Genomic DNA, 144,179 nt, shown 5'->3' on the forward strand with positions numbered 1-144,179 from the left:
CTTCCAACATTTTCACAGCACCACAGCAGAATTACTATTTTATGTACAGTTTATTACTATTATATGCTGTATATTGTATAACCCTTTGTACACTGTATATGATATCTGACATCATTTTTAAACATTAAAAGTTATGATTAAGCTTCTTTCTTCCTTTCACCCAAAAGGTACTGATTGGTGTTTACAAATCTGTATATTTATTTAAAAATAAAAAGATCATCTTATAACAAGTGAGAAATAAATGTTATAATTTATCAGTAAAAAATTATTTAAAAAATATCAGCAAGAAAAGATCCCATATTGTTTATTTACCGGGTGCTGTTTTCAGGTGATTAGGAAGCTTAGTCTAGTTTAGTTCTTATTTTGGCAGTGCAAGAACAATTTGTATGAGTTGAGGAGTGATGTGATTGGATGAAACAAAAAGCTTGAGTCAGGTGTGGCGTGAAAAAACAAGAGGCCAGTTTTTACAGCTGTGCTCTTAATGTACAAGTAACTGGGTCAAGGGAACAGATGGTGAATGTTTCTCCTGTACTGTATATATACACTATTTGGCTAAAAGAATGTGGGCACCCCTATTAATTAGACGAACTGCCTTATTAAGCCACGCCCATCACCGACACTGGTGTATAATTAAGCCACGCCCATCACCGACACTGGTGTATAATTAAGTCACGCCCATCACGACACTTCTTCATAATTAAGCCACGCCCATTACCAACACTGGTGTATACAGTAATTAAGCACACAGTTACGCAATCATCTGCAAGAAGCATAAGCAGTGGAATGGAGGGGGGGGGGGGGGGGGGAAGGGGTGTACAGAGGTTAGTCACTGTCCAGAAAGTCATCTCACCACATTTTTAGGGTAGTCCTAAGAGAAGTGACAGCGAAGGTAAAAATGTCTGGGAGCAAGTTCATTTGCCAAGTACAAGGCTTACAGTATAAGCTAACAGAAAGGGACTTGTCACCCAACATCAATATCCAGCCTAAAATGACAAGAGCCCCCACCGCAATGATCCAGCACCTAATAGAAAACATTTCCAAAAAAGCAGAGTCTATTATAGCAACAATAGACTCACCAACTTTGTATTAATACTGTTGGCCATGCAGTGTCCATAGGAACCTTGTGTATGCGAATGGGGCAGAACAGTGGAGTTCTGCCTGTACAGGCCTCTTACATACTCTGTAGGCAAACAGCTATGAAAGCATAATGCCAACATCAATGTGTAGCTTCACTGAGGTTTGGCCAACTGAACAATCTGAACGAATGTGTTTCTCTAACTGAGATTGTCATTGGGTGAATATAATGTATTCATATTATTAGTACTATATAATAACCAATAATATAATAATGACATGTCGTTGGCTCCACCTCCACGTCCAGACCCCACCCACGACACTCCGTATACGTCATTCGTCATTTCCGTCTCCCAGAAGTGAAAAGCCGCATGCAAGACTTCTTGAGAGCCCTGCTCATTTATTGCTGTTGTTGGTTTGCTTTTCTTTGATTGATATTACTGTGTATGATTTGTTTGGTTTATTGGATTTCCGATTTTCGCTTTGCCCTTGTCTGTACTTTGGCTTTGGTTGATTTGCTATTTGGTTTCGAACTCTCGCCCGGTTTTTGGTGTGTATTGATAAATCTATGTTATTTAATTGGCTAAATCACTTGCTGATATGTTCATATCAGATACAAAATACATTAGCTTTTGCGTAAAAATTTGAGAAACCTCGTAAATGCGCGATTGCAGCTTCTTGAGCGATTAATGTCTGCCAGCAGGAGGAGATTCAATACCGTGCTTAACGCCTCCTGTTCCGTATGACTCTCTACCTGTGGCGTGGGCCTCTGTAAGGTAAAGGGACTGGCGGTCGGTCGCTGGAGCTCCATGCGGGCGCTGGCCTCACCCTCAACCCCTCTGCGTCCCGTCAGCTTTGTGCGGCGCACTTTGATTTTAATCACACAGCATGTTTTATAATCACTTGGAATGAATATTTGCTCTGCTGGCTTTGATCCTGTCTGCGCTGTGATATATCCCTGTGGGGCCTGGAATAGGGAGGAAGAGAACGAGTTAGTAGATAAATATGTATAGAGGCACACAGGGTTGGGCAGAGGTGTAAGCGGGAGGCCAAGAGGTCGTTTCCCAACGTAATCAGAATGTGTCTGTTTCGGCGTGTGTTTCTCTGATTTTTATGAGGGATTTTAACTAAGTAACATAAAGACAGAGATGGAGATATTGTTGCCTGCATTCTTCAGTCTAATCAGATTTCTGAAGTCAAAGGAGAATGTGTGCAAGTACCTTGCTGGCACTCATTATGGTCCAAGAAGCACGTGCCCTGCTTAATCTTCTTCGCCATTAGATGTGATGTGACCGCCATATAAATGTCATTAAACAGACCGGTAAGAAAAAAGAAATCAATTCAGAGATATCTGGTACAGAACAAAACATTAGGCCAAGCCCTAGAAAGTAGTGACAACACAAGATGCATCCTGTAGCGACTCTGAAGGACGTAGCGATGCCCACGGCCATTAATACCAAGGCAAATATTTCCCATATGCTGCAGAATTTCCTGGAGATCTAACCAAAGCCCTACTTGTTCCAAGGACACCAGCTTTAACAAGGTGGTTGCTGTTGTAAAATTTAAGGAAGTATAACATTTATTGTGCCCCAGTGCTTCAGTTTTTCAAAAAAAACTCCATAATTAAACATCTAGCATACTTCAACTAAAATAAATCATGTGATGGTAAGGTCCGTCTCTGTCAAAACCCATCGATATTTTGTGACACCTGGAACAGTGATAACTTAATAAAAGTCTCTCACAGCTAGTGATCAGTCTGGAGGATCTTTTTGAAAAGATTCTCTCCAAATCCCCTCGACTGCCTCTGAATCTTGATTAGTTTTATGCCGGGCCTTGGCTTCTTCAGTCCAATAGGCGAGTGAAGGTTCTGTCTCTTGAAACTCTCTTTGGAAGATTTGCTTGAATGCTTTGGAGTATCATTTTGTTGAAACACTTACTTTGGCTCATGGACTGATGACCCATCTTCCAGGTCCTCAGATAATCACACTCCGAAAACCAGGCCTGACTCCAGTGATTAAGTTATCTTGGTAAGGGGCGGCTTTAGGTTTTTTCCGTTAAATACAGCATTTTTGACAACGAACAAAAAGCTGAATTTTGAGCCCAGAGAAGAGACTTACATAAATGTTCAAGTTGTGTCCTTAAGATGGAAATGTTGGTTATTTTACGACAACAGTGACTTACTAGCTACCCTTGTGTTAATGCTAGACCTATTCAGTGTTCTTGACGGATGTACAGTGACCACAGCATATCTTGGCAAAAGATGCTTATTCTTGGATTTCTTTTTGATTTGTTATTTTCTGGAGAAGGTCATCTCCTTCTGCACAAAGACACCATCGTCCTTCCACTGTACCTGCACCATGTACAGACGTTCACTTGCTTTTGCACTTGCAGTCTTTCCCGTTTTTACTCCACTATATGCACAGCTCTGTATGAAATTGGTAGGTCTCAATGCCTTTTTATTGTTAAACTCTTTCATTTGCTTGCCACGTGTCTCCTGGGACTTGCCCCTGCTCTCTCCCTGCGCCATCACAGAGATCCAGATCCACCGCTGGATAGTACATCGCACAAGAAGCCCCACTATCTGCTAGCTAGGCTGCCGCTCTCCTACATTTTCCAAATCTTCTTCCTCCTTCCAAACACTCAAAGGGTATGAACAATGTATTTGTGATGTCTTGCTGCACCCAATAGAACTGCTTTGACCTTGACAGTAAGAAAAAAGAATGTAAATAAGAAATGAGGGCAGATAAGTGGATGAAAATAGAACATATGAAAAATACATATAAATGAAATAAGCCTTTGCATTCATAAGCATTCATCACCCTGCAGCAAACAGTGACAGTATTTTGCATTGTATGTACTGTTTGGGCCTCTGAATGCATCTTTAAATCAGATCTTATTTAAACTGTCACACTTTGATTGGATCCTCTGCCAGTCGCTCTTGACAATAATCCAGGTTGCTGGCACTCTGGCGGGTGCAGCTGCGGGGCGCTGAGAGATGACCAAATCTCCCCCCTCCATGCATTTTCCAGCCGTTGTAGTACAGGGAATTCTCCATTACATATACTGCCATATTAGCAATGCTCTTCGATGATTTTCAATCTACGTTTGTTAATGTATCTGAAAATATATAAGAAATCTAAGCACATTTTGAATGTCTGCAGCAGAAATCAAAACGGTGTTGGTAAATGTTATGCTAGTGGAATATTAGCCTGCATTTAATATAAATTAGCTAGTGCATGGTTGCCTTGGATACATATTTCAGTGAAGCAGCAGTGCTCACAACATATCCAGATGATTTCAGCACAATTTTGGGGAGGAAAATACAAGTCAAAGAGGTTTCTTAAGTGTCCTTGACAGATAATGTAACTCTTGACAAACTGGAGAGCAGCCTCAGGATTCACAGCACACTGGCTGATGACATCAAGCCTAGGTATTTATTATTATGGCTGGGTATTTATTATTATGGCTGGGTATTTATTAAGGCTGGGTATTTAGTATTATAGCTGGGTATTTAGTATTAAGGCTGGGTATTTATTATTATAGCTGGGTATTTAATATTATGGCTGGGTATTTATTATTATGGGTGGGTATTTAGTATTATGGCTGGGTATTTAGTATTAAGGCTGGATATTTAGTATTAAGGCTGGATATTTAGTATTAAGGCTGGGTATTTATTATTATAGCTGGGTATTTAGTATTAAGGCTGGGTATTTAATATTATGGCTGGGTATTTATTATTATGGGTGGGTATTTAGTATTATGGCTGGGTATTTAGTATTAAGGCTGGATATTTAGTATTAAGCCTAAGTATTTATTCAGGCTGTGTATTTGTCAGTAAAGTCAGCTATTTAACATGTGTGGCACGTCACAAGACACCCCCCCCCCCCCTTAATGTCAGATCCCTAAATGAGCACCTGACACTCATCTGGTTTAATGCTCACATCAAAGAAGTCTGAGTACCCTATCATAAAAAAATCACAGAATTTTAACATTTTGGATGTTCAACATTTTGGAATGTTTAATATTTTGGAAATGCTCTGGAAAATTTCCGTCTTGTTTAGGTAACCAAATTTCACTAATAATATGAGCTGTTAGGGAAAAAAAAAACTTTATTCCTGCATACAAATAAAGACTTATTAGGAGGTATATACAGTATGAGTTAAAGTCTTACTGTGCATCATTTGAAGGGACCATTTCATCAAGGGAACTCGATCTTTCTGGCCCTCTGCAATCCCCATGCTTCCTCGTTCGCTCCGATGAGCTCTACCCCTGGAGCACTGTGCTACCCAGCTTTGTTTTGTCAGTTCCATCAAAAAAAAGGACTTGGAGCAGATGAAGAACCAAGCTACAAGAGATCAGTTTTCCAGAAGCCCTCCAGGCTAAGTGGTTAGTCACCATGACAAAGAAACCTGGACTCCAGCCCTATTTTCAAAACTGAAATTCAGTCAAACATTTACCAAACAGTGCAGCGATATGGTTGTAACACAGGGTTCGTACAATACAATTTTCTGACTGTTTAAGTAAATTAAGTGACTGAGTAAATCACTTGCATGTCGTTGAAACAAGTCGCTGCCCCAAAGAGGCCATTTGAGCAGTTGAGACGGCACTGGGCCCCTGGTGTGACTCGCAGCTCACGCCTGCAGCATTCAGCCCGCAGATACTACCTGGTTGCAGATTCCCATGGAAGACGGACAAAGGGCAGCCTCAGCAACAGCAGCAGAAGCATCAAGCAGCATCTCCAACAGCACGTGGACCTCTGGTGGCCCCTAATGCCACACCAGTGCCTTGGACTGCTTCGTACCCATCTGCTCACCCTAAATGTCTCTGTTCTTATACTAAGGGGCATACATCCACTCCTCACCTCAAACTGCTGCCATTCCACATGTACTCGAGTCGCCCGGGAAAAGTATTTTATTTATTGATACTAGCTACTCAGTCTCATACCTTTCGGACCCCATAATCTGTCCAAAGCCTCTGCTATGGGAGTTTGTTCCCCGCTTGTTGAAATGTGATTAAGGCTGGAGTGCTGTCTTTTGGATCACAATAAGCAATACGCCCGGAGCAAGAGCTGGGCTGCCGGACAGCTTCGGCGAGTGATGAGGGGAGCGCCGACTAAGACAAGTGGGGGAGCGGAGCAACCGCGGAGGGGCTGCGGACTCCAGGGGCCACGTCTCTCTGAAATATGCATGAGCATCACACCCGCTGACTTACGGGCCCGTGCGTCATCATTTACCGTGGAAGTGTGCCGGCTGATCTTCAGTCCTGACGCTGACTTAATAATAAATAAATCAGCGAGTGTGCAGGCGGCACTTTATAAGGCTAAGATACCTAGCATAAACCTTGCTGTTTAAATCTCACTGTGCATTGCTGCAGTTTATGGAGATGAATGCCAACATCTACTGATTCTACTACTAAAACTAATACAGTAAAGTCCCGTTATAGTAGACTCGCTTATAACGGAATTTCGTCTATAATGGACGAGGTCCGCTGGTCCCGGCCGTGTTCCTTTAAGAACATGCAGAGAAAGCACCGGATATAGCGGACTCGCAGCGGAATTTTGCTTATAACGGACAAACAATTTGGTCCCCAGGGCCGCTTTTAGCTGTAGTTTTGTTCGCTATAACGGACATGCAGGCTCCGCCCACAAGGCGCACGGCGTGCAGGTGACATCCAGCGCAGATACGGAGTCGGGATTATTAAGTCACGCATCTGGTCAGGTAAACTTGGATTACTACATGTACAATATAATAATCTATACCACAAGTGTGTCTGCTGGGGTGTGACATGAGTAAATGGTGTCCTGTAGTTGTGTTCTGGGCATACAGCAACTCTGTGTGATTAAAATCTAATAGACTGTTTTGCCAGGTCCCTTGAAGTCCGTTATAACTGGATTTTACTATAACAATATATCAAAGAACTTCTATATAAGATACCAAAAATGTGCAAAACAAAGTACCAGCAGTAGGTACATCTAGTGACGGCAATAATTTCATTATAAAGTGTTAGATGGATCTCTTTCCGTGTCAGTGACATGCAAAGTAGTGGGTATATTCTTACAGGGACGAGCAATTTCCAGCTGTCAGAAGGACTTTATGCTGGGATGTGTGCATGCACGTCTTACTCTGCGTGATCCGTCTCCGAACCATTTCTGTCAAAAGTACTAGATATCTCAGACCCTTTGCAATTGCCGTGTTCTCTGGTATGGATGAACTCGGATGAGCTCTATCCCTGGAATCCTACAGCTCTCCCGTATCAGTGTCAGTTGCATGAAAAAAAAGGTTGAGGAGCAAATGAATCATTGCTTTCCAGTCTTTGTTTCCCGGCTTCTTTTGCAGTGCATAAAATGCATTTCTGTCTATTTTTTTTTAAAAAAAAACTGTTAATAAGACTCTGATGATTATGTTTAGCCTGAGTATTCTCTCCTCATCGAGACGTCACCCTTGGTGAATAAGCGCAGCTAATATGCATTGTGTCAGGATCTCACCAGCCCAATGAGAGGTGAGAACTGTTCATATATGCAGGCATTTCCGCCATAATGCGACAGATGCATTTTCGTGAGACCTTATGTAATGTAAAATCATGCAATATAACAATAGTGGAGCTTATGGTAAAACAGGACTGGGTTCGAACCACTTAAAATGCAGCAATTAAAATTACGTTCAAAACACTTTGTTATATCAAGCTTTTCTTTGATTTTTAAAGCTTTTCTGTTTTGTTCAACATCTGAAACGTGAACGCTTTCGTGAAACCTTTGCTCACTATGTTTAGGACAAAGGAGGAAATTTGTGGTGTACTTACTTTTTAAGTAAACTATATTCTAGGATACTATATTTTCCTACTTCAGGAAACATGAGGCTAGCCACCTGAAGTTGATCTTAAGACCTCAAGTGTAATATGCAGTAATAGTGATGTGGCTTGTATTTAGAGTTTCATTGACTTTTTGACGTTTTGGCTGATTTCACATTGGGGGAGTTTAATTTGATGTATCTCATACACCTTCTGATTCATGGCAGTTGTTCTTCCCATCCAATGAAATTTGCATTTCCAAAAGCGCATGGGCTAAATGACCTGAGTACCAACAGTGTTCCTCCATGGACCAGCACAATCAGGGAATGTAAACACTTATAAACCAAAAAGTGATTAATGTCATATGGCTTTCTGTTCTCCATTAACTAATCATATATGAGCCTATTTGCATGCATAATGACAGAACTACCTGTGCCTTTTCTTTTATTCATATACAACTGTATTTATTATAGGGCGACACGGTAGGCCAGTGGAGTGTGCATGTTCTCCACGTACTCCGGGTGCCTCCCTCCATCCACGGACATGCAGACAGGTTACAGGTGCCTGCTGCCTGTGCTGATGTGCGTGTGTCTTGCTATAGACTGACATCTCCTCCAGGGAGCACCCCAGCCCCGTGGACTGTGTTGCCTAGGATATGTTACAGGCCCCCCGCCAGGATGAGTGGTTAGAAGGCATACGGATGTATTTTTCGTGTGCAGTGTTTATTGGCGGGAGTGTTTTTACGTTAATATCATAATGGCACCCTACACTAATTGTGTTATGGTCATACTGCACTTATACTAATCTACACTATATTAGATTTGCGTGAAAGCTGCTGAAGGGATAGTGTCTTGTTTTCAGCCTTTCAGAGCATTAGCCTGGCGTCCTGAGCCGTTCCGGTCCTTTCCCCCTAAGTGACCCGCCAGTTCCATGCACTCATCACGCTTTGCCTTAACTAAAGATTCATCGCAGATCTCGTCTCCTCTGCTAATGTAGAACAATACCACCGATGAACCCACTGAACGCACGGGCGTCATTCCCGGTGTGGTCGACCGCGTGTGACGCCTCTCTGCTGCAGGACGACTCAGTGGTCACATCGAAGGGCCACATTCGACTGCTACCTGCGTCACTTTCCCTGGCTACATGGTAAGACAGAGTGGGGGGGGGGGGGGGGGGCTGCTTCATTTCTTCTTCCATAGATGCCAAAAGCAAAACTGACTTTATTAAAAACAGCAAAAAACCAACATTAAAATTCACTACCCAGAGAGCCCGGGCCTGTGAGAATGATAAATTACCATTTGCTCTTCGGAATGTGACCGTTTTTTTTCTTTCTTTCTCTTTTTATCTTCTCTTCTTATTTATTTAGTTTTAGTCCGGCGTGCTTAATAACCTGCAGTCAATTGACCATTTTTCTTCAGTTCATTAGTTTAAATGATCCCTCTTTGTAATGGCTCCACCCTCCGATTCACATGGAACGGCAGCCGCGTGACTAACCACTCAATTTGGTTAGATGCCTTTGCTCTTTGGCTGCTACTTTTCTTTCTTAGACCAAGGGTGCATTATTTATAGCCTAAGACAGTGCTGCTTCCCCTCAGGTGTCTCCTCATGCAAGAAGCCACCGGGCAGCATGAAAAGCGCAACAAAACTGCGCTGGGCACCAGGTCGGGCCGCGTCTTCCACGGAATCCTTGGGCCAACAACCCGCCGGTCTTTCCAACTCCTCATCGCCAGTATAGATGGCTTTCCTCCCCAAAAGCCCCACCCCCAATTGGGCTAAAAAAAAAACAACAACAGAGGCAACACTTGCATCTCATTAGCAAGGCGCCATGTTCAATGACTCAATAAATGGTTTTTTAAGGACAAACATTAGCGAGAACATGAATCCCAGCGCACAGATAACACTGGGTTCAGTCTGCTGGGCAGTCCTCCAGTGGCTCCTGCCTACAGCGTGTGAAAACCAACGTGAAAGCAGCCGTGAGCCTCGGGACCCACTATCGGTGTCTTCGTGTCTTCTGCACGCTATGCTGTTTTTCGCACCGCTGAAGCTAACCATAGGCGTCCCCTTGCATCTCCGCCCACGGCACAATAAGAGTCTCACCAGGGGCCGACTTTGTAGTAAATGTATCTTTTAATAAAGTTATACCTTTGTTACTCCACTAGCTTGAGTTTGCCTTCAAAAACCACGGCGGTCTATCCCAACCTACAGGCCGGGAGGGAGACCCCCATGGCTGCCAGGCAAACAACATACAAAAGCATACATCACCTTGCTCCTCCTCATTTTACAAGGTTAAGCTCTTGGTCAGATTACATCATTTCACATGTCTTTTTGTACAGAAACCAGGGTTTTTCCACACGTGTCCTTGCTACCATGTGGGAGTTTTGCTGAAATACAGAATAACGCATAAAGCGACACACAAAATGACACGTGGCTGAAAAATGTGAGTAGATCGTCCTCCATAGTAAGAAGAAAAGCGAGAACACAGTTGTGGTGGTCAGATCAAGTTTTTGGGGGTGATGGGGTTTGGGGATTTTTGACCCAGGTGACGGGATTAACCTTCTGCCACAGCTGAGATAATACTGCAGATGCGCAAAGAAACCTCCCAGTAAATAACAGCCATCTTCATGTATGCCGTTCGATTCATTTAGCAATAGTGTATTAATAGTGATTTTTTAATCAACAGTACATGATGTCAATAAAGAATCTGTCATAAGCCTTTACTCAGGTGTTATAAAAGTAAACGCTGGAGCAAATGAAAGCATTTATATGCAGGAGATGAGCACCCTGATAACATAATGCATGATGTGCATGACCATGAGCATTATTCAGCCTCAGAGATCCCAGCCTGTTAACTCATAACACTGCACGTATTTACAATGGGCATCTAATGATTACCAGTATCGTTAGACAAAGTATGAGGGAACTTCATTTTAGAAAGATAACAAAAGAAGGAGAGCTAGACAGATTAAACGGTTAAAGCTGCGGGGTTTTTTGAATTCCTGCCGTACCGAAATAAAAATCGAGGCAGACGTGGAGCCCAATTCACTCTAAGGCCCCAGACGCCACGCACGCATGCGGGCCCAAACACACACACACACACACACACGCACACACACACAAACGTTCTCACTCCAGATGAAGTTATACACTTTCAGAGATAGAACACTGTGGGTAGAGTTTTAACACTTTCATCTTTCTTGAAGTCAGTTCCCCTTTTACAGAAGCTGAGAGAGCAGTGGATTACATTAGCCCCCCCCGAGACCTGGATATTTCACCGGCCTTATTCATGCATTTGGAGAATACACATGCTCGATATGTATTTATGTATTTCGGGTGAATAATTCCCCACATGAATAGAAGGACTCACAATTTCCCTCCGTTGCTCCAGATTTTGAGATGGGGAGGACTGGACAAAATCGGCGCTCTTAACTGTGCAAGTAAGTTCACAATGCAACAGTCTCGTCACAGTCCAGGGCAGTAAGTAACCCAGCGATGCAGTAGACTCTCCGAGATATTAATTAAAAGTGTCTGGTCGTGAAAATAACGAATATCAGGATGACTGGTGTAGCCAGTAGAACTTAACTAATTAGCTTCAGACTTCCACTTAATATGAAATACTGCACTTACTGATTAAATGTAAAAAAAAGTTCAGAGTGATCGTACCTGTCATATCAAAATACATCTATCTAAAACAAAAACCCCTTCGAATATAAATATTATGACAAACCTATGGAAATATTTAGTATTTCACATTTCTAAGTCACATGTTCTCAAAATAAATATATCCATATAAAGAAGGTGAAGAAGAAGATGATGACCTCACGATGTAGATAATCAGAGCTAGACTGGCACCCACACGACGCAATGACAGACGAGGGACGGGGGCGTAGCCAGGGACAGAGGGGGTCTGAGTTCTCTGTTCATAAAAACATATTACTACAAGAACACGGAGCAACTCACAGTGACTGAGGGGAGACCCAACTACATGCACACACACACACACACACGCACACACACAGACACACACACACAGTTTTTTTTCTTCTCTTTTCTCTATGAGTGGTTAAAGTTTCCAGTGCCAGAAGGCAAAAAAACACAAATGAAACAGAGATGAGAATCAGAAACTGGGTGAAACTGGGAGGGGTAAAGTGAAGCTGAAGTGGCCCCAGAAAGGCAGGACAGACAGAGCTGGGGGGGGTGGGGGGTGGGGGAGAGAGTCCATCTGCTGGGATCCTGCCCGCTGCTGTCTGTCTGCGTCTAACTCAGCGGCCCGTCTCCACCAAAGGAGAGTCCAGATGCCGACAGGCCGCAGCGCTCAGCATTCTTCTGGCTGCCTACAGGTTAGGGAAGCGTTCGCCCGGTCCTCACCGGTCCTCACCGGTCCTCACCGGCCCTCACCGGCCCTCACCGGTCCTCACCGGTCCTCACCGGTCCTCACCGGCCACAGCGCCCCCCGGGAGGCTCTGTTCTCCTGTGTGAGGGAACGTGTCGCAAGGCGCATCCAACCGTCATAAACTGAATCATGTTAAAAAAAGTATCCCAGAATGGAGGGCAGTCAGAGCAGGGTGGGGGGGGGGGGGGGGGGGGGGGGCTGGGACAACACTCTGAAAAAGGGGAAAGAGGGAGTTTCCTCTAATGTCCTTCCTTCCTTCTATATTTACATAGTGGGAGAGCGGAGACACTTGCAGTCTGTCCACATTCCTCGCATGGACTGGGCAGGTAGAAGGGGTCATTAGTGAAGAAGCAAGAACACATCACCTTACAGTGAAGCCCCTTCCACTTTGGGCGGGTATACCCATGGGTGGGATTGGGGTGGGCGAGGGGGGGCAGAACAGTAGTCCGCAATGAATGTGGGCTCTTCTGGAGCTGGCAGAGGTGAAAAGTGCTGGGACAGATGGATGGAGACAAGACATGTTCCCGGTGAGTGATCCCTCTCTGTCGACGATGGTCATAAGACCTGTGGAGAAGTGGAGGGGGGGGGGAGGGGGGGGGGGAGGGGGGGGGGGAGGGGGGGGGAGAGAAAGAAAACAGTCAAACTCCACCCCCAACCAGGAAAGCCTTCATTATGCAGTATAACCATCAGAAAGGAGTCAGAAGATCCAGGCCACTGCACTTTCAGGATGGAAGTTTCTGGAGATTTCCTCACATTCATTACTGATGGCTGCGGAAACCCCAACAAATAAACACACACAAACACAGAGTTTTGTATTGATTTTGTAATTATTTATATCCACTCGCTCAACACTCAATACGTTTTTGTGCATTGTTACCAAGCCTTAGCCGTGTAACACTAGCTGCATTAATCATTTGCTGCAGACCCACATGTGACATTACTGTCCTTTCTTATGCATCTGCCATTTCCATTAGCTCACTTGTTTTCAAAAATTATTACTGTACATGAAGTACATGCGTTTGTAATACATAAACATTCTTTGAAGAGCTTAAACTGCTGTTATATATTAATGAAAGAGCCTCAGGTTAAAACACGCAGCTTCTGCGTCCGCTTGGGACAGCCCGGCCAGCTGCCTTGATTGGTCTGTGCGCTCGGTGGCCATATGAGGCCTGTGGAGATGGTTCCATCGACATGGAGGGGCTCCGGACAGCCAAAACTGCATCTAACTGGCTGTCTGTGCTGTCGTGCATGAAGCAGCCTGAAGGGTTAGGAGCGTGGGCTTGCATACCAAGAGAGGGCAATGCAGTGCGGCACCTCACTCCCCCCTCGCCACACTTTCTCTCTCCCTCGTCTCCCTCCTATGTCTTCCTGCTCCGCCTTCATTCTCATGCAAGCTCTCTGCCTCCCCCCCCCCCCCCCCCCCCCCCCCTGCCCCACCCCACACACTCGCCTCTTTAATCATCATTCAGCTAGCTAGATGGCCAATGCTGGCTTGATTGACACGCTACAGCGGAGGTTAGGAATCCCAATTGCTGCAATTCAGTCCGCGATTAGCACTTGTTTGGACCTGGAATGGAACCTGAGCTAGCTGATGATTTGACCCGACCCGCCGACTGATAATTAAGATCTGAGTGGGACTGAATGCTAAGAGAAGAAGCTGCCAAACTGGATGCGGCATCAAGCGTCAGGAGATTAGCTTTAATTACAGGTCAGCGCAGTGGCTTAGTAGGTAGGGTTGACACTGCAGCCCCCCCCCCCCCCAGCTGTATGTGTGTGTGTCCCCCTCCCACGTTTCGTGACAGCTTCCTCCCAGAGGCTAAAGACCGTGTGATCCAGGTGAACTTCTGACTTTAAATTTCCTGTCTGGTGTCTCTTGATGGAGAACGTCCTCCTTCACACTCTCAGCTTTCCGGGACTTGGCTCTTAGTCACTGCGTCCTGATTGTACACGTGGTTAAAGACTACAGGCGGATGCGATGAAATGATATAGATAGATTGCTTTAACTCCAGTACTGCTTTAATTCTAGCAATTATATCCATCCATCTATCTTACAACCATTTATCCTGGTCAGGGTCGTGGCTTGGGGGGGGGGGGGGGGGTGGAATGTCAGCCTATTACAGGGTACACAGACACACACAATTATAGTCTATGGGTAATTTAGAAATACCAATTAGCCTGACTGCATGTCTGCAGGCTGTGAGAACCTGCAGACTGCACATGCACAGAGCAGGCCGGAAATCAAGACTCCATCCCGGAAGGTGTGAGGCGCTGAGCCGACAGCGCGACCCTCTGAACTTCCGGGCCGGGATACATTGCATGACAAAACGGGAGCCTGGGCTTCTGTGTGTTTCCATGGCGAGCCCCATCCCCTCCCCTCCCCTACACCTGTGATGTCATGCAGGTATAACAGGAGCTCTGCCATTAGCAGTTAAGGGGCTCCTGGAACATTCCAGAAAAACACATTCCACTTATCTCTGATTAGAACTGCTGTTGGGTCCCAAACCAGCTGAACACTTCTGCTGCCTAAACATGCTTAAAGCTTGAACTGCCTCTGTGTGTGAAATGCTATATAAATAAACTTTCCTTACCTAAAAATATCAGACACTTAATGCGATGATAAACAACATAAAATCGTAAAGACTGAGATATCAGTCCCATGCTTACAGCATGACTAGTTTGCCATAAGAGCATTTACATCCATCCATCCATCCATTTTCGAAACCGCTTATCCTACTGGGTCGCGGGGAGGAGCATTTACAGTACAGTAGGAAAAAAAAAGTATGTTTCGGAACAGCCAGTGGAAACGTGCCTTTAAAATGTTGCATTTTAATTCCACAGAATCACAAAAGGCCAGATTGTAAGTGAATCTGGTCCCCTGCCCTCTGAGACATCAGGACTGTTTAACAAGCATGAGAAAACCCTGTAAAGGCAAATATGGACAAAACGAGAATCGCCAGTCAACATTACATAAAAGACCCTGACATTGATCTGCTTAAGCTCTTATGGAATTCATGCTGCACTTAAGTCAAGGAAATACTGATTTTACTGTCTGGTTCACAGAATCGGCAAAAAAAAGGCATCACTTCTATACCAAAGAGCAGTAGTAACGTATCATGCGCTGGATAACAATGCACAAGCTGTATGCTCTCTCATGTTACACACGGCCGTGTCCATCCTCAAGGGAATCCCATCGTTCTCAGGGTAAATGCTAAGGATCTCTGAAGCGCAAAGCTAAAAGGGTGATGGAGTCATTCTGGGAGAAACTAAAGCATCTTAAAGAAACAGTCAGTATGACTGTTCAGTCCCGCACTGTCTCTTTAAGGGAGGCATCTCACTCTATTTATACAGCAATTCCTGACATTCTGTAAAACAGAACAGGACCATTTGCTTCTGTGTTCCCAATAAAAATACTGGATGCGATCATACGGCACTGTGTTGATGTCATAGGCCGATGGTACTGATACATAATAAGTCCGAGCATAATGAAGGAAGCGCGCTGTACGCACTCACGTCTGCAAGTCCCGGAACTCGGGGGAACCCAGACGGGAATGTGTGCACGACTCCCTCCGGCGTCTCTGTATAAATGATTCACAGAGGAGATCTGCAAGTCTGACGTTCTAAACCATCAATATGAATCTTTAAAAGATTTAAATGCAATCCTGTTCATCCGAACAGAATTCCATGAATCTAAAGCCCCCATAGGTACATATTTATAAGGTGACTATTACCCACTGTCTTCCCTTTGCTAGTAATTGGCAATGATTCATTGGGATTTCTCTGGGGACGCCTGCAGAGAGATCCATCACTGAATATTCCCTGCCACTTGTGGACACGCCCGTTTGATAAGTGCTGTTAAAATACTGCTTCTTCATTTCCCAACCTCCTCAGAAAGTGTTTTTCATCATTTTTCAGTGTTCAGTATCACAAAGGGCTAAACAAAAAATCCCTCAGTCAAAGACCTGACCTACAGTGCTGCATTCACAATACACCATCATTACTGTTGTTGTTATTATTTATTATTATTACGTGAAGCAATCACTATGACCACACTGAGGTCATGACAGCAGACCGAAGACCACCGCAGGAATCACATAATGGCATCTGATTAAGCAATGGATTATAAAGGAGAACAAATTATATGTTTTGCTTTAAGCACTTTCCCTATTTATGAGTATAAAGCCATTCCTTTAAAAACAGGAAAAGCCATCATGGTGAAAATCAATCCATCCATTCATTTTCTGAATCCACTTGTCCTATTCAGAGACACAGGGAGTTCGAAGTCTATTCTAGATGCTACGGGTGCAAGGCAAGTAACAACCCAGGACAGGGCACACTTACACATGCACACCGACAGGCAATTTGGTATCTCCAGTTGACCTCAGCATGTTTTTGGACTGTGGGAGGAAGCTGGAGAAAACCGGGAGGAACCTCCTAACGATGACACAGGAAGAACAAGCAAACTCCACACGCGGAGACCGTGGCCCAGAGGTGTGAGGTGACAGTGCCAACGGTTGTGGCACCATGCCACCCTCATGACTGTAATATAATGCAAATAGGCGCACTGTACTGTTTTAGTCTTCAGGTCAGTCATGGAAGGGGAAAAATCTAGTCTTGGAGTCTAAAAAAAGATGGGCAAGTATTGTGATAGTACCATAAGAGAAGCCTGGCCTCACGTTCTGAGCTGTCTTTGCCCAAGTCAGCAGAGAATCTCAAAAAGGGGAGCGTGACACCCTCAGGACAAGTCAGAGGGAACATCACAGCAGAGGCAGTGGGACCCATGCTTTCCGGCTCTGCCTGTACCTTCACATTCGCTGGATCTTCCCTCAGTGAACGGCCCACCCAGGGCGAGCTGCAAAGTGTAAGTGATGATGACAAACAGCAGCTGGACTGTATATTTATCTACTTAAATGCAACGCTGGCCGGCACGCAGCCCCCACCCTGTCTCGCTTGGCACAGTTACATGGGCGCAGTAGGACTTCTGGGAGCAGGTCTCCAGCATATCGACGGCAGGTTCCCGGCAGCCGTCTCCAGCTTCAGGTGTCCTGATTAGCCACTAATCCTGTTTCACCCCATTGCTGAGGAGGTACACGGCTCCAGACCAATCCTAATCGAGGAAGGCCTAAAGACAATCAGCCCGATAGAAGAGTTTTATATGATTTCATGCCCTTACCTTAGAATGGAGCAGGAATACGTCTGAGAGAACAGAAAACCAGCCAATCCCTTCTGGCTTCACCGTTATTCCGAGAACACCACTAATCCCCCACTATGCAGTCATACCAAGCTAGGAGAGTTAGGGTCATACTGTTATGTCTGATGAGAAATACCCGAAGAGGAACCAATATGCAGAGAAGAAAAGGCTGTAGACTCACCTCCCCTGGCTCTTAATGCTTTAAGAGGGCTCCTTGGGCAAAGGCTAAAGGTAAAAGACAAAAGAGTCAAGACAGAAGAACAAAGACAAGCAGTAAGGCAGGTCAGCTGCTGGCTTCCTGTTGGGTTCACAATCAATTCGCATCATTATTCATTCTTATCACCTAAAAGTCTAGACTGGAGAAGACATCAAACACACACCCTTCCCTCGATGGTAAGAATGAGATCGGTCACGGAAAAAGATGAAAAACTGAACATAATTTTTTGAGATTTGTATTCTTCTACTTCAGTATTTTCAAAGTACTGCAAGTCGGTTCTGCTGAAGCTGATGCTGACTGATGAATGCGGTTCTGCTGAAGCTGATGATGACTGATGATTGCGGTTCTGCTGAAGCTGATGAATGCGGTTCTGCTGAAGCTGATGAATGCGGTTCTGCTGAAGCTGATGATGACTGATGATTGCGGTTCTGCTGAAGCTGATGACTGATGATTGCGGTTCTGCTGAAGCTGATGATGACTGATGATTGCGGTTCTGCTGAAGCTGATGATGACTGATGATTGCGGTTCTGCTGAAGCTGATGATGACTGATGAATGCGGTTCTGCTGAAGCTGATGATGACTGATGAATGCGGTTTTGCTGAAGCTGATGATGACTCATGAATGCGGTTATGAATGGTCAGGGATGTGGCTCCTCCATTTCCCCCCTTGGTACAGCTGTTTGGAAGCTCACTTGTACAGCGATGCCCTTGCCAACATCATCTTGTTCATTTGTATGGCGCCATTGTTTCAAAACCACTGAGTCACCTTCAACGCGTCGTGTGTCTGAAGACTTTCTGAGAACTGAGGCCCTTCAAACGGAGGGCTGCACATTACCATTCTATCTCCTCTCTATCTAGGGAGCACAAAATGATCAATTAACACGTCTGAAGCTTGTGAGTAGCATCGATCTTGCTGCCTGTTTTGTTTGATGGTCTGCTTTTTGTACAGTGGCAAAGTACCAGCACATTCACGTTTACACTTTCATCAGAAAAAATGACAGACGTGGGGGTAATAAAAATAATGACAGTGGGGGCCATCAAAGGCAGAAAACATCTGGTTCTGCTGGAATAGAGTCCATGTCTAAAAAGACGGCGTGGTCACTATATGCATCCCTTGCAATATACCCATCAAGAGAATGTACAGCTCCAGGGAGGCACGCTGGGCTATCAATGCAATCAGGGGATGGTATTAAGGCTGCTTCTGGCTGATGCCTACTACATGGTTAATGAAGCCATTTCAGGGCAGCATTTTGTCAGAGTGGGTAGCTCTATAGCCGAACACCTGCAGGGTCCCGAGTTTGGATCCCACTCCTGGGCTCGGTGCGCGTGTGGAGTTTGCATCTTCTCTCTTGTTAGTTCTGGTTATCTCATACAGTCTAAAAGCATGTGGATAGCTGAGGTTACTAAATTGCCCTCTGAGTGTGTCATGTGACAGACTGGCACCTTGTCCAGGGTGTGCTGGGGGTCGAGGGAGTGCCGGGGCTCACTGTATATGAAAAGTGGTCATAGACGGATGAATATATGCATTGGACGTTCCTGAGTAGAGCTGTCTGTCTGCCTTGACTGATTATCTGTAGCGGGCAACACCAAACTAATATTACTTTTACTGAGCCATCAGAGATACACATGCATGACAGTCCAGTATCACCGAAACTCCTGTATTGTTATTCTACAACCGCTGCTACTAAAATGGTTTTCTAACTGAATTAAATGGGGGGAAAAAACAACTTACAAATCTCTCAATTGTTGGAATCAACCACACTTAAAGAGATAATGAATGGGGTAATTAGTAAATGAATGGGTTGTTCAGTCACTCAATGAGGCGGTGAGACGTGGGTGTCTGAGCCGCATGTTGTTATTCGCTCGCAGGGCCCCGCGGCGCCATCTACAGGTCTGTCTGCTCATCTGCCCCGTCCATCTCGACAGCTCTATGGCCTGGTTTCATATAGCAAGAAACTGAAATAAAAGCATCTGTACACCCAACATTTCAAAATTTCTCTAACCTTCCTTTGAGAACCCTGCACAGCAATCGCAAGGCACACAAAAAATTTTGATCAGAAGGTACAAACTTGGTGAGAAAGTGCTGATGCGGCAGGTGTGTGTGGTCGTGCGGGGGGGGGGGGAGTATTCAGCAGCCAGTGCTAATTAAAAGGCTAACGAGGTGAGCTCAGCTCTGTCGAGGCAAGGCTGACAGACCCACTGCGGTGCGTGGCCGATTGCCCCCGGGGGAACAAGGGCGGGGGGTATACCTTTTCCTGGGGAGACACAGATCTGCCAGAATGGAGCGTTCATTTTGTTTAATTAGAACAAATTAACTCAGAGCTTCAGGTCTTCAATGGTGCTGATTTATTGAGAGGTATTCCAGAATACAGCCGTAAGCAGACCTTTCTGGCGTTATTAAAACAGTATTTACTGCTAATGCTCAGCTCAAGCTGTAAGTAGACTGTGTGGTCATATGGAGCCTTCACCCTTAGACGACACTGCGTTCGTCCGTCCAGCCAATCACTCAGGGTTGCACATTGTCAGAAAAAGCTGGCTGTACCAATCTGGACCACTGCAGGTACAATTACTTGTCACTGGAGCTGTACTCTCAAGGGTCTGCCAATTGTACCCTAGCCACAGGTAAATGTACCTTTTCAGGTACAAAAATGGACTAAGAAACATTTTTGTACCATTGGGGGTATATTAATGTTGTTTGCACCTTGGGGACCAAAACTATAACAGGGCTGTACCCTTTTTCCTGGCAGTACAGAGAGTCTGCAGTCCCTCCCGGCAGGGGACACCCTGACAGGTTGCCAGAAAAACTACAACGACGCTCCATAAAAGCAATGAAAGGAAAAAAAAAACAAAAGTACAAATGTAGCTTCCTCTGAAAGGCTTTTGCTGTTTCGGTAATGAACCAGCTCCTGTTCTCTCACACACGCTCTTTCCATTGCTTTTGTCCTCCGTTTTCTGGCTGTTTCACAGGATGCGAGTAAAACCAGGGAATGACTCAGCCCGCAGACCCTATAGGAGGCTGCTGAGAAGGGGGGGGGGGGGGACTGCGGGCACCTCACTCCCATTTCCCTTGTGTCTCAACCACCAGCTGCGGAGTAATGGAATCACGTCTGGTCATCTCACAACAGGCAAACTTCATAACAGTCCTCTGGGAGCAAACCAATATGAATAAAATAACAATGGCAGTTCAAAGGGAGGCAGCAAGTGTCTAGCAGACTAAATGTTGTCCGAGAGACAGCGCACTGAACCGGGTGGGGGGGGGGGGGGGGTGGGTGGAGGGTTGGCTTCCATATTGAAATGAAAGTGGTTCCTGTATATGACACAGCGTGACATAAGACAGGGAGGAACAAAAGCCCAGGCACAAAGGACCCGACTGACATCTATAAAAAAGACATAAGAAAGGACAAAAACAGACGGGATAAACTGAGGAGCCGAATTACCGCAGAGTGAACTGCTGTCTTGTGGCCTACGAACAAGCAGAAACCCCGAACACGCAAACTGACATCAGACGCAGAGCTCAACTCCCATTCCGACTGTCAGACAGAAGCCAAAGAGAAGAGCACAGAGGCTGGGTGTTAAATTTCATCAGTTGTATTGTCTTACAGTATTTCAGCCATCTGTTTCTCCTTTTGTGTCCAATGTGTAAAAAAGCATACAGACACCAACGGATTATGGGAGGACAGCAGAGGACCTACAAGACACTAACCATGAAGGACAGGGGGATGATCCATACATGTACATCCCACATTATGCGTGCTGATTTCGGGGAGGTGGAGATTTGTGAACTGGAAGGGACAGGGTGTGAGCAATAAATTTTGTTGGGGTGGGGGGGGGGGGGGGGCTATGGGAGGTGCTGGTACTTCTTGCTGGCAAAATTTCAACTTCTGTGAGACTCCTGCTGGAACTTCTGGGAGAGGTGGGAGGTTGGAGCATAATGTGCCGGGCGAGGAATCATGTCAAGAATGCAGCTACACTGCAACACTGCAGCCAGTAGTTCCAGTGACATGTCTTAGTGCGTGTTTAGGATCACACATGCATGTCTAAATGCATGTATAGGATCTCACGTGCATGTCTGGAATGTCTTTATGTGTGCATTGAATCACATGTGCATGTCTTAATGCGTATATAGGATCACACATGCATGTCTGGCATGTGTAAATGCATGTATAGGATCACACATGCATGTCTGGGATCACACGTGCATGTGTGGCATTTCTTTATGTGTGCATTGGATCATATGTGCATGTCTTAATGTGTGTATGGTATCACGTGTTCATGTCTGGCATGTTTTAATGTGTGTATGGGATCACACATGCATGTTTGGCATGTCGTAATGCGTGTATGGGATCACGCGTGCATGTCTGGCATGTCTTAATGTGTGTATGAGATCACACGTGCATGTCTGGCATGTTTTAATGCGTGTATGGGATCACACATGCATGTTTGGCATGTCGTAATGCGTGTATGGGATCACGCATGCATGTCTGGCATGTCTTAATGTGTGTATGGGATCACGCGTGCATGTCTGGCATGTTTTAATGCGTGTATGGGATCACACATGCATGTTTGGCATGTCATAATGCGTGTATGGGATCACGCATGCATGTCTGGCATGTCTTAATGTGTGTATGGGATCACACATGCATTTCACCATTATGAGCCATACTTCCTAAAATGAACACACATGACGCCCCATGAGTCACGGGTGCGAATACCGTCACAAAGAGCTGCGAGCATTATTCAGGATTCTTATCTATTCATTTTCTACTACATGTTTTATCAGGATATAAAAAAGATGGTTGTCAACTCCAACTCGAGAGTGAAAATGAAGTATTTTCTCCCTAAGGAGGCCGGGTAATCAGAGGGAGGGAAATAAATCCCTTCTAATGAAGCTAATGAATCACATAATGCAGATTGGAGATTCGCTGGAAGGCATCGGCGTTCATTTGGAGACCTGAGCACAATAGCGGGCCGACGTGTGCGTGACTGAGCCTGACCGCACTGCTGCCACACATGCACCCTGCGCATTAATACAGGCAGCAGCTCACATTGTTCTTCCATTTTGAGATAAAAACAAAAACCTATTCAACTAAAAAGACAGGTGGGGCGATAGCTGTTCATTTTATACAATCACATCATATGACTGGCAGTAAAACAGAAGTAATCCATCACTACAAGGTGTAAATTCACTTATTTCCTTCACATTTGACAATATTTACCTTGGAGTACAATGAAAAGTGCTTATAACATTAGGATTCTAATGGTGGGGTCTAACTGCACCCTTCAGATAGCGTAACCATGGTACAAAGCCATAGAGGCGCAGGGTAAAAGCTAGCAGGTTAAATGTCATTGTGTTAATCCAAAGTTATTTACAAACACTGGAAAACAATAAACCAAAACTTCAGTTATCAATTATCAAACCTTTCATTTTAACCTAGACTCCAGATTTAATAAAAACACTGTAGGGAAAGGGTTAAATTGTTGGAATATCTGAATAAAAAGTCAAATTTAGCTTATTGTTGTAATTTCATTACATTACAATCACAATTGCTAAAAAACCATTATTTTAGCATGTTCAGGAAATGCCCCAAAGAGGGAGACGCATGGCTGTTTATAGACGTGTGTGGAGTTTGCAGCTTCTTCCTATGTCACTCAGCATTGTCCTCCCCCAGCCCATAGATATGCATTTAGGCTCTGGCACCTCTACATTGCCCATAATGCATTGTGTGTGTGAGCAAAAGTGTATGTACCCTGTGAAATACTGGAATCTCATTGAAAAAGTCCCCCCACGACAGGATAAGTGGCTAGAAGATGGATGGATGGATGGATGGATGGATGGATGGATGGATGGATGGATGGATGGATGGATAGATGGATGATGTCTGTTTAGGGGTAGCTGTAAACTGCTCACGTTAAAAGAATTTAAAACAATTCTGCATATTCTGTCCCAAGATCTATGGCTAAAATTGTGGCTCTGTGTTTACCTGATTTCCATGTGAAAAAGCATTGAAACCTTGACTGAAACACGCAAATAAAATCAGGGCTGAGATGTGCCCCTACGGTCATGCACAGCCGATTCGATTCGGCTTCCTGCATTTCAAAACAAGAGTGGTAAGATGGTCTGAACAGGGCAGAAGAGAAGACAGGAGGTCAAATATTTCCAATACTGTGAGCAGTACGTGCACCACAGGCTATTCAGTCTGACTGCTGATTTTTTCCTCAGCTCAGAATCCTTGTTTTCCCCTTTCTGAGCATCAGCGTTTCCTGCACAAAGGGATATGATGAAGCTGGCAGCAGAGCTGTGCTTTGTACATTAAAACGACGGCTGCCCTCTCGCCTCCCCACACCAACACACATGGAGCACAGCAGTCGCGGCAGGAAGGAGATCAAATCACGCCATGAAGGACAATGAGAAAAAGGGGTCCGCACTCGTAACAATTCAAAGCCCTCCACCTGCTCTGCTGCAGGACATTTGTGGGCATCAAACAAAGGACAGAGCAGTAAGAAACGGCGAAGAAATAATGAACTGGGTTCTTCCACCCACACGCTGGCTCAGGTTCTGGTCTGAAGGAAACACAGGAAGAGGAGCGTCCTCCAGGGGCCAGGTGATCTGGGAGGAGGGGGTTCATTAAGGTGAGCACCTGGCAGGGAGCCAAGAGGACGACCCTCCGCCCTGACACTGCAGTCAGGAGAGGACGCGAGATCAAGTCGGGGCCTCGCTCCAGGCTGGCCGGCAGCCTCAAGCCACCGCACAGTCCTTTTCCCAGACAGCCTGCGTCCTGCAGCTTTAGAGCAAAGCTCCGAATCATCCATCGCAGTGCAATTCGAACACATGGGTAATTTAGAGCAATTAGGCAGAGCTATGGACTCAATGAGCCAATTAGGGATAAAATGTAAAGCAGAGAGGGGTAAAGCCCAGGGTAAACCACCCTTGGGCTTAGATTTAAGATTTTCTGATATTATGATAAAGGTTTATGCTGTTTCCTAAAGGCCAGATGGGACCACAGATTAGTTAAGTGGTCAAACGATAAAGACTTGCAATAGAAAATGCTGCATTAACTTGAAACATACATAAAGCAAACTGAAAATGAGTCACAATGAAGAGAGCTGCAGTTCTGGCTGACTGTACTTTAAAGACAATCAGCAATAAATAAAAATTAAATACTTATTACTTATTAATCAACATATTATGATCTAGTCAATACTGGCTCAGTTCTGCGAATATTTGAATGGAGCAGAATAGTTCTGCCCCATTGTTTGTGCCGGTATAATTCTCTGTGTTTTCCTACAGATATGAACAAAAATTGTGCTGTTGGTATCATCATCTGTAATTGTAATATCTCTTTTGGTTCCTCTTCTCTCCACAGGCTAAAGCTGTACCTAAGGCTGAATCTTTTTACTAAATTACTCCAACCCCCAATTTAACCAAACAGGATGCAGTTCTTACTTTTGCTTGGTGACTGACCCTGTCTACCTGCGGAAACCAATAGACCTTTTTTCTGCTGTATCTCACGGCTCATCCTTCTTCACCTGTCCTGATCAAAGACGAGCACAAGCCACAGCAAAGCAGCACAAGTTCAGCTCTGTGCAGGACCAGGGTGCAGCACCACTGACTTAAACTGAGAAGAAATTACATGCTTTTACCCAAAGAAAAAGAGAGGGAGAGGAAAGCAAGGATCGATGTCTCCAACATCTGAAATGCCAAAAAGCCTTCGCCGTATACGATGCCAAATACAAACACATGACCTTATCTGCCAGTGACCTGCTTCCAGCTGCCATTAGCTGAGATATCGGTGAGTACTTATTACCGGCAAAAATGTATACTTTGTCAAATGTTTGTTTTTTTTCTCTTTCAATTGTGCAATTCAACAACTGAATATATCACAGGGTGGGAAGACAATAAACGCTGTATGCAAAACTATGTATCACCTAGTGTTTTTGCTAACACAGATACACCAGCGCACAAGTATAAATGCTCTCGACGAGAAGGTCATGGCGTTGGCTCGACACAGAAGTGCAAATCAGAGGTGAAGAGAAGAATTCCAGTGTACCTGCACTCATACTCGTGCAAACGGCAAATAAAGGATTTATCGCTTATCGTTACGATTGCAGGGCACTTTAGAGATACCAGTCCACATCCTCACATGTCATTGGGTGGTAACCGGAGCACCCAGAGGGACCCAGGAGGAGAGGTGTAAACCATGGAGATCAATGCCGCAACCCTGGGGACGGGACAGAGAACTTCACTGATACCCACTGAGCCTTCACAGGTAGCTAATTTTCTGATATTTTTAATTATTGTTTAATGAGGTGATTGTGACAGAAGGTGATGCACCACTGATAAGTCAGGGCAGGGGTCGCAGCCACACTTCAGCTCCCCCCGGGAGGAGAAACAGAGGATCCTCCCGAACGTGTGCAGTAATAAACCCAGTCATCTGCTGCCTCCGCAGCCACCCACCACTGTCGTCAGGCAGGGTTTGTCTCCTTAATGGGATTTATTCTCCGAGAAGGCTAGTCTTACAAGGTCCCCTCCATATGCCCCTAATTTCCATCACTCATACGCAGAACATCAGCCTCCTGCTTTTCTCTCACTTGACGCTTCCCTTCCACTTATCATCTCATTAATGGTTCAAGGTACAATGTGAAAAGCAATAATTGATAGGACTGCTGTCTGTCTCCCTGTGCCCTGCATTGCTGTGGGGTGAAAACACCATGCTACTTCATTACTTAGCATTGTTATATCTCATTACCTTTGCACTTGTCTTTACTTACATCTACCTCATAAGAGCTGGCAGAAGTCCAGCTCCAGAGAATACAATCTCTGAACCTTTCAGCAGCTTTCTAGTGAAGACAAATTGCCAGTTTGTTTGGGGGGGCTTGCTGAGTGATCTGTATTAATAGCTGGCTGGTGTTCAATATGTTGCATGGGTAAACTCCATTAGCACGTTAGCTCTGACAGTGTTCACCTCATCTCCTAGGGCTGGGCAATATAACCGACATGTTGACTTACTGTCGATTAAAATTCAAGCAATAAGACAACGAGAAACTTCTAAATCACGCATATCGCTTGACATCATATATCAGCTTATCGCATCACAGGAATGAATGCAATTCCCGGCCAATCATGTAGTAGTGCTTTAAGAATGGGCAACCTATGGCCAGCAAACGCCCAGCAAGGTTGACTGAGCTAGTGGAGCACCCTGCTAATGTTCAGGTAATATCATGGAAATACGAGTGTTTCCTCTGAGGGAACTTCAAGTCTCGGTGAAGAAGGTCACTATTCAGCAGCCGCAACATCTTTTTAAAAAGTAGACAAGCAAGGCAACAGGTCAGTGGTGCGGCAACACATAACAGAGTGGTGCTGCATTTTGTAAACTCCGCTGAAAACTCCTGCCAACTAAGTGGAAATACTACAAACTTATTTCACCACTCAAGGCACTACCATCCTGCAGACCATATACTGTAGACTGCAAGCACTTATAGTCACAGACACCATCAATTACAGTTTCCACTTTTAGGGTTTTCACTTTCAATCTGAAGAAATGCGGTACGAATCGCATCCTGCATTGGTTCAAAATGAGATGCAGCATTTTATTTTTCACTACAGGACAGGCGGCGGCTCTGTCAGCATCGGCAAACCCAAGCTGCAAGGCCATCAGGGAGAAAACACATCGACAAACCATATTCTGAATACGTTTAAGGGGAACCTGAATGAAACCTTAATAAAATAAATAATGACTTTCATTATATTGTGATAATTTTCCATATCGATTGATATGAAAAGAAATTATTGTAATTAAATATTTTGCCATGTCGCTCAGCCCTAGGTCTACCACAGGAATCCCTGCTAGATGGCCTCCCACTATGATTAAATTCCCCCCAGACTCCCCACAAGCTCTATATGAAAGATCCACATAGTTTTTCCACAACAATTCATATGGACTCACAGTAACACACATGCTGCTTCTCCATGCTCATATTACAGACCATCTCACAGTTATAAAATAGGCAGTGAACTCCTGTAACTCCTGAACCACAAAGACAGCTAAGCTGGATGCAGGGTAGTTGCCAGTGGGATGTGCAGGACCACACGCATTTAAGAAAAATGCATTTCCACACACGCAAATCACACACACCTGCAACCGCAGGTGCACTTAAGGGCGAACGGAGCACCGTCACCCACAACAACTTAAGAGAAACTACACTGCAAGCATCAACATTTATACTCATCTAAGGTCATTTAAACTTTAACAACCACACACAAATGTTGGAGAGAAATTTGCATATTAACACACACACACATACAAGCCAGGTTTACTTGCAAAGATACATACAGTTCTGTACAACAACACAAAAGTCATAACGCAGTGAGGCAGCTTTACAAACTGCATAAACTGACAGCTCCCAAGCAACCCCCCCCCCCATCTCCAACACATCTGGGCTTCTTCTCTTAGCATTACAGAGCTATGGGCTCTAATTACTGTAATTCCTAGAATGAATTCTTCAGTGACACCGACTGGACTACAATTGCTATTTATCTGGCACATGCTGCTGTCACAAAGGCCACAACAATTGTTGACATAAGAGAAAATTGCCTTGATCACCCTGGTCTAAGAGGATATCCGAAAAGATTGCAATTATTAATGTTAATTGTTTCACGACAATTCGCTATATTGTCAATCCATCTAATGTTAAGCACTCTAGGGAAATAATGTTCATCTTGGTGCTAAATAAAAGAAGCAGAACTTAAAAGTGTAGGCGGTAAGTGTGCTTTATTAGTGAAAAGCCCCTACAATTGTGCCGAGTGCTTTCACCACTGAGACCATGTCAGTCTGCCGATGACCTAGAAAAGTGCATTAGAAAACAGTATTTGGGACATCAGTAACCAGCAATGCAGCCTCTCTGCCCAGGAGCAAAATCAGTCCCCTAAGGCACTGGTGAAGTTAGACTGTCTAAAAGGTCCCTATCACTGTGACTTCTGACCAAACAAGACTGTGAGCTAGGAGATTTCCCAGTAGAAAATGTGCAGAACTTCAGGACAAATGTTTTACACCTCTGTTGACTCATATATGCCCACCGACCCGGGGGCTATGAGGCCCAGGGAGCAGCACACAGACAGAACGTTATGTTGACTAATGCTTCTTACTCCACACTGTATACTGCTTCTCTAAATAATATAAAAACACTAAATAACCTGCAGAATATTCTGAGCTCAGAACCAGAACAACACCCAAAACGACACAACTTTAGAACTAGAGAACATCAGTAGAACCTGAATCAGAATCTGCTCCTTATCAAAAAACAATGAAGAACCTTTGAGGGGGGAAAAAAACTCAAATCCAGCTTTTAACTGTGATCTATAACAGGTTTTATATTTATTGAAAGACATTGCCTGCTGTTCCATAAAAAAAATGCCCTGAACGACGCTACATTGCCCAAAGTACTGGGACACCCCTTCACATCATTGAATTCAAATGTTCCAACCACTTCCATAGCCGCAGGTGTATAAAATCAAGCACCTAGGCTTGCAGACTGCTTCTACAAACATTTGTGAAAGAATGGGTCGCTCTCAGGGGCTCAGTGAATTCAAGCGTGGTACCGTGATAGGATGCCACCTGTGCAATAAGTCCATTCGTGAAATTTCCTCGCTAATAAATATTCCACAGTCAACTGTTAGTGGTATTATAACAATGTGGAAGCAATTGGGAACAACAGCAACTCAGCCATGAAGTAGTAGGTCACATAAAATCACAGAGCTGGGACAACGCATGCTGAGGCGCACAGAGTGCAGAAGTCACCAACTGTCTGCAGAGTCAATAGCTACAAACTTTGTGTGGCCTTCAGATTAGCTCAAGAACAGTGCGTAGAGAACTTCATGGAATGGGTTTCCATGGCCGAGCAGCTGCATCCAAGCCTTTCATCACCAAGTGCAATGCAACGTGTCAGATGCAGTGGTGTAAAGCACGTTGCCACTGGACTGCCACTGGTGTGGTGTTGTACCCTGAGTTCCAGTAAAAGTGAAAGTGTAACTCTGCTGCAGCATTCGAAGCCATTTTGGACAATTTCATGCTCCAGGCTTTGTGGGAACAGTTTGATGACGGCCCCTTCCCGTTCCAACATGACTGCACACCAGTGCACAAAGCCAGGTCCATAAGGACATGGATGAGTGAGTCTGGTGTGGAGGAACTTGACTTGCCGGCACAGAGCCCTGACCTCAACCCGACAGAACACCTTCACGATGAATTAGAGTGGAGACTGCGAGCCAGGCCTTCTCGTCCAACATCAGTGCCTGACCTCACAAATGCTCTCCTGGAAGAATGGTCAAAAAATCCCATAAACACACCCTTAAACCTTGTGGACAGCCTTCCCAGAAGAGCTGAAACTGTTATAGCTGCAAAGGTTGGGCCAACTCCATACTAAAGCCTATGTTCTAAGAATGAGATGTCATTAATGTTCATGTGTGTGTAAAGGCAGGTGTCCCAATGCTTTTGGCAATATAGTGTATACATCCACCTACCGTCTATAATGACTTACCAACACTGGGTCACTGTGAGCCTGGCACCTACCCCAGAAGGCACAGGATATGTGTCATCTCACAAGCACAACACATTCTAATTCAGGCTCCTCAAATACATTGAATGTGTTTTTATTGTACTGATAGAAGCTCTAAACCTTTAATTATGAGTCGATTATGAGTAGAACAAAGCAGCTTCTTTGTGGCTACTTCAGTCAAATGCCTATTACTCACTCCCTAAGAAAAGCAATCTTGATATTTTCGAACTATGCAATTTCATATTACAAAGCAAAACCTTTTTAGTTATACTGCATCATCAAATCACCCGAAGAGGTTTTATTTTAAGGAGATATTAAGGATATTAAATAGGATAATGGATATTATCATTGATGTTAGAAGTTATATGAGCAGAAGACATCACTAAAAGAAAGTGCCAAATTTTTAGGGGGGGGGGGTTCTGGAGCGGCACGGTCCACAATTCATTCCCAGTGACCCTGTAGAGCACAGGTTCGCATCTCTTTGATGTTCAAGGATCAGTTTACGTCGTACAAAAATTTCACGGGTGGTAAAATTTGCTGGGCGTCTGTTGAAAACGTGCGCAGAGCGCTCTGCCGATACTTCCTGGCACGTAAATGCCGTAGGCAACCGAGTTAAAAAGGGGAAAATGACAAATAAATGGGCAGAAACAGGTGGCAGGTGGGAGTAAAAGTGAAAGCAGCAAGAGATGTTTGATCGCGTCCAATCTTTCCAAGACAGAAATGGATGTGATTGTTGCACCACAGCACTCAATTAAGCGGGAGATATGATGTAGCGGAGCACAGGGTGAAGTCCATTCTGAGGCCTGCGTGAGGCTCGGAAATGCTGGCTCTGCCGCTTACTGCTGCTGCCAGCTATTGGGGCTCATGCAAACGGAACGTAGTCGGGCTCCACTAACTAGGCGAAGGACAGTGGTGCCAGCTGTGGGACAAATGGAAGAGATGGGAGGAGGCTGAAAACCGAACAAAAAAAATGTATGGCGAGAGAGCCTGGACTGCTTTGTTTCAGCCATTGCTCTACTTGCTACGTGATTCTGGAAGATTCTGAGTGCCATTGATTCATAGTAATATTTACATTGATAAAATGGAGCCTGTAAATGGTATTGCTCTGCGGCGGCTGTGCTGCAGCTCACTTGTGCCTTAAGGGGACACACGTTGGGCCACTAAACCTGCAGCTATTCTGAAATTAGAATTTTTGTGATTCATGCTAACATCTTACGATCTGGGAAACTGAAGAATTTTCATATATTGAGTGATAGTATCCAAACAAGAGACATCTTATATGGCTTGAAAAGAAAGCAGTTTATGTAATTTAGCTGGAGTGGTGGCCCTGAGGCTAGGGATCTGTACCGGCAAGGTTGTTGGTTCGAATCCCGTGAATGCCCGAAGTGATTCTATTCCGTTAGGCCCTTGAGCAAGATCCTTAACTTGCAATTGCTTCATCCTGAGTATGATGTTAATCTACATCCAGCCCTATAAGCAGGTCCTCCAACTAACTGGAAAATTTGGGAGTTGGTGGCCGGATTGGCAGTCCAGCCACTGGAAAAAACTGACACTTTTCCATTTGGGCCAGTGTGATGCTGAGGTATCACCTGCCGCATGGCTGCACTCAGGTTCTCAATCCTGAGGTGGTCTGTCGTGTGATGGGTGTGGCAATGCGTTGTAATCAGTGCCTGCTCTTTACCTCTTATGCACCTTAACCAAAATCATTTTGATAATTTCCCCGTTATAGAGACAAATCAGACTTTTTGGATGTACTATCCAGTGGATAACTATCTTTCCCTGCTAGCCTCAAAGGCAAAATTCATATTTTAATATGTATGCAAATGTTGCAATAGAATGCAATACTAAAACAGAGCAGCTCAAAGACATGATGCTTGTTCAGTTGCACCATTTTTGAAGATCTCATTAGTCAGACATCACACGCGTGCGCAACGCATGTTTCGTTGGCATCAAAAAAGACATCACCAGAATTCCCGAAAAAGAGGAAGCTGCCTCTTTTCCCAGTACCACATTAAGCCCGTTCTCTCAAAACCAGCTTTGGGAGGAACCGCTGTACTAGCTGGCTTCTGACACACAAGTTCTGAACTACGCTAGTCTGCGATGTCGTGGTACCTGTCTAGATGTTGCATGCATTCAAAGCTAAAAGCAGTAGGATCTTTATAAATAATACAAAGCGATATCTGTGCCAACAATGACGCTAAAAATATCGGCCCGGTTCAACGGTGCAGCTTTCTGCCCCTCAAACAAACCGGGATAAATTTCCATATGACCTACATCACATTATCACGTCCATAATACTAAGCACTGCCCTCAGTATTGCAAAGACTTAATTGTTCAGAGGCTGTTAATCAATAAAAATATTTTATTGTTTCTCTCAATAAGTCTCTTTCCCCTCTATCCCGGTTGAAACAATCATGTGATTCTCGTGTCTTTACCTGATCCCGACTATGACTTAAAAGAAAAAATGTTACCGTTATGCCGTTGACAGTAAGAATATCTGCCCTGCGGTTTGCCATCCTGTCCTGAAATGTTCCAGTGGGGATCCTATTCTATTCATTATCACTGTCTAATGAAAAACATGTATCTCCAAAAATCTATTTTTTCAGGAATGTAAAAAATAAACACATTTTCTCAGAAACTACTTTGCAAAATAAGCTTAAATCAATGTAATTTAATACAAATGTTATCTAGTACCAACATAAATACTAGTTAAATAGATGACTTCATAAAACCTCTTTTCATTGGCCAATTACATGTCAAATGCTATGAACAGAAGGATGAGAATGGGCATATTCCATATACAGGAAATAGTGAAAAAGGACATCAGTGGTTGTCACTGGATAGTGATGTTGCGTGATGTGCTTCTCCATTCATAGTTTATTTACACATGAACTCAGACACAAAAGTATGTGCACTGTGACATTACACCACTAAGTCAGTGATGAGTAGTGGCACATCCCGTTGCCCCGGTGGAAGCGGACCTGAGCGAAGTGCCCCCCCACCTCACCGTGACGGTCTTTATACGCCCCCCGCCCTTGGTGCAGGTCCAGCCGGAGCGGTTGAAGAGAAGCCCGCAAACCTCACCCTCGGAGCAGGGAGCCATCTCGCACCACTGCCGGCTCTTCACGATCCGGGCTGCAGGCAGAGAGAGAGGACATTCAGGGAGGGGCACAGAGGGCAGCAGGCTTGAGGACCAACAGATAGGGACAGTGGGGAGACCGTTAATGCAGTACATACTGCATGTATGTGTGAGAAAAGTATGCATGCACGCAGACATACAGCAGTCGCCATCTAACGTGCTACCTGACCCGGATGTTTACCAGTGACATAGCCTGATCCCTGTGGAAGTTAAAAATTATTAAAAACTATCAATGAAAATCACGTATTTGAGCCAACTTATGTAACTGGGCAGTGAGTACTTAGATTTGTACAGAAACTGCACTCCCTGCACAATCTTCTGAGCGAGTAACGTTTGACGTGTCTGGTTGCAGCTCCAGCGGCCTTGTGGAATAGCATAGGGTCCGTTTTACACGGGCTGGCGAGTGCCAGCTGCCTTCAGTGCCGCATGCAGCCAGGGGGTCAGGCTCAAAAGGGTATCACCCCTTTTGCCAACAATTCGCAAAACTCTGTTCCCACTTCCCAGGGGTCCAGGGGGTGGCTGAGGGACTGAAGGATGATGTCGTAGACCAGCAGGGAATTAAAGAGAATGAGAGGTGTGTGTGTGAGTGTGTGTGGAGAGGGGGATTGCGGCAAAATATCTCCCTCTCATCACATGTGTGACATTGCCTCTCTTGTGAGCAAAAGCACTGATACGTTAAAGCTGATCATAGCAGACCGGCTGCTTGAGACAAATCACCTTCCCATCCCCCTGACTCAGCAGTTAGGCAGACGGTTCCTCCCCACCAGCTACACCCTCAGATCTCAGTGAATTGCTATGTACAGAACTTACACACAGACATACATTCGCACCAGCAGACAAAACCCTCATTAAAAATAATGAGGACGAGAGTCTTGATGCTCTCATTCATCTGGGTCACCCAGACAGTCTATGTCAGGAAAAGGTCTATTAGGAAAGAGACCGGACCATATAAATTGCAGGCTCAGTCAAAAACACTTGTTTTTTTCCTTTATCGCAATACTCTTGCATCATCCTAAAGCTGCACTAGTTATTGAACATTTATTATACTGGAATAAAAGACGGAGAGGTGAAAAATATGCATTCCAGCCCTGAAGTGTGACTCTCTGCCCTGCTGTGGCACGGAGCCCCGCCCATCTCCTGTTGCAGGTGGGTGATGTCACAACCCCCTCCCCCCCTTGCCTACCCATGAGTGCCTGCCACAGCTCCCCAGTGTCTCGCCATCTTCACCATGTCCTCCACTGATGGACACTTCCACAGAGAGACCCCAGTGTCTCGCCATCTTCACCATGCCCTCCGCTGATGGACACTTCCACAGAGAGACCCCAGTGTCTCGCCATCTTCACCATGCCCTCCGCTGATGGACACTTCCACAGAGAGACCCCAGTGTCTCGCCATCTTCACCATGCCCTCCACTGATGGACACTTCCACAGAGAGACCCTAGTGTCTCGCCATCTTCACCATGCCCTCCCCTGATGGACACTTCCACAGAGAGACCCCAGTGTCTCGCCATCTTCACCATGCCCTCCGCTGATGGACACTTCCACAGAGAGACCCTAGTGTCTCGCCATCTTCACCATGCCCTCCGCTGATGGACACTTCCACAGAGAGACCCCAGTGTCTCGCCATCTTCACCATGCCCTCCCCTGATGGACACTTCCACAGAGAGACCCCAGTGTCTCGCCATCTTCACCATGCCCTCCGCTGATGGACACTTCCACAGAGAGACCCTAGTGTCTCGCCATCTTCACCATGCCCTCCGCTGATGGACACTTCCACAGAGAGACCCTAGTGTCTCGCCATCTTCACTATGCCCTCCGCTGATGGACACTTCCACAGAGAGACCCCAGTGTCTCGCCATCTTCACCATGCCCTCCGCTGATGGACACTTCCACAGAGAGACCCCAGTGTCTCGCCATCTTCACCATGCCCTCCCCTGATGGACACTTCCACAGAGAGACCCCAGTGTCTCGCCATCTTCACCATGCCCTCCGCTGATGGACACTTCCACAGAGAGACCCTAGTGTCTCGCCATCTTCACCATGCCCTCCGCTGATGGACACTTCCACAGAGAGACCCTAGTGTCTCGCCATCTTCACCATGCCCTCCGCTGATGGACACTTCCACAGAGAGACCCCAGTCTCTCGCCATCTTCACCATGCCCTCCACTGATGGACACTTCCAGAGAGAGGCACCTCGGCTGGGCGAAGCAGACCCCAGTGTCTCGCCATCTTCACCATGCCCCTCTTCATCTCTCCCCGCACGTCCGCTGATGGACGCTTCCAGAGAGAGGCACCTCCGCCAGGCGATGCAGACCCCAGGGTCTCGCCATCTTCACCATGCCCTCCTCTGATGGACACTTCCAGAGAGAGGCACCTCGGCCGGGCGATGCAGACCCCAGTCTCTCGCCATCTTCACCATGCCCTCCTCTGATGGACACTTCCAGAGAGAGGCACCTCGGCCGGGCGATGCAGACCCCAGTCTCTCGCCATCTTCACCATGCCCCTCTTCATCTCTCCCCGCACGTCCGCTGATGGACGCTTCCACAAGAAAAGAGAGCCCCCCTCGCTTGTCTTACATCTCTCCCTAAAAGCTGTCACCATTTTCACGACATTCCCCCATCCGCCCTCCCAAGACCGCCCCCAAACACCTGCTGCAGTACACCCAGAGGACGCCGTGTCTCCTGTTATGTCAGACCTGAATATGCTCCTTAAGCTGCCGCTGCATCGCCCATCCCCATCTCGAGTTTAACAATCGACGTCATTTTCTCCCACCGTTTCTGGCCCAGAACAATCACGCAGACAATGGCCCTAATCACTGTACTTATAATTAGCACAATTGTCACCATTCTCGAATGATATCACTGTCACGACACCACATAATTATCATTAATTAATTCATCACCACAATTGTTATTCTCACAGCCATTTCCTATCTCTGCCGTGGCTATTGTCATTACAGCATTAGGGCTTCTGCTATACTCTGCAGGGCATTCCTGCTTATGCAGCTGCTGGGGGGGGGGCTGGCATTCCTCTCCTTTAAGGGTGTTAAAGCGTAGTATCTGGCCCGCCGGTCCCCGGAGGTTTTCCGGCCTGGTGCTGCAGCCAGTAATAAGCGTGTGTACAGTTAACCCTCTTTAAGACTGCAGCATCCCTCATCCTACTTAAACAATTTCATGGCCCATTTTTGCCTGGGAGACGCAACACATGCATCAACAGCATTTTGCTAATGTATTTTTAATTTAGGAGGCAATAAGGATCCTTTTTTTAGTGAAGGGGGGAAAAACACCTCAGCCAGGCAGGATAAAGTGGGAGGTCTTTCCAGCATGGAGGCCTCCAGCTGGGTCCGCAGGTGCGGTGCAGAGCCCCCACGCAGAGAGCACTGCCCCTAGCATCTGTGCCCGGCTCGGGCCCCCGTCACACAGACACTCAGCCACATCCCCCCCAGGGCAGGGTCGCCGCCCCTGTCCTTTTCTAGGTACGAGGACCATCTGCTAACCTCCGGCCCCCCCTCTGGGGAGCCACAGTAATCATGGCCGCGGAGCAACCCCCCCGAATCGTCACTCCTGATGTCAGGTGTAGACGTAGCTCAAGACGCTCCATCTTTGGACAGTGTGGCCCCTGTCTCGTGTCTGCCTGCCCGCCCCCCCCCCCCCCCCCCACACTCCCTGTGCCTCTGAGCGACAGGTTCAGCTTTAATGAACTCCCCCTATTAATGGACCATGAAAGCAGCAGGGGAAAGCCAATAATAATCCATTTCCCGCTGCTGTAATTATAGGTCTGTCCTGTTAATTAGCATCGTCTGAGTGCTCCATAGCAGTGCCTGCCCAACGGGGTTAAAACACATAGTAGATCTCCACCACGCCAGGGTCACGACCCTATTTGACAGCCACCACTAAGTCTGGGCAGAATTCATTATATCCTCTGATGCAATTCAAGGCAGAGCTGATCCTCTCCAGTCACACGGGCGTTCTCATGCTACCTTGATTACAGCGGCATTGAAAGTGACTCCGGGGTTTGCAGGTACTTGACAGGTAGCGTTGAGATTTACCTGTGAAATTCACAGCCCTTTATAGAACGGGACCGGCGGAAATTGGAAGGTGCTCTCACCGTCGACGCATGCCGGCCGGGCGCGGGTGGTCCCCGCTATCTGACCCCGCCGGCAGGCACAGCGGGCCGTCTGGCGAGCGATGGTGCGCCGGGGCTGACTGCTGTCGCGATTCAGCATCACGATCTCACAGGTGCCCACGGCCAGCTGACCTGCGGCGGAAGGAACATAGCCGGTCAGGAGAGGGTTAAACAGAAGCTGTAGGAAGACCAGAGCGTCTCACTGAGGCCCGTGTGTGAGAAGTGTTAGAGAAGAGTGGACATGGGGTCAGAATTCCAGGCCAACCAGCTTCCTTCCTTCCCCTTAAGTTTGCTCCAGGCCGTGGACTCACTCATCCAGCTTTCATTACAACATCCCCACCACTGCTCACTCCCCTTCAACCCCACCCCACTTGTCCACCATGACAAAATCCAAGTGGAGGACTTGGCAAAGGGTCATGCCTGTCCCACTGCTGCTTCACTCCGCATAAAAAGGTCTTCATAGGAGGGAGTCTAACAAATAGGGTATTGATCCATCCATCCATCCATCCATCCATTTTCTATACCTGCTTGTCCTATACAGCATCATGGTGGGTTCAGAGCCTATCCTGGAAGGTACAGGCACAAGGCATGGAACTAGAATATTAACAGAATAATAAAAATAAAGTTATATTACCTGCATTAGGCATACTACTTTATTTTTATGCACATAATTTATTTATTATATTGTCATGATTGTCCTTGATTGTTTTGCAGCAAAGTAAATTCCTAGTATGTAAAAGTGCTTGTCGATTCTGACTCTAACGGTAATTACTGTTTTCTGATGTTGCAGTAACTGCAGAGAGAACAGCGTCATTAAATTTACAGCCAACGGGAATTTGTGGCAGGAGATGCACTTGATTATCAGAGCTCCAGTCCAAATATGTCTCTTCACTAATTAATGAAATGCCTCTGAATAGGGATTCCATCTTTAGCACTTCTGGACACACATCCTCACATCTCTTTGCTGGATACACATCCTCACATCTCTTTGCTGGACACACATCCTCACATCTCTTTGCTGGACACACATCCTCACATCTCTTTGCCAGACACACATCCTCACATCTCTTTGCTGGATACACATCCTCACATCTCTTTGCCGGACACACATCCTCACATCTCTTTGCCAGACACACATCCTCACATCTCTTTGCTGGATACACATCCTCACATCTCTTTGCTGGATACACATCCTCACATCTCTTTGCCGGATACACATCCTCACATCTCTTTGCTGGATACACATCCTCACATCTCTGTACTGGATGTGGAGTGGCACACACTTCCTGTTTTGCCTCCTCCTCCTCTTTATCTGACCATCTGTGATGTACCAAGGCCACCCCAGATGCCACAGGGACGGGCATGTGTGAGAGGGAGTGAGAGAGGTAGGGAGAGAGAAGAAGAGAGTGAGAGAGAGAGAGAGAGAGAGAGAGAGAGAGATAGGGAGGGAACGAGAGATAGAGAAGGAGAGAGAGGGAGGTAGGGAGAGAGAAGGAGAGAGAGAGGAAGGGGAAAGAGGGAGAGAGAAGGAGAGAGAAAGAGAGGGGAGATAGAACGAGAGAGATAGAGGGAGAGAGAGGGAGGAGGAGAGAGAGAATGAGGGAGCTCTTTTACACCAAGCTGGCCTGGATCTGGCCCAAACTGAGCAGACCAATTTAGCTACTTGGGAGAGACGAGAGCAGGCTAACGTCACCTCTCTCGGTGAACACTTTCAAAAAGGAGTCACACCCACGTTCTTTGACAAGGGAATTAACCCCAGTGGGTTTGCCGTTCAGGGTGCTTTCATTGCACCCACTTCCTACAGCAGCAAAGACCTGCGCGCCGCCTGGGTGGCTGTGGGAGGCCGTGCCATTAGATTTCAGTGGCCTCTCTGTGTCTTAACAGCTCACAGATGAACGGCTTTTATGCGATAAGCCCCGAAAAAATTATCCTGCTGGTTTAGAGCAGGCTGTAGGAAGAATAAGTCTTTTTTTAATGTGCCCCAAGCTATGACAACCATTACATCACACGGCACATGCTTAATCGATCTGACACAAGTTTTCAACTGCTTTTCCGAACGATAGCACTTGGGCTTGTCTCCCTTTTGAACGAGGAGTGTGTGAGGATGAGGACAGGTATTGTACATTAGGGCCGACAGTCACAGGGACAGGGGACATTAGCACGGAACTCTGCAGAGAGCAGCAAGTGTCGACATATTAGCCTCCACTAATAAAGGGTATGCACACGTGTGCACACACATACACACACACACACACACACACACACACACACACACACACACACACACACACACAGACCTGTAACCTTTATCTTTGTGGGGACCATCCATTCATTTCTAAGAGAAAAACCAAAATCTAAAAATAAAGACCGTTACCCCTACCCTAACCTTAATCATAACGTACACACCATTTAGTCCCCACAACATAAGGTATACCTGAACCACGTGCACGCACACACACACACACACACACACACACACCTGTGCAAGTGCGCAGAATAATGTTGTTATTTCGGCTCTCCAGGTACATCTGCGTTCGTGACATTTGTGGGTGGAATTCCAAAGACCCCATGATGTTCCGCTGTGCGTGTGGGATGTTCCTGTTTGCATAATGAGTGACTGTCACTTTCCCACCAGGGCTACAATATGCTTATATACTCCTAAAAAAATATTAATGCGAGCGTCAGTAAGTACACAGTAAGTTACTGCCTTTCATCAGGCACTGCAGAGCTCTGATCCTGACACCCCCTCTTGGCTGTTTACCAGGAGTGCTGTGGAAGACTCTGCAATGTGCCGAGTGTGTGTACGCCTGTCCATACGGCTCTGCAGCAGTGTGTGTGAGCATATCGGCAGCACATGCATGGGCATACGATTCCCAAACTCCTGCAACAAACACACACACTCTCATAGCGATGGTCCCTCCTTGCAACCTCAAGCCAGCCTCCAACCTCTGAGAGCCGTCATCACATTCATGGTCGCGGTTACACTCGCTCAGGCCCGTCTCCACATCTCCTGACACTCCAGCAACCCCCCGCAACCCGGACAGCACCGGGCCCGAGAACGGGCCAAAACAGATAAAACAGAGCTCGTGAGGCTGAGTCGTCGACAGCCTGGAGCTGTCACCACTGCATGGCCATAACCAGCACTTCAAAGGTTTCCCAAAGGTCAGCATTACAGTGTTTACCCTGGTATCATCCCTGCCTTTTTGTCCAATCAGCATGAAAGGCCGAACAGTAACTCACACCTTTTCCAGTGCAGGCATGCGTGTAGCCAGGCTGATGGCAACACCCCACCTACACATCCTATAAACTGAGGATGTGTGTATATAGCAGTGCTTCCCAATCTGGTCCCCAGGGACCCACAGACAGTCCATATTTTTACTCCCTCCAAGAGCCCAGGTAGGGAGCTGGGAGGGAGCAAAAATGTGGTCTGTCTGGCAGGGAGCTGGGAGGGAGCCAAAATGTGGTCTGTCTGGCAGGATCCTGGGAGGGAGCAAAAATGTGGTCTGTCTGGCAGGGAGCTGGGAGGGAGCCAAAATGTGGCCTGTCTGGCAGGATCCTGGGAGGGAGCAAAAATGTGGTCTGTCTGGCAGGGAGCTGGGAGGGAGCAAAAATGTGGTCTGTCTGGCAGGGAGCAAAAATGTGGTCTGTCTGGCAGGGAGCTGGGAGGGAGCAAAAATGTGGACTGTCTTGGGAAACACTGGTATATAGAAATGTGTAGGCAAATAAAATGCATTTTATTTCCCCCCTACACTGAAGGGAAGTCCACAGATTGCATGTACAAATAATTAGGCCACTTTCCAGGAAGCGTGCGACCGACTATCCAAAATGTGATTTTAATTAAGAGACGTAACATAAGCCCCCAGGTCACGGGTACAGCTAGCCACCACAGCAGTTGATTAGCCTCTAAATGCACATTATTCCAATTGCTGTTATACTATATGTATAATGAATCCGAAGTGGCTTTTGATTATCTTTATTGAAAAATGATTCGCCTCAGCTCAGTGGGTAGTGTCATTGCCTCACACCTCCAGAGATGGGGGCTAGAATCTCAGCTCTGCTCGATGTGGGTGGAGTTTGCATGTTCTCCTTCTGTTGCGTGGGCTCTCTCCTACAGTCCAAAGACATGCAGTTAGGCCAAATGGGGTCTCCGAATTGCACGTAGTGTATGATAGTTTGTGTGTCAATGTATGCTACCAGTCAAAAGTTTGGACATGCCAAGCTGTATACAGGGATTTGACCTAGCAACCTTCTGAGGCCCAACCCACAGTGCTGCCCCCCATCCATCCATCCATTTTCCAAACCGCTTATCCTACTCGGTCGCGGGGGGTCCAGAGCCTATCCAGGAAGCAATGGGCACGAGGCTGCTGCCCCCCAATAAACAATTTTTATTTAATCAGTCCATGATTCCATACATGCTGCATATAAATATATCTAAAATGCAGAGAATAGTGCAATCACCTTTTCGGTGGGGCACAAACTTTTGACTGTATGTGCCCTGCGAAGGACTGGCATCCTGTCCAGGGTGTACCCCAGTACTGTGCTCTGAGAAGGACTGGCATCCCATCCAGGGTGTACCCCAACACTGTGCTCTGAGAAGGACTGGCATCCCATCCAGGGTGTACCCCAACACTGTGTCCTGCAAAGGACTGGCATCACATCCAGGGTGTACCCCAACACTGTGTCCTGAGAAGGACTGGAATCCCGTCCAGGGTGTACACCAACCCTGTGCCCTGCGATGGACTGGCATCCCATCTAGGGTGTACCCCAGCCCTGTGCCCTGAGAAAGACTGGCATCCCGTCCAGGGTGTACCCCAACACTGTGTCCTGCAAAGGACTGGCATTCAGTCCAGGGTGTACCCCAGTACTGTGCTCTGCGAAGGACTGGCATCCCATCCAGGGTGTACCCCAGTACTGTGCTCTGCGAAGGACTGGCATCCCATCCAGGGTGTACCCCAGCCCTGTGCCCTGCAAAGGACTGGCATTCCGTCCAGGGTGTACACCAACCCTGTGCCCTGCGAAGGACTGGCATCCCATCCAGGGTGTACCCCAGTACTGTGCTCTGCGAAGGACTGGCATCCCATCCAGGGTGTACCCCAGTACTGTGAAGGACTGGCATCCCGTCCAGGGTGTACCCCAGTACTGTGCTCTGCGAAGGACTGGCATCCCATCCAGGGTGTACCCCAGTACTGTGCTCTGCGAAGGACTGGCATCCCATCCAGGGTGTACCCCAGCCCTGTGCTCTGCGAAGGACTGGCATCCCGTCCAGGGTGTACCCCAGCCCTGTGCCCTGAGAAGGACTGGCATCCCGTCCAGGGTGTACCCCAGCCCTGTGAAGGACTGGCATCCCGTCCAGGGTGTACACCAGCCCTGTGAAGGACTGGCATCCCGTCCAGGGTGTACCCCAGCCCTGTGCCCTGAGAAGGACTGGCATCCCGTCCAGGGTGTACCCCAGCCCTGTGCCCTGCGAAGGACTGGCATCCCATCCAGGGTGTACCCCAGCCCTGTGCCCTGCGAAGGACTGGCATCCCATCCAGGGTGTACCCCAGTACTGTGCTCTGCAAAGGACTGGCATCCCATCCAGGGTGTACCCCAGTACTGTGCTCTGCGAAGGACTGGCATCCCATCCAGGGTGTACCCCAGCCCTGTGCTCTGCGAAGGACTGGCATCCCGTCCAGGGTGTACCCCAGCCCTGTGCCCTGAGAAGGACTGGCATCCCGTCCAGGGTGTACCCCAGCCCTGTGAAGGACTGGCATCCCGTCCAGGGTGTACACCAGCCCTGTGAAGGACTGGCATCCCGTCCAGGGTGTACCCCAGCCCTGTGCCCTGCGAAGGACTGGCATCCCATCCAGGGTGTACCCCAGCCCTTTGCTGTCTAAAATAAGCTTCAGGCCCCCTCTGACCCCGACCAGGATTAGCAGCTGGTAGACAGATAAATGACATGCTAGACAAAATCTGAAAAATATGACAAAACATGATCATTCAGGTTCCTATTCATGCATTAGCTTTGTGCTGTCAGACTCCAGCGGCTGCCATGTCACACTGGAGTTAGAGAGCAATAATTATAACTTGATGAAATCAAGACTTACTTTTTCAAATCCCACCCAGACTTAAATAATACTGCAGCTTGTCTTGGGGAAAAAAAAGCTTTGTAGTTTCTAACACGCAGACCGAGGTAGAAGACAAATGTAAGATGCTTGGCATGCAAGACGGAAAATATCACATTAATAACAGCATTGAAAATAGCAACAAAATAAAATCTGTGCTATAGAAATGGATGCGAATCCAAATTTCAGATCCTGCTGAGGTTACATATTTAATTAATGACCAAAGAAAATTGGCCCATGACAGAGGCTGGGAATCCTCGCTGCATTAATGAGTCTTAACAGAGAGATTAGCAACCTATTTTACAATTTTTTTTCCCCCACTGAGCTTATTATTAGTGTTTTTTTTCCTATGCAAGTGACTTTTGTGTGTCCCAATAAAAACACTGACATGCCAGTGGCGTAACTATATATGACAAGACTCGCGAGGTCCGTTGCCCCATTTCCATCGACAATAGCACTCAGTGGAAGCCGTGTACTGAATGCAGGGTGCGATCAACACGACCTTCCTGCGGCACTGCTGGCTTTCCTCACTTTGGTTTCTACGTCTAAAGTATAAAATCATATGACATACTGACCAATGCTCTGAGCACCATCTAGCATCCGGCTCTGCCCCTCATGATGACAACGACTAAATATCCCAACCCCCCCCCCGTAGCCCTCAATTCCAGCAATTGGGAGTTTCTGATTGCTCTGGAACTGTTTCCTGGCTGCGCCATGCCAAGGATATTAACAGCCAACAGGCATTAAAGGTGCCTTTCATTTAATCAGTTTTATGACCTTCAGAAAAGGCTGCATGTCCCCTTTCTTTTCCCTTCTCTCCGTATAAGCTAAGTGAGCCCCAGACCCGCAAAGTTCAAAGCTCAGCCCGTTTGCTTCCACACCAGCGGAAAAACGGCAGAAATTCAGCATCTCTGGGAGTCCGTGAAACTCATAAACGCCCATCTGCTCCGCTGGCCCCGCATCCAAGCGGCGCGAAGGTAACACTGATTAGCGGCGAATCGTGAGTCGGCTTGATTCTCCCGATAACGGGTAGCTGGTGAATTCTGTTGGCGGCGCAGGGCAGGATGCGGCAAGGATCAACGTTCAAGCAGGTGCCTGGCTTTCTGCTGAGCGGGTGGATTGAGTTACCGTGGTAAAACAGCATAAAAAAATAACACAGGAGCGCCAGGGAAAAAATTCTCATGGAGACTCTGCAAAAGGAAGCGATGGAGGCAGCAAAATCTTCTGGATGGCAGAGAAATTCCACAAATTCTTTTAAAAGAAATAATCACCTCTAAAATTACCTTTAAATGCATAATTTAAACATCTGAAGAAAACGGATCTTACAGCGATTCGACTTACTACAGCCTTCGGTATTGCTGTGGTAGCCACAGAGACACAGACCTTTAGCTAGCAATACAAATCCACAGTCCTGAAACAAATAGCAGACGGGAAATAAAACTCATCATCAGAAAGATGTGAAATATGAGCTTTCTAGCAGCCGAATAGATTTCTTTCAATTTCCCCATAAATAGTCCCTCTGTTTTATAGCTTCATTACATTTTGTGACAGGAGTAGCGCTTTAGCCCAAATTTATGGCAAAGATCACCATCACAAACAAGACCCCAAATTCCCTCATGTTGCTCCCTATTAAAGAAGAAAATGCAGCTTTCAATTTCTATTAAATGTGTCCCTCACCTCTACGACCAAAAAATAGTTTCATATCTTGTTTTACAGCTTCTATAGTCGATATCACTACCAAAGCTCTTCAGAGTGTTCACCGTTCGGGACACGTAACCCAATATGTTAAATGCTGAGAAGAATGTGATCTACTGTAAACACCAGCTGAAGTCTTTTTAATTTAAACCGCATGAATTAACCTCCAACATGTCCTTTCGTCCGCCGACAAATTCGGTTTTCAGTATTTATTTAGATAGCACTAAAAATATGCTAACACAGCTTACTAGAATGCTAAATACTAAGAAAAGCATTTCAAACATGAGAAATATTTCTGTTATATACTGCATATATACACACGATGTAATGCATAAAAAAAGAGCAAATACCTGAACAAGATGAAAGGAAAAACATCTATTTATGGAAAATAAATATTAATACAGATTAATTTAAAAATATATGCATGCTTAAGGTATATTGTGATATGAAATTTAGTGCGTATATTTTTATGTGGTGACACTTATATGAAATCAATACTGCTATCACAGTATTATAGTTCAGGTAACGATAGCCTTTTTTTCCACGGAAAGCTTTAATAGGTCACTGACCTCTAAGTATGACAAGGACTATGTGAGTGGGGTGGAGCAGAGAACTGTAACAGATACAGTGGAGAGCCTGGCATTTTCAAATTTATTGTTAAATAAACAGGCAGCGTCGAGAGTGCTGACAGGCCATTCGTCTGCCTCCGCTGGGGCCCAATGGCATGCGAGAACAGACAACTGCACTTTGATTTGCTGTCTCCGCCATGATGGATGGCGCGGCTTTGTGGGAGAGCTGTCACCGTGCGATTCACAGCCATTGGGTTAAGAGCATTCCCATGTTACTAAGCTGCCGGGGATGCAGGCAGACACAGACGCAAACAAACAAACAAGCAAACAAACAAGCAAACAAACAAACAAACCACACAGGCCCGAAACACAAAGTTAAGATATAACCAATAACGTCACAATCAGACAGGCAAACAGAATGTAAAAACAACAGGAAATGCCAAAAGTCAGTCTCGGTGAACGCCGATCACTAGTTTGAGCACTTTGAGCTATTACAGGAACACTTGCTTAAGTATGACAGATCTGCACAGACATACACTAACATTTGTATAGAAGAAAAATAAAACTCTTAAAACTGCTGCTGCATGTCACCTATAAATAGGCATGTATGCGTTGCAACAATTTCTTCTACAAGAAAATAGTCTAGTCCATAAATCTGTGATCCTTTTTCACACTATTACCTACAGATCGATAACAGGAAAAAGAAGCAGCTTCTAAACTTGTTTCCACGTTACTGAAGCGTGAACAAGGTATCTGATTACTCAGAAGACAAACTAAATGTTTTTAATTTGGCCAAATGTCTCTTTAAAAACATCACAGAAACTTATCTGCCGTGATCCACATTCACAGCTCGAAGGGGGGGATTTCCACCGGTGCAATTTGTACGACCTTTCGGCTGTAATCCTGCCCTCGTTCAGTCGTAACCTGCATGTACATTACATATCATGAATTAAAATCGTCTGTGGCGAGTCCTTATCAGTGCTGAGTCCACAATGGCTGCGGAGGCCAAGGCCTGAGGATATCTGGCCTGAGTTATATCCAATCAAACGAGGATATCTAGCACTTATACCCAATCAAACGGGGGTCTCTGTTTTGGCTCAGGCTCTGATGGACTAATGTTGTTAAATTCCACTCAATAACGAGAATATGTGTGTAAATCAGGATGAACACCCCCCCCCCCCACACACACACACACCCCACCTCATGACACCCTTATTCACTATGACCCTGCACTAGATATACAGTGCAGCGAAGACAGCAATGCAAGAATGGGTATTTTATTACAGTAAATGTAAATTAAATATTTATTAGAGCATTTAATCAGAACTATATATAAACACATATTTTAAAAGAAAAATTGATCAGTGTGCATTAATGTGAGGGCTTCTGTAAATGGGGGGGGGGGGGGTTTGAATGTAGAGGCCACAACACACTAGGGGTCAGCAGAGCAGTTGTAGGGGGTAGGCAAGGACAATTTGTAAATTGTTTAAATGTCAATATTAACAGCCGGTTTACGTGTGACAAAATACGATCATTGGACTGCAGCTATTTTAGCAATCATACATTATTGGCAGGGGGGTCTGTTGTGGTTTGCTTTTGTAAAAGCATTGCATATCATTCACACCATAAACCAACAGTGACAGTCCCCCTGTAAGCCTTCCTGAGCTTTTCAGTATTGATAATTGCTCAATTTTCTGGTGAATCTAGCAGGCACCAGGGACAGCACATCTAAATTGTTTTTTTTTTTGCTTTTTTTGCAGTGGATGACAGTGTCATTAGAGAGATGGAAGTCACTTGCTATGTAGGGATTACAAGCAGTTTCCCCCGATTTAGAATACGTATGTGATAAGAAATACCAGCACACCGCAAGGCAAGTCAGCTTTATGTGCGAACCATTTCAATGTGCGACTGGTTAATGCGAAGTAGCTGTTCTTGCATCTAATGGAAAAAAAAAACAGATTTTGTTGCAGGTGGCCCTTGGGCCTGCAAATATACCAGCGAGGCACTGCTTCCTAAGAGAAGGACCAGCGGATGCACGTACGCAATTGCTGAAAGACACTTTGCACGGCTGGCATACGGCCGCTTTGAACTTGGAGCTGAGGGACCGTGTGACGCTGGCTGGAGGAAACGTCAGAGGTAATCCAGAGAAGGAAGGGGGGGCGGAGGAGCGCGAGATGTGGAGGATGACTCGGCTGGCTGGCTGGCAGCGCTGCCAGGCGAAGTCCTCTGCCGCAGCAAAGCGTCTCCCCTCGGCAAAATCAGCACTAATTACCACGAAGCCGCAGTGCTTCCCTTCCGAGAAACGGCTCATCCGTCAAAAGTGCATTAACAAACCATTAAATGACGAAACATGTCGCGAACAATTCAGCGTTTCTGGAAATCCGAGGAACTTATTTACTCTGGGGTTGTATTTAAGAAAAGCATGTAAACAATTTTCCTGAGTCAAGATACCAAATCAGTAAAGTTACTTAAGAACTTTATGTAACGCTTCATAATACAAGGATCAGCTACATAGTTTTACACCATACACACATATTATATAGCAGACATGGTGTTATACGTGTAAAATTCGCGTTTAAGATATTGATTTTCAGCCCATATGGCGTTACATGAACCCTGTTGTTTGTGTTAGAGGCATCAGATAATTCCCTGGCTATACTCGGTGGGTTTGTAGATCTGCTCAGATGTAGTTACTGCCTTCGACAATGTGATGCATTTTTACTGAGTGCATGATGATATTTTTAAGGGAGGCACACTTTTTACGTCCACAACATTTCAAAAGAAAGCATTTGAAATTCGACTCAATATTAACATCCAGTCTTCCCAGCAACGCCCCCCACCACATGCAGTTGAAATAGAATAAGGACGTAACTACTTGCCTTCTCTAAGGAGGTGAGAATAAATCACCCACAGTAAAAGCAGGCAGCAGAGTGACGCACCACTGCCGGCACAAAACGTTCTCACCCCAGCCTGCATTCTCTTCAGTCCCAAAAGACGATCCACCAGTTCCCTTAGTGTTTACTGAAAGGGGTAAGAGCCCCTTCCGGGTTAAAAAAATCGTCTTATACACAGAATAAACGGTACATCAATATATACGGAGGCTGTGATACGATCAATCAAAATCAATCCTTAGAGTCTCTTGGTCTTATGTTCGGTTCCATTACATTAAAATATATATTTATTAAAAGAAAAAAAAAACTGATTCAAGAGAAAAGCTGACGCCGACGATGATATAGGGGAAAAAATGAACAGAGTAGTTACTGTTTCCGATCTTCCCTTCCCTTCTCTCGTGAAAAACGCCAATGGATTCGTTATTCGTGAATATTTGTGCGAATATAAGCGCTGACTCTTATAGCAGAAGCGTTAACCCTTTATCACTTAAAAAACAGCCATCAGTTTTTGTATATATATTTTTTTTCTTGAAAAAAATATGTCATTTTTATGCAGGTTTGTTTTGTTTTCGTCTTCAAAAGTAAAAGTTACATTCCAGTTTTGAAGGAGTCTGGAAATAAAGAGATTCCTGGAGTTGCTGGATGGAGATCCTGACCGCAGGTAAAAGTGCTGCGGTGGCTGGATGAAATCACTGCGGGCTCCAAGACTGTCAGGCGCGGCGGGGAAGCCTTCCGCTCCCCGACATCTGCGTTTAGTCCTGGGCGCTTGCTTCCAAGGATAGGTCTCCTCCAACGCTCCTGCAATACTTCGCTTCCACTCATTTCACATCATCAGCCTGCTTTTACCTCAGAGACACACAAAGAGAATAAAACGAATAAGTCTCATTGTATCGTCCTTAACGGAATGGTGGCGACAAAAGCACAAAGTTTAAAGATCTTCCGAGGACTGGTCTCATACTGGTAAATTTTCCTGTTCTTTTACTTTTCGGTAGAATAACAGACTTTAACTTCAAACGGACTGCAACATTCCTTGAAATGCCACATTTTCAAATGGAAAAAAAAATATTTTTATATTTTCCCCATTAACCCTGTCATACGATCGAGTAAACAATCCAAATCACATAAACATTGCTTCTGAAACTGTATACACGTCGTCAGCATCTACATTTAAACTGCTCAAATGCATAATCTATTTTAAATACTGAATCTTTGTATTAAAACGCACGATAAAATAACATTTTAAATGCACGATCGGTTTAATAACATACCACTAGGCGCATCTAAATAGTCAGATCGCGAAAGAAAACGCGTGTAATCTGATCAAATGTAAAATATCAGCCCTGTGCACTGACGGGCACACCTGCAGGACGGAGCATGCTGCGCTCCGGGCAGAGAATAACAACGCAACTCCAGTGCCGTTTAACACTTAACATCCTTCAGTGACAGGGATCTGCACCCAACCATAGTCTTCTCGCTATTCATGCAAAGCGGACTCTTTATTGCAAAAGGCATATCAACGGAGTTCATCTCACAAATCGCGTAATGGCATCTTAACTAGCACTGCAATAATAACTTCGAGGCCCCGCTTGTTCTCATGGAAATGCAACAGGAGCGTCAAATAGGATAGTTCCTTAAGGACGGACGCATGTAATGATTTGCATGTAATTTTCTTTCGTGAAATTCGTACTAGGAAACATTCAAAGCAAGGTCACCAGGAGCAGTAATGAAATGAGCGAATGAATTTGCTAAGTTCTGCATGCAGACCTTTACCATCCGCGAGACGCCCATTTTAAAGAGTTGCTCGACTTCTTACAAAGGCTTCATTGCGCTGTACGTTAAATCAACAATGTTATCATTCTTCTTCATTTTTTTTATAGTTTTCCCCCCTGCTTTCTGTTTATAAGCTTCTTTCCGGAGTATTAATAATCCGGTATATCCCCAACCTGATAATGTCTATTCAGAAGCTGTCTTGTGCCGCAGGTTCTCCCTGTCGTGCAATTGCCAAGACGAGATGTCTGCCCCAGTTCTTTGACATTAAGTAGACGGCGGGCACCGTTGCGGCGTAGACTTAAACCACCTACTGTTTCCACTCTTTAAAGAAAGGCATCCGATTAAATGTGCCAAAATGTCGCTCCCACAAGTCTACTGCATGACAGGAAGGGCGGGCGGGCGATGCGCGGCACTGCTGCCGCAGTTGAATGTTTATAACCTGCCCGATCACAGCGAGTGATGAGTCGTCCAGTCCCCAAACTCCCCCTCTCTCTTACCGGCCCACTCACTTATCGAAAATGGGAAGGATCGCCATATCCTCGTTATTAAATACATTTGAAAAAATGCGCTTCTCGGTCTCTGTCATCGTTTTCAAATGAACGAATTCCCAGTCTGCAAGTGTGAAATGAAAATCATTTGATACAAATGAGTTGCGGTATATATAATTTTAGTTGCACCTGTCAGAAACGAATACCTTATTGTAATAATAAAAAAAAACCGAAATATATAATGTAATTTCCCATAAATTATATTGAAATTCAATGTATGCAACGTGTTCATTACGCTTAGTATATAATAAAGTGTGTGTTGTTAGACAGTGCAAACATTCGAAAATAAAGGTAAAACAGTCACTAATGAAATGCTGCAACGTCTTACGCTTAAGTTGTAGCCGATGTCATTTTCCAGTCACGCTTCACCCCAACGGCCACCTTTCAGACCATATATGATATTTACCCATGATTCCATATATGTGGACCGTCCTTTCCCTACGGTACGTCCTTTAGGATGAAGTTTCTGGAAAATAAATAAATGTAAATGATGAGAAATAATGTTATAATCTGAAATTGCGATCTCATTTGGGTTCTACTGACGCAGCAACGTAGTGCCACTGTGCACAGTGGACATTCTGAACTTTATATAACAACAGATGCCATGATGAACAGGAATAACCAAAGAAGATAGGGACAATTTAAGACAATTTTTGTTTTAATTGAATTACACCTAAATAGGTTATAAACACAACGAACAGAGAATTGTCATGTTTATCCCTAAAAAGAGAAGCTTTCCACTTAATACTGGGTTGGGTTACTCCCATACAATATCTTTACGTTTTTTTTTTTCTTTCCTGATTTCAAGTAATAAAATGCACAAACTGCCAATAAACACGGTCAGTTTGTTTAAACATTGAAATATTTGTTATGTATTCATATTTAAAGTAAGAATCCTCCTATATGTATTCCAGGTTCCCATGATTGTTTGCAAATCGAAGATGCAAAGACTTGTGTGTGCCTGAGTATTAAAAATAGGGCTAAAAAACTGTGATGTTATACAATAAAAATGAGCATAAATGCCGTTTCCTGCGGCATTAAAAACAAAGAACAAAATACTAGTGGAGCAATAATCTGCCCTGATTTAAGGATCCCAATAAAGCTTCTTTTATTTTCCTCACTGTAATAAAACTAAGTCTTGTTTTGTCTCTGTGCCCTGTGTTTGATATCAGCGTGTAACATTTCAGCCAAACCTTCATTTCCATCCGCAGTCAGTGTTTCATTCTACATCAGATAAGATATGTAAGCAACCCGATAAATCATCCATCCATTCTCAAAAAACTGCTCCACTACTTCGGATCATAGTTATGCAGATTTAGGCTCAATGGAGCGTGGAGCTTAATATGGGACTGCTGGCCGCTCACCTATACACACACGGGGAGCTGAATCCCCACCAGTATGAGCATCTGAGCAGCACCTCGAGATAAGCCAGGCAGACATATGAGGAAGCGGCATGTGCAGAGGAGAGGCTGCACTCAGACGTGCCATGCAGCTGAGAGGGCCTGTGGCACCCAACAAATGCCACGAAGATCACGTCCAAGCATTTGCAGATTCAAAAATGCAATTTACAGTATAACTACAGTATAATATCTGTATATGAGTGTTACTGTGCTGTTGGATGTTATTATTATTATTAATATTGTTTTTGTTGTTGTATTTATTATAATATGATCAAAGTTACTGGCAGAATATATAAGAAAATGATTTAGCTGGAATCCCTGCACCGGCCTTCAACTGCTTCACTGCAATCCACCCAGCATAGCTTACATTCTCTTCATTCCTTTTGTGCAGTGGCTTGTGAAACTTGAAAACACCACTGTTTTGTTTTGTATGTCTTAATATTTTTCGCATCATCTTCATCGTTTTCGGATAATACACGCTGTGCCACCGCTGGCTTGTATACGAATCTGCAGCTTTTGCGTGCAGCAGTGATGCATAACCTCAGCAGTGGACAAAGGCTGCGTCTCTGACAGTGCTGCCTAAAAATGCATTTTAAATGCCAGAAAAGAAAGAAAAAAGAAACTGTGAGCCTAACTTAAACTGGATATCTTAGTCTGTACAGAACTTTTTATATATGTATCTGCTGAAGACAAAGAAATGCACAAGTCTAGAGGTGGTGGGCATCTTGTATGATGATTACAGTGATGCTGTAAAAGCAGAAGGAGGAATTGATTTTGAAAGAGGTGCCTACAATTTCCTTTGGTCTGTAATGAAAAACAGATTTGTCTCTGGTCCTACTAAAATGGAGACATCCCAGCGATGGCACTTGACTTTATTAAAGGCACACTTTATAATCCTGCAGTGAGTTCAGAGTCTGATCTGTGTCATGTGTCAGTTATGAAGTTTTGCAGTTGGTAAAGATCATTGTTTTTGCAGTGGAAGGGTGGTTTTAAATTGCTTGAGGTAAATCAAATATTGCAAAAAAAAAGTACTTTCTGTAGAGCTGACCTTGACACATGTTGGTAGGTGCAACTTGATCCCGACACAGCATTGCTAACATTTATGCAGATAACAACAGAATCGCATGCACTCTGGAATATGGTGGTCCACAAAAGTACTGACAAAATCAGGGAATGTTGCAAACAACACTGGTCTAAGCCCAGTTGTACTGTATGTGAGATGTATCTGCTAGCTGGACCTCGGAGCATAATTTTAAGCAAGTGGAGCAGGGAAACGAGAACGTGTAGGACAACTGTAATGATGTCCTAAGGGGGACAGTGAGCAGCTAGCATCTGCAGCAGAAGCACAGTGCTACGTGCAGTGTAGCAGAACTACATAATTTTTTTGTATTATTTTAATGTTCATTTTGAATGTTCCCTTCAGACTTATAGCTGCATGACAGAAATGTGTTGAAGACATACTGAAGTCTTGCACATTTTCTGGATGTTATGTAAATAAGGAGATACAAGGAAACAACACAAGTGCTGGAGCCGCTGTCTGGCACCTGTGTGAGGACGCGGCTAAGCATGCCTGTATGGGTTTAACACTTTCATATGCCATAACTTTAATGCTCCCTCAGTGAGAACTGACATTAAAGCGGTGAGGCAACCCAGTGAATCTGTTCTGAACTCTAAATCCTATCCACTTCTCCTCACCATAAAAAAGGCCATATTACAGTATGTTTATTCACTTGTGAGATTAATCCCACTGTCACCATTTATGCTGCACTGCAAAATAAGATTTATGGCTAAAAAAAGAAAAACAATAGTAAATTCATACACTATTGTTGTGGGTATATTTCCATTTCCCTGGTTAGTAAACAAACATTTCTTCGTGTGTGTCTTGCCTTTTGACCATTACCAAGATTTAAATTTTTACCTTTCCTTGGAAAATACGCTGTTCCACTTTCCAAAATGTCTACAGTGACTTGTCAGGGTGCATCCAGCCACCATGTGTCACCTGAGGCTTGGAGTAAAGCTCTGGGGCCGGCAGTGCGATCGATAAGCCTTCCGTGTGGCTCGGCCGGTTGGATTGGATTTCCCGCTGGTGTTCCATCTTCTAAAGCATCACCATTAAAAACTGCCCTCTTGTGGCGGCTCTCCCAGCTCCCTCATCGGTCTCCTGTTACAAAGGGAGAACCTGTGTGGCTTTACACAGCCCACATCTGCTGCACAGCTATGCTCTGTCTGTCTGTGCTGATGGGCAGCACTAATGTACTGCACTATGGGCCCATGCATGCTCACACCATCGTCCTTTGTATCCACGGTAACTCACAATAATGTTATGTGGGCCGACTCGACCATCCAAGGGATTTTCTATGATTACCGTGATTATTTCCTTCTTTCCCCTGCTCCGCTGTGTACAATAACTTGGTGCTCAGATGGAACACTGAGTGCCTGTTTTTCTGGTCCACTGAAATGGAAACCATGTTGACTCGAGTGATTTAATTTGTTTTTCCTTTAAAATCTGTATCCAGAACCAGGGTCTTGACTAGGTGGTGAATTAGAATGCAGGTTCTAACCTAGCGAACGATTTGTAGCTGTGGTACGAACTAATCTGATATAAAACCCTGATAAAATATTAATTTAAAAAGGAATTAGTTACATTGAAGGATCAAAAATATATTAAAAAATGTATGAATTAGCCACACAAAGTGTTGTCAGTTCCCTGGGGCTACATCAATAAAATAAAAAAATCAGAATTATTTTCAGATTAAATTAGCAAGTTATATAGAAAACCTCCTTATAAACTGTGGAGTTCATGTCATGTGGGATTCCTTCCACAACCCAAAGATGCAGGTATGATTGGCATCTCTAAACTGCCTATAGTGTGGTATTGTGGTTTTGGGCATGTGTCTAAATATGTGCCTTGCAACGGACATGGAAGCATTTGTGGTGTATCGATGCCTTATGAACCAGGCAGCCCGGCATAACATCCCCTCCCAGGGGAAGCAGTAGGAAGTCAGATAGATGGATGTGCCTGTAGAGACAACACATACTAAAGACTGCACACCGCAAACACAAAACATACCACGATGACTGCTTTTACTGAAGACTTTATTATCCAGACAGGACGAGTTAAATCTACATGCATATACTTCATTATCATTTTTTTTTTTTTAAGTTTTTTAAATCACTTTTATAAACACACAATTTCATAAACATTATTCAAAAATTCTGTTCGATGACTCTTTAGGTTCATAACTAAAATTTAAATAGCAGGGGTAAGAAAGGTGCTATTGCCTAAAAAGTAGCTGCGTTTGTCATATGATCCAGTGCAGTAACAAGAGGCCATATATTGATTATAATCACCTACCGACTGTAATCTCCAGAGCAGGATTATTCCCCCTATAAGAACATCAAAAACTTTACTTCCGGTGCTAAGGAACATTACACTCTTTTGGAACATTTCCCAATTAGAGTCATACATTATTTTCTCTTGTACTTATCCATGATATCCCCAATATGTCCTCCGGCCCAAGAAGCAGACAGTACCCAGGTCTCTAATAGGCTTTTTACCCTGCAGCCGTTTTTTAACATGCCTTGTACTAAGAAACATGTGTAGTAGGTTGAAGAAGATAGATACACAACACGTTGGTTCCATAGTCAAAGTGTGTTCAGCTGCTAAAAAACACCCATTTAAAAATGGCATGTTTTGTAAAGCCAATTAAGGAGGAAACATTTAGAGAATGATGTTTAGGGTTCTTGGGACAGTATTGGTCTCTTGGGCATATCCAAGGTCTGTTTCATAATTTTCAGAACAGGAGCTGCAAAATTCCAAAAGACTGCGCCCCCCCTTTGGGACTTCATGTTAATTATAATGTAAATGTTGAAGGCCACCCCCCAGGTGGACAGCCCCACATGGCAAGGGAGAGCGGAACTGAGATTTTATCCGGGTACAGAGGCGGGGATGGATTTAACAAAATGATTTAACAGGATGAAAACAAAAGATGGCGCATTCAGATTCAGCGCCAGCACATGGCAAAGAGGCAAGAAATCCGGATGGCCTTTAGGTCTTGAGACAGAACCTTAATGGGCTGCTTGTTGAAGTGTCAGTGTTCCAGCAAGTCATACAGCAGAATGGAATTTTGTATTATTGGTACTAAGACCCAAGAGATGCTTTCATGACCTGACTTCACCTCAACCTGGGACACACTCCATACCGCCGCCAGCCTTCCTGCTTTGTTATTGTATTCCCAGTGCTCTGCAGGCACTTGCGGTACCACTGTCATCCGGTTTGGCCCCACGATTCTCCACTAACAAGCTGCTATCAGAGGATCCTAGAGCAGCAAGAGTGTAAATATAATATCTCTGCAGGATCTGCCTGGAGTATAATTTAGCTCAGGTGGTCCTGCTGTTCTGACTTTAGCAGCAACACCGGTGTGGCTTTTACCGGCTCAGCATAGATCAGCTACTAACAGGCTGCAGCGAGATCAGGCCTGCAGCAGAAGGATTCCTAGGCACTAAATAAAAACTAAAGAGCTTTTGTTAGACGTACTGCTGTTTTGGGCTTTCACTGAAGGGACTGGTAATCCATTCAGATATTAAGATTCCTTTAATGTTTCGAAAGCACCACTGTAATTCTAGGGTTCACCAATAACATAATGCTTTTATCATCACTCAAGCATAGTGGATGCAACCTGCCAACATGTAGAATTCCGGACATCTTGTGATGTCTGTCTACATTCTCCATTGTCATGTCAATGAGTTGGAAATATGTACAGTGTCATTTTTGCCTATAAAGAATTGTTGTCCTTCACAAACAGTTCATTGTCATGTTCATCTCCTCATTATACTTAGTGCCAAAGGAATTTGTTTAAATAAACAAAAATATTCACATTACATTTCTTGTACATTACATATATATATATATATATATATATATATATATATATATATGCAGGGGGGCCCCTGAGTAAAATAATACCTTCACATTACCCTTTCCTCTCTGTCTACCATCCCCTCCAACCCCACCTAAAAGTTTTGTCAGTTTCTTTAAGTTTAATTTAATGCAAATTTTCGCAGTAATTAATCAAGCTCTGAATGTATTATCCCTACCCCTTGGTGGCTGTTGCCATAGAAACAACATTAGACTAGTAAAGGCAGAGATGAGCCTGGACTGCCAAATCTCTGTCCCAGTAGTTAATTCTGCCCGGTTAAGTGGTCCGGACCTGCCAGTATCCACATTCTTTATTACATGGTATATCCCAGGGGGGCTGCTATAGATTTTGGACCCCGACCCAGACCAATCCAAAAATATTCCAGATTTTTATAACCCTGTCATTCAGGGGTCCTCGGAATCATCCCCCCCCCCCAAATGGAATCCCAGTATGTCTTTTCATTGCACCTAAGAATGCATGTCTACTTGTGTGTTTTACATAACAAGTCACAAGTTCTTGATCACAATGCTATTTATTGCATATCTTTCAATATAACTCCATATAAATATGTATATTAATCTAAATTGCAGAAAATGACATAGGTTGACATGGGGTCTAACCACCACAGTCAACAAAAATGACTTGCACAAGCTTTGATTCGTTTTTTTGGATTGAGCTAATGTCCCAATTCCCAGAACCAGGAATGTAATTACACTCATCAAACCTTTGCCTTGAGTAAATGATGAGTCTGGCGAAAACTCTGTGGTCAGGTGTGGACCGTCGCAAGATTCTCCTGCCCATAAAAGCTGCTTCATGGCAGATGTTATTAACAAGCCGATAAAACAAAACTTTATGTTTCTGTCAAGTCCACAGAGGTATGTCATGGTCCTGAAATGAATGTGGCGGAATGACAGCCTTAATATTCTGTAAAGGCTGGTCTGTGCACGAGTGCCTTCAGGATCACATTAGATAAGAATGAAATTCTACCTACAAGGAACACTTCTTAGAAAACTCACTTGTGAATATGTACAATATTAATTTCACATGTACTGTATTTATTTCAGCTAAGTTTGACCAGTAGATGTGTTCTGTTGAAACAAATGTGTTTGTATATATGTTTACAATTCATGTATTATACATCTAAATTTTTTATATAAATAATTTTGTTTGTGAAATACATCAGAAACAGCAGTGCCTTAGACACATTAAGGTCAATTTTAGTTCGGAATCACTATTTCATCTGAAAGGAATTCTTGCTTGCAGAGAAATGTTACTGGGTTATTCGCTAGTGGAAATATCTAGGCACAATGCTAAGGCACAGGTACATTGCTAGGCCACATGCACAATGCTAAGCCACAGGCACAATGCTAAGGTACAGGCACATTGCTAAGCCACATGCACAATGCTAAGCCACAGGCACAATGCTAAGGTACAGGTACATTGCTAAGCCACAGGCACAATGCTAAGGTACAGGCACATTGCTAAGCCACATGCACAATGCTAAGCCACAGGCACAATGCTAAGGTACAGGCACATTGCTAAGCCACATGCACAATGCTAAGCCACAGGCACAATGCTAAGGTACAGGCACAATGCTAAGCCACAGGTACATTGCTAAGCCACAGGCACATTGCTAAGCCACATGCACAAGGCTAAGGTACAGGTACATTGCTAAGGTGAATGAAATTAAACCTAAACACTCTGAAGCAGCACAACCAGCTTTCATATGCTTTCTGTAGACAGTGTAGTTCTCATTCGAATGGGGGAAACAAAAGTAGCTGACCACTGATTGTACACTGTTACCGATTCAATCCAAACATTTCAGACATGTGTTCTCTGTCCAGTAAAAGAAGGAATCCTTGTGTAAAACAGCTTGCTTGCAAGAAATAAAGATAAGTGACAGATCACTATACAAATGAAATGAATGTTAAATGTTCAAAAGGCTCTTTCCTACAACTTTCATCTGGGCAATGAACAACCATCATAAGCTGTAAGTAGATATAAGAGCAGAAACTAGGAAAGAGCTGCATCTGTGATGTACCCAGTGAGCACCTCTGTGCAGTTATTACTGATGACAAAACAGGCTCATCAAGCATGTTGAAAACACATTTTTGTTTTCAAAAGACATGTATAAGAATAATAAAGTTAAAAAAAATGTACAAGATTCAGTTGCATCTGAAAATAATATGTGCTACTCTGATATTAAATACCTGGTTTATCTTCGGAGGAAAATGGTGGAGAGAAACCCCCCCCCCCCCCCCCCCCCCACACAAGAGTTAAAATTCAACCTAGAAGCAGCAGCCTATCATTGGTGCTTGGCAAGGAGTTGGACTACAACCTCGGCGACCTGCTTTGAAGAGCCAAAACCAGTTTTGAGCAGAGTCATCTTCAAAGAGTCAGCTCACATTTGACCCCCTCGCCTTTTCAGAGACAGATCGTGCACATTAGGCAGCACTACGAATATGGAATTTCCTCAGGGTGATTATCCTGTAGAAGCCCATTAACAACATGCCCATCTAATTAGGCAAATATTTCTATACCTTTTCTAAAGAGGCTTGTGGGCTTCCCCTCCTGAATGAACTCTCCTCCTCGCAAATTAGCCGCTGTTGGCTCATTCTTTTTCTAATTAAGTTCAGAATGCTTATCCATCCATCCACGTTCAAACAGCTGATCGTGTTCAGGGTCACCTGGAACCAATGTCAGGCAGTTCAGGTCACAAAATCATACACAAAGGTAGACTCTGGACAGGATGTCAGTCCATCGCAGGACACACACGTACACACATAATCATACTCTGTTGGCAGTTTAAAGATGCACCTAACATACCTTTGGACTGCAAGAGGAGCCCGGAGTACTGGGGTAACGACACCAGGGGACAGTGCTGGCGGGAAAAGGCGACAATCCACTTATGGAACGCAGGATTTGTTAAACAAAACAATAATGCAAAAGCAAAGGACCACAAGGGGTCAGAACTAAACAAATTAAAGAAAACTAATATGCTAACATACAAAAGCAACCAGTGAACAGGAAGGCTAAGAGGAAACAATGTGACACACAGCAATATTAACACAAATGTAACAATGATCAACAGGGCATTAAACTAAGACAAGAATTTAAGTACACTTAGAAAACTGGAGCAGACAAGCAACAGGTGTAAGTTATAATCAATCAACCGAGGCAGAAGAACAACGTGAAACGGCTGTAATACTAAACACAGAACAAAGAGACACAAAAAACACTGAAACTACTGTAGGAGCAGTAATCATACACTAGGAATTACTACACTAGGAAACCTGGAACAAAAAATCACACAGGGAAAACCTAAGAGCAAGAGAACCAAAACAGAACATAAACACAAATAAATACTAGTCATCATGTGAGGTTAGCCAGAGGCCAGTCCTGAACCCAAGACCCCCCACTTTACAGGGTGAGCTGCACACTCAGCCCACTACTCTGTGCAGGAGTCGGGGGGAAGCGGAGAAGCACACATGGCCGACTAGGAAGCAAAACAGAGAGGGGAAAGGCAGAATGGCCAGCAACGCCTGCTGGCCAAATGGGGAGGGTCACAGAGGGCGGAGTCAGACGGCACAGACCCTGACAAGTTTGAGGAAACCCACACAGTTGGGGCAGAACAATTGCATAAACTGCATGTTTGCAGAAATCCATATTTTAAGTCTCACATCTTTACATGGCTGTCATAGATTTATATAGCCTCAGTGTTCACTCTGTTAGGTACGCTTTGGCATTAATGCCAATAGCCTGCTCCTCCATTCAAATCATGTGACTGCAACTGAATACAGTATGTACAGCATGCAGATGGGGTCAATGGGTTCACTTACCTGCGATGGGCTGGCCCCCCATCCTGGGTTGTTCCCTGCCTCGTGCCCATTGCTTCAGGATAGGCTCCGGACCCCCCGCCACCCAGATGGATAAGCGGTTTGGAAAATGGATGGATGGATGGGTTCACTGTGTGGCGAAGCATTAGGAGACCTAAGACGTGTGATGGATATGAAACATAATATGATTGCTGGCGCCAGACATGGTAGTTGCAGCATCTCGGAAACAGGGACCCTCCTGGAGTATCCGGAGTTTACAGAGTTGGGGGCAGTTCTGTGGATTCTTGTTAACAAGAGGTCAGAGAATTGCCAAACTTATCTCCTTTTCTTCATGCTGTCGGCCGGGAAGGCCTCAAATGCAAATAATGACAGCTCAAAAAACAACAACAGCAATGCGCAGATGGGCTTCCCTAAATGCACCACTAATCTACCCTTGAAGCAATTCTGATAGCAAAAGGTCCTACTTGCTAGCTCGGTGTGCCTAATAAAATGGCAACATGTACACCCTTGTCTGATTTCCCACCATAAAAACAGCAATGACGTTAGTCCGGGAATACCTCTCAAAAATGGAAAATTAAACGCAAAGGTCTTTACAGCAGTCTCCCGAACATTGTCTCCTGGCGTGTGTTCCTTCACCTCTGCTGACTCCCTACACATGGCATTTAGCGGCTAACTGACACTCACGCTCTCTCACCCTCTCTCCCTCTCGCTTTGCTTTCTTTGAAACAGTCAGTACATTTCAGAAGCGGGGCGGGCGGGGTAGAGGGTGTCACACAGAAATCGATAGCGAAGGCCAGTTGTGACAATTTGAACAAGTTCAGACTCTAGAGCTGCTTCAGCCGCGGCCCGATCAGACTGTTGCTTCCTATTAGCTTCTGTAAAGAAAACAATAATGGGGGGCAGTGGAGCGTCGTGCTAGAAAACACTGACTAATCAATAGGGAGAAAACTCATTTCAAGGATGATAAAAGGAAATCTTTAAGAGCTTAAACAAGCTGGGTAAAGAGGAATTAAAGGTTTGTGACGTCTCTGACACGCAGAGGCACACAGATTGACACACACATCCAGCGAGATAACAGCCATTACATGATTTATAATGTGGCTCCAGCAAATAAGTGAATCTTATGAAGACTGATATTACAATGACTATGTTTCGGTGACAAAATGACCGGCAATGTCAATCCTTCTGTCGCTTATCCAGTAGAGGATCACAGTGACAAACGCGTCAAGATTAAACAAAATGATTGTGTTATTCTTACATTAATAAGCACATGAGAGTTGGTAGAAGAATATTACAGGATCCAGAGCTAAGGATCTGCATAGGAGTCACCTCCATAACTAACACCACAGAACAGGAAGAAACAGTAAATTATTCAATGACTGTGCAGGATCTTTGCAAGCTGTGTGTGAATGTTCACTTCAGCAGTAAAACAAAACATTATAGGAGCCAGTGGAAGTCTGTCCAGTGTTTCTTAAATCTCCACGAGACACAATGATAAATGAGTCACACAATCCCACTCTTCTGCTGGGTCACAGCAGTGTCGTGGGTCAGCTGTCTGAGCCCTGCGGGGTATGTGGGTCTTTTCATTTGGGGATGGTGTGTCACTCAGCAGGTTACAACTCAGTGCTTGTGATCGGAACGTCGTTCGTTCCAATTCCAGGGTCGGCAGATTAATGGCACAGTTGGGCCCCTGAGCAGGGCCCGTAACCCCCAGATCCGGGGGTGCCGCACACTAGCTGACCTTGTGCTGTGACCCACAAGCTTACGCTCACCTGCATATGTGTCTGTGCATCTTATGGTGAAGGGAAAAAGAAGATTTCCCTATGGTGATCAATACGGTATCATTATTCTATCCTATGCAGAGAGTGACTCTGTCCAAGTCCAAGAAAACACAGTATGTGTGTGTGTGTGTGTGTGAGAGAGAGAGAGAGACATTCTGTCAGTGAAGGTGAAGATCAGGAGCTCACTTTGAGTGCTTCCCAGTGCAATCCAACAACAACACAGCACTTTCTGGCAAGATAAAGTCAATTTCTGGTGTAAACAAAAAATACTAAACAAAGGGAGGCAAATCATGTTAAAAGCCATGGAACGCACCCGCTAACGAAAGTGAGTTCCCTGTACAGTTATTTTCATATATTTATGAATTACTGCTCCATTTCACTCCTTACCAATCTACTTAGTTTTATGCTGTCGACCATTTAATACAGCGGATCTGAAGTAAGATGTGGGACCGTTTCTGTGCGAAATGAACAAGCGCCTGACAAGCCTGTCGACATGTTTCTGAACGATCATCCTTGTTTTTCTACAACACACTCAACACAGACGGAGTTCATTTAAATAAAGGCATTTGAATGTGTTACTGTTCATTGTTCGTGTCAATTCAGCCTTTTCACATACCTGGAAAACAGGAGTGAAAGGTTTCCAAAGAGGGTCTTCCTTCTGTGCAACATTTTCCGACAACACAGCAGTTCATCTTCAGAATGCGATTATGACCGATGAGCAGTCAAACAGTGCAGCACTGGCTGCATTCTTCTTTCCGCCATTAATTAGAAATGCATCAAACGAGACTGAATGAATGTGTAACGAGTTTCTCAACTTCAAAGAATGTCGTGATTTGCTGAAATAGAAACTAATGTTCCCTGGTTAAGAACAAACCCACATGAAATACAGAGTGACCACATGTGTTGTACATTAAATGGAAATGTTTAGCATGAAAGTCCTCTGCGAATCCTAACCCCCCCCCCCCACCCAAAGTACCCTGCGGCTCCTAAACCCCCCACCCAAAGTACTCTGTGTCTCCTAACCCCCTAAATGTAAAGTACGTGTTAAATATTGAGATAAATTAATGCTAGATTAACATGCAGTCAATGCATGGACATTAATTAGGAGGTAATGTCGAGGATCCAAGTTCAGACTTAAAAAATACACTGCATACATGACATTTAACAAAAGGTCTGATTTTCAGACTTGAATTCTACCCATGGAATCAGAATTGACTGTTGTATTGTATGAAACAGGCTGTGATGTCAATACAAAGGGATCACGCTCACGGAAAGGGAGAATTGGACTTGGCTCCCTTCACGTTCTTCATAAGACGCTTTTGCCAAAGTCATGACAGATGATCATCCCCAGTACAGAATGTCGCTGAGCCTCCATCAAAGTTTAAATTGATAACAAAAATAAATGTCCCATATAAAGGATGGTGGTGAGATGACATTCTTTTTCCCGCATTCATTGCAGCTGTCGGAGAGCGCACCTCAGGTAAGACCACTTCATAAATCCTCCCTCTCTGTTTTCTGTTTGTTCCCGTTTCAGATCGCAGCAATGGAATAGAGAGTAAAAAGGAAAACAGCACAAAGAGATAACAAATGCCAGCACACTCATGGGTATCGATTGTCTTCTGCCTGTGAGCTTGATTCGGTTCCATCTGATGTGGCGCTGACGCTCCCTGCTGAACTCTTATTCCTGCAACAGGTTCACACACACACACACACACACACACACACACACACACACACACACACACACACACACACACACACACACACACACACACACACACACACTGTCAATACCACTCGCTGGATTGTTATGCACATAAATGCCAGCCATTACCAAACTAATCATAGCCACAAATATATGGGGACATATAATATTTTGATGCTCACGCCCCTCACTTTCGGGTCTCACCCTTCCTACTTTCTGTGCTGTCGCATTATTGTTGAATGAAGCCTGACTTCTTTCCTGTAACCCTCTGCACACTCTCCTGCCCTGGAGAAGTGTTGCGGCACTACAGGGCGACAGCCGCGCATCAGGCCTCGGGACAGGGATTTCTCCTCTTTGAGCAGAAGATCAGGGAGGCAGAACAACGCATGGGACTCGTCAGCCTGCCATCCATTCAGAGCCTCTGTCACGCTTCACTTGACTCCATGCTAATCAGCTTGAATTCCGTGGCCATAATTCCTTGTGATTAACTAAGACATCGTCTCAGCTCACTTCTAATCTCCATCCTTTCCAACTCTCTGAAGAAACTGTGTTTGTCTAATACTATATTCCGTGCAAATACCAAACAACATTTCTCTCAGTGAAGCCTTCTATAGCACTGATGTTGTGAAACCTGAGTGCCAGGCAGTAAACAGCATAAGACTGGGGCACTGCATTATGTGCTCTTCTGATTATTAATTAATCTAATAGATACTATAATAGGGTTTCGTTGTTCCATTCCTAACTACAGTACATGTCCCACATAATGTGACCACTCACTCCCAAAACTGGCACCATATTTGATTTCTTGGTAATCTGTACCCCTTTCTACACCTCACTGTTATACTTTATTAACATCTTTGTTTTTTTCAATACAAAATATACTGTATATAGACTGCCCTTCACCACCAAATATTAATATAACGCATAAAGGGCGTCAAACATGATTGTTTCAGGCCAGGATGGAAAATCCTTGTCCATGGAGGAAGATCAGTCTCAAGTGATAGTAAATAAGCCATAATCCTTCTTGAATTCTGGGTTGGACAGAATTCTGTGGCCATTTGTTTCGTCGCAGCTAAGGGGGACATGATTGCAGTAGCCTTCCACAATGAGGGGAGATCAAAGACAGAAAGCGAATTCATCCTATTGAAGCTGAGAGTCCCTGTCGTCTTCGCACAGAGTTATCGCGGGGGCTTTGCTAACTACCTCAATCATGTGTCCTCAGACAGTTATATTCCAGCTTTTAAAATCAGCCGTTATTTTTTTACTGCTCCATTTCAGCTTAATAATTTATTTGTCCGTTTATTACCTCATAAAAACTCAAATTTATGCAAAAGGTGAGAGGGGATAATTACATTTGTTAAAAATGGTAAGGTTTTATGTTTACCTGTCAAAAATAATGAATATAGTAAGGGTGGCTTTTGTAGAGATTTATGGGATACTGTTCAGCCCACATGGTCAATATCTTAGCTAAAGTTATTTTGCAAATTACAGTAGAAAGGAACGAGTCTAAAAGCCTGAACAATGAAAACAATAGATCTAATTGCTGAATCATATAAAAAACATTACAATCTTAATAAAGCTGGGGATTGTGCAGTAGCTTGTATAAAACAATTTCTGAGCTACCAAAAAAAAAACTGAGAGCCATTTATAAATGAACGGCTATTATAACGCCCAGACTTTTCACATTTGGTGAAAGGATTTAAGGTTTATAATTTTCTGATTAGGCATTGTGTTTTTCTGTTAATTTGAACTCCTAATTCTTTGCATTAAGGTTCCGTATAGACATGCAATGTGAGTAAGCAGAGGACACTGCGGGTGTCTCCGTTCTTTGTGTGCAATTTGCCAGTTTCCACTTTGTAAGTAAGCTATGCTTGTCAGTAAAGTGGCCAACTTTACCCTGGAAATGACCTGGCTTCTTACTAGATGCCAAAGCAGAAAATAAGAGAAAGGCTAATAGGCTTTTCTTTCTGCGTCTTGCCATCTAGATTTAATCCCACTCAAATCGGATTAAAGAGAAAAAACGCATTTAAATGTTTAATTAAACTGAAAATCAATTATTCCATCATTAACTGGGAAGTGTTGGTTCTGGGGTAACCACGGCGCAGTTAAAAATGTCAGCACTAGACGAAAAGCAACATATATCTCGAGCAATGTTCCATGCATTTCAACACTCATGCTTGGTGCTTCTCCTAATGTACAACCTGCATGATTAATCAAAGCAAAATAAATAAACGGTGTTTTACACCAGAGTTCTTTGCAAAGCTTTCTTTGATAATGGAATTGCTTGTTTGTGCTCATGGGTTTGCTGTGTTATTTCAGCATCTCCGTTTGGATCTGCACTGCAACACTCTGGCTCAAAACAAACCAGACAAACACGGCTTTACTGACCAGGACAAGCCAGCAGATACCCAAGTGCCAAACTACCACTTCCTGTGGGCGGCCGGTGCTCAGAGTTTACATCAGCATATGAACGTTGACAACTGTATAGCTGGTTACCAACAGTGACATTAATAACATGGTCAAAAGTATTCGCTGAATTAATTACTCATGATAAACACAAGTGTAATGTGGCATTTCCTACCCTAATTTACAAACTTACTAATGATTTTTTTTTAGCCTGCCAAATATGTGCTTTCTCTCTGTAACTACAGCAAATCTTTCCATTAGAAAGTGAATAGAGTTAGGGGGATATGACCATCACTTTGGGCTATACATATTATGTGTGATATACACTTACAGCCTGAGCGCCCACAGTTCTCAAGAATCTCGGATATCCCAATAGTACTGAAATGCTGAATATACAAAAACAGTCCCTTTATCAGCCATGCTAATTTGTATTTGCATATGGGGGGGGGGGGGGGGCACTTACGACCACATAGAGTCGAAGTCAGACAATGTGTGTGTGCCCCAAGTCCCAAAGCGATAAATGCTCCTCACTGCAGAATCGCATCACAGCTGCACTCTCAGCAAGTAAATACAGTACTGCATAAACAGGGCTAATGCTGACAATTAGATTTAAGGACAGAACTGTGCAGTGGAAGGCTGCACAGTTAAATCATTGGACAAATTAAAGATTAAGTAGCTAAAGGCAAGCTGCAGAATGAAGATTAATGGAGGGCAGAGGGGCTCCATTAAGAGAGAGGAACACTGGTACTGTAGCGGCTGTGACCCTCAGCTCCCTGTCCACTCGTATCCTCACTCAAGTTCATGCCCCCCCTCCCCCCGCCATGCCACCATTAAGCAGCCTTTTGCACACAGTGGATCGGTGAATACTCCATTATGGGCCCTTATCTTCATCCTGGCGTCTCCATCCTCCATGCTGGTTTGTGAGCGAGTTCTGTGCCAATACAGCTTCTGGGGCTGTTTCAGGAAGTTGGATTAATGTTGGAATAACTAATGGCTTTTGGCTTCCCTTAAGGCAGGGGGTTTCCAAAGTGGGGGGTGGCGGGAGACACCGGTGAGGGGGTCGCAAGATGATTTACAGGGTATGTTAATAAAAATGTAATTATTTGGTTATTAATTTGTTTGTTTTGATTTTAAAACATGAAAAAATTCCATTGCAAGCATAATGAGATAAATCAATTGAGGAGGACCCCCCCCCCCATCGGTGAAATGTCCTGAGGGTTAGGGTTAGGGTTAGGGTCCCCGACACACCTCCAGGCAAGGAAATCTACCGAGGGGAGCCCATGCTATAAAGCATCATTTAAACTCCAAACCAGGTGCCCTTCCTTACTGGCTTCCTCACAGGTGCCCTTCCTCACAGGTGCCCTTCCTCACAGGTGCCCTTCCTTACTGGCTTCCTCACAGGTGCCCTTCCTCACAGGTGCCCTTCCTCACAGGTGCCCTTCCTCACAGGTGCCCTTCCTCACAGGCGCCCTTCCTCACAGGTGCCCTTCCTCACAGGTGCCCTTCCTCACAGGCGCCCTTCCTCACAGGTGCCCTTCCTCACAGGTGCCCTTCCTTACTGGCTTCCTTGCAGGCTTCCTCACAGGTGCCCTTCCTCACAGGTGCCCTTCCTCACAGGTGCCCTTCCTCACAGGCGCCCTTCCTCACAGGTGCCCTTCCTCACAGGTGCCCTTCCTCACAGGCGCCCTTCCTCACAGGTGCCCTTCCTCACAGGCGCCCTTCCTCACAGGCGCCCTTCCTCACAGGTGCCCTTCCTCACAGGTGCCCTTCCTCACAGGTGCCCTTCCTTACTGGCTTCCTTGCAGGCTTCCTTACAGGAACCCTTCCACAGGCTTCCAAGGAAAATGAAAGTTAATGATAACTGCAAGATTTCTGAGCAGATGCAGAGAATAAAGGACATGTTATGACATGAATTTCAGGAGGTTATTAACATTATCTAGCTTCTCTGTAGTCTCTCTTTCAGATGTCATCAGGCTGGTAAGAGAGTAATGTATCGTTGCCTTTAGTGTCAAGGTACTTCATGTTCAAAAGCTCACGTTTGCTTAACTTTCTCTGAATGATCAGTGATCAGAAATGTAAAACACTTGCTGTGATCACCAAAGCATGTACCAGAGACAAGGGCATTATGTTCTAGATAGTCACATCAGACTTGTGAAACTCTTTTATGAACTGATATCGATTACAGTCAGACTATATTTAACCCATTTGTAAAAACTGTTCAGGAATACCATCATCAGCTCAGTCAGTTGAACACTGGACACCTAGAATGAACCATTTATTATATGGGGGGGGCATAGAACTGGTCAATTTGCTGGGTTACAGGGATCAGAGAGGAAATGGGCCAACACCATTCAGACGGAAAACACGCACACACACAAAACAAAGGACAAAAAGAGGATTTAATTTAGTAAGTGTTATGACAGGAGACAAGGTGTTGGGCCCTCGAAAGGTGCAGCGGGGTAATGAGAGCCCCCATCTCACAGTTACAGCTAATAGATGTGTTTATGCATATAGATATATGTATATCTACCCTTCCATTTTCCAACCACTTGGGAATTATGTGTAAGGAAAGAATACAGCATTTATTAAAATGTTGATTTTACATAGATAACAGAGGGGAGAACAAGAGGGATTACAGCAGATGCAAATGTGGAATATTAATTAGACATTAAAAGTCAATGTTGTTTAACAGATTAAGGAGGTGCACATCTAATGCAATGCAGCGTAAATATTTACTTCATACCTCCATCAGCAGGCTATAGCTAAGGCAACCCCCCAGCAATGACGCCTGGCTGAGGCTCCATTAAACCCAGACATATGGAAGTATTTATCTGGTCCATTTAAACTTTTAAACTTCCATTACATTCCAGCTGTGAAACCAAAATAATTGTCCTAATGGGAGAGATGAGGCTCAGGACAGGACAGCGGACAGAGCTGCACAAGGCGGGGGGGGGGGGAGCAATAGGAACTTTATTAGGGTTCGGAAGTGGAGAGGAGATCCACACAACTGCGTGGAGGAATGAAAAAAGAAGCTTAGTGTCTCTTTTGGCATCAGCAGACGGAGGAAAACACAAGGAAGAAGAGGCACGGAGGTGCGAGGAGGATGGCATCTGTAGGGGCAGGTATCAGGGCTGGGTGTATCTTATTGGGGGAAGGAAACACTCGGCACTTGCTTAACAGGGCCCTCACTCCAAGCTTTATGAGTTCCCATTTGGTTAAAACCCTGCACTGACTGGCAGAGCACAATACAGTAACCCCTTCGCACTCACACACTTGACATTCGCAGTTGTGGTTATTCGCAAATCGGCCATGAACAATTAAGTGGTAATAAATAACATTTGTTAGTGCGCGTTCATTCCGTATCTTTAATATTAAAAGTCTTGGCTTGGCTACACCACGCATCATTGTCTTGGTAACCAGCCTCACTGACGTGTTAGTCGTCTTTGTGACCGTGCAATCCCCCATTTCTCACAATAACTTTTCAGTGCCATTCATGTAGCATTTTGTATAATGAGTCTAAGACATCGGGCCCCCAGGGTGACCAGTAGGAACATACAGGGGCAGAATTTAGAGGACTGGCAATTAATGCGAAAGTAATTTCAGATGCAAGGTGTACAGTGCAGTTACTGTTGGTTTAGGAATTGGTAATAAATAGAGCAAATGATAATAAATAAATGGTTCAGGCTAGCAGACTGTTATGGATTGAGGTTAGTGGCCAAGAATCATTTGCGATTTGTCACATTTGTAGGGATCTTCTGCTCCTAACCCTTGTGAATATGAAGGGATTAACAGTTGAGCAATTCAACCCAAGTGTAATAGTGATATTTTCTCCAATTTGTCAATGTAACAATAAACCAGCCAAGATCAGAAAGTTCCTTAAATAAAGCAGATTCTCATCACCTACATGTACCACAGCCTGCCAACAAGAATTTAGCTGTTAGCTGTGTTGGAACTTCACATATTAATTGCCAAAGGGGGGCGGCATGGTGGTGCAGTGGTTAACACTGTTGCCTCCCACCTGTGGGACCCGGGTTCGAGTCTCCGCCTGGGTTACATGTGTGTGGAGTTTGCATGTTCTCCCCATGTTGTTGTGGGGTTTCCTCCGGGTACTCCAGTTTCCCCCCACAGTCCAAAAACATGCTGAGACTAATTGGAGTTCCTCAATTGCTTGTAGCAGTGTATATGTGAGTGTGCCCTGTGATGGGCTGGCCCCCCATCATGGGTTGTTCCCTGCCTCGTGCCCATAGCTTCCAGGATAGGCTCCAGACCTGCCACAACCCAGGAGGATAAGTGGTTTGGACAATGGATGGATGGACCTTCCAGAGGTGGAAAGTTCAGGTCCAGAAAGTACAATGTAGATGACCTTATGTCTCTAAATTGCTCATATCATGCTTGAGTGTGTGATCCTAGGGTTGGACTGGCATCCCACGAAATCTCATGCCCTTTGATTCCCAGGATACGCACCAAGCTCACTTAGTCCCTTCAGTGAGTTAGCATGTGGTAGATGGATGGAGTATAATCTGTTTGACATGCTGGCCATTGTCCTTATATCTTAAATAAGCCATCAGTCAAGATTACAAAGGAAGAGTAGCTGAATAAATCACAATTATGGTGATTTGTGAAACTGAATTTGCTTCATTTTATGAACTGATATTGATTACTATTGTTAAGTTATGAGGATTTATATTTTTAGTTTATTTACAAGGCAAACATCAAGGAAAGGATTTAAAAATTGCAATAAAAATGTGAGGACTTGTTGCTCAGTTTGGATGGAGAAAAATATATAAAACTTCCTTCTTATGTAGAAAAATGTCTTTACTATTGAATTCAACCTAAACACTATGTTAAACATTGTGCCTCTCATATGTAAACATATTTATGTTGTACTGTACATAGGCTTTACACACACAAACAGCAATAGAACAGAATATATACATGTGCGGATTACACTGTGCTACTGTATGTGATATATATCAGAATAAAATGAAATGGACGTACAGAACTGCAGGAACCCCAGAGCCTGTGCCAAGCAGCCTAGAGCAGTGTTTCTCAACTCGGTCCCCTCCGGGGACCCCCAGACAGTCCACATTTATGCTCCCTACCAGCTCCTGGTAGACTGTCATTCCATTTTCTAAAACAGTGTTTCCCAACCCGGTCCCCGGAGACCTCCAGACAGTCCATGTTTTTGCTCCCTCTCAGCTCCCGGTAGATTTTCATTTCATTTTCTAAAACAGTGTTTCCCAACCTGGTCCCCAGAGACCTCCAGACATTCCATGTTTTTGCTCCCTCTCAGCTCCTGGACAAAAGTGTGGACTGCTGGGGCTCCCTGAGGAGCAGGATGAGTAACACTGGCCTGGAGCACAAGGCAAGGGGAACATTTTGGATGGGATTCTAGCCCGTCACAGGGTAGGAAGAAAGACTAAGGCAGTGGTCTGTGGTTTAGTGGGTTAGAATGCTGTGCATGTGATTCGAAGGTCACTGGTTCAAGTCTCACTGGTCGTGTAATTCCTTTATTGGACCCCTCAGCAAGGATCTTAACTAGCAATTGCTCCTGGGTCTATCTGAAGCTGCCCTCTTGGAAAATTATATTGCCTTTGAAAAAAAAAACTGCTTAATGTAATGCAGAATAAAAGGTAGAAGGTAAAAATTCTACAATTCTTTCAAAAAAAATGATAGCAGGAAAGAAAAAAAAATATTCTTTTTTTGTTTTCCAAAAGAAGTTTGCAGAATGCAACAGTATGTGAAGAGGAAGCTGACGCTGATTATTAAATTGCGGCTTGATGGGAACCCAGAATAGATTCTGACAGGAGAATTGGCACAAAGGGTCATTTCTTGTATGATTAAAATATTCCATTATATCAGTCCTGAAGTGCAGGGAGGAGTAGAGAGGATGACTGTTCAGGACTGAATGTTCAGTAAAATGCTTTATTTTTTCACGAAGGAAACTAGTGTGTAACATTATGGCAGATCAAGTCCTAAAATGGCCCTGAATTACATAACATTTCTTGACTAGACATTCCGCAGCATGTCTCCGTCTACATTTATAAAATGAAAGATAGAGGAAAGGAGAGAGCGAGTAAACAACATGCGGTGTGTGATGGGGAATCTTCAGGCAGGCATCCTATACGAGGAGACTGCCACTCAGGCATCACCTACCATATTCACCCTGTCAGCTCCTCTCACAGTAAAAACACAGGACTGACACAGGCTGCTGCCTTTCTAGTCAATTTTCACCTTTTACTGAAATTGCTTTCTGCTGCCTTTAGGTACAGTAAATGGCTGTGGCCTTAACAGCATTGCCAGGCTTTGCATGTGCATGGAGGAATTCACTGAGCATGACTTTATTGAAATTAAAGAGTAGCCTGACATACACTACTAACACCAACTTCTCTTTTAGACAATAAAATCTAAAAAGAACGACAGGCTTGAAATATCGATAGAAACAGGCTTCGCTGGCGACTGGATTATTCTCTTTTTCACTAAACCTATATAACTTGCCATTTTACACAGCACCAGGACCCCTGCTTGTGCGACACCTGGCATGACGTCTGTCTGCAAATGAGATCACGGCTACTCCGTCACTCCATCAAAGCTCTCCATCAGTATAAGAAGATTCAGCCTGTTCCTCGCCCGACCTGCCGCAACGTCAATTCACTGAGAACGTTTCCTAGGAGATCAAACCACCACGACTCAAAAACCAAACAAACAACGACGACAAAAAAAAAAAAACAGCTAAACCAATCTAGCCTTCAGACAACCCAAGTATCACAGCTCTCCAGCGGCTCTATTATAACTCACATCAGACCCAATGTGTCTGCGCTGCCCCACAGAAGGGGCGCAGCAAGCATGGCCCCTGCAATCATTTTATCAACCTCCATCTCCTTGGCCAAAATCGCTGCTCTGCAAAGTTTCCCTTTCTGTCCTTCTTCATCAGGCCCCAATTACCTGTGTCACTGCTGTGAAGGAGGAAGCCCACAGTAACCATGATAAGTCTGAACCAGCCACTGCCTTTAGAATGCAGCACTTTGCAGCATTGTAAGAGCCATTTAATGCTCTTGCCCTGGTGGATATTGCATTAAGCAGGAAATTACTCAGCATACTGGATGCTGTTAGGATTTCTGTGTGGAGATTGCCTAATAGCAATGATTATGCCTATGTTTGGTTATAGCTGTCGCTCGCCTTCCTAGATTATATGTTTATTACCTTTCTGAAGAACGCGCTAATTTGTTTTTACATGTTCACAAGTTGCTGTCAATATAGGTTGCATCAAAGCACAAATAACTACAGGAAATTAATAGGGCTGTTTAGGTCCCGTGACTGTAGCTACAGACTGGCCTAAATTAGAGAAAGCAAGTTTTTTGCAGCCCCTTAAACTGGGGGAGTGGATGTCAAGCATTATACGTTTCCTTATAAATGGAAGATAATTGCTTTGAGCTTCTTAGTTCTGTTCCTTAAGTGTCGCATTATCCTTTATATCGGAGCTCTTCCCGTCCCATGAATAAAAGAGTGACAGGTGTTACTGGTGACGGTTTTTTTGCAGCCGCCTTTGATCGATCCGGTTTCCAGCACAACTCCAGGATTATACAAGATTACTTGAAATGACTGAGTTTCACATTTTTATCCACTAAGAAAAAAAAAATATCTGGATATTTAATACCACCAGCAACATTGCTGGGAATACAGAAGGAAGTGAAGGGCAAGATAATCTTGCATACAACACATGGAATGAGGAGGACCCAGAAAAACAATTTCAGAACCACCAGAACAAATCAGAACTCATATTAGACCATTCTGCTATAGATCAAAAGAAAATGAAATCAAAGGAAGAAAATATAAGTTTGATAAAAGATATTTCTCCAATATTTAGATTCTGAATATATTAATCCGCTCTATTCAACCTTTGCACCTTCGCACTGAAATGAATTTCTCAAGGCACTCAGAACAATTGAAAAAATATGTGCTCAATTTCAACTCCGTCTCTAGTCTTCTGTTGGCAGCTGGAGTGTTTTTTGTGCCTTTAATGCACCTGCTGGTAAATGGCTGTTTTGTTTCTTCTCTGGAGAGATGCTGCTCTTCCGCACTATTGTATGTTCTCCATATGCCTTTGTACTGTTTCAATTATGACAAAGTATACAAAAAATAATTGAAATTTGAGGTATCAATAAACCCAAAACCTGAATTAATGAAGGGTGTAGATTTGGGTATTTTGGGAATACTGTGTGTGCAGGGGGTTCGGGGCTGATTTGGGGTCTGTGTCATGAAGCAGGATTTCTTGCTTAGTTGGATAACTTGTCAGGTTCAAGGTAGTCTGGGTTAAATGAAAGTGAATGAATTTATCCAGCTAAGCAACACATCTCATATCATAATACAGGACCTTGGTCTCTATCAATACTGAAACCAAACCTACGTCATTGCATTACATGCTTGTAAGTTATCACAAGATAATTAACATGTATAACTATTAACATGTGCATGGATGCATTAGGCATACTACAGAAAGACAGAACTGTGTAGTTATTGGTAAAGCAGGGTATTTCATTCACTGCCATGGATAGATTTTGAGTCTGATCATGGTGAAGAGAGATCTCTGTGTCAATTCAAATATTGCAATGCATTCTAATCCCTTAAACCTGCTTTCTGTAGGTGATTATGGTCTGTCTCACTCTTTCAAATGCTATTAAGTTACAAAACAAAACAATAAAAAATCGTAAGGGTTTGGAAGCGCAGTATAAAGCTAGGTAGCATGACCATTATAAGGTCAAAGTGTGTGTGTGTGTGTGTGGGGGGGGGGGGGGGCAGCACAAGGTAAGCATAAAGAACACATACATGGGCATTCTCACACACTATGGGCAATTTAGGGAAGTTAATCCAGCTGACTGCAGAGTACATGGAGGAGCCCCTCAAGACATAAAGAGAAACTCAACATACCCTGACCCTGGGGGGGGGGGGGGGGAGGTAACAGCGCTGCCCACTGAGCCACAGCGCCACCTGGGCACTACATACAGAAATTACATCATAAACCTTGTGAAGCAGTGGATGCTATCAGCGCACCATAAGACAGTGAAAAGATAGATTACCTGTCTTTGTTCTTTGGTATACACACAGGCGATTGACTTATCTAGACAGTATGCACTTTAATCAAGACATGGCCTGTGTTTGTCACTTTTCGCATGACACGGCCTGTCTTTTATCTGAATCACTAACACAAGAAGGCCAGATCAGCAGTAATGCACGTTTAAATAAAACATCTGGTGACACATACGAAGGACAATTTAGACACCAGTTAACCGAACAGCACAGAGAGAACATGCCGAGGGCTGGGTTAGGAAACACTGGAGCTGGGAGGGAGCATAAATGTGGACTGTCTGGCAAAGATCTGGGAGTGAGCAAAAACACGGACTGTCTGGGAGTCCCTGAGGACCGGGTTAGGAAACTCTGCTCTAGGCTGCTTGGCACAGTTCATGCAGTTCAACCCTGAAGGTGTGAGGCCATAGTACTTACTTCCCACCAAGCTCCTGAGCCACCCACTCACCCTTTACACAAAAATACTTACGTGAACTCCAATTTGCATAGAAGATGTATACATCACACACACACACACATGCACACACATGTGTATTCATGTCTTTGTGGGGACTGCCCATTTATTTCTACGGGAAAAACCCTAATTCCAACTCAGACAACCTTAACCCCTACCCAGCCCTACCCTTAAACAGAAGTAATCAAACAAAAATCAAACATTTTTAATTTTTCGATTACAGTTACAGATTTTTATAAAATTAAGTTTCCCCTTGAGGAGACCAAAAAATAAAAAAATAATTGTATGACATTGTGGGGTCATTTTTAAATTGCAATTTATTCCTCTACTATACACAGAGGATCTTGCCATTGAATACACTGGCCATATTTGTACACACGTGCCTGATTCTCCTAAACATGTCACTGGTATATAGGCAGAGAAAGTAGCCCTAACCCAGAGAGAACATCAGTCACTCCAACATGATCATCATGAAGACAGCAGGCCCAGGACGGCTCAACTGAGTGTGAAAAAAGTCTCTGTTAATGCATTCTGTCTAGACCAGGGTGCTTACAGTCTCAGTCTCAGTCCATTCGCTCGATCAGTAATTCCTATGGCTCAGAATAATCATTTAAAATAGTAGTGGATTAAAACACAGAGAAATAAAAAAGAAAACATACAGATTGCTAATACAGTTCATTAACATACACATCAACCAATAATCATACCTCAGTCTTTAATTAGGCTTGTAATAGCTGTGATAACAATTACACCTGGCAGCACATTTCCAAAAAGATATTTATATAAACACACTGGTCAGCAAGGAAGAAAATCGGTAAATCGTTTTACCCAGATAGCAAATTCTTTTTAAAGATCCATATTGCATCCCAGCTGCTCCACATATGCAAAAATATAGATGGCTGCTTGGCTGAAGAGCGCGTGCAGGGCTGTCAAAGTGCGTATGAAAGGCAGCGGGGAAAGAAAACAGCTTTAAGAAGCTGGCATTTAAGATTCCTCCAGCACTCACTACAGTCACACTCTGATTGCCTCAGACCTATAGCACAGAGGACAAAAGTTGGACCGTGCTTGTGTCAGCTTTTTTATAGCGGATAAAGAAGTCACACTGTGCTGGTATCAGTTGTGTGACATCAAGCAAAATTCACACTGCGCCTGTGTCGACTTTGTAACATGGAGGCACAAAATAGCACTGTAATTGTCGCGGCTCTGTAAAACTGGAGGACTGAAGGCTCAGTGTGCCTCTGTGAGCCCCGTAAGGAAAAAATCTGTGGATGGAAGATGTTCTCTATGTGAGGGCTGTAATTGCGATGAAAAGGCAGTGTCAGATCGCAGCTGCCAGTGCAGCACCGATCTGCTGCATAGCAGCACAGAGCGGCTCCCTCTACATTGTTCTCTTCACATCTATTCAGTAAAAGCTAATAAGTAGCAAGGCATTCGAATGCATTTGGATAGTTACTGTTTGTTTTGAATGTGACGCTGACGCGGTAAAGCCCTGGTTTGTGTAATAGCGTCTAACACTATTACGTTAATGGTATTACACTAACGCGCGAGCTGGGACAACAATGTGCAATAACACTTCTCTCCTTTGGCGTATATACACGGCTGAAGTAGAAGCACTCATTAGCAACAAACCCGTTTAGCTTGTGAATAAAAGGAGAGTCTTGAGATGAGTTTTGTTACACGCTTAAACAATGTGCTATTTATAAGCCGCAGTGGCACTCATCATTTAAAGTCCTCCATTACTGAGCACATATATAATACGATGATTTCCCACTAGGTTCAGGAACATGGATGTCCATCCTGCGTGAAGATAACGCTTTTTCCGCGCTGTTTCGAAGGGTGTAACAGTTTGCTAGAGCAACCTGCCGACACACTCCATCCTGCGCAGCACTGTGCCTGGGGAAGCGGATCACCTGGCCGGTCACCTGGGTCTCTGCCCAGAGCCTTGCACTGGGTAACGTGGACGGTCTCTCAGAGGTGAAATCGATCGCTTAGCGCAGCAGGTATCGAGATCTGAAGAATAAGCAGGTTTTAACTCCCCTCAGGGAAAACGAAGTACTTTTACATTGTTTAGCGACGCATAATAAAGCTGGCCACGTCTCAATGCGAATACCAACTGCAGAACTAAACACCATAAAAGCATAATTTTTTTAAGTAGAAAAATTATCGGCTCAACCTTTATTACAACTGTAATATTTAATGTTGCCATTTTTCCAATTTAATAGATCCCTCATACTTCCTGAAGTCAGCGGTAAAGTGCCGTTCTGTTTGAAATGGCTGTTACACACAGGTAGAAAGAGGGAATTGCCTGTGCAAGCACATTTAAGATTTATTAGATTATTTGAGTAGATACCTATCAACACTTGCACATTTATATTCGACTACTGTAATGGTTACTCAGATTACACAATTGGAAATACGCATCTTATTTTGATTGAACTAGGTTTATATACTGTGCATGGTTAAAAACAAAACAATTGTCTAAGGAAAAGCAGAAATATACTATAACAACGTATTTTATTTGCAAGGTCAAAAAATTATAGGTTTGACAGATTTTTGTTACATATATGTATATTTGGTTACATAAAAACACATTGTGTTCCAAGTAATGTCTTATTTTTGTCTAAAAAGGAGCCAGTAACATCAGTGCCATGACTTGAAGGACGAAGGACTAGAGGACAAGCATGTTGGCGAAACAGGGGTTTTATTGAACTAACCGAACAGGGACAGTAAACAAACAGGATTGTGGGGGATCAAAATTGGAGATCTGAGACAAGAAAGGACACAGACAACAGGAAGGTCTGACATTAATGACTGGACTGTGGAACACAGGACTGGGACACATGTATATACAAGACTAACGAGTGAGCTAACGAGAGGCAGCTGGACGTGATTAACACGAAGTTTAGGAACGAGTGGTAAGACATGCAAGTAACAGGCGTGGTTTATGAGGGTTGTGCTTAGGAGGAGACAATAGGGTCTGGTGAATGTGGTGGGCTGGACGTGACAATCAGCAGTTACATTCTATATGGTTCTTGTTCGTGTTTGAATACGTAATGGCAAATCAGAATTTATTTGCAACAATGTGTAATTCTCTGGAAATTACAATGACAATGATCCACTGATTCCTTTGCAGATCATTAATTAGACCCATATGTCAGGGGAATGTTTTTAACAGGGGTGGCATGGTGGTGCAGTGGTTAGCACTGTTGCCTCACACCTCTGGGACCCGGGTTCGAGTCTCCGCCTGGGTCACATGTGTGTGGAGTTTGCATGTTCTCCCCATGTCGTCGTGGGGTTTCCTCCGGTTTCCCCCCATAGTCCAAAAACATGCTGAGGCTAATTGGGGTCGTTAAATTGCCCATAGGTGTGCATGTGTGAGTGAAAGGTGTGTGAGTTTGCCCTGCGATGGGCTGGCCCCCCATCCTGGGTTGTTCCCTGCCTCGTGCCCATTGCTTCCGGGATAGGCTCCGGTCCCCCGCGACCCAATAGGATAAGCGGTTTGGAAAATGGATGGATGGATGCTTTTAACAGTTACTTCTGTTTGTGTAAATGACCCTAGTTTCTGAGTTTTTGGTGAACACTTTAGTTTGAATAAATTACACTGGTATACAGTGATTTTGGTGCCAACAGTGCCTGAATGGTTTTATATTAAGTTTATGGTGCTGAATAAGAATCTGGCTTCGGTTTTGCCAGATTGGCTCTGGTTTCTGAGCTATTTAATAGTTTATTAATTAATTAACGCAACACTTTTGAAAAGCATTCAGAATTGCAAGAATATTTTTATTTTAGTTACAACTAGTAAGTAAACAGTTTAACATTATTCAAAAAAGAAATGTAAAATGGCCAACAGTGACAGGAAAAAGTTATGTATGATTTGATTAATTAATACAATATTAATTTGTTATTAATTGTTATTAATGTCAATGCTTCAAAAAACGCTGACTTCTTTCCTCTGCAAATTCACTGTTGAATTCTGGCTTTTATGGCATTGTAGGCCTACAAATTGAAATACAAAATAATTATGTGGGATATTTCATTACCTAAGACACTGTTAAAGAGTCAAAAGACAGACCAAAAGCTACTGCATTTGTTATCACACACAAGTCACATTGGGGAATTTTCATTATCTGAAAAACTAGAACATATTCAGCAAAAGTAATGGGATATTTTTTTAATTCAGCACCCTCAAAATACCCTAAATCCATTCAAAAAACCTTGGCACCTGAAAAAAATATTTTTTTTGTAGACCTGTGCTATTCTTGGACTGGCATAGAAGTTACTGGATGGAATTGTGGAGTTACTTTTTAATCCTTCCTTCATCCTTCCTTTCCATGCATTACACATCCAGCCTCTTTTAAATTGCATGAATCGCCTTTGGCCAGTCTTGTGACTTCCCATAATCTGCATACATGTTGTGAAGCTGGAACGGTGAGAATGAATTGCCCTTAATAGGTGCCTGTATCATGAAATTGAATGGATTTTTGACATATTAACAATGTATACTGGATGCTCCTCTGAAATAGGATTCACAGGTAGGTGTCACAAAATGCTTTTTTTTACCTTGTATTATGGGATGTGATTCAGAAGTTTTAATAACTTACTCCGTTTGTTGTACCCAAGCCTTTTGATTACCATAGTGGCCCCTAAGCAATCATGGTTTTACCTTGTTTTGCTGACAGAGGTATGAGGCCATATGCAATGCAACAATGAAAATTCACTGTCAGTTAATTAATTTTGTGTGACTATGTAATACCACTGGTGTATCGATGCTCTGGTTGTTCCCCATACCAAAAATTTAGATGGCATATTTTTTAGAAATGTTCAAAAATATCCAGCATTTCCTGTAATTTATGTAACTCAGATAAGATTTTTTTTTAATGAATTTAACTTTTTTATTTTATTTTACTAACTATTGTTAACATAATGGAGTTATTTCATAGCCCTTTCTAACTATGAAGAACATTCTAGAAGTTTGAAACTGAAAGCAAAGGGAAATTGAATTGGAAATCTGAAAGCAAATTGGAAACTGAGCATAGGGCACGAAATCCTCAAATCAATAAGTCAGACACATCAAAACACAGATACTAGCGGAAATATCTGACCTTACTTCAACTAGACCTTAACTTCAATCACCTTCTCTCTTACAACCCTGTTTCCAAAAAAGTGAAATGTAAATAAAAACAGAATGTAATGATTTACAAATCATATCATGTATTTAATTAAAAATAGCACAAAGACAACATATGAACTGTTGAAACTGAGAAATATTATAGTTTTATGACAAATATATGCTCAGTTTCAATTTAATGCCAGCAACACGTTTCAAATATGTTGGGGACGGACAACAAAAGACAGGAAAACTTTGTGTAATGCTGAAAGAAAACACCTGGTTGAATATTTCACAACTAATTAGGTTAATTGGGTATAAAAGGAGCCTCCCACAGAGGCAGAGTCTCTGTGCAGTGAAGATGAGGAGAGGTTCACCACTCTGTGCAGTGAAGATGGGGAGAGGTTCACCACTCTGTGCGGTGAAGATGGGGAGAGGTTCACCACTCTGTGCGGTGAAGATGGGGAGAGGTTCACCACTCTGTGCGGTGAAGATGGGGAGAGGTTCACCACTCTGTGCGGTGAAGATGGGGAGAGGTTCACCACTCTGTGCGGTGAAGATGGGGAGAGGTTCACCACTCTGTGCGGTGAAGATGGGGAGAGGTTCACCACTCTGTGAAAGACTGTGTGGGCAAATAGTGCAACAATTTAAGAATAATGTTCCTCAATGTAATATTGCAAAGAATTTTGGAATTTCATAATCTAGAGCACATATTATAATTAAAAGATTCAGAGAATCCAAAAAAATCTCTATATGCAAGAGACAAGGTCAAAAACCAATATTGGATAGCTGTGATCTTCGGCTCCACAGATGACGCTGCATTAAAAACAGACACGATTCTACTGTATAGTGGAAATTGCTACATGGAGTCAGAATGCTTCTGAAAGCCACTGACTGTGAACACAGTTTGTCATTGCATCCAAAAATGCAGGATGGAACTCTACAATGCAAAGAAAAGCCAAATCTAAACATGATCCAGACTTCTCTGGGCCCAAGTTCATTTAAGATGGACTGAGGCAAAATGGAAAACTGTCCTGTGGTCTGATGAATCAAAATTTCATATTGGAAATAATATACACCACGTCCAACAGGCTAAATAGGAGAGGGACCATCCAGCTTGTTATCAGCAGACAGTTCAAAAGTCAGCATCCGTGATGGTGTGGGGGTGCATTAGTGCCCATGGCTTGGGTACCTTGCACACCTGGGAAGGCACCATTAATGCCGAATGATACATACAGGTTTTGGAGCAACATGTGCTGCCATCCAGATGACGTCTTTTTCAGAGAAGGTCTTGGATGTTTCAGCAGGACGTATTACAGCAGCATGGCTCCATAGTAGAAGAGTTCGGCTGCTAGACTGGCCTGCCTGCCGTACAGGCCTGCCTGCCGTACAGGCCTCCCTGCCAGCCACTGAAAACATTTGGCGGGTCATGAAACAAAAAATATGACAACGGAGACCCCAAACTGTTGAGCAATTAAAATCCTATATCAGGCAGGAACGAGGCAGCATTTCACTTTCAGAACTCCAGCAGCTGGTCTCCTCAGCTCCCAAAAGTTCTGTTAAAAGCAGAGGTGAAGCAACACAGTAGTAAACACACCCCTGTCCCAACTTATTTGAAACATTTTGTTGGCATCAAATCCAAATTGAGCATTTATTTGAAATAAAATTACTCAGTTTCAACATCTTTGTTCTATTTTCAGTTATATGCGAGCTTATATAATTTGTAAATCATTGCATTCTGATTTTATTTACATTTTAAACAGCATCCCAGCTTTTTTGGGAACATGGTTGTACTAAGAGCACAAATCGTACATCCCAGGTCTGAGCACCAATGAGAATAAATGTCATGGGTGAGTCATGACTTACACTCCCAAGGAAGACATATCTGAGAGCACTCTTTGGTGTCCTTCAGCTCCGTGTGGGAATGCAGGACCCTCTCGACCTCCTTCAATGCTCCTCTGCATTGCACTCTCTCACCGGAGGAGGTTTTGCCTCAACCCAGAGTGTGTGACTCCAACAGCATCTTCCTACCTTTGCACTGGACTGGATCCTCGACCCCCCCCCCCCCAGCCACAAACACACACACACACTCAGACACACACACTGAGTACAAATCCGGACACCTCTGTGAGTCATCCTGCATGAACTTCATACAGTATAATCACAGTAGGCAGCTGTAGGTGGGTGTGCATGTGTGCACTCATTTTTATTTATGTAAATTGGTTGACGGCAATGTGGTTTCCTTCTTCTGTGTAAATGATTGTTCTAGATGAGCACATGATCAGTTATCCATTAAATTGAAATAGAACTTCTACTTATTTAAAATGTATTTTTTGACGTAAGTTACCTCTTAATAGCTGTTATGGGTTTGAGCTAAACTCTAGTGTATTTAAATACTCAAGTGAATTGACTATATTTATAATTAATGCCCCATTAGGTCTAAGAGTGTCCTGCTTAAAACACAATGCATGAGCCGAAGGTGTAAAGTCCTTTGTCTGTCTGATTGCTGTAAGGTGGTTTGACAGCTGGCTAAAGTGCAAATCTCTCTAATGGCTCCTTAATTCTCTCCACTCCTTCGGACAGCACAAATAAGCCACTCACAATACTGATTAAAGCCAGAACACAGCTGAGAATTAGCGCGCCTAAATCATCTCGTGCTGTGTAAGCCTCTCTCGAGTGAGCTATCTTATCCACCGTTGCTGAGCTGCTATAGGTGGCAACGATCGAGCAAGCGCTCAGTATGCAGCCAAATAAGTGAGATCACGCAAGCAATGCTGTCATGGTGACAGACAGCAAACGACATCTGGAAAACAGATGTGAAAGAAAGATTAAATAGTTAAGCAGTTATCGCTTACGAAAACATATCGGTTCATTATTATGTTCTTTATTATGCAATCCATGCATCTATATTCATATTTTTCTTATGTAGCAAATAAGGCTATTTAACACAGGCATGCTAAAGGGCCTGTCCTTACTTAATGTAGAAAAACTAGTTGCTGTTATCCATTCGGAAATTCGTCACCTGTTACCTTTTGACGATGGATAGAAATGTCTTTCTTCAGTAAACTCGTTTCGTATGAGAGCCTTGCAGGGAGGATATGTCGTACACTGGAGTTAAATCCGGAATGTAGAACAGGATGAGGAAGGGATTTGGAATCAGCTGAGATGGGCGAGAGTTTGTGTGAGTCCCTCAGAGAATTACAAAATACAAAGGATTTATTTTTACCACATGTGCTCTTCTGCTGCTCTTCGTTATATATATATGAGCAAATTCTAGTACAATTATCATAACAGAGAGATCAAAGGGCAGAAGTATAGAATTCTGTTGCAGATTCCTTTCTTTACATTAATACCATTATGGCATTAAATCCCAATGCAGGAAACACAGAAAACTTTCACCACAGATGGAAAAAACTACACTTCTCTTATTTCACTGTAATGCATTATTTAAAATACACTGCGAAGGAGTCACCCCTGTCCCAAACAGCCTCCTTTTTCTCATTCCCACCAGTGCCCTGACCTTCAGACCACTCTCACCAGCTTTGCCGGATGCAGAATTACGCATCCCTTCATAAAAGCAATTTGATGCACCGGAGGGGCTTTGATTATTCATAACTGAATGGCTTGTCAGGCGAAATGTGGAGTCCAGCCACTCATGCGCACCACGCAGTTCAAGACGTTGCCTGTTAATCGGGGGAAGGAGCCATGCAGGGAGCCTGGCTGGGTCTTCGTCCGCCTGCCATCACTGCTGCTGTGCCGTGAGCAGGGCCACCAAATGGCATCCAGGTGCGAGAGATATGTATATATGATAGGTGGTATGATGAGTGGTACGGCGGTTAGCACTGTCAACTCACACCTCCGGGAGTCTCCGCCATAGCTCCATGTGTGTGGGGTTTGCATGTTCTCTCCATGTCACCGTGGGGTTCTCTGGTTTCCCCCTATGGCCCAAAAACATGCTGAGGCTAATTGGACTCGCTAAATTGCCCCTAGGAGTGCATGCGTGAGTGGTGCTTGTGAGCGTGCCCTGTGATGAGTTGGCACCCCATTTTGGGTTGTTCCCTGCCTTGTGCCTGTAACCCCGAGGACAGGCTCCATGTGTCTGTTTATGCTTGTATATAGATATATCAGTTATACTCTTTTTTATACTGTTTTTTAAATGCTTTTTTTGCTGTCATAGAAATCTACACCGAATTTTCCAAGATCAGTGCATTTTGGCTGGGGTTTGCTGATACTGAATGGGACTGCATGATTACTGGAATGAAGTCAGCCTCTTGAAAGGCAAGTAAATGCCAATGAAATCCAACCTGAGTGCTTATACTCATCCTACAATGGAATGTTTTTCTTCTGAATCTCCCGGAATGACAACATCCCTATCCAGAAGGCATGAAGGAGCATGAAAGCAATGTAGATTCATTCCATTGACATCCCAGTCATGAATTGGTAGCCCAAATATATACTCACAGAATATTTCTGAATGACATCTAAAGTGGCATTTATCTGTCACCATAACAAAACACCAAATTATCATATTCCTCTTCTTCATGAGGAGTGACATTCCCCTTTAAAGGTTCAGGTACTTGTATATTCTGTATTCAGGTGTGTTGAAACAGTTCTGGAGGTTGAAGAAAGCCTCATGTCCCATTAAAACACTTCATGTAGACCTTTTCCTTATTTTGGAAGTAACCTGCATGTTCTCCAAGTGAACAGCTCAGAATTCAACAATAATCTATGTGGTAATATTAATATTTTCTTTCTCAAAAACCATTCCTCTCTAAAAGCAATGTGAAAAAATAAATAAATGAAAAGCAGGGGCAGTTTCAATGACTTGATATCATTCTACACCCCAGTCAGTGGCCCTGCCTAATTTCCTGTACTTAACCTGACCCTGTACTGAGCAAGTGGTTAGAGGAGATGGATGGATGGATGGACGGATGGATGGATGGTATTACTCTTGATGAACAGTGTTTATCAGACGAACTAGGAAAGAGAATGTAAGGTTGGGTAGTTTTCAAGGCTTGACATACACTATTCTCCCATGTAACGTCTGACAAGGAATTACACACTGGCTCACTCACGAACATCTTCCAGGACTGTTCTGGTAGTTAGTTAGGCAACAAAATAATAAATTTGTTCTGTGCAGTCAGGCGCAACAAATTTACTAAGAAGCCAGTTGCAATATAAATGTTAAATAAATATCTCACATTAGTCAATAATGATGGATATTTGTCCCTGGTGAAGAGCAGTTAATATGACTTACTGAGCACACTTCAGGCTTCACTAACCCACTAATTAGTGGGTATCTGCATGTTGTAGAATGAAACTTTCATCTCACCTATTGGCAGCTAACTGAAGACACATAAATCAATATACATTTTCAAGTTATTTCAGAGAAGACAATGAATTTGCCTCATGAACAGACATGAACTCACCCTAATTAACTGACTGGGAGTAAATAATGACTATCAGCTGGCATCACCCTGCAGCGTCGCTTTGGATTAATGTGAAACAGACACCCGATTTTCACTCACTATATATATATATATATATATATATATATATATATATATATATATATATATATATATATCCATCCATCCATTTTCCAAACTGCTTATCCTACTGGGTCGCGGGGGGTCTGGAGCCTATCCCGGAAGCAATGGGCACGAGGCAGGGAACAACCCAGGATGGGGGGCCAGCCCATCGCAGGGCACACTCACACACCATTCACTCTCACATGCACATCCATCCATCCATCCATCCATCCATTTTCCAAACCGCTTATCCTATTGGGTCGCGGGGGTCTGGAGCCTATCCCGGAAGCAATGGGCACAAGGCAGGGAACAACCCAGGATGGGGGGCCAGCCCATCGGAGGGCACACACACACACCATTCACTCTCACATGCACACCTATGGGCAATTTAGCAACTCCAATTAGCCTCAGCATGTTTTTGGACTGTGGGGGGAAACCAGAGTACCCGGAGGAAACCCCACGATGACATGGGGAGAACATGCAAACTCCTCACACATGTGACCCAGGCGGAAACTCGAACCCAGGTCCCAGAGGTGTGAGGCGACAGTGCTAACCACTGCACCACCATATATGTGGGTGCCATTATATATTAGACAGGTGAAAAGTTCTTGAAGTGGATGTGGTGGAAACTGCAAAGAGGAGGAAAGGTAAGGATCTGAGTGACTCTGACAAGGGCCAAATGGTGACGGCTAGACGACTGGGTCTGAGCAGCGCTGACATGGCAGGTCTTGTGGGGCGTTCCCAGTATGCAGTGGTCATTGGCTACCAAAAGTGCTCAAAACTGGTGAATCGGCGATGGGGTCTTTGGTGCCCAAGGCTAGTTGATGTGTGCGGGGAACTGGGCTACTGTAGGACAAATTGCTGAGGAAGCTAATGCCGGCTATGATAGAAAGGTGTCAGATCACACAGTGCATCACAGCATGTGGCCGTAAACTGGTCAGAGTGCCCATGCTGACCTCTGTCTACCGACGAAAATGCCTATAATGGGCACGTGAGAGTCAGAGCTGGACCATAGAGCAATGGAAGAAGATGGGCTGGTCTGATGAGTCACGTTTTCTGTTACATCAGGCAGACCCCTAAGTATGTGTGCATTTATCTGGGAGAGAGATGGTAGCAGGATGCATTATGCTAAGAATACAGGCTAGCAGAGGCAGTGTGATGCTCTGGACAATGTTCTGCTGAGAAACCTTGATGGATGTTACTTACACACGTACCACCTACCTAAATATTTGCAGACCAAGTACACCCCTTCATGGCAAGGGTATTCCTCAGAGGCAGTGGCCTCTTTCACCAGGATGAAGCGTCCTGCCACACTGCTAATTTTTTTCAAGGAATGGTTTGAGGAACATAAAGAAGAGTTCAAGGTGTTGACTTGGCCTCTAAATTCCCCAGATCTCAATTTGATCAAGCATCTCTGGGATGTGCTGGACAAACAAGTCCGATCCATGGAGGCCCCACCACCAAACTTACCGGACTTAAAGGATCTGCTGCTAACGTCTTGGTGCCAGATACCACAGAACACCTTCAGAGGTCTTGTAGAGTCCATGCCTTGATGAATTGGAACTGTTTTAGTGACTCAAGGGGGACCAACACAATATTAGGCAGGTGGTTTTAATGTTATGGCCGTATTTTTTAATTCTCAGACTGAAATTGATTGAAATCCTGCAATCATATTTCACTCCGGCTTTGATCTCTTCATTTATCTAACATTCCTTTATATATTTTTTGTAAACCAGTGACACAGCTTAAACCCAGGTTTCTCAGTCACTGGTCCATGAAAATGCATCTGGGATGTGCTGTATGTACGGAGGTGAGGGGACCTGTCCCGTCCCACAGGCTGCCGACATGATCAATGACGAAAAGCTGGACCTTGTGTTTGGAAAGGTTGACTAACCCTGCCTTAACTCACAGCTGAACCCCCCCGTTCCCTTCTGATGAAGTTCTTTTGTCAAACGCTTTCTCCTGCTTGCCCTGAATTGATAAATTTTTGATATTGAAATAAGCAAACAAAATATTCCATAAGTAATAAATGAATTCAACATATACTGACAGTAATTGTGTCCTTTAAATATAGTTTAAAGGATTTTGTCTAAAGAATTTTGCCTCTGAAAACAGCACGTCAGATTCTTATGAATATAAGCACTGTCCCCACAGAATATTTCACTAACTACTGCATGAAACACAAAGAACTCACTGATGGATTAAACAACCGAATAGTCCAATTAAATATCTGATATAAACTATGAAAAAACGCTCAACCGATCAGCAGCAAGCTGTTATTACAAGCTGTCAAGAACAATAGTCTCTGTTTCAATCATTTCCTCCGTGGCGCTCCTTGCAAAGAAGCAGAGCAGCATGGTGAAAACGATGCGTGCGGAAATCGAGTGACGTGTGACTGCTGCTTGCACATGGGAGTACCGTGTCACAGCAGCCGCCCATCGCATGGCTTTGACCACCACGGGCAAACGTCCACGCAGATCCCCAGCCCAGGATGATCAATGGAGTCTTAGTGACTGTTCCCAGCATCGGGTAACTAGTATCAGAGGACTGGTGCCATGCGGGCAGTATAGCCAAGGCCTGTGGCACTGATTTCAGGACCTGAGTGTGGCAGAGCCTCATCTATCTATCTATCTATCTATCTATCTATCTATCTATCTATCTATCTATCTATCTATCTATCTATCTATCTATCTATCTATCTATCTATCTATCTATCTATCTATCTATCTATCTATCTATCTATCAGTATCTGTCTGTCTATCTGTCCATCCGTCTATCTGTCCCTCCCTCCCTCTCTCTCTTGATAACTAGCTTAACTAATACATGACATTTATGCTTGTGCTGTTTGTTTGTGTAACTGACAGGTTTGTGCTGCGGCTCCCTTAAGCCGGGGGGGGGGGGCAGCATTCTCTCAGTGCCTATGCCTTCGTCACATATCTACCCCAACAGTCATCCTGTGTCAGCTACTGGGCAATTCTCATCCAGCGGCATTAGTCACCGCAATCCCTGCAAGCCTCTTTATCTCCGTCCATTTCTCTCCCATAGAGGTGCGAGGGGGGGGTTTATCGTGCCAAGACCTTATCTGCTGCTATGTGTGCGCGATTCAGCTGCAGCCGCATGTTCTTCATGAGTATTAGCCTGCCGGTACAGAAAGCAGTGCTCCAGATATCAGACCATGGTTTCCAAGTACTATTGACATATTACTGGTTGCCATGGTGCATTTTGTTTTGATCTATAAATACTATTCCTATCTCCCTTTCTTTGCATTCCCCATAAAAATACAAAAATAACCGAGTCCACCAAATAGCCTTCAGAAAATTTATCATGAGGACCACATGAAGTCTCTCTCTGAGGATGGCTGATTACTCATATATAAATATCACATATCAGTAAGGCTTCCAGGCCTGCTGCGGTTTTTTTCCACGATGAACCACCTTTGTCATTCATGTAATATTAGTAACCCTTGCTTTTCATTAAACTTGCCTAAAGTTGGGCTCGCTGTAACATAAAATGTAAGTACGGAGGGTGGGGGGGGGGCAAATCAAATTAAACCCGTGGACTTTGCGAATCCACCGTGGAAACTCAACGAATCGCATGATCCCATTTTTCACCTGGAACGCTGATACTGTTTCTCAAGCCCCTTTAGTTCCAGCAGATCCCTGTTGCTTCCTTCCTCCTGCAATCCCATCTCCTCCCCTCAGTCTCTCCATGATCTACAGGCCTTTCCCAGCTCAGAATCAATTTGCCAATTATCATTAAAGTGCTTTGGTGCGTGACAGGCGGACTTGAGTTAATGAATGAGAACTTCCTTGGGCTTTTTCGGGTGTGTTCAGGCATTCTGACACACTGCACTGAGGTAATCACTTGAGGGGGATTTTTTACACTATTTTATTTTATTATTTTTGCGCTGCTCAGTTGGGGCTGGGCTGCAGACCACTGTCCAGAGGTGTTGAATGTTCTTCACTGATGCTCCTTCCTCCAGCACCAAGGTGAAGTAAAAAATGAAGAAAAAAACAGCTGAATATGTGGCTGTCAGCTCTTGACTCTGAGGGCTTGAACTATTTTTATACCGGATCAGCCTGAAAGATCTGTCCTTTAACACTCATGTCGACTCCTTAGGTAAGGCAAGCGTCCCGCAACTGGGAAATTGAGTATCGCGTAAGAAGATGCTCTGAATGAATACATGCATTTGTCTGCGGCAGATTAAAGTGCAGCAGAGCTTCACTCTGAGGAAGTGCAACATTCCGTACTCGGCAGCAAGCTCAAAGTGCTGCATCAAACCACGGCCAGTCTGCTGCCGTGCCCCTCCCCTGGCTTTCGGTTTTAACTTCGGGACGGACTGAGAAATGTCTTTGCTCACCTGTCTGGCATTGGAAGGGCAGGCTTCTGCTTATCTAGCCAAGCTGATTAATGTGCACGGTGTGGGAACACGCTCTCAGATGCAGTTCCCCTCGTAATCCAAGCTCATCGCGTCTAGGCTGAACACCAATTATTTAAGTGTGGCTTATTTTAGTATCATTCACAACTCTGATGGCTCTGCTGTACGTCCATATATCATCTCTGAGGGTCACTGCTGACCAACTACTGGCCAGATATCAGCTGAGCTTCGGCTGCAAGACCTGTACTTCAACACGCTTCCGGGGCTCAACAACCCCACAAGCTGGACTGCTGATCATCACTAGCTGTCCTGATGTATGCCTGAAATGAAAATTACTCATTTTTTTCCCCGACACAAAGACATCTGTTATATTTTTTGTTTCTTTCTTTTCTTCCTCACCCACCATCTTTTCCAGCCACTTATAATAATATTACGTTTCAGCTGTTCCTACCTTCATCATTGTGAGATTTTATGAAGTGCTGCTGGATACTCTGTTGGAAGGGGCACCAAACAAAAATAAATTCAACTGAGTTTAATTGAATATGGAAAGAAGAGTTCAGCCCGTAATCTTCCCCTTTAAATGAGATGGAGATGCGCTGTAACGGTAAGCACACTTCATAGAGGTGAGAGTCAGAAATGCCCTGCTGGTTGCACGGCGAGATCATGGCCGAGGTCCCAGAACTGTTTGGCCTACAATTAAAACTCTTTTCCCCCCAATGTCCCTGTCGTCAAGGACTGAATTTGGTTCAAGGATACTTTTAACCGTGCCGGACTTCCTGCCCTTTTCTCCAATGCAAACATCTATAATCCACGTCTCTAGGACTTCAGGAGTTTGTAAGTAACCTACTTCTGCAACTAATTAAAACAACATTATAAATAAACACTATAAATATGTTAGATGTTCAGAATAATGGTCTCCACTAGGCATCAGCACATCAATAGTACTGTAACCGGCCTTTTTTATAGAATCTTTTTAGTCTCCTCCCACACATCGTTTCTGGCACATACATGCTTTTTCAGGAAATGTTTGGAAAGACTGCATTTGTTTAATTCACTAGCTTCCAAAAAGAATCCCCACCTATTTATTCATAGGCATGCCTCGAACTGCACCTTTTTGTTAAAGTGTGAATTTATAAACCTTTATGGAATGCACACCTCTTTGTTTGACTCTTTCAACCAAAAAAGAGAGACGTCTTAGAGCCCTACTGTTGTTACTTACTTACAGGAAACATTCATTCTTCATACGTGTACTTTGGGGGAAAAGTGTCCATCAGAGTCTCAGATCATCATGTCAGAAGTGGGACTCCTACAGACAGCAATACAGAAATGTTAAGCAGAAAAGGGACGGAGAAATGGCTCTGAGTCTCTGAATATATAAAAAGAAATATGCTAGCATCACTGTACTATGCTCTTTTGGAGTTAATTAGACATATTAAGGAGATCTGACAGAAAAATTGAACTTCCATTGTAGGGTTAATTTCAGGATAATTGTTATACGAACTACAGTATAAGCAGGGAGGCGCATAACTGGTACACAAGTATGCATTCGATATATAAAGCAATATGCGCTGCAATTTCTTGTCATAAAAATGCAGATGCGAGATGTGGTTTATGTGCATTTGCGCTGCTATGACAAGACATTGCGACATGCATTGCTTTATATGGCAAATGCGTCTATATCATATTATATAACTTTTCATAAGTTTAAAGAATGTGTATTTAAAAAATAAATATACATGAGGCACAATGGACAATGTGGAAATCACATCAAAGCATCGTGACACGTTTACCCATAGGAATTTTCCCCACAACAGCAAAATACTCAACAAATATTTTTAAAACAATAAACAAAGAAATGAACAAACAAACAAACAAACAAATGAATACATTTACATCATCCAAGGGGTGTGCATCAGGTCATTTAAAATGTACACCCCCCAAGGTCGAGCAACTGGACTTCCAAGGTGCGATGTAGGTTGTGCCGGCCACAACTCTCGCCTGAATGCAGTTACATGTCATTTCATTTTGAGATAAAGTGAAATATTAAGTAAAACTCTCTGTATTATTACTGTATTTTTGGCTGCCAGAACTCACACTAAAAGGCTTTTAGCTTTTAAGTGATGACATTTTATACACAAAGAAGTCCATGACACATGACACAAGGTATTTGTTAATGTTAGCTTTGACCATTGTGGAGTAACGTGTGTTCATTTTAGGTTTGAACACTGGAATAACATGCTAGGCTCATTGTGTCTGATTGTGTGCTGTGGAGGAGCTTCAGTCTCTTCTGCATCCATTGGTTCCACATCCACGGATTCAACAAAACGGCAATTGAAAATGTCCAGAAAAAAAATTCCTGGAAGTCACAAAAAGCAAAACCTGCATTCATATTGTCTGTTTTTATATTTTCTACATGTACTACAATGAATAGGTTGTGTCTGTACTGAACATGTACAGACTTTTTTTTCTTGTCATTATTCCCTAAACAATGTGGTTAAACAACTACAGACGCTTCTCTACTTACGAACAAGTTACATTCCGAACGGCCGTTTGTAACTTGAAATGTTCGTAAGTCACCATTCAACATAATTTTAAGGGCATACTCAAGTACAAAGAACTAGGATGCTGGGAGTACGCACGCTACTCTGCTGCACGGCGGGAGTAGCGGCCAGAAGTCATACTGGGCGGAACTGGCCTGCGGGAAAAAAAATTGATGTTGCGGACAGGAAACGGGAGCCCAACGAACACAATTTGGACTTATGTTCGTATGTCTGAAAGTTCATGTATATATATATATATATATATATATAGTATTATGAGTAATCCAGAGATAATGTCAAGTGTAACACAGGATGCGCATAGGTTATATGCAAATATTATGCTGTTTTAAAAAGGTACTTGAACATCTGCAGATCCTGGAACCAACCCCTCATATACCAAGGGATGACTGTAATATGACAGTATTGTAGCTTTGCAATTTAATCTCAGCCACATCGTCTTACCTCTGGATACACAAACACACACAAGTTTGTAATTATATCTTTGTGGGGACTCTCCTTTGATTTCTATGGGGAAAACTCGATTTCTAACATGACAACCTGACCCCCCCACCCAGCCCTAACATTAAACTTAAGTAACCGAACAAAATATGAGACTTTTGGTATGTTTAGTTGTCTGATTGCACTCACAGCTCTTTGTGGGGACCTGAAAAATGGTTCCCCATAATGTAGTAGAAACCTAATCCACACACACACTCACACACACACACACACACACACACCGAAGGGTTCTATTGACTAACTTTCAATTTAAACAAACTTGCTGGATTTCAAAAAGGAGAGAATAGAATTAAGAAAACAAATAACATGTTGCACAGTCACATCCCCTCTGTACTCTGCACCATTCTGGAGCTTTGTAACAGATTGTCTTCCTCAGACAAAGCAGCCGGTGAGGACGTCCATGTATCTAAAAGAAAGTAAAAGAGGCTGTACAGTCAACGATTCGTGCGAAAATAAAGCTGGTCAAGAACAGACAGCTAAAATTTCATTTATGGGAAACGCCAGAATAATATATTTGCGGCAGCAGTTCAATTCAAGTTCTAGTTCAAGAATTAGTTTGGTGATAATAAAATATGTCAGGCCTTTACTAGGAGAGCAGAAAGAGGGGAGAGGAATAAATCTTAGGATTTTTTTATATTAATTATTAGTAACAGTGGATTCAAATAGCGCATCTGCATGCATGTGCTCAGGTGCTTGTCCTGTCTTCTGCATTTGACACCATGTGCCTGGTTCCCATCTAACATGCCTTAAACGTTCTCTGCAGTCTCAGGTAAATCAGTTTGGGTTCTGATCTCCTTCTGTGGACTATGAACAGATCACTGGAAGACCTACTCAGTCATACCACCATTGCTGGAGCAGGAGAGGTGCAGCCCTTATGAACAGGCAGAGACCCCGGCTGACGAGGATCTGACGAGGTAACACAGTGTCCCTGTACAGAATTAAAAGCTTATGTGAGGACACTGGCGCTGTGAGTCCCGGATTAACAGACATGCTCTGGAAGCGGAATTCTGCCCTCCATTCTCTTCATGAGGCTCGCCCCGCGCTCCTTCCACTTTCAGCACGAAAATGTTGTCATTGCTCCCACACCAGGAACATCGGGCAAAACGGCCCAGCGATTCCATTCAAGCGTGGATCACAGTCTGCGGAAGTGGACTGAAAGAAGCATCCCAAGGATGCGTAATGCAGGCCAGCATTTCTGGAAAAGTACGCCCAGTTCCGGGTGGAATAATCGTACACATATCCTCGTTACTGAGGGTGAAGCACAAGGAATGAGGACAGCGACGGCATATATTCCTTCCTTTATTGCCAGCAGCTGAATTGGTGAGAAGAACCCATTAGCTCCAGTGAAATCGATCCTTCCCACATGTTCAGATGGGCTGCTAGTAGGAGCATAGCATGTCATCTGTTCTGAATCCAGCCTTTCACATGCTCCCTCCCAGCCAAACCAGATCCCAACAACAGAGAATAATCCTATTACTCATAGCGAGAGAGAAGGAGCATAGCACAGTGGATTCTGTAGCTGCATGTGCCTGCACTGTGCAAAAGCACCTCTTTAGAGTGGCAACCACAGAATGGACGGTTTTAAAAGTCTTTTCATATTGGAGGTCCAGCTGTATGGAATGGCTTTAATGCATTCTTTAGACAGGCTCTGTGATTTATGTGTTTAGGGTGGAGCTTTGCAGATACTTGGGACTGAGAGCTGTGGTTTTAATTAGCGTAGGTAGGACAGATACAGTGGGGCAGAGGTAAATAGATCTGTGTGATCGCTAACCCCCAACTCCCCCATAATATGATGTAGTACACAGAGCTATCAATCTGGCATGTGACAATGCTGTACAAACACAATTAGCTCAACTAACGGTGAGGCTGAAACAGAGAAGTAACAATAAGTACGACTTAGATATACGGGTATGTGCTTCTAATCTCATAAAATTTCCGCACACTTAAGGGAATGTCCAGCAAGAATTGCCTTTTCTCCTGCCTTTGAAGAAGGCGGCTTCATACTGTGCTCTGGGCAGCGCAAAGATAAGATGATAGGTGACGACTGAGTGTTTCAGGCAGAGAATGAAAGCTTTCTTTTCCACCTGACAAATAAGTGGGCAGGTGAAAGGGTGATGTATGATGTGAGTCGCCTTGGAACGCTGGACTTCAAGCACAGTTCTGCCTGTGGGAGGTGTTGTGGGTGGGAGATAATTCTGTGAGCTAAATGTGTGTCTTTGTGTGAGTGTGTGTGTTTAGTCTTTACCTTTATAAATAGCCCTGTTGTGAGAGAGATGTGGGGATGCTGTCCTCACAGGCCAGCCTCGGCACTATTGAGTAAATGTCATAATGCTCCCATGATGTTTCTCTATGGCGGGAGTCACTGCTCGGTGCCTGCGGTTTAGCTGCGTAATGAAATATGTCGGTCGTGATGTATGGCTGGAGGAGAAGTCCGAATCGAAAATTGAATCACGCTAACTTAATTTGTGGTCAGGGCAATCAAATTACTTGTTTTGGCTGGAGTATTTCAGTACTGCTGACGATGAATTCATCTTCATGGAGGGCCTGTCAGAGGTGGCCGAGGGGGCGGAGTCAAGTGGTATGGACAAGGGGGCGGGCCCATGTTGAGGGCGGGGCTCTGAAGGGGCAGTGCATAGGGGAGCCCAGCTCTCAGGCTACAAGCTTTTCATACTTATGCAACAGTAGACAATGCTTGGATATGAAGTTGCTTCAGTCTGCTGTAAATCAGGTGCTAATTTAATTTCTGCATTATTCACTAAATAGATCTTCTCTAAAAGCCAGCTGGACTCCAGTCCTGAAGGACAGGAATTGTCCAACCTATTCAGAGAGTGGGAGTGATAGCCGACCATCTGGGAGCGAAGGGGAGGCAGTAGGGCCAGGAAAAGAGACTGAAGGGGGCGCTGAGGGCCACTAACTCCAGAGAAAAATGCAAAAAAGGCATTCATTAAAATCAAATAAACAAGACAAACCTGAAGCAGCTGTGAATGCATCTGGCATGCAGCACACAGACCACACCCCCTCGCGGGACCAAGACGTCTCTCTGGATCCAGCTATGCTGACTTTACCAGAGACTCTAGCCCCCAGCTGCAGGTTCCAGCACAGCTGGCAAAATCTTAAGAAGTATACGCTTCACTAATTTAACAGGGTAAATTAAACTATGTCAGGAACTTCAATAACAAAGCAAAACAAGTAGAATAATATTGCCCCATTAAACGCCACGTGCCCTGAATGTGTGCAGTGGATACATACCCCTATAAACAAAGAATCACACAAAAATTGGACTGGGCACGCCTCACCGACCCCACGTACAACTACCCATCTCCCTGTGACACCAGCCTCCATTGCCTCGATTCAGTCTAATTAAAGATGTTTTCCTGTCTTTCGTCTATTTCCTTGCTTCTCCTCGTGGCCTAAAATTGTAAAGGCTTTTCCAAGGTAATCCCACAGGTAATCCCACAGGTAATCCCACACGTAATCTCACAGGTAATCCCGCTGCTTTACAGGAAGACAATCAATCAATCAATCAATCAACAGGCTTACGTGTCTCTCACAGACTCGCTGATTTTCTAATGACATGTTGCTATTTATTCTTGTGACTGTGACTGAGCTGTTCTCTTGTCTTTCTCTCTTATGCTGCTCTTTTCCCCTTCTTGATCCTTTTCCCCATTCCTCCCCATCGTCTCCCTCCTCTAACATCCCTCTCTCTCTTGTTCTCTCTTGATTGTCCTCTCATTGGCCTCACACCCACTCCTTCAAATACAGCCCCCCACACCCCCAAGCCCTCATACTTCCCTCCTAAGGATACTGAATCCACAAGGGCAAGGCGCCTCATCCAAGCCAACCGGTTGATGTTTAAACCACCGACGCACAGAGAGAGCAGAAACATAGTGCAAAGTAGTAATTAAACCTTCCTATAAATAAACGGTAGTCCGTGAGCAGGACTCTGCACACCCTTCTGTAGCCTGTTAGCTTTTATGTTAGTATCAAACTGTCAGGACAGATGCACAGACACAGAGAACTTTCAGCGATTGCCTTGCTGCCATGGGAAAGTGGAAAAATGTCTGTTTTCCACCCGACTCATCTCTCAGTGACCAAAAAGAAAGGTCAGTGTACTTGTTTAATGATGAGCGCTGACCTTTCGACAAAAAAAAAAAAAACACATACACAGACACAACTAGCCATAGCCACCAAAAAAACCCCAGGAAGTCAGCATTGCACTGTGAGCGACAGCATGCATATAGAAAACACTGCTCATAACCATTCTACAAAACTATGGGCAGAGATCCCCTTCCCATCTGACTCCATGGCTTTTTTGTTCGGGTAGAGCATCTCAAGCTGCCACTTGGCCTTCATCTGTGGCTCTAGAAGGTTCCTGCTAAACCTTGCGTTCTACCTATCAAGTTCCTGCTGTGGTTCACATTAGTGAGACCCGTTGGGACATTCGATGTTTCTATTACATCTCCCCTTCGTTTCCACTCGCCAAGGCTAAAGAGACACTCCATCAGGCTGTCCTCATGTGACAAGCCATTTAACAGCGGGGGCTCACCACAGTGACCTTTTCTGAACCTTCCCTTTGTGGTGACCAGTGCTGAGCACAGTGGACAGATCGTAACCCCATTCTTCACGCTATCGGGCACCAGTGCTACCATTTACTTTCAGGTCTCACCTAAATGCATTTATTAGCATTTTACAGAGAATCAAAATACAAGATACTTTGCATCTCATTGTTCTTTGGTGGGAAACAGCCAAGTTTGGTCTCCGGAAACTGTGGTCTGGCGAGGGGGGCTACGTTACGTAGTAAGTTGAGTACAAACTACTTCACCTATAGAACACTGCATAGCTGTTCACAGGTCAGTAAGATTTTATGAAGGCTAGGCTACTGAATTTAATGCTCAGTCAAGTCATTAATTTTTTGTGTGCATTCTGTGTGAAACACTTTTAATATAAGGATTCATACAGTTCATGAATATTCACCCAAAAATTCTAACACTGGGGAAAATGGTTTTAAAATTCACTACGTCTGACTTCTGCTATGAAATTTTACATATATTAAAACCTTCTCAAAGTACCTAATCAGTGACAGAAGAGCACTTTAAGTGGTAATCACATTTATTGTTTACAGTGGAATACATAAAAGCGGTGAAAGGGTCTGCGTTTATCTTGTTGTTATACACTCTTCTCAGTTCGGCACGAGTGCGCAAATAAGCAGCAGAACCTCTTTCTCCTGAGTGCCAGGTCATGTGACATTCCTTTAAGAGCAGGTACTAAACATATCAAGATGACTGCGACAACGCAAGAGACGCACGCCCCCCGTTTGTGAACAGAGGCGGCGAAGAGGGGACGTTACGTGGCCAAGTGACGCGATTCAACCCTTCAGCCCAGTGGGGTGCAGCTCTCTGCATGCCAGCTATCACCCAATGTCCTAACAGCTATGGCTTCATGTGTCCTTATGTCAGCTGTGAAGCCTTTAATTAAGGTTCCAATGGAGTCAGCAAGTTACCATAGATGCATGAATAACCATGAACACTTACCTGTGTGACACATTTGATTCAGGGCTATTTCAAACTAATGCCATGTTTCACATCACTTGTACAGGGCAACAATGCGTGCGTGTGTGCATGTGTGCGTGTGTGTGTGCATGTGTGCGTGTGTGTGTGCGTGTGTGTGTGCATGTGTGCGTGTGTGTGAGTGTGTGTGTGTGCATGTGTGTGTGTGTGTGCATGTGTGTGTGTGTGTGTGCGTGTGTATGTGTGCGTGCGTGTGTGCATGTGTGTGTGTGTGCATGTGTGTGTGCGTGCATGTGTGTGTGCGTGTGTGTGTGCATGTGTGCGTGTGTGTGTGTGTGCGTGTGTGTGTGTGTATGTGTGCGTGTGTGTGTGTGCGTGTGTGTGTGCATGTGTGCGTGTGTGTGTGTGTGTGTGCACCAGTTCCCCAGCTATGGTACTTCTGCATTTCCGTAGGTTGTTTAAATCACTAACACTCACAGAAGACGACAGAAACTATAAAGTGAAGATGATAATTAGCCCAATTAGGACATTTTGTTGAAAGTGGAGAATAAATTATCAGATAAAACCCCTGAAGACCAAGACCACTGCCTCTGATTAAAGGCAAACACAAGGATGAAAGGAGACAAAGACAAGGCGCTGGGACCGCATGCTGTTAGATGTTAATGGGCAAACAGCAACTGACATACGATTCACATGGGAGTGTGTGGAGTAATAGCCGGTGAATATAAACACAGCCGCACACAGCACCAGGAAAATATGAGAGAGGCCACTAGCAGTTGCGGGCTCCATCACCGGCACAGGGTCATTAACCTTGCGAAGGCTCCTAATTAGCACTGACATTTCCTGAGGAGGAGATGAGAGCAGACTCACTCCCCACACGGCACAAGCTGTACCGACAAGCAGATTTTTGTATTATTGTCCCTGAGTCACTGAAGCTTCACCTTTCGGACACCCATAATCACCGCTTCACTTCAGGAGGAGGCCAAATCAACAGCAAGCACACCGGAATGGAGGCTGGCATTTGTGACGAAGGGAGCGACTGCAGTGTCCCTCAATATAACTTAGACCACAATCAGCAAATTGTTTTCCAATTCAAAGGCCATAGCCAACTTCAGCATTTATGCTTGGTGTATAGTTTGCCTTTTTCAAACATATGACGCCGACACAAACTAAAAATCCTGTGACCCCGACCAGCGTCAGCGATTAGAAAATGGATGGACAAAAATAAAGAAAAGAGCAAACAAACAAATAAATAAATACTGTATAGACAGCCCAATAGATAGACAGATAGATAGATAGATAGATAGACACAGATATACCAATAGACAGACAGACAGACAGACAGATAGACAGACAGGCAGACAGACATAGATATACCAATAGACAGACAGATACATAGATAGATAGACAGATAGATAGATCTATAGATAGATAAAGCTGAAAATATGCAGCCTTGGCTGAACTGCACTCTCATTGCAGACAGTGCCTTTATAGAGAGAGACGTGCAATTTTTCAGGCTTTAATATGGCTTACAAAAGAAATGTCAGATTGCGTTGCTTTACTGGGAACTTGGTAGGAGAGGCATCCTGGGAAGGAGGGGTGACCTGCAAGGCCTCCATACAGCACTGCAGATATCAGGCAGTGCAGGGGGGGGCAAACACACGCCACACAGGGGGAGAAGCATAGTGACCCCATCCATCCATATGATCACAAGGCTGCACTATCTGTAGTCCATTGTGAAAGGTAACATTATCACTATGGAACGTTAATTCACTTGGTATTACCACGCTCCATAATTTCACCAATTATAGACAATGTATGCATGACACTACATATAATTCTAATTAAGAACTTATGACTCACAGCTGGCACAAAAAAAAAAAACTAATGAACACAGACACGTACAAATCATATTATGAGAAGATAGTTTAATATAAACAAAAGGCAAATATACAGCCAGTCACTCTTCTTTCATTAAGGCTCAAAAAACAGCATTGATCACAGAAGCATTAAGTGGACAAACAAAAAGTGATGACTGTTTTGGCATATTTCAAATGGGGGGGGGGGGGGGTGACATAAAATAAAACTGGTAACACCAGAGGTGCTTTGAGTTCATGGGACAGTGCGGGTAAATGGACGCAGGACCTGCAGATGCCTGATTTTTGATGAACACGGTCCTTCAAGAGGCTAAATTAACAGCTACACCAAACAAAAATCCAGGATATATGAAATGCTACGGTGCAGCCAAACACAGACGAATCCAAAGCAATAACGTGGCATTAAACACCATCTTTGTTTTACGTCGAAGGCAAATATTTAACGTCATGGTTTGTCAATGGCAGTACTAAAAGACCAAAGTCATTCGGCTGTGTATTTGTTCAGCATGCTGACGTCTCGGTTTCAGCGGCTCAGCCAGGGTGTCGTGGGCTGGGAGAATCAGGAAGCAGACGATGGTGAGCAGCACCGGTACAGTAGAAGATCTGCACCCGGGGCGGCTCTCAGGTGCAGGCAGTCTGAATGAGGGGGTTTTCACCAGTTTGACAGATTCTTGCATGTTTGTACCAACAGGGCACATAATTCTCATATATTTCTGTATCTTCTTCTTCTAGTTTTATAGATTGGCCTTCACAATCATGTTTTGTTTAAAATTAAGCTAATTTATTTCCAACCTATTATGTAGACTAAAGACTCATGCTTGCGCAGCAAAGCTAAAGTGTGCTCCTTTGTTTGCTGTTATGAATTATTATTGTTGTTGCTGCTGATTAGAATGACCTGCATCGTATCTCTTTCGTTAGCAGTAAATCCTATGAGAGTGATTCCGAAGACGCAGTAAGTACTTTCTGAAATTTAAACCCTTAATTTCTGTCTTAATCCTCTGCTACCTCCTCCCTGATACAAATCTCCGTCTACTTTGCCCCGCACTTAGACTGAAAATCAGGCAATGCCGACTGGCAGTCTTAAATGTCTCTGTTCTGCATGGGAACAGACTGGTTTGGATTGACATCCTTCCTAGCTCTTTATCTCAAAATCACTACTGAATGTCACAGTGAAGTAGTCTAGAACCACTTCTTCCAAACCAACTTCAAGCTTTAATATAGGCCAGTCGATTACTACTGCCTTCAATATGTTATAAGTACATTTATATTATAATAACGTCTGGGTCCAAGTTACATAACCAATATTAAGGATACTTCTGTGATTTCTCGATATTGCATTTTAACTAGAAAGAAAACATGATACAAAGGACTGTCTGCTGACCTCAGGCATGTAGAGAGCTGGATCGCTGTTATTGCAAACAATATTGTGCCACACAGACAAACAGAACCCAAATCCAATCACTGCCATGTTCTTACACTTCCTTGAGAATTACCTAAAAAACTGAAATGGTGATGCTCTGACAGCTCACTCCTCCCGTAGGTTAAAAATAAGACCACACCAGTAAACACAGCCTGGAGAAATTTGACGGCAAGCTTCCAGAAAAATCCTCTCCCACTGCTGAAGTGGAAATAAAACTCAGATATATATTTGCAGGGCACTCCTAGTGCTGCGCTGCAGTTTGGACGTAGGAGAATAAAATAAAAATTATCGATTAGTTGACAGAAGAGTGTAATTCACAACAGCCAAAGAAAATTATTGCTGTAGGAAGAAGGGAACGTATTCAGACAATGCAGCGCTGCTTTGGAAACCACAGAAAAGCTTCATGTTCGAGGGGGCTGTGCTATGAGCAGGAAAGGTGAAGGCGGGGGTGGGGGAGGGGGGGGGTCAAATGGCAAACAAACTAAATCTCTTAAATACCTTTTTATAACCATTCAACACAAAAATGTTCTGAAGTACAGCGTCAATGAAAAATTTTGATTAACTCTCAGGTATAAGTAAAAATTACAGGTATTCAAATGATTGAATTTGTGAATGCAGGACGTTGTGAATGCAAGCTAATTCTGTGTAAATTCTTAATAAATATATAAAACAATTATGACAAACATTTGACAGCCCAGAAATAGCAAGTAGCGGGGAGTTTTTCTCCAATGAGCGCCCTCTGCAGGTAAGAGGGGGGCAGCACAGGAGGAGGGCAGGAGGTTCTCCCATAGGCGGCCTGACTGGAACTCGTTCTCTGCTTTCAAGATAAGCAGCCGCTGCAGTCTCACATCAGACGGCATGTAGGAGGACGTATCTACATCCGCAACAGTCATGATCCACCCAAGGAGCCAGTTATTATGGCCTGGAGTGCCGTGCTGCAGATCCCACGAAACGTCCAAGCCTGCGTGAGCATGCCTTCAAAAAGAAAACTCTCCAGCTAATTTCAGTTACCCTCTCATGACATTCCCAGTATCCTTATGTCGCATTAATGATTTCTTTGTAATAAATGATTCCACCCACCAAAAAATACTAACAGACTCATAACCTTGATATGCTTCAAAACCATCTTCACCCATGCATGGGTCTTTCTACTGCAGGGGCCGATGAAGTAATTGCAGTAGCATCCGCGTGTGATCTCATTTATCCAAGAAGCCGGCCTCGCAGAAAGTCATATTCTGTTCCAAGGCATTTCCACTGGCAGCCCATTCTGCACCAGGGAAATGTGCAACAGCATGAGATTCCCCCCAAGGAATTTAAGCACACCACAGCTGCGAGTTATGATTAAAGGCACTCTTATGGTACCGCAGAAATGAAGTCCCACGCAATCAGCAGGGCACTCCATTCCCCCTGTTTTTGTTTGTTTTCTTTCATCACTCATTACTCTAAAACAATATATGAAACAAGTTTGTGCCCCTGTGCAGTCAAGAAAATCCTTCATTGTGTGAAAATGTTCCAAATACTTTATTAAAATCACTAATACACTGCTGAGATGGGATAAGAGGTTGTTTCTGATCCCCGATATCACCTTCAGGCTTTGGTCCAATGTCACCAAGTCCAAAGGCAGTCAAAGTCAAATTCCTGTGACACCAAATTATTCGAATTGTCTGCATTTCAAATAAACAATTAGTGCAAATCAGCTATGCTACTCCTGTAAGGGGAAAATGTCTAGCGGAACACAGTACATCTTATGTAGCACAGCATAAATGATTAATGTTTGTTAATATACGGCTGGAATCAAACTGGTATGTCCTATTTCACAGTCCAGTGGCAGGCACCTGTGCATCTCACTGCACACTGCACTGTGTATGTAACAATTAAACTTTAAACCTTTGATAAAAGCACAACAGGAAAGGTCTACTGATTTTCTTCAGGGAGATGAATTCTTAGATGCTTTCTATCCAAGGCTTTCCACATGATCAGGAACTTTCAGATTGTCAAATTAATACACAAGGTACAAAAAACAAACAAACAATTAATCTTTTGCTAAACTCTCCCAAGAAATCTCTACGGCCATATCTGTCTATAAGGAGCCTCTGGGGGCAGCACTGCAGGGGTGTTTCAAATGTTGCTTTGGGGGGGGTGGGGGTTAAGGCAAACAAAGAGTGAAGACTGTCTGCATGACAGAAGGCAGGCTTGGGCTGTGGTCTGGCTGTCGGGTCTCACCACAGGCTGGCCGACCTGCTTCAGCTCCAGCTAAGCCGGACACAAGCGGCAAGTCGGGGCCCAGTGTGCTATTTCACTGACAGCTGCATGTCTGGAAAGATCATAACTCTAAATTTAATACACTAATCCCTGCCCAGTTTTAAAAATCACCCCCATTCAATGGCAGCTAATGCACAGTTAAACTTTTCTCTATTTTTCCCCATTTCCATAGAATATTTCCCCTCCAGTGACTCACTTCTGCAGCTGATTCAAATAGAATAAGATTATCTATATGTATTTACAATACCTCTATATTTTGTTATGTTATCCAATACAGACTAAAATAACAAAAAGATCCCAGAGTGAGAACCAAGCACACCCGCAGTGTTCCTTTGCACTGATCTGTGTTTGCATTGGTTACACAATGCCACCAATTTTGCAGCAAGTGTGGCTGGTCCTCGTGTTCACAGGCTGAATACAGTGGAGGAGACTGGGGGCAAAGCACACACATGATTGCCCTCCCACTGCGCAGCAGCAGCACAGCCTTACAGCTGTGCACGGCCTTCTGTCCCATACAGCAGGGTTCTAGGACGCCCCACAGCCTGGGCGACACCTCAGGTCCAGAGCCGCGTGCATCGATCCCAGTACAGCTCTGCGGCGCAGAGCAGGCGCACTGTGCAGACAGACTGCAAGAGCTGCAGTCCATGCAAACGCTAAACTGTAACAGACGCAAAGAATGCAGAAAGGGACGACAGGTCGGAGGTCAGGGGAAGCGAATGGTGCCGGGAGCAGAGTCACGTCTGCTGTGGAGAGGCAGGAGAGATGGAGGGTACCGGACCAAGCAGAAGCTGCACTAAGTTCTGGACCAGCAGCTTCAAAATGATAGAACCAGAGTACATCGGGTACATTCCGTACCCTTGAGGGACAACATCACAGAGTCTTATGCTTTACGCCTCTAGGCAGGTATCATACAGGAAGAGAGAGACCTGATGAATTTTTATTTTTTTTTTTACAGTCCCTGGCAATCAGAGTGTTCGGTCCTGCAGTGCTTCCTGGAACTGGCAGCCTGGGAATGTCCAGCCCCTCTTTGAGTTCTTTATCAGAAACTGTAACAGACAAGTAGGTAGATAGACAGTTCTAACCCATCACAGTCTGGAGAGGGAATGCCCAAATAAGGGGCAATCAAGGGATTGGCACCCTGCTCCTGTAGCCATGGGGCTACATGTGCATTTTCTGTGCGTGTATAGCAGTCTATATCTGTAAATGTCTTATGTCAAAGCAGGAGGACTTGGGTTCCTCATCCAGTACGTTCCAAAGCACACCTGCATCACTATCGAGGTATACACACTCCATTCGTGGATGGAATTATCTTCGGTAGTGGTTGGGCGCATCTGCGAACATGTACTTCAGCCTGTAGGCTTCAGCGAGCAGCAGTCCCACTTCTTCGTTGCCCCAGTGAATTGTGGGTAGGTTCTGGAGCAGCATGAGCAAGCTCTGGAAAAGACCCGAAACGATTCCAGTCTTAGTGAAGTTAAAACTCTGTGGGCACCGAGATCTGTGCTTTCACACTAGGGAATTTATAGATTGAGTGGATGTGGGGGGGGGGGGGGGTTAGGCTTCTAATGGCCAAGCATGAGTGATGGGGGAAGAAATCACCAGAACCATCAAAGGTGAAAGAGAAAGTTCCGGAAAATAATAACTGAATTTTTCATTTCTCATTTGGTGACCACTGAGCTATGAAAACCATTAGAGTGTGAAATATGTCTGTGAGGTGCTTGTTAAACTGGGAGGCCAATAATTTCAATTGCAATGAAGTGTTTGACCAGCCATAGTGGGTTTAAAGGTTTAATTTTCGACAGACAGACAGGCAGGCAGGTGGGCGGGCATGCATGCATACTGTACGTACATACATACGTGTGTAGTATCTCACAAAAGTGAGTACACCCCTCACATTTTTGTAAATATTTTTATTATATATTTTCATGAGACAACATCGAAGATATGATACAATGCTAAAGCAGGCAGTATACAGCTTGAATAACAGTGCAAACTTGCTGTCCCCTTAAAATAACAAACACACAGCCATTAATATCTAAACCACTGGCAACAAAAGAGAGTGAAAATGTCCAAATTGTGCCCAAAGTGTCAATATTTTGTGTGGCCACCATCATTTTCCAGCACTGCCTTAACTCTCTTGGGCAGGGAGTCCACTAGAGCATCACAGGTCGCCACTGGAATCCTCTTCCACTCCTCAATGATGACATCACACGCTCCACCACCTTCCGTTTGGGGATTCCCCCACAGATGCTCAATAGGGTTCAGGTCTGGAGACATGCTTGGCCAGTCCAGCACCTTTACTCTCAGTTTCTTCAGCAAGGCAATGGTCGTCTTAGAGGTGTGTTTGGGGTTGTTATCATGTTGGAAAACTGCCCTACGGCACAGTTTCTGAAGGGAGGGGATCATGCTCTGCTTCAGTATGTCACAGTTAGGGATGGGAATTGAGAGGTGTGCATCCTTTCACCACAGCAGAGCAAAACGCTTTTCAGTAGGTACAAGCTATGAAATGCTTTCATTAGTTTTGTATGTCAGTACATTGTAAAGCAGATGTGTAATATTAAACTAGGGTGTTGTCCACTTTAGAAGCATTAGTAAGTTTAACATTATTTAGGTGTTAAGAAGATGGTCTGGTTTTGTGGAAATGTGCCTGTCTGCTTGTTACTACAGTGCTATAACATCCATTCCATCCATCCATTTTCCAAACTGCTTATCCTACTGGCTCGCGGGGGGTCCGGAGCCTATCCCGGAAGCAATGGGCACAAGGCAGGGAATAACCCAGGATGGGGGGCCAGCCTTCAGGTGCTATAACACATATTTTTTATTTATTGTTTATTTATTGTTCATATCACACAACAGCTAATAGAACAGCTGCTTTTGGTGCCGAAAACTGCATAGGATTACAGTTTTTCTTAATAAATATATAGCTAACTAGGTCTAATTACCTGCCCATCAAATTATAACCAGTGATAAATTAATATTTGATTATTTTACAGAGATCAGGAATTGATAAGGGAATCGACGAAGAACCGGATCGATAAGAAGAATCGATGATTGGAACCGACATCAATAATTCCTTAACGATTCCCATCCATAGTCACAGTACATGTTGACATTCATGGTTCCCTCAATGAACTGTAGCTCCCCAGTGCCGGCAGCACTCATGCAGCCCCAAACCATGACACTCCCACCAACCTCTGCAGCACTCATACGTCTATTTCCAAAAGACACCCTCTGGATATGACACTGAGCACGTGCACTCAGCTCCTTTGGATGACCATGGCGAGGCCTGTTCTGGGTGGAACCTGTCCTCTTAAACCGCTGTATGGTCTTGACCACAGTGAAGCAGCTCAGTTTCAGGGTGTTGGCAGTCTTCTTATAGTCTGGGCCATCTTTATTCTTTTTTTCAGATCCTCAGAGAGTTCTTTGCCATGTGCTGCCATGTTGAACTTCCAGTGACCAGTATGAGAGAGTGTGAGAGCGATAACACCAAGTTTAACACACCTGCTCCCCATTCACACCGGAGACCTTGTAACACTAAGGAGTCACATGACACCGGGGAGTGAAAATGGCTAATTGGGCACAATTTGGACATTTTCACTTAGGGGTGAACTCACTTTTGTTGCCAGCAGCTGAGACATTAATGACTGTGTGTTTAGTTATATACATGGGTGTCGCCAACATTCAATCTGAGGGGGATGTGTCCCCCCCCCATATTTCAGAATTATTCCTTTGGACTCCCCCACATTTAACATAAAATATTAGCTTTATGCCAGTGTGTCCCCTCCCACATTCAAAATGCTTCTCAAGCCCCTGATGTTATACAAGCTGTACACTGACTACTTATTGTATCAAAGTGTCATATTTTTTATTGTATCAAAGTGTCATATCTTCAATGTTGTCCTATGAAAAGACATAATACAATATTTACAAGAATGTGAGGGGTATACTCACTTTTGTGAGATACTGTACATACAGTGAATACATACATACATACGTACATACATACATACATATATGTGACTGACTGTGTGTACCTGAAAGTCCACCATGGACAAGATCTCCTTCCTCCATTCGATCAGAAAGGCAGCGCAGACGTAGAGGTGAAAGTGAGAGAATCCCTCAGCTTCAGCCTGCCGAAACATGTGGATAAAATGTCTGAATAAGAAGCAACGACACGAACACACGTGTGCACTCACACACGCACACACACACACACAAAAGGGATAACTCAATATCAAGGGCTAACCCACCAACAGACAGGGCTAACCCACCAACAGACAGGGCTAACCCACCAACAGACAGGGCAAACCCACCAACAGACAGGGCTAACCCACCAACAGACAGGGCTAACCCACCAACAGACAGGGCTAACCCACCAACAGACAGGACTAACCCACCAACAGACAGGGCAAACCCACCAACAGACAGGGCTAACCCACCAACAGACAGGGCTAACCCACCAACAGACAGGGCTAACCCACCAACAGACAGGGCTAACCCACCAACAGACAGGGCTAACCCACCAACAGACAGGGCTAACCCACCAACAGACAGGGCAAACCCACCAACAGACAGGGCAAACCCACCAACAGACAGGGCAAACCCACCAACAGACAGGGCAAACCCACCAACAGACAGGGCAAACCCACCAACAGACAGGACTAACCCACCAACAGACAGGGCAAACCCACCAACAGACAGGGCTAACCCACCAACAGACAGGGCTAACCCACCAACAGACAGGGCTAACCCACCAACAGACAGGGCAAACCCACCAACAGACAGGGCTAACCCACCAACAGACAGGGCTAACCCACCAACAGACAGGGCAAACCCACCAACAGACAGGGCTAACCCACCAACAGACAGGGCTAACCCACCACCAGACAGGGCAAACCCACCAACAGACAGGGCTAACCCACCAACAGACAGGGCAAACCCACCAACAGACAGGGCAAACCCACACAGCAGTAACAGCCTCGCAGCTTTGTGCTTCAAACCGAAAGGAAATGCAAATGACAGCATTCTCTGCTAATCCGGGACGCAAAGGTTGGATGAGACTGCGGCTCCAGCACAGAGCTGCTGTCATGCCTATAAAATGGCGGCCTCTCGGCCAAACCCCCTCTCCCCATTCGGTCTCCTTCACTCCGATCATTTCCCTTTATCCCCAATGCGCGCAGCTCACTCGTCAGACGTGAGGAACAAAAGCATTCCGCCGTTCGGCTTTGTTTCGCTCGACCCATCTGAGAGGCTGGCTGTGAAGCGTTCATCTGCCATGAGGTGGGATGACGAGAGCTGGGGGCGAGACGGTGAGCCGGGAGCCTGCTTTAGCGCACCTCGCTAATGGCCTGTCACGCTAACAGCCTGCGAGAGAGGCCGCCACCGCCACTTTACCTCCCCACCTCTCTCTGCCCCCCCCTCCTTTTCACACATCCTCAGAGTAGCCGGCCTCCAAGACGTCCTCTTCTGTGCGTCTTATTCTGAAGCCACAAAAAGCCCACAGACTTCATAAAGGGCTGTTAAGAAAAACAGCTTCAAGACTTGGAGGATATAATAGAGCTGCAGAGCTGCAAGCACCAGGCAACCTAAAGACGATCCAGGAAGCTGGGCTGTTCCTCTCTGCACACCCAACACTCCCAAGTACTTAGAAAACTGCGATGTAAGCCTAAGCCACGCGTATCTGACCCGAACTTAGAGGGAGATGGCGGCTAATCTGGAGTTTGACTGCAGCACCTTGGATATCTGTGGCATCAAAGTGCACATTGTTCCTGCTTGATATACATGACTGTCCATATACCACCACACTGGCAAGGGTGAGAGAGCTGAGGTAATCAATGGATTAACCTTAGGGGGAGGGCTGTAGTCTCTTCAAATTCGTCCGACCCCTCCACCCCATAATGTTTCTGCAAATAGACTGAGAGGAGAAACCCTGACACCCCCCCGCGAAGCGGGATGCTCACGGCTCCCGTCACTGACCGGATGTCGCGACGGACCAGCAGGGCTACAAATACTGAGCGGGATTGAGACAGTGAATGGCAGCATGGGCGGCAGCAAGCAGGGATACCAGACAAAGGATGGAAATACGGAGAAGAACCAGCAAGAGCAACAAGAAGAGATCACCATAGCTGGCTCTCAACTTCTATCCTCTCACACGGATTAATCTGTTCAAGGCTGGCTGCACTGCATCTCCGAGAGTTCAACCTCACTGCAAGGGCAGCATAACGCAGTGTGATTCAGAATCTGTTCACATCCAGTAATTACCATTAGGATCAGTGTACTGAGTTCATAATAGTAATAGTTAGTCTTTCGCTGTTGAGGAAGTGTTTTCACTTGAATCCAGTGGTATTGTATGCATGAACTGGCAGTAATTACTATACATCAGCTAACTAGCTGATACAGCCTCTGCCCCAGAGAACTGGTTATTTTCACAGTGAAAGCTGGGCTTTGAACTCCAGGAGAGGAGACGGCCTTGAACAGATTCAGGCGTGGGGGGTTACCGAGAACACTAGGGGAATACAAAAAAGATCGACACTGTGAGCTTCACTGCAGGAAAACACACTGGCCGTTTATAATCGCTATGCGGCCACTGGCACTGATTTGGGTGAGGCTTGAGAAAAGCTACCTTGATGATAACAGCAGATGGAGGAGATGAGAGGAGAAAGGGAGGAGCGCGGGGGGGGGGGCAGTGTAAGGGTGTCCCGTAGTCCCTGGGGAAAAGACAGCGACCCCGTAAGGGCAGGACACCTGGGGACCGAGCTGGTACCACGAAGCGAGCTGGTACATCCCCAGCAGCTGTGCGTGGGTGAGAAGGGATGCCCGAGAGTCCAGCCATAGTGCAAGAGACGAGGCTCCCTTCAGATCAACAGTAGCGATAAGGAACAGCAGAGAGGTTTCTGATCCTGAGAGTGCAGTAAGGCCCCCCCACGTTAAAAGCTTGCTCTTGCGCGGGATGCCTCTGCCTGCAATGCCAGCCCAGGGCTATAATTGTACAGCGGACACAAACACGCCACTGTCGAGGTTCGAGTACAGTGCAGGTGCATGAGGCGCACAGTGTAGCAGGTCTGCAGGGGGGCACTAACTTTCTGATCTTTCAGGAATCCCATTAAGCTGAACGCGTTCATGGCTAAACCCCCCCCCCGGAAGGATGCTCGCTGTCACACTGCTCCTGACTCCCCTCAGCCTTGATCAGCTTTAGTGACCCTTGAGTGTGAACCTTGTCTTATCACCTCATTGCCTTCCTCCCCCATTATAACCACCCCCCCCCCCATCCTCCAATCATTTGGAGTCTGCGTCTACCTTGCCTCTAATATCCTATTCCCCTTCTGGGACGTCTGTCTTCTCTCTCTTCCTCCAGCACGCTCACCCTGCTTCTGAAAACTGATACTTAAACTACACGGTCTTAAGATATTTATTTCATATCCAGATGATTACTGAGCATTTATGAGTGGACATGCATATATGTTTTATGTTACATATCTTAGTGAGCAGATGCAGATGGAGTAACGTTACATTAAATGACAGATGTGAACACAGGTAAGTATTCAAAACACAGGGTGAATGCAGAGAGCGGCAGGTGGATCAGCCCTGCAGATTTATGCTTCCAGGGTTAAGGGTACAAATTCAGCCTCTGGCTCTCCCTCTGTAATGGCTTCCCATACAGGTCTATGTACACAGCAGGCGGAACAGATTCCCGTACAGGAGTGCGTACATTTCAGGTGTGACGGCCTCCCGTACAGGAGCGCGTACATTTCAGGTGTGACGGCCTCCCGTACAGGAGCGCGTACATTTCAGGTGTGACGGCCTCCCGTACAGGAGCGCGTACATTTCAGGTGTGACGGCCTCCCGTACAGGAGCGCGTACATTTCAGGTGTGACGGCCTCCCGTACAGGAACGCGTACATTTCAGGTGTGACTGCCTCCCGTACAGGAGCGCGTACATTTCCGGCGTGACGGCCTCCCGTACAGGAGTGCGTACATTTCAGGTGTGAGGGCCTCCCGTACAGGAGCGCGTACATTTCAGGTGTGACGGCCTCCCGTACAGGAGCGCGTACATTTCAGGTGTGAGGGCCTCCCGTACAGGAGTGCGTACATTTCAGGCGTGAGGGCCTCCCGTACAGGAGCGCGTACATTTCCGGCGTGACGGCCTCCCGTACAGGAGTGCGTACATTTCAGGTGTGACTGCCTCCCGTACAGGAGCGCGTACATTTCAGGTGTGACTGCCTCCCGTACAGGAACGCGTACATTTCAGGTGTGAGGGCGTCCCGTACAGGAGCGCGTACATTTCAGGTGTGACGGCCTCCCGTACAGGAGTGCGTACATTTCAGGCGTGAGGGCCTCCCGTACAGGAGCGCGTACATTTCCGGCGTGACGGCCTCCCGTACAGGAGTGCGTACATTTCAGGTGTGACTGCCTCCCGTACAGGAGCGCGTACATTTCAGGTGTGACTGCCTCCCGTACAGGAACGCGTACATTTCAGGTGTGAGGGCCTCCCGTACAGGAGCGCGTACATTTCAGGTGTGAGGGCCTCCCGTACAGGAGCACGTACATTTCAGGTGTGAGGGCCTCCTGTACAGGAGCGCGTACATTTCAGGCGTGACGGCCTCCTGTACAGGAGCGCGTACATTTCAGGTGTGAGGGCCTCCTGTACAGGAGTGCGTACATTTCAGGTGTGAGGGCCTCCTGTACAGGAGCGCGTACATTTCAGGCGTGACGGCCTCCCATACAGGAGCGTGTACATTTCAGGCGTGAGGGCCTCCCGTACAGGAGTGCGTACATTTCAGGTGTGAGGGCCTCCCGTACAGGAGCGCGTACATTTCAGGTGTGACGGCCTCCCGTACAGGAGTGCGTACATTTCAGGTGTGAGGGCCTCCCGTACAGGAGTGCGTACATTTCAGGTGTGAGGGCCTCCCGTACAGGAGTGCGTACATTTCAGGGGTGACGGCCTCCCGTACAGGAGTGCGTACATTTCAGGTGTGAGGGCCTCCCGTACAGGAGCGCGTACATTTCAGGTGTGACGGCCTCCCATACAGGAGCGCGTACATTTCAGGTGTGAGGGCCTCCCGTACAGGAGCGCGTACATTTCAGGTGTGAGGGCCTCCCGTACAGGAGCGCGTACATTTCAGGTGTGAGGGCCTCCCGTACAGGAGCGCGTACATTTCAGGTGTGACGGCCTCCCGTACAGGAGTGCGTACATTTCAGGTGTGAGGGCCTCCCGTACAGGAGCGCGTACATTTCAGGTGTGACGGCCTCCCGTACAGGAGCGCGTACATTTCAGGTGTGAGGGCCTCCCGTACAGGAGCGCGTACACAGATGGTGTGTGAAGGTGCCAGCATTCAGGTTCCCACCTGGTAAGTATCCCAGAGGCGGATGGTGCAGCGGAGGGGAAGTTCTCGCATTAGGAGGTTATTCATCCACCGAAAGGCAAACTGCAGGTACTCTACTTCATACCGCCGGAAGTGGCTGTGCACGTCCTCTGTGGGGAGAGATGTAATGACATAGTCTGCCAGCAGGTGGTGTGCTGGTGAAGGACCAGAAAGCCACAGGTTTAGTTTCCCCTAGCTTGCAATTTAAGTTGGAAAAACTATGCATGTGTTGGTGATCTGCATATATAACAATACGACATGAATATCCGTCCACTTAGCAGTTAGTTACAGTACAATATTGACAGCATTCTGTTTGAAGGAATCCATCAAGCGGCTTGTAATTTAGGCCGTATCATCAGGCAGGCCCCCAGGCTGCGGCTCATGGCCGAGAAGTCCAGAAGCAGCTTGGAGACTCCCACAATAAATCACGCCACGCTGTGTCTTTACCTCGCACCCCAATTAACCTCTTTATCTTCAGACCGGGGGCCTCAGTCAGCAGGCAGCATCTTAATCACACGCTCGAGCTTGTGAACCCCGCAGCAGCCCCACCTCTCACTTGATTCTCACTACATGACACAAAAACTTCTTTGGTTTCTTTGAATGGGGCATCTGCGGGGTGCTGGGTGTGAACCCTGGCCATGCTCATCCACAGCACCTTGAGCCGCGCTCCCTCTCACCACCACACACTCTCGTCTTTGATCCCAACGGTAGCCGAGAGCCGTAGACAAAGAGAACGGACTGCTGCGGTTGGCCGCGGACGGTGCGAGGCTTTGTTTTTATGCTTTCTTCTGGCCTCTATTAATCAGCTACATTAGACAGAAAGAAAATTAAGTTCCTAAAGAGAAAAGCAGGGTGCCATTACCGATTAATGCTAGCTGGCTTATTGGGGACTTTGACTGAAAGGACGAGGAGGGAGGAAGAGAGGTAAGCCTCAAACGTGCGAGATTGGCCTGGTCCGGACCCGACGACGATGCAGGGAAAGGGACAGGACTGACGCGCTTAATGGCGGGGTGGGGGCCGGTCCTTTGCTCTTCGCCGGCGTGTTCTTTGGTATGAAGCGGTAATGGCTAGTAAGAGACTCGGGCAGTGGCAGAGCTCCGAGCAGATTCACTGAGTTCCATATTGCTCCCCCCCCCCCCCCCGTGACGCACGCTCATTCCTCTGCAGCGTAGTGCTGGTTATGCCGCGGCGACGTTGCTGACCTCGCCAGGCGTTGATTGATGGCGCGCAAACGCCCCCCCGGCGGCCGCTGCCTTTTACGGGGCCCCGCTGTCGATCGGCATTCAGCTTATTATTGCAGCAAACAATAACAGCGGCGGCAGTAACAGGCGGGTGGTAAATCAGGGCTGTGCAAGACGACAGGCAGAACCAAGGCTTGGGAGCGGGAGGGACCCGCCGGGGAGCCGGGGGAGGCGGCGGGAGGAGGCGCCAGGCGGTGCACACACCGACCGAGCGACGCTCCTTACTGTGAGGCGGAGGACAGGCTGGCTCTCTACAGCGATTCGTGCAGATGACTCAGAGCTCAGCGCATCTCGGTGCGGACATCCATCCAGCATCCCGGCAGCGAGGTTTAAAACGAGCCGCGTCCCCAGAAGACGGATGACGACGACGGCGGGTACGGGGCAAACATCTCACCATCGATCCTGCTGACCAGCTCCTCCAGGGCCTTCACCTTGATCTGGATCCCGGGCTGAGCAAAAGTGTAGTTATCCTGCCCGAGAGCAGAGAGAAGGAGCGGGGGTGGAGGGAAAACAAAAAGCACAAGGAATTTAAAGGTGCTGATCAATCTTCCCCTTTTCCTTTTCTCTTATCCATCTTCTTTCAGCCAACAGAGAAAATGGAAAACTCCTAGCATCCCTTTCTCCTGCCCATTCAGAGTTTAACTGATTTTGCTGCAGCGCTTCTGGCCACCCCTGTAGACTAATAAATCCAGAGGCAGGAGCCTGTGTGTCTGGGAGCCGACACTGAAAGCCACAGAAGGCGTGTCGGACCGTGAGGTCAGGCTGTGCTGATTATCCAGGAACGGGCCAGTTAATACTAGAGTTAAAATATCACCAATGGAATCATACTGAGAATGGACCTTCATATATGTGACCCATCACCACGAAATGAGTCTTATGGGTGTATTTCTACCAGTGCGATTTAAGACTCATTTCGTGGTGATGGGTCACATATCTGTTTATGTGCCATGAAATGATAAAATTTGCATAAAAGTTGATTTGTTTAAAACGTCCCACTGACACCAGCGTGTCTTGTAGAACGCTGCAGTCGGGGGGGAGCCGGCAGAGTGGTGCGGGTGGAGCTATGTGGGCGGAGCAGCACAGGCAGGGTGGCATAGGTGGAGCTACACAGGCACAGCTACATCGATGGTGCGGAGCAGATGGAGCTACGCGGGCGGAGCAGCACAGGCAGGGTGGCATAGGTGGAGCTACACAGGCACAGCTACATCGATAGTCCGGGGCAGGTGGAGCCATAGAGTGGCATAGGTGGAGCTACATCGATGATGCAATGCATGCGGAGCTACGCAAAGGAGATGGTGCAGGCGGAGCCACACAAGCAGGGCTACATAGGCGGGGCGGCACAGACAAGCTATACATGCAGGGCGGCGGAGATAGACCTGGATGCCATCCAGAAGCTTGCTCAGACACCAGAAGCTGTCCGCCTCAATGTTCCTCTGCGTGTCCAGAGGCAGCGCTGAAACTTCAAAGTTTTCCACGTCTTCCTCTGCATACACACAAAACAGAGAGACACGAAAAGCATAAGCTCACAGTGTTTCTGCTCTGTGTCGTGGGGAGTCATGTGGAGCCCACCCAGCTCCCTGTACAGAGCAGCAGCGTGGGGGAATATCTGACAGTATCAGCATGCACTAGTTCTTCACATTCATGGGCTACTTCTCTGGGGTCCCCTCACAGCTCTGACCTTTAAATGGTTTTTAAACAACAGCACCAAACTGCATCGATACACAGACGGGAGAAGCGAGACCAGCATCACCCCGAAGAGGATCCTCAGCACATGCTAATGATTTACATAGAGGCATAAGGCTAATTCCAGGAGAAGAGACTCCAGAAACTGTAACAAGTGATGTATGACACCGACGAAAGGAGTGGAAGAAAGATGACAGAGATCTAAAAGGCTGCAGTGATAAGAGGACAAGCAGGAACGTTCAATATGGAGCATCAGTGCCTTGCTGTTGTTTGTTTATTTAGAAGCAGCTCGGCACAGAAGGCGACGCTATACTGATTATTAAGATGTTTTATTGCATTTCTTCCGAGTGCATAGTGCTGGAACGGTCAATGCATACCAACAAGCCGGGATTGGGGGGGCGGGGGGGGGGGGGGTTTGGGGGGTGTTCCATTTAGATGTCAGGCCATAAACGTACTCTGATGCGTTCTGGAGACAGGGGGGCAACAAACGCACCCTGCAGAGTCGCAAGTCCATGGGCCTACTGCAGATTAACACGTGGTGGACAGTCGCCCCCGAGCGCACAGGGGCACACACATGTGGCAGGAAGTCACTCCTCACTCACGCACACGGGCACACACACACACGGTAGGAAGTCGCCCCCAGGCACAGGGGCACACACACACACGGCAGGAAGTCACCCCCGCACACGGGCACACACATGTGGCAGGAAGTCACTCCCCGCTCACGCACACGGGCACACACACACACATGGCAGGAAATTGCTCACACACACGGGCACACACACACTTGGCAGGAAGTCGCCCTCGCCCCCGAGCACACACGGGCAGCAGGAAGTCGCCCCCGTACATGGGCACACACACATGGCAGGAAGTTGCCCCCAGGCACACACGGGCGGCAGGAAGTCGCCCCACTATACCTATTTCCCACATCACTGCCACTGCTGTAGAGGGCAGGCACTATATGAATGTTAAGCAAAGTCTCCCCCACAAGGGCCTGACATAATAACCCGTGACCCTGTGCCAGTCCCCACTGAGCTTCTGCGTCACAGCCTGCTGCTGATGAGAAACTGTCCTCGCACATTCATTCAACCCTCGGGACAATTCTCCATTCTCCTCGCGAAAAGAACACGAAAACATGAGGCCCCCTACCCAGCAAAATATAGGGGTCACCCATCTCACCAAAACACAGGGGCCTCCTCCACAGAAAAGCACATGGACCCCTCCGACCAAAGCATGGCCCCCTGCCCATCCACCACGCACCAAAGAGCTTCTTGAAAACGGTCTCATTCTTCCTTTAAACAGCACTTTGTCTGTAACCACAGCACACAGAACGAGCTGCACACAACCCCCCCTCCACCCACCCCCCACCCTCCAGGATCTGGTCGCATTCCACCCCCCTGCCCCCTGACTCACTGGCAGAAGGGAAAGGCCTCCTCTTGAACTCCTGATCCTGTACAAATTGTCCATTTTAAGCCCTTTTATTGAATTTCAGTGCCGCACGGACACACAGCGCAGTTGCATAAACACTGACACAGGCACTTAACCTGAGTGTTTAGGCTGTGCTCCCCCAGCTAGGCGTTCTACCCCCTCCCTGCCTGTGGCCTAAAAGCCCATAATTGCCTCCATGGACACAATAGCAGCAGTAACATGGAGATGGGGGTTAGGGTGCTGCAGGGAAGGCTGGGTTCTGTAACCTCCTTTCCCAGTGAACCCTGGACATGACCGCCAATCACATGGCTGCAGCTGAGACCGCCAATCACATGGCTGCAGCTGAGACCGCCAATCACATGGTTGCAGTTGAGACCGCCAATCACCACATGGCTGCAGCTGAGACAGCCAATCACATGGCTGCAGTTGAGACCGCCAATCACCATATGGCTGCAGCTGAGACCACCAATCACATGGCTGCAGTTGAGACCGCCAATCACCATATGGCTGCAGCTGAGACCGCCAATCACCACATGGCTGCAGCTGAGACCGCCAATCACCACATGGCTGCAGCTGAGACCGCCAATCACCACATGGCTGCAGCTGAGACCGCCAATCACATGGCTGCAGTTGAGACCGCCAATCACCATATGGCTGCAGCTGAGACCGCCAATCACATGGCTGCAGTTGAGACCGCCAATCACCATATGGCTGCAGCTGAGACCGCCAATCACCACATGGCTGCAGCTGTGACCGCCAATCACCACATGGCTGCAGCTGTGACCGCCAATCACATGGCTGCAGCTGTGACCGCCATCACATGGCTACAGCTGTGACCGCCATCACATGGCTACAGCTGTGACCGCCATCACATGGCTACAACTGTGACCGCTAATCACATGGCTGCAGCTCTGACCGCCAATCACAAGCGGCCATATTTCTGCTGCCATAATGGTGTAATGGCAAAGGCCAGAGAGCCCAGCAGTGGCATCTATGTCTAGCCACCCTGGCTCCTTCATATGGTTCAGGTAAGAGAGACTATAGTCTATCTGGGACATTGTTGAAAGTGGCCCCAAATGCCTGCCAAAGATTTCAGCGTCTCCTGGGCCTCCTCTAAATGCTGCACTCTGTGATATGGGGCAGCCTAGACAGGAGCAAGACGGGGGCAGCAGTGAAGCTGGGGACAGTGAGCTCAGAAGAAGCAGCGCACGTCTGCCGGTCAGGCATCTGCATGACACTACAGCCTTTTGTACAGTTTTTACGGGCAGTTTACAGTGAATCTCGCACTTCTGTTTGCTGACCTGCCAGTGGACCCCCAAAGCCAAGAATGTGAGTGTATCACAGCGCCAAAGACCACAGGGGCCTCCTGTATGTCACGACCCACATTAGAGGGCTCCTGGAGGCCAGGCCCCGCCCCTCACCACTCCTGGGCCAAATGACCAGCTCACGACTATCAGTCTCGGACAGTGAGGGGCGCCCGTCCCCCTCCGTGCACACAGCAGCCGACTCTCTATGCAGCTATATCCAACCGATCGATGCAGCCCATTCCACATGAGCTATTGCGGTCCAGCCGCCCCAGCCATGGGCACTGTGCGTGGGGGACAAAAATACTAACACATCTGAAGGGGCGTCCATTTAAAAGGTGTGTAGTCAATAAAGGACTTTGTGAGTAAAGAGGGACGGCATGGCAGGGAGGTGCTGGGGGAGTTCGGCTGGCATTGATCGACACTGTGGACTAATCAGCATTACCGTCCCTGGCTGTACAAGGGTGACATTGCTGGGACGCTACATACAGGAAGAGATCAATAAGCCATCTTTGTTCTCCCCCAATCCTTAAGCACCTATGTGTAATTAACCTTCCCAGAGTATGAAGCAGAGAGGCGGGGGGGCGCACTTTCATTCTGGATCGGTACTGACGCGGGTCGGTCCGGTGCTTTGGCGCGCCGCCAGGCATCGGCCCCTGGGCTTTTACCTGGTGTTTTCAGAACCAATTAGTGGGCTTTGCGGGTCAACAGGCAGTGCCTTTCACACAGTGCAATCTAAAAGCTGTTAAAGCCCGCATGGTGTTTATGGAGGACGGGGTCAGAACCTTCTGTTCGGTGCTGGAACAATTTGGATTTCTAACAGTCCATTATACTCTTTTAGAAAGGAATACTGAAATGTAACTATAATTTCAGACCTAAAGAAAACAGAGACTCGATAAGTAGATACAGTGCAGACCCCTCTATCCATCTTCTAACTGCTTATCCTGGGTCAGGACTGCAGAAATGGGGGATGAGCCCTATCCCGTGAGGTCTGAGGTAACCACACCATCTATGAAGTATTCATTCATACACCATAATACAGCTCTGCAAAACTAGGTTTATGCCCAGTTTAACCCTCTGGAGTCGACGGCATCGTCGGCGATGTCGCGTATCTTTCTTGTGTATTTCAGTTAACCCTCTGGGGTCTAGGGGTAGGGAACACACTCTCACTGACTGGGGCATGGTCACACATTTCATTCAATATCATAAACTTAATTCATGGCAAATAAATTATTTCTTATAGATTTGTTTTGGAATTAAACTCATCTTAATCTTAGTGCACTTTGTAAATATAATAAAACCTCGGATTGCGAGGTTGTGACATGAAATGTTTTACTCGCTGCCTGCGCAGTGAGTTGCTAATTTTGTAATACTGCTGCAGCATTCTCTATATTCCACCATATACTCCGCATTGTACAGGTTTTTCGCTCTGTCACACATCGCTTTACTACGTCATGCTGAATGTTGCATTTCATGTTGTTAGATAACTCAAGGTAGTTAGTACTTCATACCTAGTATCGCAGCTGCATGAAAAACACGAACATGTCATCATGAGTGATTTAAACAGCAAAGATGAAAATGATTAGGATTAGCTCGGAAAGCGTGTGCAGAGCTCATGAATAAGTAGCGGCGGTAAACTTTAAACTAAGGTTGAACATATACTAGATAATCCTGAAATGGAGCGGTCATTAAAATCGCAAAGCTTGCTAAGTTTTGTTTCCTATAACAATATAAATGTTCTAGCGAAACGTAAAACCCATGATGCTGGCAAATTTCATCATCAAGATTAAATCCCAGAACTGTACTGAAAAATGCTGTTTCTTATGAAAGTAAGCAGATAAGAATTCCAAGTCAGAATATCATTGTACTTTGTACACATGACACTGCTTTCATACCTGAATTCGGAAGCAGAAGAAATTTAAACAGCCATTAAATTTTGAATACGCTGCACACAGAGGCACATGAAAGTCCATATTTTCTCTCACCTCTGAAAATGTTCAGTTTTGGCCACTCATTCTAAAAAAAAAAACTAAATACTAACCGTACCATATAAAAACGCAGGTGACCATACTGCCACCCCAATTTTTGGTGGTACTGCATCTCGCATACACATCACATTGATTCCTAGCGTAGATGCACAGATGACTGCACGGAATCAATGCAGAAATGCATGGTGGCCATGACGCATACGCAGATGCGCTGTGAGCATCGAGTATTAACCAGCCCTAACACACATCCTTACGGAAACAATCTGGATGACTTAAGGGCACAGGACACATTCTCCCTTGTTTCTAAAGTCTTCCGTCTCTTAGCAGCAATGACAGCCTATTCTCAGTACACCTCAGGGCCAGTCTGGGTAACAGCACAAACGACAGGCTGCCCTCCATCTGCCAGCAGCTACACTTACACCAGCCTGTCCGCGTCTCCGGCGCCATCGATAGGACCCCGGGGAGGTGCGGAGGAGCCAGACATGTCATCCCCGCTACTGACAGAAAAGGCAGCTCTCCATTTGCCTTCAACACTGACAAAGACAAGCGAGGCGAATGTCCATCCTCCGTGCCGCTCAGAGGATGATGCCAGTGAATCCAGGAAGTCAGGAGCGGGTCGTGGATGGAAGCCGCCGGATAGTCAAGGGCCCCTTCGTGGACCCGCCTCTGGAATAGGCAGGCGGCGCCCATACCTCCGCATTTTACCCAGACGGCTTTGATCTTCACGCTGACCTTCATTCTAAGTAGAAATTCCATCTAAAACCCATTTGATCTCAAACATGCATACAGTAACGGTTATGGATTGTTCTCCATGTATTCAATTCATATGTAGCAGTTTTATACCATTTAACTTCATTTCTGATGACCCCCGCAGTAATTAACGTTATCACAGACCCTGAAAGGTCAGGTCGGGTCGGGGCGTATGCACTGATGCAGCACGTCATGCAGCATCCGGGCTGGTGACCCCTCAGGCAGACACACAGTTCAGTCCCACCCTCCAGAAACGAGCATCCATCTGCCACAGGGAGCTGGTACATGGGACTGGTCAAGCTGCCTGGGTCCTCAGCAATGTGGATCTCACAGGCTGGATCACCCTCAGGGAATCGCGCCACATGGCCGTAGTGCCGCAGCTAACGCGTCCTCACTATGCAGGTGAATAAGCGCGCCTGGACTCGTCTAGCAACCGCTCATTCGACACAGAGTTAAGCCAATGGTACCCAAGGAGACACAGTACCGAAGAAGTCCAATCTGTATCTCAGCTCACTGCATAGCGTCCATGTCCCGCAGCCATATAGCAAGACAGGAAGCACCAGGACTCTAAAGACCTGGACCCTCATCCTCTTGTAAAGATATTGGGAGTGTCACACACCGCTTTCCAGCGACCTCAGGACCCCCCATGTCCCTGAAAGACACACTGAAGTTTCTAAGTCATCGTCGTCATCCCTACAATTTCTGTTCTTATTCTTTTCCCCTTCTAAAGGTTCCATTTATTTCTCATCTTCCTTGCCTCTTTATCTTTGTAAACCATATGATTTTCCCTAAGTCACTCATGTCATTTTCCCTGCAAACAGTGCACATCTACGTGTTTTCACTGCAAACATATAAATTTACATTTCTTTTGTATTTACATCATGTGACAGTTTTACCAAAATATAACTTTCTGCTCTGTACAGTCACATCATTCTGTTATTATGGTGTGTCTGCATGTGCGACATTCATAAGCCTGTTAGACAGTCACTTTATTACTCACTCTAGTCCAAGGCAACATACAGCCACTGCACTCTAGAGGCAAGCAATGAATGACATTTCTGATTTGAAACTTTCATGCACTCTGTTCTGTCGGTACATCTGCTTGGTGTGCCACATTTGGCAGCGAAAGACAGATGGTACAGGCCACCCATGTTTTACTATTTAAAGGATGATTTACAATTCATTAAACATTAGCTGCTTTCCAAGACACACTTCCCCAGTGTGGGACATGGGAACTGCACAAACCTTAAATAAGCATTGTTTTGTTTTGAACAATAACCAAAATAATACCAGTGGAAATGAGCACTGAAAGCAGCACCACTTCTCTGGAGGAGTCCCTAGAGAAATTTTAAGAAACTCAATCAACCTTGCGACAAGACCAATTACTAAGGATTCGAACCAAAATAAATGACTATATGCTACCAGATTAGTGTAACATCAGAGAATAAGGCTGATTAAAAAGGTGCCTGAAAGAATAAAAGATGCATGTAAACAGAGACAAAATCTTAAAAATAAACATAGAAAAAAAAAGTTTTGCAAATACCTTGTGCTGGTCAAGATATCAGGAGAGACTTACCCACAAACTCAGAAAGGAAGACCACAAAGAATGGGGTGACCAGATCGTTGATGCCTTGTACATAGCCACTGGCGGGGTGGCGAATTGCCCAGATAAACAAGATTCTCTCAAACACCTAGGGGGCAAACAAAGACAAGAGACCCGGATGACCATAATGATGATTGTGCATCAGTGATGATGATTCAGATGGTTGTGGCGGTGATGATGATTATAATGACTGTGCTGGCTGTAGCAGCGATGATGATTAAGACTGTGGTGGTTGTCACGGTGATGATGACTAAGACTATGGTGGTTGTAGCAGTGATGATGACAGATTGCGGTGGTTGTAGCAGTGATGATGACTGAGATTGAGGGGGGTTGTAGCGGTGATGATGACTGAGATTGAGGGGGGTTGTAGCAGTGATGATGATTGAGATTGCGGTGCTTGTAGCAGTGGTGATGATTGAGAATGCGGTGGCAGTAACGGTGATGATGATTATAATGACTGTTGGCTGTAGCTGCAATGATGATATGACTGTGGTGGTGGTACTGGTGATGATGATTAAGATGATTGTGGTAGCTGTAGAGCTGTTGATAACTGTGCTGGTTGTATAAGCAATGACGATGATGATGATGGTGACGATAATTGCGGTTATAGTAGTACTCATAAAGATTATTGCTATTGTAATGCTTGCATCAGCAATGATAGTTATGATGGTCGTTGTAGTGATGCGGGTGAAGATGACTGGTGGTGATGGTGTTTGTGATGTGATTATGATGATTCTGGGTATTGCATTTTACATCCATAACTCAGGAATGTAAATAGCAGGATTGTAAAACACTTGCCAAACTAACACTAAATTTGAAATACAAATTGCATTCAGTCTATTGATAAACCACTGTACTGGGGTTAATTTCATTCTAGTCCATTCTCTTTCATTGCCACTCCCTCTACTGTATGTGTCTCTTTTTCTCTGAAACCAAAGCAGTGAAAATAGCCTAAACATGGCTGATGTCATGTCGGCTGGAGCAGCTGATTCCCGGCAGGGCAGGAGTATAAGCACACCGCTGGGAAACTAGGGGTGGGAGAGCCGGTGCAAGTGGAGGAAGAGGGGGAGCGTCTGCTGTCCCTCCGGGGAGAGTCGGCACTAAACTGCTCCCCCTGGAGGCCTCACCGGAGCGGGTCAGGGACAATAACGGGTAAATAATGCACACGCCTCCCCGAAGGAGACCGCAGAGAGTACCGCAGTGTCGGGCAGGTGCTTCGGAGAGCCCTGCTTTTAATCCGAAACATCACTTTTCCTTCTTTATATCTTCTTTCTGTAATTGATTACCACCGGCTTTGAGGTACATGACGAATGACTGGGATGTGAAATGCGTGCCTGCATTAACAAGAGGACACAGAAGTAAACCACGTTCCGAGGGGATTCCTTCCCAACACAGGCTTCTCTGCCTTGACTGGCAGGGCTGCCTAAGACTCCTGTGTCTCCCTTACGGCTGACAGTGTGCTGCTCGCTTTCGGTACATGGCTGAAAAAAAATTGTTCCTCCTATATAAGTACAAATGGAAAATCTGATTTTACAGAGTGTCTCTGCTGTAAATGACCATATCTTCCTGCTATAGCTTTGTCAGCTTGCTTGTAGCTGACCTCTGTTCAGCCTGAACCTGTGGCAGTTTTAAAGCAGAGCGTGTTGCCATGAGGACAATTCTCCTAAAACAGCCCATGGAGCCCAAAGTCCTTCACACTTAACTTTAATTTCCTACAGTATGAAACAGTCTGTGGGCCTCTAATCTCACATGGATGCGGCACAGTGTGAAAGCTAAGAAAAATATATATTCTGAAGAAATTATCTTCAACAGAATTATTCTAGAACCATATTAAAGTTTAATGTAATTTCCCAAAGTTCAAGGCAAATTGAATTATCTGATTTTTGCATTTTCTCTATCTCAGAACGTAAAAAATGAAATGGAAAGTATAGCTATGAATAATGATGGGGGGGGGGTTCAGAAATTCTGTCTGCTGCCCTTTGACCCCGTGCCTCTCCTTTCCCTTACCAAATCAAGAGCGACGATTCTTACATGGACAGGAATTTTTTGACACACCCACAGCACCCCCTGCTGGGACGTAGCATAAATACATTATACAACCCCCCACCACACGCACACCCAAAAGAGCATCCATCACTGACACCCTCTCCAAAATAACATACTGAAACACCTGCTAATGCCTGCTTGTCAAGGCGCACACACCAACATGCAAACACACACACACACGAACTACCTAAAACACACCCGCACACACATGCAGAAACATGCATACATGTGCAAACATGGGTAAAAATGCTCATGCATGCGCATGCATGCACACACACATACACACACACACACACACACGGGCACATGCAAATGCACGCTCACACACACACAAATGTACATACAAACACACACACACATAGGCACATGCCAATGTTCGCTCACACACACACACAGGCACATGCAAATGTGCACACACAAACAAACTAGCTAAAACACATTTGCACATACTTGCAGAAACATATATACATGTGCAAACATGGGTAAACGCACACACAGGCAAACATTGTTAAAAATGTACACACACACACACACACACACACGCAGGATCCTGCACACGCATATAAAGACAGCCTTTACGCATGCCTGTCCTCCATCGGCACAACCCGCAGAAATGCGGCTGCAGGACACTCAGCTTGCTGTGACCTCTCCCATTAACACCATGTTAACACCCTTCTGCCCCACTCATAATCACACGTCTAGGCGCCCCCCCACCACAGGAAACCAACAGCTGACTGTGTTCAGACATGTTAGGCATTGGGAGGATGCAGCCGAAAGTGCTGCTCTACAATTGGGGGGGGGGGGGGGGGGGATGGTGCGTCTCACCTCTTGCACCAGCGGCTGCTGGAAGAGCGGGATGAGAGGGTTTGTCCGGGGGATGTCGATGTGGATCTGCGGAAGAAAGCGGCACAAGGCTGTGAGGGAGATCGCTGCTGAGGGACTCGGGGCACCGACCTTGGGGTTAATGTCAATGTACCTCACACACACACACACACAGCCTTTCTGCTGAGACCCTCCGGCAGGCACCCCAGGCCCCATCCCATGTCCCACTATGCCATGATGTCAAAGGGGACACAGGAGCACCGCCCTGGAGGCGAGGGATGGCAGCACAGGTTAATGTCAAACCAATACGGGCATCCCATCCAAACGGGGGCCTATAATTAAATAGAATGAGAGTGCTGCACACTGGAGGGGGGCATTTTTAAAGGCCTGCTTGGTCGTCTTAGACACCTCATTCAGCGTTAAATACAGCTAAAGCCCCCAGCACAGTGGGTCGTACTGGGGCAGGACAGGGGCGATAGCCACCCCCCAGGGGAGGCCTTCGGGGGGGTGGGGCCATCAGTGACCGGCTCCAGACCGACAGGGGCCTCGCCGATGAGATTCAGCAGGCCATAAACGTACAATGATCTGATTTACTCTTGGTGAGGGAAAGCTCGGAGGAATCATGAAGGGGGAGTGAAGCAGAGGTAAAATGCAAGAGACACCGAGCATGAGTGCTGCACCATTAACTTGAGTTTTACAGCCTGTGGGAGTATCGATTTTGCCCAGACTCATTAGTGAAACGCTGTTTAAAATAAATAAATAAAGTTAAATTAACAAACAAAATAAATAAAGGAAAAGGTCACTCATTTCTGTAAACATTTCTGTGGCTCCTTTAAAATGGTCCAAAACTCCCTGGGATCCGCCATCCGTCCATCACCCCAGGTTTCTGGAAGGGGGACTGGGCCCGGGTTCGAATGCTCAGACCAAGCTCATGCGGCTGCCCCGGCAACAGGCCCCTCTGCCTCTTCTAAATCCCTCCTGGAAAATTCATACTGCAGTTCAAACTCCCTTCCAAGCTGATACATATTTAACATCTATTGGGAAGGTGAAACTGAAGTAGTCGAAGAAAATAAGGTAAATATTTAAAACGGGGAGATCTTCTATCACCAAGAAAACCAGAATCCAGCAGGCTCTGCTACGCCTCGTTGCTGGGAGAACTAATTTAATGATCGGGAGTAGCTGGGCTGTCTTCAGCTGTGAGGCTGTAATGAAGCCAGTGGTCCCTTCCTGCACTAACAAGGAATATTTGATTATTGACAAATTCATGGTCTTCTCTGCACATCCACTGTAACCACACTTGAAATCCACTGACAAGCTATGGGGGCTCGGGGTGTGACATGGGAATGCGTGAGAGCAGCACTGGGCAAGAGGACTGGGGGGTCTGCGAGGGCAATCGTGCCGGGTGAGAGGACCGGGGGTCTGCGAGGGCAATCGTGCCGGGTGAGAGGACCGGGGGTCTGCGAGGGCAATCGTGCTGGGCGGAGGCCGCCACTGTATCGCTCTGTCATTTGAGTTTGGCCCCATGAGGGAGTGAACCATCAGGTCCGAGAAGCGTGATCCCGCTTCTCAGGCTCTCCTTCACTCACCTGCCTGTAGGTGTCCCTGTGGTGCTCATCCGTCCTGGAGTGGTAATACTGCTCGATGAAGCCAAAATACTCCTCCCTCTTCCGCTTCAGCACCAGCTCCCTGCGCTCCATGTTGGCTGGAAGGTAACCCTAAGTGGGAGGGGGGACAGTCACAATGACCTCGGCGTCTGCCGTCACTCCGCCTCATCCTCTCGCTTTGCACTGTGACTCATCGCGCCCCTGGGCTCGCAGCCTGCCTGGCTGCTAATCCCTCCACCGGCGCTCGCGATCTAATGCCCACATCAGCGGAAGTGATGACACAGACTGGCGACATTCTGAATGCAAGCGAAAAGCCCCGGCACAGGGACACGGCACGGCAGTCATCGTGTGGCCCTGCTCGCCACCCTGCTCATATGGCTGTATTTCTGACCACATTTCATGCCTGTTAAAGTGGCATAATAATATTCATATTGCACTGTGCTGCTGGTTTGGACATGCACAGAAAGAGGAATGTGCGTAGACACAGGACAGACAGGCAGACGGACAGACAGGGTACACACACAGGCACTAACATTCTCACACAGGCACACAGACAGGAATACGGGGCGCACACACACACAAACAGTACACATGGCTAATGATGCCCTCCTTAACTGAGACCGTTTTGTCTGCTCTCACCTAGCCGACCTCCATTTGTCCCCCCCCCCCCCCGGTTTGTATTCCTCCGAACTCATATTCAATCAGGAGCCAATTCACTCACACCTGGTCAGCATGGCAGTGCGCAAGGCCCTAACGAATATTCCCAGTCACGTCGCCTACACCGTCTGCTTATCTGTAGCCAATCACGGCCCAGAATGGACAGCAGGACTCCGTGCCCCTCGTACAGGCTGTGAGCCACGCAGCTGTGCACCTGGGTACATTTACCACTGCCGACCACTAGGGCGGCGCTTCTTCAGCTGGAGTCTTGCTTGGTTATCACAGACTAGCTCTGTATCCTCCTGCACCCAAAATGGGAGGAGACCCCAGATGACTCAGCCCAGAAACAGAGCGGCTGTCATTTATGGTTTCCAGCTTCAGATGCCACCCAGTGCCAACCCTACTGTGCTTTACGTATGAATAATATAGAGGATTTCACATGACAGATTGGGGCCGCCACGCGCCTTTTATGTTTTCCATTGGCTGCTCCTGCGTGCCCGTCTTCCCTGCCAAACATCTCAGGTGAATGCTGTATGAGCAGAGATGACTCTCGCCGCAGGGTAAGCGGCATACTGCAAGTATATACTATACCAGTACACAAACTCCAGTCAGAGCTGGCCCACTTTCTACATCCACATACTGCATTCAATCCGGGTCATTTTTGGACTGCAGGAAATCAAAGCACACAGAGAAAACCAGCCCAATGCAGGGAGAACGTGCCAACAACAGAACAGGTGCGGGATTCGAACCCGCAACCCTAGAGGTGTGAGGGCACCATGTCATCACTGCTGGTAATTATGATTAATATGGTCGCTCAAGGCCTGATCTGTTAAGGTCATGTGCGGTTTTATCAGCATATCGCAGGATTCTATTAAAATAATTCTTACTGTAATTTAACCTTTTTCCGGCTGCCCCTGGTGTTTTAAAAAAAAATAGATATGGAGAATAAAACAGGCCGATCCGTACTGCTGGCCTCTAAGACAGAATCTTTAACTGCTACCGCATCACGTCTGATTCCCGTACTGATTGCTATGCGGGAACGATGAGGGGAACAGGCTCAGGATCAGTGGCCGATAAAATGAGCAGCGTGCCTGTGAGCCCACGTTGCCCCCCCCCGCACCGCTCTGCAAGACCTAGGGCTCCAGGCACCGCTCACAGACAAGCCGACATCCGGGGGCTTGGCAGGGCTGCTGTCAGGGAGATAAAGAATCCTACATGACGGTCAATCCATCGCGAAGGAAGAGTGAAAATGCACGGATAAATAAAATATATCAATAAACTCCTGTACAAGCAGGCCTGAGCATCCTTAGCAGAGTGTCCTCAGCCAGCCCGAAGCCTGTGTGTGTGTGTGTGTGTGTGTGTGTGTGTGTGTGTGTGTGTGTGTGTACAGGTGTCCGGGCGCATGCTCACAGCACATTGCCGTTCGTCTAACCCTTACCAGCAGACTTACAGTCCTTGGCATCTGGGTGGCACACCTAAGCTACAGCTGGATGGCCACATGCCCTGCTCGTGGGGAGTTTTACTAACATAAAAATGTTCTTAGGGCAGAACGAAATGATTGGTTATCCCTCGGAACCAATCAGATTGTAGAAGTGGTAGGTCCAAGCAAGTAGAGGAGGCAGGACCAAGACATCTGATTGGTTCAGAGAGATAACCAACCAATCGTTTTTTTCATTCTGCCTTCAGAACATTTTTTCCCATGAGCACTTTCCCTTTGGATAATATGCTAAACCTTCAGGTCTCACGTATTCAAAATTCTTATTGATGACACACACTGGGGTGAGAGCTGACTGGAGGCTATGGAGCAGTGAATGTCAGAGGATGACATCAGGCACCGGCCCTCAAGCTCACCTGTGCAGCAGGGTGACCCTTGTTTTTCAAGTTGTTCGTTTTGTTGGTCTGACCCCCCAGAAATTGTCCATTTGGTGAGAAAGCACAGATTGGAAAGTTTCATTAAAATAGTTTAATATTTAGGGGTAACTCAATCAGTCCAAAGTTAAGTATACGGAGTGTAGAACAGAGTGCACAGCTACACACTTTGTAGCATGACTACGACAGCCAAGCAGACACTTGATTGTTAATTTACTGTGTTTAATTGAAGAACTTGATCAAGATGATACGGTTTCCTGTTTAATGTTTACATTTGGTAGCAGACAACATAAAATATATTTATTAGTTGTTTTTTTTCATGCTTGCTTCTTTGATCTCATCACGTTGTGTCCTGACGTTTGTTTTGTTTTGTTGCTGTTTTGGTGCAAAAAGCAGTGGAAATATATGCAGATCAAGTACACAATATTGATGACTTTTCTGAGTTATCAGGCTCAAAATATTATAAATTAAAAAGCTCAGTTTGCGCAGTGACAGTGTGTTGAGCCGGTTCAGAAAATAAGCGTGGGTTTGTTGTGAACTTGCAGGATTATCAGTATGGCTTCTGCAACATGTAGCAAAAGCAGAAATGCAGCATATTTGTCAGGAACGTACATTGAAGAAATTAGAGGTTTGAAGTTACCATAAAATCGTCAGGCTCTGGGACAGTTCTGAGATGATTACCGAGAGTTACTCAAGATAACTCTTATATTTCTTGGTATCACCCCACCATGTGGTATATGATTTGTGGCACCTGGTCCAATGCATCAAGCTAGATGGATGTCCAAGATCATTAACAGTTTTAAGGTTTGGATGTTCCGGTCGCAGTTTTCACTGACTGTTCGTGAAAAAAAAAGGTTTGCGTGAACCCTGCATCTTCTTAGAGTATACTTGCTAAAGTGTACATCAATCTCTGGCGTACTGCTCCTCTGCCTACTGCAGCACCTAACAATGATCTCAAACTTCTGAAGTCTCTGCTGGCATATGGTGTACATAGTACTGCAATCTCAAAGGCAACATTGCACAGAATAGCTGATCACATGTGGTATTTGTCCGAGAAGACAGTGAGCCTGGCATTCTTTGACGGCTCGATCAGTTTCGGAAATCAAAGATCAAAGGGCGACAGCTATGAACAAAGTCGACGGTGAAGATGATCCACCTAAACGTGTGCAAATGAATGAAATTTCTTTCGCCGCACTGCAGAACAAATCTGTGGCTGACTACGCAACGAAAAACACAAAAGCACTGTTCACAAAGCTCAGACTGCCACAGGGATTCCTACAGCTGCCAGCGACACAGTGGCCAGAGAATCACAGTTATCAAGTTGCTTCAGCCATTGCCCGTTCTGTCGTCGTAATCAATGATCATGCAGAGGAGTAGTTCTGATACAGTCGTTTTCAGGAAGCCGAACCAAGTGTGAGGAGCAATTGCAGTTTCTACTAAAGGTAGACGCTGAGAACTGCAAACGGTATCTAAAAGCTGTCACGCGTGCAGTGACTGATCCAGTTGAAGCATCGTCAACAACCGACCCCAGTGTTGACAGCTCTCAGTAGTACCACTGAAATGCTGGTTGCTGATAAACACAAGACATCTAGCACAAACACTGGAACAGTATCATTACAGCTGTAAAATTTGATAATTGCTTTGTGTGCAACTGAAGCATTGCAACAGTTTACTAGCGTTTCGATGCCGATGTTTGTGTTTGCGTTCAAAACACCTGTAATTGACAGTGGTGTAACAGTGAAACTGTTTTGTGTTGAATCAGATTATCATCAGTTTTGATTTAGCTTTATTAAAACATATGTGTTTTATTGTACAGTGGAAGCTTTTGGAATCGTAATCTAGTCAAAATACCATAATTATGAAGTTTAATTATGAGCAACCCTTAAATATCTTCAAATTTACACAGAATTTTTTTACACTAGATCGGTGGTTCTCAAACTCGGTCCTTGGGACTCACTGCCCTGCTTGTTTTCCAGTTATCCCTGCCCTACACACTGCTGATTACCTGGATCAGGGGTGTTCAGTCAATCAGAAGCTGAAAGACAGCTGGGACTTGTGTGTCGGGAAGGGATAGCTGGAAAACAAGCAGGGCAGTGGGGCCCAAGGACCGAGTTTGAGAACCACTGCACTAGATGGAGGCTTCTAATGGAGGTAGATTTTATGAAATTTTAATTTTTACCTGCAAATAAGGGATGCCCTTCTGTGCAAACACTCAGATGCAAGTGTGTCACTTGTGTTTCAGTGTGTACTGTGCACAGTTATGGATTTTTTACTCTGCAAAGGCTCCACCCCCCACTATATCAGTAAGCAGCAAAGACAAGGTCACTGCCTACAGAGAGAGGACCAGCAACACAGCATTGCCCACTCAGTCAAAAACCAGCAATCTGACTTGGGGGGCAAGTGGGTAATTAACCTTGCTCAAAGTGAATCCTGGTTACACAACACGCCTTTTGGCTTGTGCCCAGGATTGCGGGTAGGAGACCATTTTGGTGGGTCCCTGTTTAATCTGAATTATGAAGGACTCCAGGGAAAGAGAGAATCCAGCAGGTGACCATAGCAGGCTGACAAGACACTGCTGACCTCTGGTGTTCCACGGGCCCCAGCTTCAGGCCTTTGACCAAACGCTGGCTGGTTCCGCTCTGCCTCCCTCATAGAACAAAACAAGTGGTCTTTCAAAGGCCACAGTCTGCATTGTGACTGCAACTTCTTGGCCAGTACAGCAGCTCCCCTGCTGGGTTTTATTGTTCTGTAAAATATCACACGTTGCCAAGCTTTTTCTCTCCTGTGCAGCTTTCCTGGGGTTAGGTGCATAATCCCGGTCCTCCAAGGCTACAGGGGGCACTGCTTTTCACTTAGTCAGGCAGTTACTTGGACCTTGAACCACCTCCAGTTGCCTTTCAGTTGTCAGTCAAGTGGCATAAAAACACACTCCAAAGTTTGAATTACAACCTCAATTACGCCAAATCAGCCAATATTCAAATTCCTCACGTCCGTTTTAACACAAACAGCATCAGCAAAGAACACGGTAAGTTATGTAAGTCACCGCAGATCAACGTTACCTGCCACCAAAAGTTCTATACTTGACCGTCACGCCCAAGCCTGCCAGAGGTTCTCCACTTTCCTTTAGCCACAGGAAAGACGGATAGCTACGTAGCGACGGGGAACGGGCAGGGGGGCTCACCGATAAGAGTCTCCAGGTGACGGGCCGCACCTCCCGTGGGATCCCGGACCAGCTGAGCCTCCGGAGCTCCTCTGCGGAAATAAAAAAGCAAAAAAAAAAAATGAGAGAGCACTGATGCCGGTACACAGGAAGGAGGGGAGCACACAGCAGCCCAAAGGAACCCATCTTCAAACGTATACACTATTAGATTAAAACAGAGTGCATGCAAAACCTCCAACAAAATAAAATACTGCATGTATGAATCATCTTTAGCCATTCGAATAATGAGACAGGCGACACACATGCTTGAGAAAGATCGAGGAAACATGATAAATCATACTCAGCAAAATAATATAAATCTAAAATAATGCAATTGCCTATGCATTTGAAACCACTAGAAAGGGATGTCTTTAAAACAGCTGAACAAAAACAGAGGGTGTGCGTGAGTCAGAGAGAGAGAGAGAGAGAGAGAGAGAGAGAGAGAGAGAGAGAATGCACTAGCAGGCTGGCATAATAGGCCCAGTCTGATATCCTTTGACTGGACATTAACATTGATCTGACTGAGTCCTGGATAAATGCTTTGAAAAATGATATTTAGCAGCATGTGTTCTATGAGTAGAATAAGGCCAGCTGCAGAACACAGTCCAGGAAAACACAAAGCTTGGTGTCAGTTCAAAGGATTGTAGAGAAGCAACTCTGATTGACTGGTAACCACTTGCCCCGATTTACTGTCCCTATGAAGTGTATGGGTGGAGCACTAGCTCCCTCATGTGGTACTAAGGTAGCACTGCAGGTATTTGGGCAGTAGTACTTTCACATTAGTGACAAATAATAATATCTAAGTATTTTGGGACCCTCTCAGCATGCTATGTACCACTGACACCTCAGGACGCACAACAGCACTGCCTGCTCTGTTGCATGGTATAAAATCCCCACTGGATTTCTGTTCCATTAAAATTACCCATCAAAACTACAGGTAGGTGGATTGAAATTACTTGAAAACCTTCAAATACATTTACCATAATAATGTATGTCTATATATCAATGTCAGATGATTGAAATTAATCAAAAATGCTGGTTGTTATTATTATTATTTTGACAAATCTGTAGACTTCTTACAATCAACCATTCATACCTACCATAAAAATTTCCTAACGTGTGTACTCAGTAAGAGTAACACAATCTCTCTGACAGTGATTTGTCATAGGGACGATCTCTTGCTGTTGTGACTGGATGCCCTGTACTACGGTCAACCATTACACTGTATGACACAGTGAAATGTTATTCACCCGAACACCATGTTTCCTTGACAATGACGTTATAAAATGTCCTGTTCCGGCAAGTGACGGCTGTCTGCTTTGGACCATCTAACAGAAATAGCTGCTATCCTTTGCCCTCTCAGGCTCTCTTTCTCTCTCTCTCTGAGACTTGCCCAGATTCTCACAGATGGCTGGGGAGGAGGAGGAGGAGGCGGAGGGGGTGGAGCTCACCCAGGTCTGTGTTGGGACTGGCCAGCAGCTGACGGAACTTATCCAGTCGGCTCTTCTCCCGGATGGTCATGGGCGGGGCTCCGGAGGCATTCTGGTCTGAAATGCGGGCCACCAGAGGGATGATGGGACGGAGTGGGAGGGACTGCTGCTTCTGTAAGGGAGAGCGAACTGGAGGAGAGAAGGAAGCCCATTTTAGGCTAGCAAACCTGACAAGTGCTACACTGTGCATCTGCTCTATTCTGCTGACCGTGGCAATGAAGCAACAGACACTATTATCCAGAGCATTAGAAATAACATGAGGTTACCATCTCTGATAGAATTGGGGTGGTTTGTACTGGTCCCAGTACATACAGAAAATAATACAAACTAGTTGCTGCCAGGGACAGGTTACAGGCCACTCCATGACCGGTTACAAGACTGGTGGATGATTTAAAAGAAAAAAAGTGAAGACTGCAACATATACTGATGAGCCAAAACATTATTCACTTCACATGGGCGTGATTATGATGTTGACAACAGTGTTACATCATCACCTGTTGCAGTGCTGAGCTGGACCTCACTGTTCGACTTCACCACTCTCCCATTGGTCTGTCTGCTGCCCATCTTCCCTTTGTCCCGCCCATCTTCCTCTTTGAACTCCGCCTGTTCGTCCATATCCAGTGCTTCCGTCACACCGAGGCTGCTGGGGGGCGCCGGTGCCGACGTGGGCGCTGGAGGGGGAACGGCCGTGTGGCGGCCGGGTGCCAGGAACTCTTCGTCCTCATCGTCCCCGATGTCCCACGCGTCGTTGGTGCTGCGGGCAAACTCGTGGAAGCTGGACACCTTCTTGGACTTTATAGAGAGAGCGTTTGGCTTGGGAGCTTCTTTCGCAAAGCTGCAGGGGACAGGCAGAGTACGAACGTGAACATTTGGGAGAAATATTAATGCGGAGGGCAGGGAGCCCGTCTACTCTCAGCTGACAGCACTATAAATACTAAAATACTCCGGATCTGGAGTCAAAACTAAAATCTGACAACAGATTTGAACCCAGAAGACCTACAAAGTAAAAAAGGGTAAAATATGAAAAATAAAGGATTTGGACGTAACTTATGGCTGTCAAAGCTGTCAGCGGTGGAGTCTGTAGAACCAACGCCTGACCTCAAATCTCCCTTAGGAAGACTCGAGGCTAAACAAACATTCTCTTTGAAAAAAGGGGGGGGGGGCTCTGTAGACAGTAGGCATTTGCACCCATTGCTTAAACTGATCACAATTAACAGATGGGTATTAGCAAGTCGGATAATGAAGCATTAACTCAACAATACAGTTGGATCAAAATGAAGACCGGCATGCAACCCACGTGGGGGGGTCTTATGTTCCCTTGAAGTACGTCACAGGAAATATGATTTTAGCAGCCCACACAGCCCAGGGATAAAGGCACTGTATGTGACAAGACGTAAACACATAAGCCAGTTACGCACAAACAACTTAGATGTACAAATGGAGCTATGTGCAGAATGTTAATTGAGGAATTCCGAAAAAGCAACAATGAAAACAAAGCAAAGCAAACAAAGAAAAAAATGATATGGGAGGAGGGGCTAAGCTGGAAGGGATGACAGTGCATGCAGCACTTACGAAAGTGATATCCGCGGGTCGAGGGGGGGATGCTGCGCTCCATACACTGGCTGCAGACTGCAGGGGAGAGAGAGCAGGCTGTGCGCACTAACGCAGTAGGGGTACATTGGGGGCACGCCACCCTCGGAGAGCACCGCGTTGGACCTTCTGGCGCCTTCCTAACATTAAACTTCACGATGAAACTTTCCCACGACTGTTAAAGTCTAAGTAGGGTGAAGTACGGTAACCATGGTAAAATAACGTAAACAATTAAGCTATTTATAGCGGTTCTGGAAGTTCTGGATCAGGGACGGGTCAGTTACGGCAGTGCTCTCAGACACACTGTCAGCATTACACCACCTGAAATACCCTGCTGTACAGCAGGATGAACCGATAAACACACTCAACTTATTCCAGCCTTGCGTTAACTGCACACTCAGCTACTCTCTTGATGAGTCTGCCTGCCACTGCCACAACATAACCCTGGAGAGAAGTGCATGGCACGTTGCTTTTTGTCCCTGGAGCCAAATTCACCGGATCCTGTAATATTTTGCAAAATGAACAGAGCAGCAACACAAAACCGCATTTTTAGTAGTGATTTACCATGACTGTAAAAATAGAGCAGGCCCACGCGCTCTACATTAGATCCGTTCTAAGGCAGCAGGGCACACTCCAAGCCTGACTGCCTCTGGCCTGTCCCTGATCTGAGGCAACGATCTGCCGATTAATCCCGCTTCAACAGCCCTTATGCCTTCAAAGTGCTTCTGACCCACAGGACTGCTAGCACCGTTTTGACAGCAGGCTCCCGTTTAATCAGAATCACCCAACAGGTGCGAGTTAAACAAGCTTCCGCATCGCTACAGTAATATTTTAACGTACATTTCAAGTGAAATTAACAGCGAAAATCTCAACACTTGGAACGGTTTAGTATGACTGTAGCAGCTAAACACTTAAAAATAGTTGCCAGATGATTGATTCCAGTGGTTACCAAACTCCTGACGTCTGTTTGCATGCTAATGCTTTCTTCCTTGCCGGGATCCCGCAGTACTTTCTAATAAAAGCGCTGCTGGTCGTGCATATGACAGGTTTTCTCAGAAAGCCTTTCAATCTGCTTAACGCCAGCCACAGCAGACATCAGACCTCGTATTTAATCACCACCTCCGTCTGATGGCCAGTAAGCTCGCTGACAGTTTCCGTTTTAATATGGCAAATATAGATCGTGACTTGTTTTACCTTTCATTACAATGACAAGAATCACTGCAGTACACGTGATGTCAGATCTAGGTACCCCCCCCCCCCCCCCCCCCCCCATTCGTGTCAGTATCCGTGATGCCAAAATTAAGAAACACGACTTCTGTCTGAACAAATATGTTCTTTTCAATAGAGAAAAAACACGTGACTTCAGCGTTTTTTCAGGGAAAGGGGTAGGCCAAGTTAGAGTCAAGCGATGTGGATCCTTTCACCATTATTAAAATGCTACACTTTTTCCGTGTTGATATACATCTTTAATTACTCGTAATAATAAAACATAAAGTGAACAACGTGTTTGTAATAAGATATGCATGCTCCCCAAACAACATCTAATCTTAAAACAAGAAACTTTCAATCAACTGATGTTAGACAATAAGCCCCTTAAGCCTTATCAACTGATTAAGGTACGTGCTCCGGTTCCTGAACATCAAATCACCTGCATTTAATAAACTATTCTGGCCAAGCAGTTCTAATGCTATTGACAGTGCATGCTGGTTATCAGAATTGTCACATCGTTCCGAAGTAATACCGATAAATTGTCAGTATCTTGTTAGCAGCAAGGGTTACGACGGCATCGGTCCTTGTGAAAATCTCCCGTCAAGCTTGGGCAACACAGAAAGCTCAATCGCGTAGGCCGCACAGTGTGGGCACCGGAGAAACAGATCGTACCGTCCCACAAAGCGCCACACACTGCCACCCCCGTGACTGGGAGTGCGCTAAACGTGCGGGCGTGCGAACCCTGTCCCGCTCTGAAGGCAACCTTTCCATTCGCAATGGCCCGTACAGCATCGTGCTTGGCAAGTGACTTAGTGTTGCACAATATGCGTCACCAGGAACACACCTGCTGTGCGTGCAGTGCGGACGGTACACGTGTTCAGGCTGCCTCTTAGGAGTAGCAAGCAAACCACATAACATTAAAATGCTATCCTCAGCAGTAAACATGACTCAAAAAAAGTTTATTATTATTATTATTATTATTATTATTATTATTATTATTATTATTATTATAAAAAAGATGTATCATTTATTCATTTTCAAACTGATTTGTCCAAGTGGTCATGGCTGCAGAAATGTCAATGTCAGAACCCACTTAACAAAGAAAAAAAACTAATTATGCAAAAACTGACCCACAAAGAGTTGGGATCAACATCCAGAACAAAGTGGGTCTCATGACCTGTCATATAGTTTAAGCCCCCCTCCCCCCAATTTCTGCACAAGTCTCAGGTGAGTCACTTCTGCTCCAACAGTAAAAGCAAAGGCTGTACAGCCAATGGCAGTCCTGCATCGGGCAGCGAACTCGACCTCCCCTTTTCATACGCCACCTGTTTCTTTGAACTGCATGATAAGCCAGGTTAAGTATGAAAGATGCCCCCGAAACAGACCCATGGTTTTCTGGACGACTTTCACTGCAGAAAAAAGAAAAACAAACAAATAGGCACAAAGGGAGGTATAAAGTATCCTTTCATTCCCACGACAGCCTCATTATTTTCATCCTTCTAAGTGTAACTATGGCAACCAGCACGGTATCATTTCCACAACAAGGGTGTGTAGTCACCCATTTTCACCAAAACAGTTCATTCTCTAATGCATGTTCATAAGGCACAATTTCCTGGTTCGGTGTACCAGAATCCTTTGCAAGGCATAGAAACCTAAGCTTAAAGATTAATTTTTAATTAACTTAGCACTTGGTAGCACTGGTGCCTCTTCTCTATCAACGGAGAGGAAGACCAGAAAAAGAAAATCAGGAGCAAAAGCTCAAATGTCTCTCTCTGCAATATTAGACTCACACAGAAAGTGAGGAGCCAAAATTTTGTCTGACATTTATACAACACTTCATATAACAGACAGCACTTCTCATCTGTACACCTCAGCCACTCAAATTCCATCCGAAACTTTTTTTCAGGTTCATCATTTATCACAGTTTCAGTTGTAGCTGACCCAGCTGACTCTTTTAAAAAACTGACCTCTACATCTTATGCTAACTTGTTAAATCGACTCTCCATACTGTTTTTTTTATATCATTCATCAGTCAATTCCATCTGATCACATTGCACAGCAGAGAGAATGACTCGTCTCCATCTTATAATTAGCTGACCCTCAATCCACCTTGAAATAAAGTGGAAAATATACTGGTCAGTCCTCATTTGCATCTGACCTTTTCATTCCCAAACCTGTAATGCTTAATGTAAATGTAGAGTCGAGTTAGGTTTGGGGTTAGGTTTAGGGTTAGGTTTAGGGTTAAGGTTAGCCAAAGTTTTGGTTGCACGTGAAAACAAAATGACTGCAACTCTGAAGCTCTGCAACACCTATCAGCTTTACTCTAACAAAGCTGTCCAAGGTAATGATTGAGTTATTGCATGTCCTAGTAGATATACAAAGGATGGCACAGTCAAGAACTTTATTGGCAGCCCCTGGAGATGCCTTGCAGCTGTACTTTTGTTTAGTGAAATCTCCCTACATACACTGATATATACTTCACATTTATTGTAATACATTTTTTTGGATTCCAAACCATTTCCTTTAATCCTGTGTGGAAGCCTTGTCTCAGCCTGAGAATTTTACATTACATGTCTGGAGTTAATGACCGGTTTCCTATGTATGCTTTGTAACCTTCTCCTTTTCCGCAGCATCAGTGTTGCACTTGCCATTCAGGACAAAGTATCAGAATGCACTGTTCATCATAACCACAATCACATCTCCTGTAAACTGTCAAGGAAAAAAAAGTGCTAGATTCATGCAATTCGGAATAATAATGAGCCCCAGAATTAACTCTTTCCCATAATTTGCATATCATATAACAGTCAATAAAATATATGTGACATATTTTTGTAAGTTGAATAATATGACAGACTTAAAATAAATAATTTAGGAGTATTTTATCTTGCTTTGGGAGGGCAACTAGTGGTAAAATATGTATGCCATACTACTGTATGATACACAAGACGTCACTCACTGCACAGTATAACTACCCCAAGCGTACAAAACCGTCCATACTCTGTACTCAGTTTTGTGTTAGTTACAATCAAATAGATATATGTGGCGACGTTTTATTTCTGTAAATCGGGCCAGTGTGAAGAAGTGTACCGGGACATTGGAAAACCTATGGCCATTCCAGCGGACACTGTAAGGTAATGGGCTCACGTCACATGTCGGGAATGGCAGGACGGCTCTCCAACTGCTGCGAATTTCTAATATTCGGCTTTGTTCAGAGGCACCATGGAGCAGAATGACATATGGCTGCAACTTCATTTAACATGCACATCTGACACAGAATATTAAATACCATAAGAACAGGTGTATTAAAGTCCACGACGCGGCACTTGCTTTATCTGCACTATCTGCAATTAAAGGCGGAACATCGAAAATTATTTAAAAAAAAAAAAAAAAAAAAAAGTTAAAGAGGTATCAAAAATAGCTAGCCCGGCAGCTAATGATGTCAGTACTATATTACACGCTAACCAAAACCGTAATTCTGAAGAACATATTCAGAGCTCTAGCGTGGCTGACTGTACAGTAGCAAACCAAGGAGTTGAGGAGGAAATGCATACCTTCCCGGAACCTTAGCGTTTCTCCTCCAAAACTGAATTTTATTATCGGTGGCCATACTCGAAGTAGTGTCCGGATTCCACTCACTCTTCCACCGCGCCCGACCTCCAGCTAAAAGTAACCATTAGACAACACTGAATTGAAACAAAAAGAGGCGTCTACTATGATTTGCCCCTTAATGGTATACTTGTATCTGAGGTGATAATATTCTTATTGCATTATATTAACGAAGCGGAAAAAATACAGTAATGGAAGCCGCCATCTTGGAGCGTAGTGAGGTTGATTTGTGGTTGGAGGAACGGTTTGACAGGTGCAGGGAGGATAGCCAATAAGAATACAGTGTATCATATGATGGGCGGGAATCGGCGTTTGATTGACATCGAGTACTAGCTACAGGTGTCGACTTAGTCAGGTGCGGTATGTTTTGAGTTAGCTGGATTACCATCGATCCATCCGTGTTCTGTTCTCTCATCCTGATTAGGATCAGACGAGCTGGAATTCTAATATATAATTCCATACATATATACTTAATATATATTTATACTTAATATATTTAATGTAATAGGATAGTATAGTAAAAACTGTTAATTGGTCATGCAATATATGTAGATTTGAATCCATACCCTACTGAAACTTGTTAAAACTGTTTACTAAAGATTACAGATTTAAGTGTCTCACTTGTGCCACGTAATACTGGAAAAATGAAATGCTTGTTACTTACTTACCTCATTATAATATCACTGAAAGTTTCTCTCCCATAACTTGTTTACTTACCATCACGCTTCACAGGTAGAATGAACTACAAATGGCTGTCAGAACTGCTGAATCACTTCCTTAACTCTAAGGTGGAGATTCACTTTTTAGACTATTTGTCAGTCCTATAAATATATCCTGTCATGTCAAACTTAGCACAAATGAACACCTATTACACATCATTACCACTTTTGAGTACTGTCTGTGTTACTGAGTTGTTGATGTGCTGAACAGGACACAAGGATATCACAATGCATTGGGTCCAT

General features: G+C 45.2%; 2 protein-coding genes and 3 long non-coding RNA genes across 11 annotated transcripts in view; 3 read left to right on the forward strand and 2 right to left on the reverse strand.

Annotated features, from left to right (window-relative positions):
* The first annotated feature begins 6,720 nt into the window (after nt 1–6,720).
* LOC125745489 (uncharacterized) lies at nt 6,721–9,929 on the forward strand. The gene is made up of 3 exons (XR_007398685.1): nt 6,721–6,791; nt 8,857–9,006; nt 9,456–9,929. It is a non-coding gene; the product is annotated as an uncharacterized LOC125745489 (long non-coding RNA).
* Nucleotides 9,930–12,447: 2,518 nt separating this feature from the next.
* Nucleotides 12,448–50,948, reverse strand: tafa5l (TAFA chemokine like family member 5, like). Of its 6 annotated transcripts, none has more exons than XM_049017719.1 (6): nt 50,808–50,948; nt 48,715–49,572; nt 37,450–37,599; nt 33,211–33,338; nt 17,620–17,663; nt 12,448–12,814 (listed from the first exon to the last, which is right to left on the reverse strand). In XM_049017719.1, exons 2-5 carry the CDS (start codon nt 48,809–48,811, stop codon nt 17,640–17,642), a joined length of 399 nt encoding a protein of 132 aa, XP_048873676.1. In that variant the 5' UTR covers nt 48,812–49,572; nt 50,808–50,948; the 3' UTR covers nt 12,448–12,814; nt 17,620–17,639. The 6 variants fall into 6 exon arrangements, with proteins under 6 accessions (XP_048873676.1, XP_048873675.1, XP_048873673.1 ...); XM_049017718.1 differs by having other exon boundaries at nt 50,670–50,948; XM_049017716.1 differs by having other exon boundaries at nt 49,995–50,948.
* Nucleotides 50,949–102,124: 51,176 nt separating this feature from the next.
* tbc1d22b (TBC1 domain family, member 22B) lies at nt 102,125–143,473 on the reverse strand. 2 transcript variants are annotated; one of them, XM_049016764.1, is made up of 13 exons: nt 143,163–143,473; nt 138,385–138,441; nt 137,307–137,647; nt 136,774–136,941; nt 135,305–135,375; nt 129,580–129,708; nt 127,997–128,062; nt 125,099–125,213; nt 117,746–117,852; nt 116,764–116,839; nt 115,111–115,238; nt 109,802–109,897; nt 102,125–107,204 (listed from the first exon to the last, which is right to left on the reverse strand). In XM_049016764.1, the coding sequence occupies exons 1-13, from the start codon at nt 143,216–143,218 to the stop codon at nt 107,076–107,078; spliced, it is 1,539 nt and encodes a 512-aa protein (XP_048872721.1). In that variant the 5' UTR covers nt 143,219–143,473; the 3' UTR covers nt 102,125–107,075. The 2 variants fall into 2 exon arrangements, with proteins under 2 accessions (XP_048872721.1, XP_048872722.1); XM_049016765.1 differs by lacking the exon at nt 138,385–138,441 and having other exon boundaries at nt 143,163–143,469.
* On the forward strand, nt 113,291–115,101 carry LOC125744681 (uncharacterized). Its single transcript, XR_007398472.1, has 4 exons — nt 113,291–113,634; nt 114,243–114,280; nt 114,813–114,926; nt 114,965–115,101. It is a non-coding gene; the product is annotated as an uncharacterized LOC125744681 (long non-coding RNA).
* Nucleotides 142,617–144,179, forward strand: part of LOC125744682 (uncharacterized) — a 5,138-nt gene continuing 3,575 nt past the window's right edge. Inside the window, exon 1 of the long non-coding RNA XR_007398473.1 lies at nt 142,617–142,742. This is a non-coding gene — a long non-coding RNA (uncharacterized LOC125744682). The remainder of the gene's footprint in view (nt 142,743–144,179) is intronic.

This window comes from Brienomyrus brachyistius, chromosome 6, assembly GCF_023856365.1.
Source record: "Brienomyrus brachyistius isolate T26 chromosome 6, BBRACH_0.4, whole genome shotgun sequence".
Taxonomy (NCBI): Eukaryota; Metazoa; Chordata; class Actinopteri; order Osteoglossiformes; family Mormyridae; genus Brienomyrus; species Brienomyrus brachyistius.

Bases quoted from the DNA above. Each gene is read 5' to 3' on its own strand.
- tbc1d22b (XM_049016764.1), bottom strand. From the start codon at position 143,218: ATGGCCACCGATAATAAAATTCAGTTTTGGAGGAGAAACGCTAAGGTT. The intron at 117,853-125,098 runs GTAAGTCTCTCC...GTGTGTATGCAG, and splicing joins CTTCCTTTCTGAGTTTGTGG to AGGAAGACGTGGAAAACTTT. The intron at 107,205-109,801 runs GTACACACAGTC...GGTCTTTTCCAG, and splicing joins TGTCCATGGTGGACTTTCAG to AGCTTGCTCATGCTGCTCCA.
- tafa5l (XM_049017719.1), bottom strand. From the start codon at position 48,811: ATGCAGGCTGGGGTGAGAACGTTTTGTGCCGGCAGTGGTGCGTCACTC. The intron at 37,600-48,714 runs GCAAGTAGTTAC...CTTCCGCCGCAG, and splicing joins TTCTCACCTCCTTAGAGAAG to GTCAGCTGGCCGTGGGCACC. The intron at 17,664-33,210 runs GTGAGGTGGGGG...TTTTACCTTTAG, and splicing joins GGCGTATAAAGACCGTCACG to CCTTTGCCCAAGGAGCCCTC.